Source organism: Pocillopora damicornis, chromosome 14 (assembly GCF_964200805.1).
Source record: "Pocillopora damicornis chromosome 14, jaPocDami1.2, whole genome shotgun sequence".
In the NCBI taxonomy this organism is placed as follows: Eukaryota; Metazoa; Cnidaria; class Anthozoa; order Scleractinia; family Pocilloporidae; genus Pocillopora; species Pocillopora damicornis.
This window is the reverse complement of record NC_142683.1, coordinates 19,050,946-19,162,816: the sequence shown is the minus strand read 5'-3', so window position 1 is coordinate 19,162,816 and position 111,871 is coordinate 19,050,946. Positions and strand designations below refer to the sequence as shown.

Genomic DNA, 111,871 nt, shown 5'->3' with positions numbered 1-111,871 from the left:
GGCGGGAAATATAATTTACAGTCGTGAGTGGCTCTCCCCTCCCCCTTTGGCGAATCATAGCTGAGTCCCCTTAGAGAGGCACAGACTCAGTTCCCGTTGAATCCTTACACCTCGTTCAAATCAACTTACCGTGACTTTTCACCGTTCTAAATCTGTCAAACGAGAGAAGTTGCAGCTTTCTAACACAATAAAGTAAAGTTGGCTATAGAAAAGTTACCTTCTCTAAGAAACCACCATTTTGTTACCCCAATTCAACATCTACGTGTTCATAGATTCCGTGAAAATCATTTTGGAAGAAAAGGCTGTCTTATACTAGAATAAATCGCTTTCAATCGACCGAAGGAATTCCAAAAGATCGACTTGACGCGAGACTGACATAAGTGGTCATTTTATCGAAACTGTTTTCTAACAGCAGTTTTCAGAGCAATTTTTCTAGTTTTCTCCGACATTGTCTCAATGCCCTAAAGCATAGATCAGAACAACGTCTGGGCTGTCTAACACACGACGGAGAAATAGGATTTAGTAAATCCATAGATTCCTAGCTTTGTTGAACATCAAAGAATGGCCCCTTCGTACAATAAAGTAACGACGTATTGCTGTAATATTGTAGCTGTAGTCAGGATTCAATTATTTCTGTTACCTGATGGACAACCAAAGAGTTCCACCCTCATTGTTGCATAGCCATGCCAAGCTGTGGGTCTAAATCGGATAAAACGCGCTCTGATTGGAGGATCGAGGTCACTGTAAGCAACAATGTCGCTGTCTTCTTTTCCTTTAAAAACCTGGAATAATAGAATAAAATGTCATGATCTTTGTTTCTAGGTTTTCAAGGTCTTCCTTTTGAAACTCGGCAAGTTAGATTTTTCCTGTACGATCGGTTTGAACATGCCGCACGGGAGATCAGGGATGGGGGGAGAGGTGCTTCAAGAGATCTTGTGCAATTATGGCTTACTAAAACTCTTAGCCATCGCAGATAGACAGGAGAGCTAAAATTTCATACTCAATCACTCTTCCTCGTGTTCCCTCTATACTTACACACATGTAATACACATGGAATGTTCTATTTCAATTTCGGCTACATTACCTTGTCATTTGTTTGTCCTCGTGCCTTGTAGTAGTTGAAGTTCACACCATCCTGACTGTACTGTAGTTTGTAGTTCTTTACCCACTCTTTATAAGAATGTCTCCCTTGCGTGGCCACCCGAGTGACTTTAAAAGTTTCATTACCGAGATGGACCTGCAACCATGGATGAGCATCTTGCGAGGAAGCCACCCAACCCCCAGCCATGTAGGGCTCTTTACTGTGTCGTATATTAAGTCGTGCTCGGCTGGGCTTATAAGCCTTATAAGGAGTCACCCAGGACGAGCCAGTAATCTGTGCATCAGATATGGCGCCATTTTCCATTCCAAGAGGTTGTTTACATTCTACCAAGTGTAAGGAGACACGACATAAACTAGGTAATGACTCTAACCAAAAACTTCTATTTAATAATAGAATAAGTTCCAAAACGACCGATCAATCGATTGATTGTACCCCTTTATTAAACATGACTTAAAAACTAGGTGCAGTTTGCTTTGAGATAGGTCACGTGGGTTTTCTTTCACTTTCGACCGGCTGATTGGCTGACTGTGCCCCTTTTTTTCAACTGACCTCTGTACGACACTCTTTTACATAGTGCTTCACAGTAAAGCAGGATTTGAGTAACCTGAACAAATTTGGCTCGGAAACAAGCTCAAGTTTTAAATCTAGGCCAAGTTTTAAAAATCGTCAAATTGGACTCCATCGTCACATACTGTTCTAAATTAAAACCTTACAAATCCATAAAATCCAACTGCACCGAAATAACGCGCATAAAAAAGCGTCAGTTTTCTTTCATATGGTATTTGATAAGTGATAGCTTACTTGGACCGTAAATTTCAACTCTTAGGCAACATTCATTTGATCTCGAGCCAACAATATGGAACGTCAAGGATTGGGTGGTGAATGGATTCAAAATTGCGTTTTTAACAACAGTTGATCCATCCCAGTTCCCTTCGAAGATCTGAAAAAAATGTGATTAAGACATAAAACAGAGTAACAGTAAACTCTCTAAGAATTGAATGTCTCTTTTTTTACTCAGGCAGTAAAAGGAGAACCTCTATTGGTAACTCGTGTTGGGTCTTGTCACGCAACGCTGTAGAGACAGAACGCGTTGTGTGACAGGAGCAAACAAAGGATGCAAATGAGACTAAAGAACGGGAGACAGGTAATTTAGTGTTAACAACTGGGTTGAAAACGTAAATTAGCCACCGTAAAGGGTAAAAAAGCTGACGTTTCGAGCATTAGCCCTTCGTCAGAGCGATTGAAAGAACGGGAGGGCCTGGGATAAGGAAGGAGATCCGGTCAAATGCCTTGTTTTTTTTCAGTCTTTATCCTAGCTATTCCCAAAATTTTACGCACCTTAACTTGAGTGCAGTGGAACTTGAGATTGTGCGCATACCATTTTCTACATTACAATTGTTCACGACCCTTTTTGATAAACAGCCTATAATGCAACCCCCTAAGCTTCTGGATTTCAACTTTTCTACCTTTAAGTTCCCATTTTCTGTGTAGTTTGTCGCTTTTCCATCGTCCTCATGAAGATAACTGAGAAAGTAAGACGACACATGATACTTGTCCTGTTCTTTGTCGGAACCTTGCGTAGCAACAAAGAGAATATACTGCGGGCTACTCAAGTTCACACGCAGCCACGGATAAGGGTCCGAGGAACGATGCGAAGAGCACCAAGCAGAAAAGCACTTCCCAGTGAGGTGAAGTCGAGCGAAGTAAGCTGGTGACATGCACCTCTCAGACGACGCTGTGAGTCTCTTAAAGGCAACTAGAAATCGGGAAACAACGGTAGCAATAAGTGTGTATGGATGTAAACCATAAATGGGTCCTTATGTTGTCTTCTTGTGCAAGGCGCTCTACTCTCGCCAGGCTTCTCTCCATCCTGGAGTATGAATGAGTTCTGGTGAACCGAAAGGCAAATTTACAAGGGCATAGCCAGGGTGGGGGTCCTGAGGTGCCTGTGACCCCGCTTGTAAGCCATTTTTGTCAAATCAAGTGAAAAAACACGTCTTAAAAATATATATGGGGGGAGCAGGTAAATTTTTTTGAGACACAGCCAAACACAACGGGTTAGGTATCATCCCTTAATAATCACATAACTGCTATCAAGGAAACATTTCTTTACAGCTTTAGGTGTACCTTTCTTGTCGCTCTTTGTAGCACGTATATTTACTTTCATGCAGATATTGGAATTCCATGACTCAGGTATGAACCTCACATAGGGAAGTTTTTCCTCATAGTGGAAGGTCTCGCCTTCAACAATTCTCTGAAAAAAAATGAAGAAATCAAACCCATGTAACGTAAGTGTAAGTCTTAAATCTTACAAGGATGTTTATTTGACTACTGCTGAAAGCTCTCCTCTCACCTCGCCCCTGTTAAGTGCGTTCCAGATCTTTCCATCCGTGCTCGAATTAAGAAGATAATAAGTTATCCCTGAATTTGTATCGCCTTTCGCCTTCAATATAAACCTTTTAAGGTCATCTGACACGTTATAACTGATAGTCGCCTCCAGCCACTGACGTTCATCATCGTAATACGCACACCATTCGGAGCCCCCTCGTGCATCTTCTGCAGAGTAGGTGAGAAAGAATTTTTCGGACGAGGAACTGAATTCTGAATTCTGAACTGTAGCTGGGTTGCTGACACCAAGGGAAGCATGTGGCACTAAAAACATAACATAAGTTAAACGTTAATAACACACGTTAAAAAATCTATCGGTTAACCCTTTAACTCCCATGAGTGACCAAGACAGAATTTCTCCTTACAATATCAATACAATATCAAGTAGACAAGCGAAGAGAATAAAGAAAAATATCAATTAGGGGATAACTAGTTGATCCAATATCAAATTCTCCTACCTAGCATCTTAATGACTATTTGGCAGACAGTAAGAGAATTACTAATGAGATCTTGGGACTGAAAGGGTAAAGCGAAGGAAGGAATGCGTGAGAAAACGCTGAAATAACCCTTTGTGTGATTGCGAGCAGGCTGTCACTATTAGCGCCGCTGGACACGCGCTCTACCCTCGGGAAGATTTCAATCTAGTCAGGAAGATCACGTGTTAGACGCTTTGGCAGACCTTTCACCGGCTCGCGTTGTTCAAGGCCTCTCACGTCCCGCGCAAAGAAACGCTGGTTCCGAACCGCTGACGATAGAAACCCGCTGGCAGGTTCACGGAAGATTTGGTAAGTGTATATATATCATGTTCTATAGACATTTTCCTTCGTCCTGCGCTCCTCACAAAATTGAAAAAAGTTTTCAATGCATAAAATTCTTGAATTAAGTTTAATTAATCCCTTTTTCTTTCAATTTTCTATTGCTTTACGGGAGTTTGGTTTTTGACACAATGTCCACCTCCAAAAATTGTTCTTCCAAGCATTATTCATTTATGTACGCTATTTAGTAGTTGTTTTTTTTTTTTTTCAATTATTAAGCGCTTTGAATGAACGTAGAATTTCACTAAGAAATAAACAACTTTCTAAAAGAGTGATGCTTCTGATTGATTTCAACTCACCATTGTAATAAAATACTTCTAAGTCGTCCCAGGTAAAAATGCTTGTCTCAGCGAAAAGTCCAGTTCCATCTACTTGATCTGTGTTATTATATCCCTGGGGTAAGTCGTAGGCGTGGCCAATATATGACACACCATATAAGGGAATGCTTTTGTTGTCAAAAGTAACCCTTAAATCGTCTTGTCCAAAAACTGGTCCGGAAGTCGGATCATTCAGTGCAGCTGCCTGTTTATGGTTTTCTTTAACGTTGACTTTGAAAGGTTTCAGCCCAAATGCGTTCTTGATGCTAAAGAGGAACGCCGAGTTTGAAGATATTGCTCTTGTACCTTCAGGGCCTAAAGGGCGAATAAAAGTTATTATCTCATTAATTTCCGTGATCTCATCAGTAACTCTCCTTAGTGTCTCTCGTACAATTCTTATGATGTTAGTGGAGGAGAAACTGGTACTGGATCTACTAAGAATCCCCTGACTTGTCTGCTTGATATTGTACTGATATTGTAAGGAGAAATTCTCTCCTGGTCATTCACGGCGTTAAAAGGGTTAAGAAAGTATTTTCCATAAAGAAAAAGAAGAAAGGGGGGAGGAGAGGGGAGGGCAGCCACTATACCAAGTTTGAGTGGCATTGGAATGTTATGGTGGCACCATCTCACCATCTCACCATCTAACACCATAGACCTCCATTCCTCTTATTTACACTTTAGCCGCCTCTAAGCAATTGAACTGAGCACAAAATGTATTTATTATAATTCAAATCAATGAAGATGTCAAGTTTGAAATTTCGTTGGCAATACCTCCCCAGTTCTGATCCAAAAATCCTCCAAACACGAACTCGCGCACTTGCACTAAAGTCACAGTGGGCCCTTTGTTGTCGCATCGTGAGTGAAACGCATGCGCGGTGAAGCCGTCTGACTTAGCGTGGTAACAACGAATCCATTTGTTCCTACTGGGGGTTACAGCTGACATCATAGACTCGATGGCTTCGTGATAAAGTTCGTTTTGTCCAAGAATGTAAGATGCAAATTTCACTGGTCAAGAAAAACAGAAAAATAAAAATCAAATAACGTAACACTATTAGTACAATCTAGATAGATTTTACCGTCTCTCAAAATGAAAAAAAGCCTCAATTGCGTTTATTCGCCTTTCTTTCATTAACTAGTATTTCGTTTGCCTTTCATTTCACACTGTCTTTCAAATTAATTTAATGAACGTTTGGTATTGCTTTTCAAATATTTAAACAACTAAACGAAGCTTCTCTTTGTTATAGATCACGAATGCTGGCTGAGGCGTTAACTAATGATTTCGGATAAAAGGGCAAAATTAGCTTTTCATCATGCGCAAATACTTTCCAATTGGTGAACTATTTTCCAAGCCATGTTAAAGCCTTATCCTTTTCACCATTTTGAAGCTACCTTACCTCCGTATTTCATCCAGAAGCTCACAGTAAAACCATTCTCGCACATAGTTGGGTTTCCTGGGCAACTGTCATCGAAACGTCCCAAAGTCACGTGACCTGCACCTTGAAGGCTGATTGTGTTAGTGTCCATGTCCACTCCATCGCCCTCAACCTTTCCTCTCCACAGAAAACTGTCATCGGCGATTTCATTTCCGTGGGCGCTCGATAAACTCCAATGAATGTTATCTATGTAAGATATTAATCGTGTCATTTGTGCACGATATGATTCCCCTAATCCCTCCCTCCTCAGGACAGGAACAGGGTTATCCAAGTGATTCCTCTCTACCGGCATTAAAGATTTTTTTTTCATAGGAAGGTTATAAAGCATGTAAAACGAATTACCTTTACTTGTGCATGATGAAGGGGATGTTATATTGATGCTGTCATGAAGCCAAAACTGAACCACTGACCATGAGATAAAGTTGCCTGTTTGGGCATGACACCCACGTGTCATTTTAAATGTGTCCATATAACTTAAAATTTCGTCCCAGATGTTAAAGTGACTTAATTGCCCGATGACAGATTCCTTCACTTCTCCGTTGCTGTGCTCTGATCGGGAGAAAAATCCGATTCTTAAAAGGCTATTGCGCGGTATTCTTAACATCTTCAGAAATGTTATTTTCCTTCTGAAACCATCCACCATGAATTTCCAGTTATGTCTAGACGCTGATCCTCTGATACACATGAAATGCCAGTGATTATCGAAAGTATTTAACGCGGAGAGGTGAAAATCACTAGAAAATTAGTAAATTAATAGATCAGTGAAGCTCTTTGCTATGTTTAGTATAACAGCAGATCATGGCAACAGACCTTAACCCCATGATTGACCAAGAGAGAATTTCTCTTGACAAAAATCAATACAGTATCAAGCAGACAAAAGATGAGAATAAAAAAATCAATTACAGGATTACCATCTGGTCTAACAGGAAATTCTGAAAACTAAAAATTATGAGAAATTTTTGGCAGACAATAAGATGAATTACTATCTCATATATGTATGTGATATATGTATGTGCGCCAAGATGGCTGCCGCTTACTGTCGTCGTTGTTGTTTTTTTAAGCTTTTGTGCTTTGTTACCTTGTTCGTTCAGTATCTTGACAAGCACAATTCAATCTGTTCGCCTCCATCTACCTTTAAAGGCCCTTTTAGCGTCAGTCGAAAGCTATTTTCTGCTTCTCGCTGCGGTCAAGACCTTGCTGTTGCAAGACGCTCAACTAAGTTACCGATCACCAAATGGTCAAAGCATGGTTCGACGGTTGCTGCTCTGTCCGAAAGAGGTTTCATCAAGGACCTATCCATCGCAGTGGATGTTGAAATTAACCCGGGTCCGGAAAATTTTAACTACATGCCGACTGCTTCACTTCAAACTTCAAGACCTAGATTTTCTTTCAGTCGACGTAATTTATTTCAACTTCGCTCCTGTTGTCCTAAGGTTAAACTGGATTATTATCTTATTCATCGCTTAAAGTCATTGGGAACTTATAGAGCTAGAGGTCGTAGAGCTGGTGTTAATTCTAGATTTGGATCTCGTCAACAACATCACAAGATTCCAGTTCGTGTCACTGACCACTGTTTTTTATCAACGACCAAACGCGCACGACTTCGACCCAAGGATACAAATTTGCATTTCATTTCTACTCACTCTTCTTCTTTACCCCGAATAATCCCCAAATGTATGGTCATTAATGCAAGATCACTTGTGAAAGTTGATGCTGCTTCTGCTTTGCATATGGAATTGCACTCAAACAACTGCGATATTTGCATCATCTCCGAGACATGGCTTAAACCAAATTTTCCATCTCATCTCGTTTGTCCGAAGGATTACTCAATTTTGCGAAAGGATAGAACTGACCGGTCAGGCGGTGGTGTTGCTATTGTCTGTAGGAGCGATTGGTTGTTGGAACGATTAGACAGCGTTTTTTATAATGCCTTTGAATGTTTGTGGGCTAAAATTACAACTCCCAACTCAAGCTTTTATGTGGCTGCTGTTTATCATCCTCCAGATCCGCCATATTGTCCTGATGATTTATTGGAACATCTAACAAATAGTTGTGATCATTTATTGACTGGTAATCCTAACAGCAACCTTATAATTTGTGGTGACCTCAATCAGCTAGATTACAATGATTTTCTTACACAGCTAAATTTATTCCAGATGGTAAATACACCGACAAGAAAGAACAAAATTTTGGATGTTTTGATTACTAACGTCCCACATTTTTGGAGGAAAGTATCGGTCACTCAAGGACTAGTTCGATCTGACCACTCTGTGGTCCTGGTATATCCCAGAATCCCACTTAAGGCTGAAAGGAAAACTGTGATGTTCAGAGATGTTCGTGATCATCATAAACTGGATATGGATAAACTGTTGAAGTTTCATAACTGGGACAATGTTTATCAATGCGGAGATGTGAATGGAAAACTTAATCTTTTTTGTACCAAGATTAAGTCCATGTTTGATGAGTGTTTTCCGGGTATATCAGTACGTGTGTCTAATAGGGACCCCCCGTTCTTTTCTCCTCTAATCAAACATCTACTGGACCAACGGCGAAAATTGATTCGGCGAAGTAACATGTCAGGAAATTCTGTTTCGATTGAGATCCAAACTCTTCAAGAGAAAATCAACAAGTTGATCAGAGATAATCAAGTTCGAGCAGTTAAAGGGAATTTTGAGAAACATAGTGCAGGATCCAAATCTTGGTGGTCAACAGTCAATTCCCTGACAGGAAGGAAGTCTACCAACTCGCAAGTAAGCTCAATTATCTCCCCGAGCGAGATCAATAATTTTTTCTGTTCCATTAACACCGATCCCCTTTATAAACCCATTGACACTGTCACTATCCCGGAATCAAGCGAGATGCCTGTTTTAACGGTCTCCAGTGTTACCAGGAGTCTACTGAAATTAAAAAGAACTGCCTCTGGTCCTGATGGAATCCCGTACTGGTTTTGGAAAGAGTTTGCGTACGACCTCGCTCCTGTTGTTACCCATATTTTCAACTGTTCTTTGGAAAATCACATTGTGCCTGATCTTTGGAAATTGGCCGACATAACTCCCTTGCCTAAAGAGCCCAACTTTAAAAATTGCACACAGTTGCGGCCTATTTCGCTGACTAATGTAATAATGAGGGTTTTTGAACGTCTTGTATACAGACAAGAATTATCTCAATATATGAAGAACTTCATTAGCTTCGACCAGTTTGCATACCGCAAAGGCCACAATACGACAATGGCCTTAATTAAGTGTCAATATGCTTGGCTGAAATGGCTTGAGTCGGGTTTTGATTGTGTTAGAATCTTCTCTTTTGATTTCAGCAAAGCTTTTGATTCGGTCCCTCATGATATCCTCTGCTCTAAGTTGAAAACACTTGATATAAATCCATACGTGACCAATTGGATTATTAGTTTTTTACAGAACAGGAAACAAAGAGTTGTTGTTGATGCCATTGTCACGGACTATGTAAATATCAATAGAGGTGTCCCTCAGGGGACAGTTTTAGGCCCTATACTATTTTCTATTATGGTCAATGATATTAAGGCCATTCTACCAAATCAGAATTTACTTGTGAAATATGCTGATGATTTAACATTAAGTATTCCAGTAAAATCGCTGGCTAATAATGGCAATTTAGCAGCTGAGGAGGTCCGATCGATCGTCGCATGGACATCTGCTAATCGTATGCAACTAAACTTCAAGAAAACGTGGGAGATGCTTCTTAGAGGCAAATCCACTAAGGCCTTACCTGCTCCTCTGGTTTCTATAGAGCGTAAACCATGTCTGAAGTTGTTGGGTGTAATTTTTCAATCTGATCCGTGTAACTGGGATTTACATTTTGATAATATTATATCGAAAGCCAGTAGTCGTCTGTACATCTTACGTGTTTGTAAATTCTATGGACTGCCGCTGGATCATCTTCATCTTCTCTTTATCAGTCTTATTCTACCTATATTTACATATGCTGTAGAAGTATGGGGCTGCGCGTATTATCATAAGTATCTGAGTCGCATAGACAGGCTGTTCAAGAGAGCTTTTAAGCTTGGCTACTGTAAAGAGCTTTTTTCGATTGAAAATATTATTATTCTAAAAGATAAGAAGTTGTGGGCCAAGATCACCGACAGCGATTTTCCAACAGCTTTAGATGACCTTTTGCCACCAGAGCGAACAATGGATACGCTACGTAAGAGGCGCCATAATTATATTCTCCCGCTTGTCAGAACTGAACGTTTCAAAAGGACCTTTATTAATAGATGTTTGTTCTCTTGTTAGTTATTCAGTTAGTAATTTAGTTAGTTTATTGGTTTTATACTTGCTGATTTCATATCATTGTAACTAAACACGTTTGTTGTTTAGAGTGCTTAATAAAGACTTATTATTATCTCGGTGGTTAGTAAAAAAAAAAGTGGGGTATTAAATTACGAGCCAAGTATTTGAACAAGAGGTATTGCTGTCCCAAGGAAAATTGCTGTTCATAGGGGTATTCCTGTCCCTCGGGTTATAGCTGTCCCTGGGGGGAATTGCTTTCCCTTGGAGTAATTCTTTCCCAAGGAGTATTGTTGTCCCTAAGGATATTGTTGTCCCTAGGGGTATTGCTATGTCAAGGAGTATTACTGAGAAGCCCTGGGGACAAGGTTAACAATTCCCCAGCAGCAATTTATACTCCGAAGTGAGAGAGGCAATAACGTTACGGTTCGAACCCAGACCTCCAGATCTGGGGTTTAGCGCACATGTGTGCGGACCAATAGACCTCAGTGTCTCGCTGGGAAATGAATTTGAACTTGAATTTGATGACAAGCTCTGATAAGGTTGTCAAAACGTCATGCACTACTACCGACAACAGTCTTTCCCAGGACAACTCCCAACCCGACGATCAGAGTACATAATCAAATAGCCTTCAGTGAAGAAGGGAACGCAGAACAAAATTAACAAAACTGACTTACTGGTCACTGCCATTGACTGTAACTCTATACAAAGACGGGCCTTGGATGGAAAACGCAACTCTGGTTTGTGATGGATCCCCAATCGAAAACACCGTGACACTTTGCGTGACCTCGGGGTCACGCAGTCTTATCCACCAGCATGCTGACAGTTCATGGAGTTCAGTTATATTTGAAATCACTGCGTGTGTGAAATTAGCTTTTTGAATCAAATCTATAGAGTAGTCCCATTCAGTATCTAAAACAAAGCAATGGAGACGATCAGTGCCGTACTCGGATTTATCGAGATAAACTTAATCAGAGATCTGTTAATCCTTTAAATCTTAAGGGTGACTAATACCTAATTTCTTCTCACAACATCACCCCTGAGTCAAACATTAAGTTCACGGGTATAAAGGAAATGATTACCAACTAAAGAAGCTATTGATTGTCAAACAATTTTCCTTACTAGCCAGAGGAGATGAGTTGAGAACAGTTTGGAAAATATGAATTTTGAAGAGTCAATGAATAAGCATGCTCCAGTAACGAGATGATTATAATTTCCGATATGAAAAACTTTTACAAGAAAAAAGAGATCCTTCACACCTGTCAATCCTCTGATTTTCATGGAGGTAGACTTTTTAGGTAATGAATTCATCGACCCCGAGGAAATTCTTGGACCTCTGCCTAAGTTAAAGCCATTGAGGTTAACGCCAGAGTTACTCATATTACAACCCTTGTACCACCATCCACTACGATACTCTTGGGAGCAACCTTCATCATTTTTCTCATCTTTTGTAGAGAATTTCACATTTTTGTGATATGTGAGAACATCTCCTGCACTCCCTGTATAAGAACCCAGGTGAAGCTCGTACCCATTCTCCTCAGAACCAATGCTAAAATAGCTATAACGCGCATGTGCTACTGATTTATCATACTCTTCGAGCTCCACCAGTAGTTCGTGATGTTGATCAGTCAGTCGGTAGATTCTGTCATTTCCCAACCAAAATTCTTGTGTAAGATTTCCAAATCCATTTTTGTAATCAGACCAGTTTCTGTCGAAATCCTCAGATCCGTCGAAACGTTTTTGAAAAACAATCCAGCCTCCTCCATTGGTGTTTTGATCGCAAAATGCGTGGAAAGGTTCTTGGCTATCGGGTTTGATGAAGTACACGCCATTCCGTTTGAAACCTTTTTCAAGAAGGTCCACACAGTCTTTGGCTAATGGGAAAAAAGCACTCTAAAAAAACCCTGAAGATTGGAAATTATTTGTCGAATGTTGCTACATCGGAGATGAGAAAGCTAATCAAACACGAGATACGTCAGTTGTGAGCTGTGGTTTGTTTGCATACACAAGCGTCACGCACAAGAATTTACCCACTAAAACGCGTGACTGGCAATAGATGCGTGCGCATAGTTTTGGTCATTTAGCGCTGCCAAAGTAAGCCTGATACCGTCGTCATTAAGTTGAAACGCCCTGTTTCTTAAAACCCGATCATAACTCATTCCAGAGGATTACGAACTGGTTATAAGAAATAAAACATTCACTTACCATTATCCCTGTTTGCATAAGTGAAGAAAAGAAAGAGTTGCAAACTTCCAAGACCCAGCAAGACCTAATGGCGAAAAATACTCAGTTTGGTTGAAAATTTGTTCTACAGTTGTACAGTATAATTAAGTGATTAATGCATCCTCACTGTCTTTCCCCACCCATCCCTCCCCCATCTACCTGATTCTCGTCTGATACACATTCGTATTATAAACAGAGAATTTTCTCGAAAGGTATCAAAATAATATTAACTTGATATCTCCATCGAAACAATATATTGAACCACTATAAAGATTGCCAGGAGTTGCGAGATTAAATTCCCCCGACATAGCAAAAAGGTTTTACGGATAAGAAAGAAAATATCAGGTACAAATATGCAAGAATTAGAGGACAAATGTATAAACACAAGAGCAAATTTTATATTTGTTTGAAATAGGATTAAAATGATCGAAGACAAAAATAATACTTCCCAAAAAATGATTTATGTAAAGATTAAGTTATAAACTTCGAATTTAGCGATGAATCACACAAACATCAAACAAAAGCGTCACGATGAAAGAAAGAAGATCTCCAAATACTAAATTAAAAACAAAAAAATTTTCAAAACGAGACTTACAGTTGATTACTGAAACAAAGCAAAGGTAGAGAATTAAAGAAAATTAACAAATTATTTTGATGAGTTTTATAAATCAAGATACGGAGAACTTCTTTTTAGCTTTCCTTCAGTGAGAAAAGTTCGGGTATGAAAGAATACTACTGTTGCAGGTGTTTTCCTTTATCTAGTTCAAAAAACGTAGTCAGCTAACATAGGTGTATCGGATTCAACTTGAATCTAAGTTGCCCAAACTCATCCAACTCTTATTGAGGCAAGTTGCTTAGAGTTTTGTTTGTTTTCAGACTCTTGCGAGATGAAGATCTTCTCTATATCGAAAAGTCTAAAAAAACGTTTGATTATATAGATATTATTACAAAAATAGTGATCATTGCTCCGTTCGTGTTTACCCGTCTTTCTCTATCGAGGCTTTCGCTGAGGGCCGACACCTTATTTCTGTACGCGTCTTGCAGTAAATAGGTCAATGGAATGCGATAGATGTCGCGCAAATGTTCAAAATACGCCGGATTTGTTTCAAGAATAATAGTGTTTTCTCGGTTACAGTGGGCAAAGTTTTTATAATTTAGCATATGGTTGTTGAGAAACGAAATAAGCCTCTTGCTTCTGTTATATTAAAGAAAATGTTTTCCAATGAAAAATTTGTGTTAGAGGGTGGTTTTGGTCACTTTTGCCAGCCTACGTCTTGGAGAATTACTGTCACATTTTTTCCACATTAACATCACGGAAACAGAAAATTTAAGCTATCAGAAGGAAGTTTTGAATAATAAGAAATGCAATACCAAAAATACAAACAGAACACGACTAGAATTCACCAACTACTGAAGTTCATCCCAAGTTTTCTAGTACTAGCTAGTTTGACAGACCATAGGAAAAATTAATAGACATTTTACCAAACTAAGCGTGAACACAACGTTAGATCAGCGAAGATTCCTTAAAAACTGAAACCTGAAATGATATAAAACAGGCTCTTCAAAAACCCTAGTTGTCATAGACGAAACAAGAGAGTGAAAAACGAAAATATTCTTTATGCAAAGTTAGAATTTATAATGAGAAACTGTTATTAAAACTTGAAATTGTGTTTGACTTTTACCTCTTCGAACCCCAGGTCAGATTTGTCGAGTTTTCTTAAGATAATACAATTCTTTTCACTCTTACCTTTGATAACATATTAATGTTATCCAGAATTGGTAGAAGAGCTTTAGAAATGACCTCAAAGATCTAAACTCACTTCTTTTTGGTAGGCCATGCTAATATAATAATAAATTAAAGGCATCTCTTAAGGACTCGAACTGTGCGTTTCTACAGCATCTGTTATTTTCTCATCAGTTCCGATTATTGCTATTGACCGCAAGGTCAATAACATTAAAATTTTCTACCCATCTACCCAGCTGTTTTATATCTTTATTTTCGTTATTTTAAAGGTGTTTTTCTCGTTATAATCTTATCTTGTAAAAGACGATTTTTCGTTGAGACATTTTTTTTACAACAAGTAAACTGAACTAAATAACTGTGGAAATATTTAGACTAAATATCTTTAGTGTGAATAGGAAACACACGACCTTTAATTAAAGATCAACATATTTTTCTCCAGCTTTTCACAAGGCTCCCTATTAGTCGAAGTCAATTGACAGCGGGGCCACCCTGTACAATGTATATAATTTCTTGTTATGTTTATGATGAATGCTTTTGAAGTTTCCCGCAGATCCTTTGTAAAGCGCTTAAAAACGATTGCTTCTTGGCATGTCTTTGAACAAAGAATTGCAAATTTCTCTTGTTACATTTTTTATTTAAAGCCTTGTTTTTTTTTACATATTTACAAAACAACAACATTGTTGTAATTCTTGTTGATTCTAAAAGCTTCCATTTCAAGTTAACTACTATATTAAGGCAATTAAACATTTATGAATCAAAAGTTCATTCTCTTTTTAACCAACCTTTTTCACGGCTAGCCTAACATTTATTTAAATCTCAAGACCTATCATGATAGAAAATTTTCCTTGTATAATTTAGTTCAGTCCAATATTCTTTAACTCTATAATAATTAAGACTTTATTAGTATTAACATTTCCAGCTGTCTTGCGCACTCATTCAAAAATACTGTGCAATTCTGAGAATGAAAGGCAACGAGTTCACGATACCATTTTCCAGTTTTCTTTCCTAAACTCAACGAATGAACTGCCTTTCGTAATGACCGCGCATACTCTTAATGTCATTCTAGAGAATTCAGGTTAGATTACATAGCATTCTGGTTTTTATGAAGCATTTCAGTTACTCGGTCAAACCTGAGCACTAGTTTAAGCTATGACGTTAACATAAGTTCCTAACCAGGCTTCTCGCAGACACTTGGCCGAGAACAAGCCTGACCACACAAAATTCTTAACTTGAGTATTTTCGTAATTCGTAAAACCTGTTCCAGGTATAACAAAGCATTTAAGTTTGCGTATTTTCTTGTTGTTTTCCTTTAAATAGGCTTAAACATACCTACAAACACAAGTAACCGAGAAAGGTACTGTATTATTTTATCAAAATATATAAAAGCTCATTTGTTTTTTTCTTTTTTCCTTATTCTTTCTTTTTATTTATCATACTTATTCCCAGATTTTTTTTTAATGAACGTTCTTGCTCTCTTACCCAATCGAGCAAGGTTTTGTATTCTTATAGCAAAATATGTAAAAGCTCATTTTCTTTCAACTCATTTCTTGCACTCGTTCCTAGATTCTTTCTTGCTCTCTCACGTACACATGAGAGCACTGGTAACTAAAGGGTTATGATTGATGTGCCTGCTACTCTTCAAGGATCGAATACCATATCCGAACACGTGATCGTAATATCGAGTTAACTGTTTGGAATCGGAGCCATTCCCTTGGTGAGAAGTAACTCTACAATCGTCCTGCAAATTAAACGGTGTAATTTTAAATTTCAATGCGGTAAATAGACAAACTCTTGTGTCTTACGTGGCGCTTGGATACTAGAATATGAAAAGCTTAGAATTAACCCTTTTTCTCCCATGAATGACCAGAACAGAATTTCTTCCACGTATCAATACAATATCCTAGAGACGAATGATGAGATTGAAGAAAAATATCAGTTAGGGTATTTTTAGCTGATCCAGTACCAAATTCCCTAAACTCGCATCATAGAAATTCTATTGCAGACGAACCCTAACCCTATTACTCAAAGACGATCTTAAGAGTGAAAGGATTAAGCGTATGCAAACTTTGAATTTTGGAACACTTTTATTTTCCGTAAACCAGACATTCTTTCACTAAGCATTGCTATGATCCACGACCTTCTTTGCCGGAAGATTTAGTTCGGTTCTAAAACAATAGGAAGAGTATTTTCCAATCGCCTCAAATTTTTGATTTCCAGGATGTAACACGCCACTTTGAATAGAAAGTATTTCGTGGACAATTACTGATGTTCTGCGAAAATCATGCCCGAAAAAACGTACATCTCAAAATATATGCTATATAAATATTTACTCTGTGGGTTGATTTTACCTGATGCCATAAACGAAGAGGACGAATCCGATAAAAATTGCTGCAGATGCGTCTAAGAACCAAATGTTTGGATTCTGATCGTAAATGATGTCGCTCATAGCCATCACAAAAGCCATAACTGCCTCTGCTGTCGAATTAAAGGCTGTGAAAATAAAACATACCTTGTATGAATTCAAGGGCGTTACCAAGGAGTGTTTTAAGGGTAATCACAAACCTGTTTTTGTCGGGTAAAAATAATTATGATAAATAAGGGTTTGATTTGTTTCTTTACGGGCGCGAGAAAAACATCGATCTAAGTTCATCCCGCTTTGGTGAAGGGAGAACGCTCGAAGTGTCAGCTTCACCTCTCTACGGTGGCCAATTCACGTTAATAACTTAATTGATAAAACCAAATTATTTTGGGATCAATATCAGTATCTGGGCAACTGCCCACCTACCCCTCCCCTAACTCAACAACAGTCAACTGATAACAAGTTAGGGTTAATGTTGGGCTAGGGGAGGGGTAGGTGGGCAGTTGCCAAGATACTGATATTGATCCATTATTTTGTTCCACCCCCCCCCCCCCCCTCCATCCTCCATCCCACCGACACAGCATCAAACATTCTTTGGAAACATACTCCCTTTTACTCATTTGGAGAAAGAGCTTTTGTTTTCGTAAGCACCATAAAACTTAATCAAGACATTATCGTGTGGAAGATAGTGGGATCAATAATGAGACAAATGAGAAAGTGTAGGCTTACCGTCTGTTCTAAGAGCTCTGCTGTCCACTTTATAAGCAATGAGGTATTTAAACCAGGCCAACAACAACATGAAACCAAAAGCAGCAAAAGTTGTTATTAAAAGTGGAGTACTCTGAAAAACAAAACAAAACAAAACGAGCCGATTGAGCAAATATACTGAGAGTTTCAGGTGGATGTGGACTCCGTTGTTCAATATCAGCCGATCTTCGGCAAACAATCGGCCAATACTCGGCATTCATTCGGTAAATACTCGACTGCTGTTTTTTTTAAAGGAAATGAGCCACAATATTTTGATTTATATTAAGGAAGACTGATTAATACTTGATTGGCAGGAGGGAAAAACAAGGAAAAGGCAGTAATAAAACAGGAAGTAAAAAAGAAGTCTAAGGATGGAGAAGATTTCAAAACTTATTGTACGCTGAACTGATCGAGTCTAACATTCAGGTACCCACCCTTTTTGGCTCATTGTCAATAACCAACATGTAGACAGCTTTAGACAGGATCGCACAGCCAGACAAAATAAAACATCCTCCAATTATGATGCACGCTCTATGAAACAACGACAAATGGCATATTAGATATTAATTATTAATAAAAGTTAAGCAAATATCTACGTCGGCCACTGCCTAGTCTGAAGTGCGGGACGTCTCTTCGCCCCAATCCCCCGAAGGGGAACCTTAGCGAGAGAATGGTAAAAGACTGGGCCAGGTAGACTTGGGAAACTGGTGCTAGGAGATGGCTGTCAACCAGCCTAACTAGCAGTTCTGTTATACACTTTTCTCACACAATTTAAAGGCAGGTGTCGTTTAATTACAGAAAAATGTTCAGAAAGTTATTGAAGATTTCTCTGGATCGGGTTTACCTTGCTTTGTGACTCGTGTTGAGAACTCACGCCACATTTTCAACAAATTAGGTGTTAACTCAAAGGCAAAAGATAATCACGACTTGGCCACGGGCGTTTTTCCCGCGCTTAGTAAATTCTGAGTGCTGATTGGTTCCTTGTGACATTCCCTTTTTTCTGATTGGTGGTTGTGGTAACTTCGCTATTTGTTTAACGACAAACAATCGAAAAGTTGCAAATATTTTCTGACAAGTTTGGAAAACAGACTTCAAAAGAGAAAGGTAAACTAAGAAACTGGGGAAACAAATAACAAAATGGCAATTAAGTCATGCCTTACTTTCGTTCTCTTTCGAAAGAATATTTTTGTCCCGCTGCACCTGAGAATCTCCATACCACAACAGCGGAAGAACAGGCATCTAAGACTGCGGCAAACTGCGACGAAAAAAAAATTGTCTTAAAAATAATGCTGAAAATATTAGTAGCTGCGCCTCCTACGACTCCAACGCATCTCTCGCGAGTGCTTCACATTTCAATGGACACTCAGCCGTCGCATGGAACTGACTTTAAATTACAATTAAACAACTTACTGCGAAGCCAAACGCTGCCGGGCTTCCATCCAGGGTAGACAATACTATATTTGAAAAGGAAAAGATTCTTTCAATGATAGTCTAAGGCGTTAAACGTTCAAATTTTTTAGAGCAATTACACATTCGATAAAGGTCATCCAGGCAGATTTAATTTACGTGGTAAGCCTTCATTAAAAAAACCTGTATCCCTTCCTTCCCCTCGCCACAAAATCAAGTCTTTTCATTTATATGTTATAGTCCATTCATCATCGACAGATCGAACCAACTTTTTTCACTAATAATGTCACTAAATTGTCGACGACAATTTAAATCAAAAGTGTTTGTTTTCAAACAAGTTCTGTAATTCAACCCTCGATATTTTGAACCCTGCACCAGTAGAAAACAATTTCCTTTTTTCGAAGAGAGTCGGAAAACTGGGATTTATTTTAAGGCATCCCTACTACAGAATCCTAATAAAGGATTATCTCGATTTCCACCTAATGGATCTGATGTTAAATTGACAAAGACATGTTACATTCATCATTTTTCAGTTTCTAAAATGTTTCAGATACGAAATCTCTAGAGGGTGGGCTAATCCCTGTCGTAGTATTACCCTTTAAACTCTAACATCGATGTACACAGTCTCCTTACTGATCTCTATACATTTTCTTAAGATGCTGACAAGGAGAATTTGTCTAACAATCAAACCCTTCTTTAGTTGATGATCATTTCCCTTATTCTCCTGACCCTGATGAGTGATTCAGGGGCGATATTGTGAGGAAAAATTAAATACTAGTCACTCTTAGGTGTTAAAAGGCTAAGCTGTATGATACAACGCTCCAATTGGAAATCAAGGAGAGACCATTTTAATTGTTGTTATAACACAAAGATAACTGATGAAGATGATTTGATTTTTTCCATCAGCAGAAAGCATATTTTAGCTGACAACTTCACCAAGTTGCTAACTGAACGAGGATTCATTTGTCTTCCAAAATTATTCATTGACAGTGCCGGCCCAAAAAAGATATACATTATGGCGCCAGTGATAGTTTCTTACGTTAAGAGCTTTTGAAAATGTAAATTTAAAATTTTAAACTGAATTTTGGCTAATTTTTAGCCAAGTTTTTTTTTATTAAATATGTATCGTTTTTGTCAATTTGACAGATAACCTTTCACTCATCTAATTATCGTTGTTATATTTAAACAACAATTTCAGGGGACGGCTTATTTTAAAAGATCTTTTTGTACTTCTAGGCAAACACTGGAGAAGGTTTAAAATTTATCCACCGCATATGCAAAACGAATTCTCTTCAGACACAGCCAAACTCGATATTCAATTTTTAATTGTACTAAAAAAACATCGTGTGAAATATTAATAAACGTAGGCGATTTGTGGATGTTAAATGCCTGAGATACTCACCAAAGTACGCTATTCCTAGGTTTAGAGTTATCGTTATGGACGCAAAGGACACGAGTAGGGCTGCCCTTCGCCAAGTTTCAGAAATATCAGTGTTAACTTTATCAAACTCACGGAACATCCCATCTGCAAGATATAAAGATGCAAACTGATTAAAAATTCTCCTATTTCGAATTCACATAGGAGATTCTTGACGAAAATAGGAAATTCTATTGGAAAGACCTTGAAAATAGTGTAAAGAAAGAAATATATCAATTCTTTTAAAACCCAGTTGGAATATTAAATGACTGGGGTTGTTCAATATTCTTAAAAATGCTCTTTAGTTTGACGGCCGCGACAGCTTGTAGGAAGAAAGTCAAAATGTTTAAAGATACAGGTTCAAATACAGACCTTGATGTGCAGTGCGATTCGCCCTCCTTTGTCGCTCGAGATCGAATTGCCTTGAAACATTTATATATTGTATTCTGCAGTCATTTTCAGCGTTTTTTACAGCGTTGCTTTGAGGCATATTGAACGGAAAGACGCTAATCTTTTGTGACTACTGTACATCCATGAATTAAAACCGCGTTCAAGAAGTTAATCTTGTCAGAAGTAAGAAGTTCCTCCTCCGAAGAAAACAAACATAGAGTTGATCAATGTGCGTGACGGAGATAAATTCAGCACTTTTGATGTTTTCCTTTTCTTCACCAGCGTTTTGTCGGTGATAAATTTCACGAAAAAAGCACAGGTGAAAACGCACTGTATGACATTCACGCTATTAATAAATCATGGATAAATTTCATAATATAACCGAGACCACGCAGCGAGTTTCATACGTTGGCCCAATTAATTCAAAACAGTAGTTTTTGTTCTGGGAAGTCTCTAATTACGATCAGTCCTTTCCTTTGAAATGCAAATTTACTGGCGATAACACCACCCTAAAGTCAATGTTTTTAGATGAGCATTGCATTTAACCCGTCGATCCATTAGCACTATCACGTTAGCTAAGAGTATTTCAGAAACGAAACCACCATAATAGTAACAGCTGTTAGGGCAAAAACGTCTCAGTATTATTTTATCAGATCGGTCGATGTTTTGTTATTTAATTGTCGTTCATCCGTCGATAAACGCTAGAAAAACCCTCCTTTAAATAGATAATAAGCGAAAAATAATTTGCGTAAATTTCAGCTGAACAAATACGTATTTTATGTTAGTCACTTAAAATTAATGCAACCTTTTTAAAAGTTGTCAGTTAGGAAGAGTGGATCAGTTTGTTTACTGTAAACAAAGGAAACGTGGGACTGAAAAATCACTGGAAATGCCGGGAAGATGAATCAGTAATGTAAAAAAAATTGTCATTTCTACAGAAATTGTCATTACTACAAATAACAAAAAAGAAAAAAAAAAAGAGGACAACGCAGATTAATTATAGACAGTCGCACAAAGCCACATGCAGCGTTTTATGAATTATAGTTTCCAAGACTACCTTTAGGGTCATCAACAAACATGTTTTGCAGCTTCACTTGATCTTTGAAGCACAGCAAACGTAGGCAGTGCTTAGTGTTAATAGAGCACTTGTTGCCTTGGCAACGAAATACTTGATGATTCCGTGGGACTGATGACAGGGTTTCCTCGGTGAATACACTCCCAGATTTCAAGTCTTATTTTTTACTTCTAAGAGTCAATGTGAGAGACTTTCTCCAATTACAATTTAGCATGTAAGCAAGCATTCATCAGCGCTAATATCCTTTAATGGAATTGCGCATGGGTGGCAACGCCAATAAGGACCAGACCCCTCGCAGCTTACCCAGCTCAACTCTCGCGGACTTCAAGAGAGGCCCGCGACATCCCTGTACAGCGGCACATTAAGAGTTCGACAGCTGGCTACTCACATCTAAAATAAGCAAAGTAGAAAGATCGTTTTGGCAACTTCGTCCGACAACATAGAAGCTCTGAACGTCGTCATGATACAAAGATTTTTTTTCAACTGCGATGATCTTTCTTAGACCGATGAGAATATCAAAATTTGGAAACAAAAGATTTTAAAGATGGCGGATTTTTCGATCAGGATTTTGGGCCCTGGGTATAAGTACAATTACAATTTCCTTCGTTTTCCTAATAGATTCAGTGACTTATATCCTGCAGAGAGTTTTCTTTGTCGTATAGAAAACCCACAAGTAATCAGTCGTGTGATTAGAAATATCTCATTACACTGCGCCAAATACATCGCTAATAGCCATGTCTTGACGCTTGACAAACTGTGATCTGATAAAAAAAATTCACTAACAGGAAAAAGAGCAGTTTTATTAGAAAAACGTTCTTCTAATATAGTTAATTTTAAAAATTATTCTTCCACCTATTCGTTATGAAAGATATCTTCAATTCTAACATTTATATCCACTACAAACAGCGTATTTTTCACGAAGTCTCGTTGTCTCGACAACCTTTCCACAGATAAGCACAATGATAATTATTCATCCGAAGGAAAAATCGAAGACAGCGTTCACAGTCTGGGCAAACACATCAAAATTACTTCTTTTTTTGTGTTTTGTTTTTTCGAGGTTCGTTAACACTTTTCACTTAGAATATTGTTCTACTAATCGAAAAGATCTGTTGTCTTTCCCGTTGCTTGACATAATGAGTTAAAAGCTGCGACTTTGTGTTTTTATTGCGAATAAACGAACACTCCTGGTCACATGAGAGTATTTGATAACTTTATTTTTCTTGAATTTTTTATAGCAGAATCTGAATGATATTCATTCAAAAAACTATTTTGATTGGAAATCCGTCTAGTATGCTGATATAACAGTGATAGTAGTGAATATTTTGCAATTTTTTTTTTTATCAAAGAAATTTTGTTTCCTGGTAAAAGTTACCACGAATTGCCTGCCCTTGGCAGAATTTCTGTCAGTTTCGTATCCAACATTTGAAGGACTTTCTATTTTGATCGAGTTATCGCAATATTTTAACGAAAATTCGACCGTGACTCGGTACGTTCCAGAAAAGCTGCGGTATTGTGCATTTATCATTCAGTGAAAAGGTGATTTAATCGAAGAGGAAAATGGCTGGCCATCGAGCTGCTATTTGGCCAAATGTTAAATATATCTAAATCCAGCCCACAGTAGAATAGCCACAAAATAAATAATGAAATGAAATTCGCGCCTAGCCGACAATACAGAAACTTGAAAATTAATCCAATATTACTTTGCACTACATCCCCTTTTCATAAAATCACGTCTCAAAATGGAACGTTTTGAGTTTAAAATAAAGATCAGTCTAAAACTGAAATTGTGCGTTCATTTTAAACGCTTGTTTTATCCTGTCAATTTTTTTTTAGCTCAGTTAAAGATAGCGACAGCCAAGTCAGCGAGCGAATTCGTGAAAACGGAAAATTACGCTACAGAAATTCGTGTTTATGATTGATTTGTACGAAGACATCAATTTCATGTCATGCCAGATTACTTTTAGAGAGTAATTCTTTAAAATTTCGTAATGCTTCCTTTGGATGACTGCAAAAGAGTTACCGGCAATAGGATTGGTTGTGAATACCGCAATAGCGAAAAAATTAGGATCAGGAATATATAAAGGCTTAGTAACAGCAGTGATATCCGTTTCTTTTTTTTGTTTGAAGGCCAGTTTTCAACAGCAGGATTTTCATATTTCTCGTCGGAAGTTTTTAATTTTAGAATTTTGAAATGTTTAAATTGCTGAAATAAGTTAAATTCAGTTACTGACTTCGAAACACAATAGCTTTATGTGCCATAAATCATTTTTGATATCTTGGAAAAAGAGCAACTAAATCTATCGATTCTTCTACCTTCTAATAGAAAGGAAAAAACTTACCAATTTTTAACCACGTAGACTCGATGAAGAAACGTTAAAAACAGATTCAATTTTTCCTATGATATGATATCTTCCTGTTTAAAGGTCGATCGTCATGTACCGGGAAGACTTCTCGTTGTTATCGATCACACTCCGTCAAAATATAATCAGCTGTCAGAGAATTATAATGCTTATCTCCAAATGAATACATAATGACTAATTATTGTTTGGAGAGCGCATTAGTTTGTTTTAGAGCTTGTGAAACTAAAAGAATATTTTGCCAATTCCAGATGCGGGATACGTGTGATATAGACTAAGGAAGTAGGGTATTCAAAGCACTCTTTTCCGCCATTTTCGAGACAGATAATCAAAAGCTGGGATAACCATACTTCTTTTTGTAACCAAGGTAATGGATACGTGACTAACAACAGACTAATCAATGCAAATAAAAGCAAATTTACAAAGCGGAACTTTTTCAAGGAAGCTAGTAATTTTCCCATTTTTGGCATTTGGGAATTAAATTTTTGGATTAAACCCCGTAAATCGAAGGAATTAATTTCTCTATCTCCATCCCTATACCTCGCTACAATATATTTTCCATTTGAATTAGTTTAGAGAGTTTGGTGGGCCACGGACTCCTTCCTCAGACCTGTGAGTATTTAAACATCTTTTATGAAACCAAAATTCTTCCAAAAACAGGATCGCATATTGCTACTCGACTTATAGTCAATTAAATGTTATCATATCGAAATATTTACATGTTCATTCGGATCTAGAGGGGAAAAATTTTGTTTATTGAATCAAGGTCCGGGGTTCCCACTTCTCCTGCATCAAAATTCCCTAAATCCACACCTAGTTGAACGAGTGTTGAACAGTGTGGCCATTCCCATGGGCCTTTTGGGTAAATGTACGTATCTGAGTAACAACGCACCTATGCTATTGGTTGACTGTTGTTGGGTTAAGGGAAGGGTAGGCGCGCAGAAAATTGAAATTGACCGGGCCTTCTCATCTCTATAAAGGAAAAGTTGTTGTTTTATTATTTTCAAATGCTGCTGCATTTATGGTACAACATCTTTTGTTGGAGTTGTGAAAATGAGATGAATTACATTGTTTGTTATTAAACCATTTTGAATGAAGAAAGGTTTTGGAAATAAACGAGACCCGGATATTTTGACTCCACTCAGTTTCTTCGCATATTCAGGCCAAGGGCATGCAACTTGTCATAATAATAAGATGAACATTTTGAGACATCGTCATCTTAATTCAACCATAATACGTTCACATAGCCATCTAGGGCAGCTTTAAAACGAAGTGTAATCTTAAGTCGTGGTTCCAAAAAAATTAGTAGAACAAAAGAGTTTAATTTATTTTATGAAATGGTTGTTGACGGGAATAAATGTTTTTTTGTTTTTCTTTGTTTTTTTTTTTCGGTGCTAGCCGCAAAACGTTTTGACATCGTTGAAAAAATTCAAAGGTTCAAGAAAACGTGGGGCTCAACTCAAGGTGATCTCTACAACATGGTCTTGCTGGAGAACTGCTAAACCTTGTGGCAATTAGCGTTCATTTGAAGGCCCTTTCGTATTTGTTTTGCGTTGGACAGCCTCCGGGGATCTTTTCTTACTTGCCGACAATTCTGTCTTTCCTCGACACAAATGTCAACACAACACCGTTATACTTAAAAACTTGAGTGAACCGTAAATGAGCGGAATTGAAATTGATGTCGAGTATACATTTAAAAAATAATCCTAACTTTAAAGTTTGCTTTATGTACGAAAGAAGTTTTTACTTACCTCTACTCATTTCCGTGTCGGCGGAAAGCAGAAAAAATTCCCTCGAAGCTTTCTTTCAATTTTACTCTGTGCGGCGTTACTATCTGTACGAATTCTCGGCCAACCGGCAAACATCAGTCCCACATCATACCCGAAACTTCCAGAGGGTTGAATGACAACTTTTTCCTATCTGCAGTTGCACACTGTATCAGTACTTCGAAACTAAAACGGCGCGATTTTCTATTGCTTCCAGTTTCCTCGTTTACACACTTACCAGCAGATTTGTTACGAAAGAAGGTAAACTTCACTACTTAGAATGATGTGGCTGACAAGATTAATTCGTCACCTTTCCTGAATAATAGTCAGGCCGTGAAGTGTGAAACTCGATATCTTAGTTGACTAATTTTCGTCTCGAGTGCAATTTAGTATCACACATCTGACAAAAATTAATAAAGGCGTTAATTTTGTAAAATGAATGAGGCGAGCATCACAACTGACAGCTATTTAGCATGAGATTATTCAACAGCAGGGTGTTTACTGATAAGCTTCTGGTTCCTCTATTCATTCAAGAGAAATTAAAGAAGGTGGGCAATGATATATTCTCGCTGTGACTGATACAAACCTTTGCCGACATAGGTTATATTGAAATGTCAACAGTGAAAGGTATATCTTCTTTTTGCGGCCAAATGATTCATTTTTTCACAGGAAGTTTCACCCCGTCATTTTGTTATGTAGTACTGCCAGCAACCTTTCAATCAAATTAAATCGGATCGCATGATACAAACAGCTGCACGCTATAAAATCATGCTGCTGGACAAATTACACACGTCAAGTCAAAGGGATCCTTTCAAACATAAATTGACAACAAAATTTAAAAAAGCCGCAAAACTGATTGAACTTTTTCACAGATTCCCAAGTTCCATAATCAACATATTTCTCTTTATGTGGGATAATTTCACCATCATAATAAGTCTAGTTAACCGAAAATAAAAAAAAATATATTAATAAAAATAAAAAACAGGCAACAAAAGCCTCTAAAAATAGCTAAACAGCTGACACTTAATGGTCATCTAATTTGCTTTCGTCACTGACGTGGGAGACACAATAAATATTTAATAAATAAGGCTACGTCACATTTCCTGAATTTTCTTAAGTGTAAAAATAACTTAAAACATCCTTACACATGAGCACTGAGTTCTAATTTCTTGCAATTTTTGTTGCCTTAAGAAGGCACAAATTGTGAATATATCACCTCACATAGTGCAAAGGAATCACTCATAAATAATATCGCCTAAATGAGTTCTTATTCAAAAAATATTGAACTTGATAAATAGATACACTATGTACAAATCAAAATACTTGATTATAAATTACCTTGCCGATGCAAATAGAAAGTTCTACTCACTGACTTTAAATTAACCTTAACGCCATAACATCAATTTACAATTCCCATCACCTCAATGTTTGATTTAGGGGTGCTAGTCTTGGGAGAAATTGGATGCTTATCACTCTAAAGGGTTGAAGGGTCAAAGAGTAGTTTTAGGCCGATCACTAAGATGGGATGAAAATAATCAGCTCAAAGCTGTGAACCAAAGTCGATAAAGAATCAGTGGGTGAGTGAAAACTTTTCTCTCACAAAATTCATGTGCCCAACTTTTAAAAGCTTTCTAATAAGAAAACTGATAAAAGTCATCCACAGGTTGCTCTTACTAACCCAGCACCTTCAGAGCATAGCCCCACAGTTAGAGATTTTTCAACTTGATCCTCTAACACTCCTCTTTCTTTTTACACACAAATAAGGAAACAAAGTGACATCTGTGGGCCAAAGGTATTCATGTGAAACATACAGTTCTCAGGAGCATTGTCCTTCCTAAATTTTCTCTCCTCATTCCTCTCCATTGTCCTGGTCTTTAATTGAAGAAAAGTGGCAACAGGACAGGGAATTAATCCCTTACAGAACAGAAGCTTGACTGTGTAAAAACTGATTTCCAAGAAAATTCTCCTGCCTGGCTGGTCAAGGTTCCCCCACTATTTAAGGGTGCTTACAGTGTACTAGTCGAATCCTTCCCATGTGGGGGGAGCTGCTTTTCCTTTTGAAGAAAGAAGATTTGCTAATAACCTGTTAATAGGAGAAAATGAGAGAGATTGGTTGATAAAGTCTAGCTTTAGATACAGAATATACCTTGGCCTACATGTAGCTCCTGTTGGAAACTGCTGTGGGGGGGGGGGGGTGGAGTATTGCTCTTCTACTGCATAGCCTCTCCCTACCCAGGAGTATAAATGGGTAATAATGAACTGTTGGAAACTATTGGGCTATTGAAGGGGGAGGTTTGAGGTGGGGGAAGAGAAATACTCCTCATCCGTTTATACCCACTGTAGAAATGTAACCAAGATAAGCCCTTGCAGAAATGGGAGTCATCATACCCTGCCAAGGAAAACTTAGCTCTCATGCATCAATAGTGAATATAGCCCATGACAGTAGAACATAATATTTTTACAGAGTGCTACTTACCTTATACCATAACCAAACAGGCCTAATGCAATGCAGAGAGCAATAGATGCATCCAGATACCATATACTGCTGCTGTATTGATGGACCATTGTACTTATAATGATACCCAGTGCCATGATTGCACCTGCTGTAGAATTAATAGCTGAAAAGGAAACCATAGAGTGATGTAAATGAGATGCAATGATGTCAGTATTGTAACACAATGATCACTAACATCTTGGTAGGCAGTTGGAACCAAAAGTTGAGTGGACTGCAGGCCCTGGTTGTTCAAAGGTTGGATAACCCTATCCACCGGATAAATCTCTATCCCGTGGATTTGCTATCACTTGTTCACTGGATGACAATTTATCTGTTGGCTAATGTTATCCACCCTTTATAAAACTGGGCCCAGTACTTTAGGTTGTGGCACTCACTTTGTCCCCCCCCCCCCCCCAGTACATAAACCTAATCACATAAATATTGTAACTAATCCGAGATGATAGCTCCCAGAAAGCTTGATTTTGCCTTTAGCACTTGCATAGTATTGTACGAAATACACCTGCTTGATATTTCAGGATTTTTTTCAATCTTGCTGACTAGATAATGAAAGTACATAATCATTTGTCCTGAATCCTTTCCCCTGAATCAACAACAACAACAAAAAAATCCAATTGAAATTAATTCTTGATAGCAGGGTTGAACCTTTTAAAAGGGTTTGATCCCCTATTTAAAATGTTAGTCAATTAAGAATCCTTGATTCTAAATCAACAATTTTAAAACGCTCTTTATCAAACTGGAAATCATGCAAATTTAATTTGCATTTTAAAAATTGCACAATTTCATTTCACCAAGTTAACCCTTTAACTCCCCAGATGTCATTAGTAATTCTCCTTACTGTCTGCCATACAGTTCTTGTGATGTTAGTTTGGGGAATTTGATATTGGATCAACTTATAATCTCCTAATTGATATTCTTCTTTATTCTCATCACTTGTCTGCGTGATATTGTATTGATATTGTAAGGAGAAATTCTGTCTTGGTCACTCATGGGAGTTAAAGGGTTAAGAAAACAGAGTCAGAAGGATGCAAGATATTTCTATTAATAGGAATAGTCAGAAGAAAAATAAAATACACCATAGTGTTTTGTTCTAACCATACCATCAGTTCGTAGAGCTTCACTATGTAGTTTTTCAGCTGTAACAAATTTTATCCAGGCTAAAATTGTAAACGCCACTAAACTGACACCAGAAATTGCCTCAACACCTGTGAACTACATTAAACAAATGTACAGCATGTGAACTTTTCATTCTGTATAAGGTAAGTCCTCTAGAATTAAGATCAGCATCTTTTAAGAAGAGTCACTTATTTCAAATTTACATCAGTCTGGGATGCAGATGCCATAAAATTGTACACTCATGTGAAGTACACATAGGGCACCTGAACAAGGCCTCAGGCATTCACCCATTTCTAAAGGAATTTAAGTATAATTATGTGGGGTTGGATGAGGTACAGCCTTGAAAAGTAAAAAGAATAAAATAATAATAATTATTATTATAATTACCAAGCATGCACTGGGTTAGAACCCACAAGGGATGGGGAGTCAAGATTGTTTCCAGAATAGCCAAAGAAGAAAAACAGACAACAAGGTGAGCAAGGCAAGCCACACCTGCCCACAGCTTGAAGAGATATGCCAACTGAGGTGGTAGTTAGTTTCCATTGGCTTTGTTCCTCTGGGACTGGGCAGGAATGAGCCAAGTCAAAAAGAAAATTGACTAATCAAAGTTTCTAAAGAACTGTGGTGCTGAATAGGCAGGAGAATTTAGCATTCATGATAATTTGATTTTATCAATTGAGTTGATAGTGTAAATTGGCAATGTTTTGAGTGTTATCTTTTGGTCAGGGTGAATTGCAAAGGGCCAATGCTTGCAAACCTCAGCTTTGAAACTCTACTGAGGCCGATTTACATTTTCAACTCGGTTGATACAACCAAATTACTTTGTGAAACTCCCACACTGATGCAGCTAAAAACCAAAACCAAAGAAGGTAATTGAATGAGATGATAAGCTGTTACCTTACCCTTATAGGATGCTTTTCCACAATCAATGACCTGACTGCTCTAATAAATATTCCAGTACCAGATAACACAAATAATGCAGCAATTGCTATACATGCCCTAAAAAGAAAAAAAAGACTCTTGGAGAAATAAATTTTTTGATTTTCTAACATGATTATTTACATGTACATAGATTTGATCAGGTTTACCTTCTTTCTCTTTCCCAAGAGTAAGTTTGTCCGGCTAAACCACAGAATCTCCAAATTACAACCAATGATGAACAAACATCTAGTAGTGAATCAAACTGAAAGAGAAAATTAAAGATACAGTCAGTCAGATTGTTTCATGCCGAAGGTGCAACAAATGGTTTTTTTGCTTAAGAACAAGGCAACTTACAGCAAAACCAAATGCAGCTGAACTTCTCACCAAGGTAGAGATGACTGTGAAAATAGATAATTTCAATTCAACAAGACAAGAATCTAATAAAATCACGGAGCTATCAAATTTGTTTATAAAACATACTCATACCAAATGCACAAACTCCAATCACAAAAGTTGTAAACACAGAAGCGTATGATATCACAAGGGCTGCCTTCCTCCACCTATCCATCAACTGTGTTGGCATCTGCTTTTCTTTATGGAGAAGATAATCTGCAAAGAGAAAATGAATAAAAAGAGTCAGTGCTACTGACAGCCCACCAATTTACATGGTTAGTTCTCCCCTCTAGCTGCAACACATTTCCTTGTAAATTGGTTACAAGAATTTGGTGTTCAATCAAGATAACATCATGTACCTGATAAGTTTGAGTATTCTCAATACCAGTCTGCTAGATAATGTATGGATACTCTAGGCAGAATTTACATCTTAATCACTTCTGGGAGTTAAAGGGTTAAAATTTATTAATATTGTAGGGAGAAATATGTTTGTCATAACATCACAGAGTGAAATGGTAATTACAAAGGTTCTAGATGTTTGTTGTATTTTATTCAAAATTAAAATAAACATTATATGCTTTCCTCAAGATGAAAAAAACATACGAAGCAAACATAGTAGTGGACAGGTATCCAAATAAATTATACAGTATGGAAAAAGGCTTCTCTCAAACTAAATAAGTTTTTGCGATAAATCTGCCAACTTATCACAGCTTAAGAAACTCATTAATTATGAATATCACAAATCAAAGGAAACCAACCATGAGTAAAGCTTCTTTGACCACATCACCATGAACAATTGAAAGAGTTTAAATGAAATTGAATTGACAAATCTGGTGAGAAGTCAGACATTTGGTTAACAGATGTTACAGCTTCTACTGGTTTAATTTTAATCCAACTCAGCTTTTATCAGGACATTTTAAGCTTTGTCATTTAATGAGTAAGCCCAACAGAAACAAATCACAAAAATTGAAATTTTTGCATATGACCAAGATAGGAAAAAAAATTACCTCCTTATAGAAAAAATGTTCCGGCTTTTAAAGAAACTTGCGAAATAACTTGTAATGCGACAACTTTTACACTAAATAAAATTTATCGCCTCGCTTTTCCAAACAGATGGAAAATTTCTGAAAAAAACTTTACAATATGAAGACCACAGCTTGAAATAAAGTTATCGCGTTTTGGAGAAATGTCAAATTGCACACAGGTTAATTATCATTTTAACTGGAAAACCACTTGAATCTCTTTGGGGAAGTATTAATGCTAAATAAAATTTCATTAATTTTTAAATGTGGTTTACGAAGGGCGTTCAAACGTCATCTTCTCGGAATGAACACAATTATAATATTATCATAATTGACCTTTTTTTTAATCGAAGGCGACCTCGATATCAGCCGGATTCTTACAGGTGTTGTTCGCGAAAAAAAAGACTATGTCGAGATAAAATTTCCTTCGCTCCGAATCGGCCTCAAAAAACACTATCCTTTTCGTTTATTTCCTATGCCTGCGTTTTCCTGAGTGGGTCAATCAGAATTAACTAACCATGGTTAAAATTGTAAAGTGCAATTATTTTAAATTTAGACTAAATTATTCCATTTGGATATTTTCCTAAAATAGAACAGGAACATTCAAATTTTCTCTTCCGTGGATAATAAATAAAACGTCGCTAGTGCATCATGAAGCATCAATCATATGATGTCATATTTTGAAGTGTGAAAACTGAAGAGGCAAACAAGGAAAAACACGAATCTTAGCGCTTCAAGCATAGTCAGATCTACCAACTTCTCTGCAAAATATTCGGCATGTCTAGGCTGGTACCGACTTATATGGCGCAAATCGAAAGCTGTTGAAAAGCAATAAAATTCTTATTGAATAACTTTCACAAAAGTAGCCCGAAATTAGCCCTCTCAGCTGTCAAAACAAAATAATCGTCCGATCGTTAACAAATTCCCGCCGAGATTGTCACGAACGAAATCAATACACAGTTAACTCACCGTCATCCATGGGCGAAATACAAGGAAATCCTTCCAACTCTTTGGGTTTTTCTTCAGCATCACTGACGCTTGTTAAAAGGACGGTCGAGGTCCCGTATTTGGTTGTATCTTCCATGGCCATTTAAGCAAATCGATCATTCCTAACACTAGGCGACGTCCATATCGACTATTGATCCCTTGATGCAGTGAATACACATTTTAAGCGTCGTACAAACTTTCCTTGGAAGTCTGGGTAATTTTCTCTGACTTGGGGGTGATCTGGGAAGAGGACGAGAAAATCAAAACTCCTGATCTGATTGGTCAAAACCTGTGATAATTTCAGAAGTAATACGTATGAGAAATTCTCCGCCTTAATGATCTTCTGACGCGAATTCTGTAGTTAAGGTACTTAAGGAGGCCTGTGAATCTTGTTAATACGAAGAGATGATTTCATCCAGTTATTGTTTTAAGGCGAAGAAACTCTTGATTTCAATAAACTCAGACTAAAAAAGGATTAGTGGGTAAATATATTAGTGGAAAAAAATAAGCATTTGCAAAAACTGAAAGTAAACGAAGACCAAAAACACAGAACTTCAACGGGGTAGCCGTTACGTAAACAGCATGAGTGACGACCAAATATTTCAGTGAGTGACGATTGCGTGACAGTTTTCCAAAGCAGGTACAGGTAAATGATTTCACATAAACCAACAGAATAATGATAGAAGAAAGTAGAAACCCATTTCACTCCCGAAAAAGAGAGTTCTTATTATGGTAAAGCCTTTATGCATGCTACCGAAACCTTTTGTTGTGGTTTAATTTTATCCTTGGTTCAAATTTTACTTTCTTTTGTTTTTTGGGTATTGAAATGTATGATAATGAGTTTGAAACAAAGGAAAGAAAATTTGAACCAAGGATAAAATTGAGCTACAACACCTTTCCTTATTGGGACTGGGATGGGTTAACCCCCTCACTGTTCGAGGAGGTCTGGGAAAGAGGCCCGCGACATTTCAGTTCTTGATGTTAAAAACTTAACTTTATTCGTCTCTTGAAGGGTGTCGTTTCATCCCTCTTGAACCGGAAATTAATTTACCCTTAATATTTGTTTAAAATCAAAATCTTGTGTTTGGTATTTGGAGCTCTACTTCTCAGCAAACGGGGGAGTTACAATCTCTTATTGGAAGAGATTGTGAATGAACAAAAACCATTTGTGTCACTGAACAAGATCGAACACAATTTGGCTGGCTGTCGGCTTTTAGGAAAATTAAGTTATTGTTGCTCTTCTGTTTGTTTTTTAATAACTTGAAAAACAACAGGTTCTTCAGCTTGTTTGGTGATGTCCTACGTTCGTATTCTGGGTGGAACAGCAGCAGTTAGCTGCAGTCTTTATGCATATTACAGATTTCGTGACAATGGAAGACAGGTTTGTGAAATAAATCGATTTCTTTCTGCTTAAAAAAAATATTGAGGCGTCCTTTGAAAGGAATGCGTTACATTTGGCCGGGATTAAATACAATAATGTTCGTTTTTATGTCGATGACTTCGACTCCTCTCACAAATAATCCTATATTTAGCAATGCAAACAATAAAATATGCTTAGATGACTGCCCGTGTAGCAAGGAGTTATTGTTATTTCTAGCTGTGTGGTAATTTACACATGTACTGCAAGGGTACAGCTTGGTAAGGTCTCTTGCGTGTATGCGAGCCCCTTTCTTTCCGAAATGAGTGATAATTTACGATGCTAAAACAAGATGGCATATCCCTCAAAGGCAAGTATAACGACACTGAAACGTTTTCCCCGGCATATATCCCTCTTTGATTATGTACTGCCAGGTTGAAGTAATAAACTTTACAAAACCTTACATTATTTCTTTTACCTGAAGTGCTCAGAAACCATTGGTTATGTGAAGTTTCATGTAGAATTAAAAAAAGGCTGTGTTAGTTTTACATTGTAGTTATGTAAGATGTGGATCAGATTACATGAGAACTGACCAAATTGTAGCATCGAATTTCTTCCTAAGATATCTCCCCTGAATCACAAATTAAGGTCAGGAGAATAAAGGAAATGATCACTATCTTAAAATGCTCTTGATTGTTAAAAAAATTCTCCTTATCAGCTTCTTAGGAAATTTACTGTTAAAGAGAGCAGTTTTGTCCAAACATACATACTGGTGTTAGGATACAAAGGGTTAATCCTTTAACTCCCAAGAGTGACTAACATCTAATTTCTCCTCACAATATCACCACTGAATCATACATCAATGTCATGAGAATAAAGGAAATGATCACCAACTAAGGAAACTCTCGATCATTAAACAAATTCTCCTTGTCAGCACTTTAGTAAATATACAGAGAACAGTATAGAGAATTTGAATACTGATGTTAGGATATAAAAGGTTAATTTAATATAAATCTTCCCTGTCATTTAGAATCCTCTGCTGTCAGTGTCTGCAGCAGAGTCAGCTGTGGCTCAGAGACCAAACAATCCATTGCCATCTAGATCAGTCCAAATTGACTCCTTGAAAAACACACCAGAATTTGATGTTTTAGTGATTGGAGGAGGTGCCACTGGATGTGGGGTGGCTCTGGATTCTGTCACCAGAGGTACAAACCTGAAATAACAGTTGAAATGCAAATTTTATGGAAAGCTAATTCATTCAGGATGTATTTTTGAGGAAGAGTTAGTTCATTACAATGTGCATGTGGAGTTATGCAGCTGATTTAACCCTTTAATTCCCAGAAGTGATAAGCATGCAACTTCTCCCAATAATATCCATACATTAACCTGCACACAGATAATAAGAATACTTAAACTAATCAGGTGGAGGTTGTTATCTTGATCCAACACCAAATTCTCGTAACTAATTTTCAAGGAGATGTGTTGCAGCCAAAGGGAGAATTAACAATCAGATCTTGGGACTTAAAGGGTTAAGGGTTTTGGTTGTGTTGTTCATTTCATCATCAGATAAATGAATAAAAGGAGTTAATTTCTAAAGAAACTGTGGTGCTGCATCAGTGGGGCATATTACAAGATATTTTGCTTGTATCAACTGGGTTGATAAAGTAAATTGGCCACCATGAAGAGTTTCTAAAGCTATTTTGATTGTTGGCCCTTCCTTGAAGCAAACAGTTAGTTTCCTTAAGTTATTTTTTCCATAATGAACACTTTGAAGAATACTGATCTGTGTGGATTAATTCCTTAGGGTTAAGTACAGCTTTGGTGGAAATGGATGACTTTTCATCTGGAACAAGCAGCCGCAGTACCAAATTGATTCATGGAGGAGTACGCTATCTACAGAAAGCTATCATGAAGCTAGACAGAGAGCAGGTCAGACCTGTGGATTCTTATGTAACAAAGGGGATTATTTCATCTTATGTTAATCTAGTGAGGTTAAGATAGATATTATGGCAAATTTATGTTGTATATAGTTTATATATACATTTAGATTTAATTTATTTTTCTTAGCTTTTTGAAAAATAATGCAATAAAGTTGTTTATCTCCTAGGTTACAAAGTAATTCATAATTTGTCTTTAAATTTACAGTATCGTCTAGTCAAAGAAGCATTACATGAAAGAGCAAACCTGTTGGCTATTGCTCCACACTTGTCTGCACCATTACCAATCATGTTACCTGTCTACAGGCAAGTTCAATGTAGAGCATGTTTTACGTTAGAGATTTCTCCAAGAGAACCTTGTCTCTAACAAGAAGTACATGTAATGGTATCCTCCAATACTTGGTATTTATAGCTCAGTGAAGCTGTAAAATTTATTGTAATGGGTGTAAGCAGAAGCTTTTAATTTAGGGCTTAAGTTTTCTGGTACAAGTTCCAACCATTTAACAAATATTTTGACCCTTAGGTGGTGGCAGCTTCCTTACTTCTGGGCTGGACTTAAGATGTATGATCTTGTCTCGGGGAGACAGCTTCTCAAGAGTAGCTACGTTGTTGGGAAGCAGAGGGCCTTGGAACTTTTTCCAATGCTCAAGAAAGAGAAATTGTGTGGTGCTATTATCTATTACGATGGTTAGTAATTAAAAATATGTCTTTCAAAACTGCCTTTACCAGATTGCAATAGCAGTATGAAGTGATGTGATAATTACACCTTTGACTCCTTAAGAGTGACTTGTATCTAATTTCTCCCAACAGTATTATCCCTGAATCACACATTAAGGTCGCAAGAATCTAGGAAATGATCACCTTCTAAAGAAGCTCTTGATTGTTAAACAAATTCTCCTTGTCAGCACCATAGAAAGTGTATAAAGAAAAGTATGGAGAATTAGGATACATTTATGTATACAGAAGTTAGTGTTTAAAGGGCTTAGTTACACATTTCTGTTGATGTGAAGATTGTCAAGATTGCATCCACAGGGCAGCACAATGATGCAAGAATGAATCTTGCAATTGGCCTGACAGCTGTCAGGCATGGAGCATCAGCTGCCAACCATGTGGAGGTCCTGTCTCTCCTTAAAAAGAAGGGTATGTTCTGTGAGTTTTCAAATATTAGCAATCATTGATGGAAATTGATTTTTTTTTTAGCTTGGCACCATGTTGTCTGTTACAGTAAGGCAGGGGATTGGTGATTCCTAATATCCCAGAGGGCTCTGATTATCCTAGGGAACTCTGAATAATCCTATATGCAATTTTATCACATTAAGTGAGATGGGACTGAAGATTATGTCTGGTGTACATGTACAACCTGATTATGCAGCTATCAATCATTGCTCCTTACCCAAAATGGGCTTCGAAGTTTGTATGCAAGTAGTAAACATATAAGCCAAAGGTTTGTCATGATAATCATATTTTTCATTGCTGCTCATTTACACATGAGTGGTATATCCTGTCCCTAACAAGAGAAAAAGCAGGGAAATATAATTACAAAACAAGAGGGGGATGTAGGGGAAGGAAGAAAGGATTTAACCCCTCACCCATCATTCTCAACTCCTTCCCACACCCCTGCCAAAAGTTATATGCTTGCTTTTGCACCTGTCATCTTTGACTGAGAATCTGATGCAAGCTAATTGTACTAAGACCACAGAACTCAGATTTGTTGAAATTGTATTTCAGTGGAAAGTGCTGAGGAAGAAAGAGTTTGTGGAGCTCATGTAAGAGATTTGATTTCTGGAGAAGAATTTGACATAAAGGCTAAATGTGTTGTGAATGCAACTGGTCCTTTCACTGATGCCATCAGGAAGATGGATGAACCAGCGGAAAAAAACATTTGTCAGCCAAGTGCAGGAGTACATATTGTCCTCCCTGAATATTACAGGTATTTTGAATACAGAACTCTACGACAGTCAATTATGTTAATCAGAATCATGCTAAAGTACTGCTCAGAAATGTTGTGTTGAAAGTATCACGTGAGAAGTACCTTGTTCAGCATGATCATCATTACCACGAGGAAGTATGGCCAAGAAGTTTTCCTATGAATCGTCACACACTAGACTTAACACAGACTTAACCCTTTACCTCTCATGAGTGATAGAGACAGAATTTATTATTACAATATTAACCATTTCGCCGCTAAGAGTGATTACTATCTTTTCCCCTGTCAGTATTAGCCCTAAAACAAACATTAAAACAAATAAATAAATTAGGGGGATATGTAGTCGATGCAATACCAAGTTCTCCGAAACAAACATCATGAGAATGGTATGGTAGACAGTAAGGAGAATTACTAAGTAAAAGAGATCTTGGAAATCGAAAGGTTAAAAATTCAAGCTTCCTATTGCGGCACGTTAAACAATACAACTGTATTTGAAAGTACTCTACCGTAGCTTTCATGTCAGTGGTCACAAATGAGGTTTTATTTTTAGACTTAGAGGTAATAACCACGTAGTACCCGAAGACAGGAATGCGTCTCTGAATCAAGAACAATTGTTTGTGTTGATTGTTTTGTTTCCGTTCACCGCAGTCCATCGGACATGGGACTTCTAGACCCTGCCACAAGCGATGGGCGTGTCATTTTTTTCCTCCCATGGGAAGGTGAGCCGAAGTTCTTTGCAGTAATGGAAAAGTTTGACCAGTTTGCCGTAGAGTAACCTTTGGCTGTAATATTGTTGTTGTTTTTTGTAATGTTACAGGAAAGACGATAGCAGGTACTACTGATACACCAACAGAACTGTCGTACAACCCCTTACCAAAAGAGGCAGAGATACAGTTTATTCTGAGTGAGATAAGACACTACCTGAGCCCAGACGTTGACGGTGAGTAATTTCTATCAAACGGCAGTGTGGGGAAATTTTTTTTTTTGGGGGGGGGGGGGGGAGAGGTTTACGAATGTTTACACTCGGTCTCAGTCCATAAGATGCAAAAGAACTTTGCAAAGTAATTTCCATTCTTTTCTGACGTTTGGTCAATAACGAGTGTATCTCTTTTTTCTCATGTTTGGTCGATTGCGTATGTTATATTATCCAATTATCTTTTTCACACTTTCTTGCAGTTCGCCGTGGTGATGTACTAGCGGCCTGGAGCGGGATTCGGCCCTTGGTCATCGATCCCAACTCCAAAAACACAGAATCCATCGCTCGAAACCATCTGATTCTTGTCAGCAAAAGTGGACTGGTGACTATTGCCGGCGGCAAATGGACAACTTACCGATCCATGGCCGTGGACACGATGGAAGCTGCTATAAAGGCGTGCGGGCTCAAACCAGCCAGAGAGTGTCAAACAGATGGACTTTTTCTCGAGGGAGGGGAAGGTTATTCACCGAATGACTTTATACGACTTGTGCAAGACTTTGGTCTCGAAGTGGAGGTTCGTAAAATTCTCCTTAGCGCTCTTGAAGGAGCTACATCAATTTCCAAGGAGAATTTTTATTGCTGTCTTTTGTAATTTTTTTCATTTCATGTTTCTAACACAGATTGCCAAACATCTCTCCCACACTTACGGCAACAAAGCACCAGAAGTAGCCAAGCTTGCCAACATAACTGGACGTCGGTGGCCAGTCGTGGGGAAACGCCTTTTGGAGCAATTCCCGTACATTGAAGCAGAAATTAAATATGCTGTGCAGGAATATGCGTGTACGGTGGTTGATTTTCTCGCCCGAAGAACGCGTCTAGCGTTTTTAAACGCGCAAGCTGCCGCGGACGCCATTCCGAAGATTGCCGATATCATGGCGAAGGAACTGATGTGGTCCAAAGCCAAGAAAGAGGTAACTGATGAATTTTCATGGGAGATAGGTTTTTGCATTGCACGAGAATTCCAGTCAGGAAAAGCCGAAGTGACTTCGATTTGTCATCCTACGTTTGTTGCTTATAGTGACGTCATTTATACGTCTGTCCGCCAATAGATCATAAGGAAGAACCAATCAAAGTGCGTGTATCATTGACCTTTTCAGATGATAACATTTCTTTTTCCAGGCTGAGATAGCAGACGCTAACAAGTTTCTCGAAGCCATGGGATTAGAGGTTCTTGACCACGTCCGACGCGTGGAGGTCAATTTCAACAACGACGAAATCAAAGAATACGAGAAAATTTTCCAAAAAGCCAACAAATCAAAGCGGGGGTGTGTGACCTCGATCGACTTAAGGAACATGCTGAAAGCTATGGGTGAAGATGTATCAGAGGAACATCTTCATGAAGTCATAGCAGAGGTGGATACCAACAGAAACTCGTGTGTCGAACTGGATGAGTTTTTGCAGGTAAAAAAAAGTATTTTTCAGTAAATTAAGGATTATTCATAACCTCTCGTTCTTTTGTTCTTCCGGTTATCGACTCTTTCGTTCATTTTTTCGACCGTTCAATAGTTCCTTTGTTCTTTATTTGTTCCTTTTAACTACTTTTCTTAAAGTCGGCTTTCCATTCCATTTTCCTTGCATGGCCTCGCATTTCCCATTTTCGCGTGTCCTACTTCATAAAATCTTTGATGCAGTATCAAATTCTTACTACTAACATCAATAAATGAAGCGGACGATGGTGCGAGAATTATTATTTTTTCTGTGCTTCAGGTCATGAGTGCTATCAAGACTGGAGCAGTCGCCAACAATCGGTTTGCCGTCATTATAGACCGCCATCATAAACACTTGACACGTGAGATTCCCGTGGATCGTAGCGGCGGCGGGCTATGACGTGGTCAGTCAATTCTTTGAGCCAGAGCGCCTTTTTTGGCGCCCATTTATCACGCGATCCATTACTGACCAATCACTTTTGTGATAAATTACGGTGACTGCGTAAATATTTAGCCAATCATTTACGGTTTTTTTTCCTTCCCTGAAGTACTGAGAAAATTACGTAATTGGAAAAATTGGAAGTTTAATCAAATTACCTGAGCAAAGGGAATGAAAAAAACGTGGTGTATTGAATCCATTCTTAGTACTATATGCCATATTAGTTACCAGTCTATCCACAACGTTATACTGAATTGTTTATAGTTTCCAAACGAAAATAAGAACTCGTATGACGTAACCACATTTCTCGTTAACCTGTGTGAAGTGTAAAAGTGGATGTAGACTCTAGGTAACACAAGGGAGGGGAAAAATTGTCTTGTTTCTGAACAATAACAAGAAGAGTTTTTTCGATTTAATTGTAATGTTATTAATTAATCATAAAGTTATTATCAATCAATTAATAGCAATGCTACTTTGCTAGTAACACTCGATTCTCGCTTCCTAATAGCACATTCGGAGTAATGAAGCATCGAACGGCTAAGCACAGTTTTTTTCTTTTCCTATGATTTGTCGCTTTTACTTCGTCAAAATATGTTTGTACATGCATAAACTATTAATAGCAATAAGTAAAAGTTTATAGGTACGTGAAACGACGCTAAGCCAGAATTTGTATCCTAGTGGTAACAATAAAAATGTGTGTATTTTTTGTTTAATTTTTACTTTGATTTCCAGTGCGGCAGAACTTATTACTAGCGCCAAAGGCAGGATATGTCACCGATGGTAATCGCGGGAAAAATTATGAGAGGCAAGCGCGGCAAAACGCGCATAAGCCAAGTCACATGTCCTTTTGGACTGATCTTTTATCGGCTGAAAAAATGGCATATTAGCCGTGATTGGTTGGGCTACGTAACACGTGCAAACAATCAGGGATTTCCGCCAAGGTATCACCAAAATCAGAGAATTTCGATAAAAAGGGCGCCTGTAAGATTGCGTAAGCTTTCCAGAACTCAAGAAAGCTGAGGAAAGCTTCCACTTGTTTGAGAATGCCGTTGAATTTAAGAGCGAATTTCGAAAGACCTTAAAACTTCAATGTAAAGGCTCGGTATAATTCCAGTGCAACTATTGAATAGTCTTAAAAGAGCTAGAATGATCATTCTCTATTTGAACAGCTGAAAGGTGTGAGAGAAAAGACTAATTTTTTAAAGATATTTCATGCTGCTTTCCATACCACACCAACATTTAAAGGACGCCTAAGTTCGAAAAACAATAGTGACCAGAGTTAAAATTTATGTTTATATGAAAGAGCATTCTCGAGCTCTAGTTAGAAAAAAACTGTCTCTAAGGCGGGAGCTCTAAGCTTTCAATCTAAAGTTTTTAATGAGTAAGATATAACACCAAAATTGCAAAAACCATGCAAAAATGAGTAAAATGTAAACACGGTAGAATACGTACAATGTGCTTTTGTCGCGAAAATGGTGTTGATCTCAGAAACGGTTTGAGGCTGTTGTATGCTTCCGTACTTTTAGCAGTTTGCGAAGATTTTGGTCGAATCCCCAAGTTTCCTAAATCTATCACGGACATTACGGAGTCAAAAGAATGGTTATTGTGTGGCCTCGGATGTTCGAGGCCTTTCTTACACATTATAGCATTCATCGACGAAGTCGTTGTTGTTCATTCAGAATCCTTGCAATTTCATTTGCATAAACGGAAGGCTCTTTGCTGAGCCCCTTATCTGAGTCGCCACGTAACATTATAGGAATTAATAAAGGAGGAGGTTTCTGAAGAAACTGGTGCCGCGTCGGTGGGAGAGTGTAGCAGGGTAATTTAACATTATCAACCGAGTCATAACGTGAATTGGCCGGCGTAAAGAGTTGAAGAGCTGACGTTTCAAACGTTGGGCCCTTTGTCAGAGTGATTGACGAAGGGCTATCACTCGAAACGTCAGCTTTTATACTCTTTTACGGTGGCCAATTTACGTTATCAACTCAGTCGATAATACTAAATTATCCTATTATAGGACTTGGCCAACTTCACTCAGTGTTTTGTCTGTTACAATGTCTGTTTCCCCAGGGGAACGGCAATTTGCTTACTTAGACCCCTCCTTTGTCGGTCCCAGATTCACTTAAAAATTTCTCACCAGACCCCACAACGCATTCAGATTTGTGACTTGATAAAATCTGTTTTACAATTCCCTTTACAAATCATAAATAGCAATTCCAGGAATCGCAGAATTTATTAGGTAAAAACTATGGTTATTTTCTTGTGACCACTTCAAGATAACCAAGATTTACATCACAGAGAGACAGCGTAGGCTAGGTAGCAATGCACACAAGAAAAGAATTCGCCGACAGTCATCTATTACATGCAAAGTATTGTAAACATCACAATATTTTGATATAATACGCCTCTTATTACAAGTAGAGCGTATATAACTGCAGTTTAATTTAGAACCTCCACAAATTTCGGGCGAAGAAATCTTTCATTTCACTGCGATTTGACCTAAAAGGTTTCATTAAAAATATCAAGCTCTCTTAACTGATGATGACGAACAATGGGCGAAAAAAACGGCGATGAATTAGAACTCCGAGCACTAGTAAATCAGACTGAAAACGAACAGAACAGTTATGGAATCAGTAGGAAAAAAAGTGAAGACTCAAGCACAGGTAAGCGTGTCTTTAAACATGAGTGGCTTATCAAGACGCCATCATTTTACAACGCCTATGAATTTGAGATCAGTAAGAAAGATAACGAAACTCAATAAGCATTCATGATTGATGTTGAAATCGTTAAGAACACTGTTGGGAGGATTGAATACCCATCCCGTTAAATAAATCGATCGAAACATTGAATGAAAAGGTTTCAAACCACGCTGTAGACCTCGAAGTAAAATCATTACGTGTTTTCGGACTAAAATTGTTTAAAAATAACTAATTTACAAAATAATTAGCGTGATTATAATTTAGGAACTAGTTAGCCCACTCACTATGTTATTTCCTTAGATTTCTTATCCTGGAAACTCCTCCAGAAATCTCCTCTGATTTCATTTTCTTTAATATTTTATACTATGGAAAACAAAAATAATTTTCATTGGAAACCATTGGACTAAATTCATTCGAGAGGGTTGGTTTTGGAGAGTACAAAAGACAATGGTAAAATTACATAAACACAAGCTTATTTTCATAAAGGTATTCTCTATTTAACAGACAAAGGAGATGAATTTTACGCATTTTGGAGAAAAGCGGCCATTTGTGTTTCGTGTGCTTCTATCATTTTGACCACAGGATTTGGAGGAACATTTTTCGGTAAGTCATTTTTTCAAAATTAATACATCATGCCTTTTAATTTAAGTCGTTCAATTTCACCAAATTAATGGTGGATAACCAGTTATTGTCTATGGAGTCGTTAAGTAGTATTCAAATCACAATTTTTAGCTCGTTAATCAAAAATCCTTGTTATTCTTTTCACAGTTTTCTCTCAAATTGCTGGTAGTCCTGCGGCCTTTGGATTTTCCGTAAGTGTCTTTTATTTAAGATCATTATATAACTTTGCTAGTAACACTTTATGCTAACACTATTTTTTATTCACGGCTGGTGAAATTAATTCAAACAGGTGAATAAAGCTTTGTTCTTGCGCTTTTTGACAGTCTCCGTTCAGTTTGGACCCAAAAACAACTATTGCAAATTTGTATATTGAGGGGGTGTGAAGAAAAACACTCCTGGAGGTCGCTTTGATTAGCTGTTAGACTTTTCAAACACAGCTGATGTTTCCATTATAACAAAACTTGACGTTTCTGTTCTGCCTTCGTAAATGAAAAGCTCATTAAGTTTTAGTGTGTAATCTCAAAAAAGTAACTAAGCCACGTTAAAATAAAAAAAATTAAACTGTTCGTGATCTATATTTCAGCAAACGAGACAGCTTTGTATTTAAACTAATTTAGGGCAACTCCGAAGCCACAAGGGTTTCACAGTATAAAAACTTTTGTATGTATATTCAGGGTTACAGGTCGCTATTTCAAGGAGAGAGCATTTGTGTAAATAAGTCTGTAATTCTTCATAAAACAAGACATACTGTTCCAAATCACTAATAATTGCAGTGTTTCGAAAAAGATTGGTGGATGAATCGTGCTAAAACGGAGTTTACGTCATCTGCTTTACTTAAATGTGTAGGCTTAAAGAAACTGTAAAGAATAAATGCTGTGAGGGTGATCGAGAAGACATATTCTCTAAAATCCACTCGGTAATAAACCAAATCTTTCATTAAAGGTTTGACATTTAGAGTTACATTTTCATTCGCAGCACAAGGCTCTAAAGTCTTGCAAATTTTCTGTTGTTTTTAACTTGAAGAGTCGAACCTCTCGGGAACAAAAGGGTTCTCTTTCTCTATTAATATCTTGTTTGTCTACGGCTTGTTCTGCCGTTGGACTTATTCCCCGTTTTATGAAAGTAGATGGACATTGTTAAAGACTGAAAATAACTTTTAAGTTATCGAAATTTCCTCTCTGAAAATGTTGATTCACTTGCAGCTTGCAGCCGTGTTAGACTCTTTCAGTTCAGCAGTAGTTCTTTGGAGATTTTCCTTCAAAGAAAGCCGAAAGGATTCAAACTCGTTGGAACGAGAACGAAGGTTCGTATACATCGCTTTAGCTTCTTGCAAAACTTTGGGAACCTCCGCTTTCTATCGGCCACAAGGATCGACAATATTGCGCACGATATCTCGCGCTCTGATTGGCCCCGTGCAAGGCACTCCAAATATGTACGCCGGAATCTGGAGCCGGCTGCTCATGAAATACAGCTGCCATGCAAGAACTATAGATTTTATTGTCATATAATTAATTTAATTGTTTCCCGAACAGGAGACATTCCCTGAAATAAATTTTGCACGGGTCACAAGGCACGTGACTGGAGTTGAAAAAAATTTTGAAATCAATTTTTTTTGCATTTATTACTTTGTAGGGCATGTTTAGCGATAGCCATATGTTTTATCCTCTCAGCATTTGCCATAGCAGCAAAAACCATCTTCACCTTATTGAAGGACAAAATACCAACCAAGGCAAGAGAAAAATTATATCAAAACACCCATCACAAATTTTCGAACGCTTTGACTCCTAAGTTCTGTTCGTCAATTTTCCCATCGAGCTTCTAAACATTTCCTTGTGATTTAGTTATGAGAATTTGGTGTTGTATCATAGTAACGTCTACCTGATAAGTTTGAGTAATCTGGATAATGTATGGATATTATGGGAGAAGTTACATGTTAATCACATTTAATTTTAGTTAATTTTAGGATGTAAAGGGTTAACGTGCCTCCTTAGCATGGGAAAAAAACTGTTTTCTGATTCATAGGATTTGTTGTTTACAGTTACACTGCAAAAGCCGTTAGCTTTTGATAAATGCGTAGAACTCAGTGAATTTTATGTCAATTGCAGGAGTTTTTGATGGAGATGTTGTCAGGTAGCAGCTTGGTTTACCTGGTATTTCTGACGGCTTTCAAATGTATAATAGCAGAAAAACTCGAGAGCCGAGCAATGAGGATAGATGGTAACACATACATGAAGTGTTTGGAATACTCATTCTAGCGTTTCAAATTTGATAAATTCTCATTTTTTGGAATTTCTCGCCTCGTGAAGTAAAAGATAATATTCCGAGAGCGATACTTTCCACCAAAGCATGGATGATAAAGCGTGTTTTCTTCGTCTCTTTTCAATTTTGCGATCAAATTGCTTTCCAAGAACTTTACTAAGCCACTTGATCATCACACAACATCTTTTGGAGCTCGTGCCACGCAGAAAATGCAGCATGGTACTCAACTTTTCGCGCTGTCGACCACAAATCGAACTTTCGTTTAAGGTTAACGGATAAGACTTGAATTTACTCAAATATTTCACTTGGAAAGCCGCAATTGCGAGGGTCCGCTCGAGAAATTCCTGCTTTGATGCATTAATTACTAAACATCCTACATAATGTCTTCACTAACCTTGTGTTTCTTTTTACCTTTTCAATTCTCTCTAGCGATTAATTCTTTGGCTGGTGCTATTATGACCCTCGGTATGGTGGCTAGTGATGTGGTCTGTTCAAACAACCCGAAAATCTGTTACCTGGACTCTGTCACTGCGATTTTGATAGCTGTAGCGCTCTTCAGTTATGGTGTCATGTAAGTATAACAACTGTTGCCATTTCTCCCTGCATGCATCACCATCGCTGGTGGCGAGGAAGGAAAAAAAAATCCTGCGCACCGTTTGTCCCATGGGTGGGGAGGTAGAACAGTGTATTCACGTTCTCAGGATGACTTTAAGTGGACCTAAACTAGATTTTAAGGTTTTTTTCACTTCTTTTCTTCTGATTTATATTTCTAAGGACCATCACAGACCTGAAAACAGGCAAGGAGAAGAAACCACCGCGTGACTGGCGCTGTCAATTTCTTTCTCTCTTTAACTGTGTGCTGTTTTTCGTGTTAATTATTATCAATCGCGTGCAATTTCGTGTAAATACGTACTTGTAGATTCTTCTCGTGCAATTTTCTTGTTTTTGAAAAATTTACCCGTGTTTATTTACACCAAATTAGAGCTGTTTGACAGCTCTGTTTGTTGTGAACTGGTAATGGACAAGCGCGTGGTTCTGAAATACAAATGTTTTGAGTAGTTTAAAAACTGTCTGTTTAACCCTGACTACGGGAGAAGGAAATAATATCAACTTTCAAACGAAAGCATTACAGGTCTGTCAACGTAAATAAAAGACAAATAATACTTGATACTGTTCTATTGTTAAAATATGAAGTAAGATTTAAAAAAAAAATGTTCAGCTTTATTTATTTATCAAATAATTTCAGCTCTATAGTTTACCACGTAGAAAGTACGTCAAATAATATTCTAGGTCACAAATTTAAATCCATTAACCCATTTAATTTACACCAATGATTACTGCTCAACACTAATTCACATCTCAGTATAAGCCTGTTTGATCATTTCACCAATTCGACAAAAAAAAAATTAACATTTTGCGATGTTGTAAAAAAAAACCACTGACTGTAAATTGGAATAAAAATGCAGGTAATATTAACAAAGTATAATTCTGATGGTAGGAATTTATCAGTTAGAAAATACACAAGAATTTGTTTTTCCTTTATCTCTTAAATCAACGAATTTCACTTGTTCTTGAAAGTAACAGAGGTACTACAAATATTTTGGATCAATGTCAGTTTCTGCACAAATACGCACCTACCCCTCCCCTAAACTAACCACAGTCAACTGATAACAACTTAAGGTTAACACTGGATTAAGGGAGGGGTAGGTGTGTAGCAGCTAAGATACTGACACTGATACAATATTTTATCTGGTAGAAATTAGAACGTCTGTGATTAACTGGCACAAAAATTGAACATTTTTTAGGGCGTGGCACGGTGGATAACTCATTGTAAAAAAAATCTCTTTTACAATTGAATTTCAATTCGTTTTGAAACGTTGAATTAAATTAACTTTTCAGATTTGCACAATTTTCAAAGGACGATTTGCTAATTCAAGTTGTAATTCATGTTAATATTTCATTGCTGTATTCTTTTTAATCGCTTTTATCTCTTTTATACTTTTTGTTCTTTTTTTTACAAAATTACCTATAATACACTGTAAACGACGAACGTGAAGTACTACAAGCGCGTTCCAATTGCGCACAAAGCCCGACAATGCCGAATATTTCCGAAGTTTTTACGAGCAAACGACGGTTGTTAGGCTAGCGGTCTCTACTTCTTCAGGAGTGTTTGCCTTTTAAAAGCCGAAAAACCTGCCAGGCAGCATCTCACGCCGCGTTGCAGAAATTAGTTGATATTATAAACTCCTTTCTTTTTCATGAATCCCATTTTTTCCAACTTTCCTTCCTTTTTGCCAGTTCTCTGTTCTTTTTCTCTCTGTTTTCTCGCTTTCTGTTCTCGTTCCATCTCAGCCTTAAGCTCTTTGATCCTCTTTTTGATGACAGCTCTGTGGTTCTGACTCACTCCCATTGCCTGAAAAAAGCGAACTGTGATCAATGTCTCTTAAAATTTCCCGTTCAAAGCTATGCAGGTTAGTGACGAGAGTTTAAAAACAACCCCATCACTTAGGGACTGGTCATCATTCATAAAATCGCCTTGAAGGGGGGGGGGGGTCGGATGATGTTTGTGTCACGACAAAATTTACCCGATCCCCCGTAAGGTTCAGAGATATTCTTATCATCTCCCCTCACTGGTAGTTGGCAACAACTGATCCCCAATTCCCACTCCGTTTCCCAAGAACCCATGTGATCCCAACAATTCTCCGACCCCCTCCCCCACAGGCGATAAATAATGACTGTTCCCTTGCTGAAAATGGCGGTGGGGGAGTGGGAGGGAAGAAAAGCCAGAACCAGATACACCATGTCTTCCTGCAGTCTCCCTACAGAGAATTTCTCTCCTTTTCGCGCTTGAAAATTGAGCAACTTATCTCTTCAGTTCTACAAACTGTTTCATTATTCTGCGGCAAACTGACATAAAATCTAGAAGTCAGCCATTCAAGGCGCCGTGAGAGGTGGGGTAAAGATTAAAATTCTGAAACAAGGCACAGAGCCCTACCTTGAGTCTGGATCCATCTAAGTTTAATAGTTGTTTTCCATCAATCTTTTTAGCAGTGAACTCATCGGCATACTCGTCCAACTCATTTTGGATTAACCACGCATACACCTAAACGACAATTTAGAGAAATCAGTTAAATAAATAACATTAACATGGTAAAAAATCATGAGTCCGTTTAGATTACGGTAACATATTGGTACGTGAACTCAAAAAGAAAATTACATAATCAAATCACAGCTTGTTTGCTCACTTCCTTTGTATGAGTTTAATCCAACGACTGCAAGAAAAACTGGCACTAGATTCTTATCAGTCCGTTCATTCTTCTGTCTATCTGTCTTCTCGTCTGTATCTACCTCCTAGCCAGTTATCAGGGGGTCTGATACTCCCTATTTTACAGTCAGATAATGCCTGTGTTTGTCAGTTTATCTCTCTGCCAGTCCGTCCTTCCGTCTGTCTGTCTATCTGTCTGTCCGTCTCTGTCGGTCTGTCTATCAGTCAGTCTGTCTGTCCGTCCATCTGTTCATCTGTCTGACTGCCTGTCTGTCCGTCTATCTGTCTGTTTGTCTGTCGTTCTGTCTGTCCGTCCATCCGTCTGTACGTTTGTCAGTCGGTCTATCTGTCTACCACCAGTCAGTCACGCAACTCCCACACTTTGGGTCAGCTTAACTTTCTGTCTGCAAAACTTCTTTTTAAATGTATCTCTGCTGTATTGTTTACGTGTATCCCCTTGCAACTCACCTGATCTGTGTCCCAGTCTGATATCAGCTGTGAATTTCCCGATGAATTTAAGTCTGAGCCAGGACTAAGAGAAGACTGCCCGTCAACGTTTGACCCTGTGCCTACAGATCGTTGATCGAAGTCTCGCTGACCGCTGGCTGCAAGCAGTTCCGGGGGAACATCAATGGCGGCTTCATTATAGCTTTCCATCACGGGAACACTCTTCACTTGTAACAAGGGCATGGCAGGAGGGAGGAATGGAGACGAACCTCGAGAGGAGGCCTGGGAAGAGGCCAAGTCGGAGTCAATCTAAAAAAAATTACAATTGAAAACGTTAAGTCGCAAAGGAATTGGAAAAAAACATGGAACACCATTTGAGCTTCCTGATTGAACACAAATAGGAAACTTCAATAAAAAAGACCAAGTTTTCGAGTTGGTCATTTTCAATCCGTTCCAATCTCCTCCATTCTTAACCATCCTTGCTTCTGTACACCACTCGCGTGTACGGTAGCACCTTCCGCGCGCGTCAAGCGCGTGTAATGCTATGGTACACGCCAGCCGCACTGTACATTCACCATAATCTTTTTGGAACATTCCGTCTTGCCAAACAATTATTATGTGATTTTCTTCAGAATGTTCACGTCTCCGCAAATGACTCTTTTGGCTTCATTTGCCCTTGCAACTGAGTAAACTCACCGGATAAGCGTTATGGTTTAGAGCCGAAAAAGACAAAAAGAAAACTCAACCCTCTCTTACCCTTCTCGCAGCTTCTTCGATCTCATCCAAAGAATTAGTGGACCCTGAAAAACACTCCGACTCCTGATCATCCACCGCACGACGCGCCTCTCTGTCCGCTCGGTCAAGCGCAGTAGTCGGCAAAGATGTCACCTTCACATCAGCCTTAGACAGCTGCTTCTCCAGGAGATTCTCCACCACGATGTTCCGCGTCTCCTCCTTGTGCGACAAAGGGAAGCTGGCTCGCGTCTCTTGGGGAGGTGACTCACTTCCCTTAGCAGCTGATTCATCGTACAAGTTTTTCCCTGTGGATCTCAGTTTGAATCCTCCGACAGGCAAACCTGGAAGGACGAATCCTGGTCCCTTAGGGGGAGCCCTAGGGGACTCGTTTTCCATGGAGGTACTCTGAGAAGCAGCGTCCTCCACATCAGACACTTCATTACCTCCAAACATCTAAATAGAAAGTCATGTTAGAAATTCAATTTACATGGAAATGTGAATTAGCTAGAGGGGAGAATTGACAATCAGATCAAGTGGGAGTTAAAGAGTTAAAATCATGCAAAATACTTTTTATGATTGAATGTTCTAGAACCACTTAGAACCTTAGCCAGTCACATCACCGTACTGTAGCATCTTCAGGCGCGTCTGGCGCATGTAACGCGCGACAATTACACGCGCCTTTAAACAGAAAGTTCCACGCGTGCTGAAGGAAAATTACACACGCACTTGAATCAAAGAAATAATGTCTTACGTCATAAGCATCATCATCCAGCGACTTTCCCCAGCTTGCACGAGTTGGTTTATATTTCTTCTGCTGCGCTTCAGCGAGTCTTTTTTTCTCCAAAAGATGTTCATTATTAAGTGTTTTTGTGGCTGGGATGCTGTTTAGATCCACATCATCTTTTGATGAGCTCTCCAAATCGGGCTCTAATTGACAGAAAAAAGAGTTTATTACCCATATGAATTGCGACATTTTAGAGTTCAAGGTACCACATACATTGTATCATCATTATAATTGAAGTTGAGCTCTTCCTTGTGTCCCGGGTGTTTCTTAATATCCTGCATATCTTTTTGATTAGCAGGTGAGTATACATACACTCAAGATTAATATAGGCAAGCGATTGTACATTGTAGGGCTGTAAAACTATAACTTTCTCCTCCTATACATGGAATGCTGGTAGGTGTTCATGGAATGATGCCTCACCAGAATCCATTTGTTAATCAGATCTCACATGTTACCTGTGACATCTTTTTTTCCCGCTGAATCCCAACTAAGTTGGAAGTTTGACAAAGCCTGCTCTACTTCAAAAGCCAGTCCATTTTCTACAATTTCCTCCTGAACTTCCTCTCTCCATTTGCCATCAGGCATAGAATTCTGTTCTTCAATTTGCACTGGAGTTGATATTGCTTCCTCTTTTTTCACTTCTCTTTCCTTTTCTGACTTTTGCTGTTGAACCATTTTCAACTGGGTCTCCAGTTCTTTGACCTGTGAAAAATGACAGATGGCTCATTGATTGAAACTTTTAATACAACTCAAAATTCATCAGGGTGAAAATGAAATAGAAAAATGAGCAGATGATTCAAGTAAAAACAACTGAGCATCAGGAATACACATTGTTTAACCTTCTGCAAAGAGTTTATCATTCAACTCCCATGAGTAACCACAGGGCGTGAAATTGCGCCTAATACAGGCGCCAATGCGACTAAATTTTTCACTTTGGCGACCAAATCCTGAAAGTTAGTCGCCAAATTGGCGACTAGAACGTTTCATCATAATCTTACCAAGAGATATAGTGAATTAAAAAGATTTGCAAAGATAAATCCGCGGCAAACTTCCTCGATAAGTTTGTTTCCAAAACGTAGCACATGCATCTCGATCGATAACTAAACGCCATCTTGGATTTAGATGAGCCTGAGCGTTGTATATCATACATCCTAGTGTCCACTTTGTAGCACGTTAAAGATCTTTTCCCTAACTTAATTTTGGAGGGTCTATCTAGAACGCTGACAGCGTAAAGAAAGATTTTGTTTGTCTTTGAAAATGGCGACCAACTTTTTTTGAATTGGCTACCACTTTGAAGAATTTAGGAGCCAAGTGGCTATCAGAAAAAAAAAGTTAATTTCACGCCCTGAACCAAGACAGAATTTCTCCTTACAATATTAATACAATATTAAGCAAACAGGTGATGAGAATACAGTTAGAGAAATATCAATTAAAGGATTCTTAGTTGATCCAATACCAAATTCTCCCAACTAAAACCCTTAGAATTGTATGACAGATGGTACAGAGAATCACTAATGAGACCTTGGGAGTGAAAATGTTATTGTACCCATCTTGCCAACAAAAATTTTTTCGTTAGCTATCAGTGAGGTTTTAGTTGCAAATAAGGTTGCCTTTGATGGAAGAGCCTACTGTAAGTGTAGCACTTTGCTACTGTATGTACACCACAAATTGTCTAAATTCACACAAAACACAAGAGTAGCTTGAACTCCTCAAATTTATGCAAACAGCATAACTTCAGTTATGCAAAATGAAACACATTTTACGCAAACTGTTATTTCCATGAAAAAATGTTATTAACCCTTAAACTCCCAGAAGTAATTACCATGTACAGTAAATTCTCCCAATAATATCCATACATTATATAGCAAACAGGTAGTGAGAATACACAAACTCATCAGGTACAATTTACTGCCTTGATTGAACACCAAATTCTCATAATCAATTTACAAGGAAATGTGTCGTAGCTAGAGGGGAGAATTGACAATCAGATCTTGGGAGTTAAGGGACTAACTTAACATCAACCAAGTCACAAGTACCCACCTTATCTTGTAGTAACTTTATTTCAATCGCAGATCTCTCAGCAGTCACAGAATTTGCTTGCTCTCTGCCAGAACAACAGACAACATAATTGTACAGTACATTTATCACATTCTCTGGCCTGCAACTCTCTCATAAATGGCAAGCCTTCAGGGTGTAATTGTGATTCCCTCCTCTAAATGTAACTAAGCCCTCCTGGCCTCAGTAACATGGCTCAAAAGAATAGAACTTTCAAAGCAAGGTTAACAAAGCTCATTTGCATACAAATAAAGGAATAATCATCTCTACCGTTGTGCCCTTGGGGAAGTATTCACTAAAGAACACAACAATGCCCTCAGGACTTGAACTAAGCCCACCTCCCAATCTGAAGTACTGTATGTGAGCCATTGGGAAACAACATTTGCCATGCAACTAATACAATAATTAATAGTATCAATAATATGATTGAAGTTGAGCATTAATTAAAATAATAAGTGAATCAATGAACCATGACATACAAGAAATTCTCACTGCTAGAAGCACTATAATTTTATATCTACATTACCAGAAACTTTACCTGTCTTCAAGTTCCTTCACTTTACTTTTTGCGATGTGGTATTTCTTCTCTAATATTAGATACAGTCCTTTGCTTTCTTCCAACTGCCTGACCATGTCTTCATTCTCTGCTTCAGACACAGCTAAATCTGATTCTAATGAGTTGACTTTCTCTTTCATCTCTTCTAAAGCTTTCTGTGTTTTCTTGGTTTCATCATCGGCTTGTTCTCCAGTTACCTCCTACAGGATCAATACATAGAAGGTATTCACTGATCTTCATACTTTTTGAACAGTGATTCATAAAAGATAATATATAGATTAAGGCAAGCCTAAAAGCAGAGCTCGCATTTTTTTTCCCGCACATCTCTTCAACAAAACTAAAGCCCCTACTATGGATAAAGTGCATGGTAATATTAATGGATTTTCATTCACAACTTCTCTGTGTCTGTGTAGAGGACTGATTGTAAGATAGTGCCTGTGGTACAGTTGGCCACCATATGGTCGTATGGTCGTACATCCAAATTTTTTTGGCTTGATGGGTTACTATTATTTTGTATAATTATAGGGCTATGCTCTGTGAGCTCCACTATGATAATAATCAGAAAATGGCACGCTTTTCTAGCTGAAAAAATCAATTCCTATAAAAACAATTAAATAAATATACTTTCCCTACAGGATCAATACAAGGAATGTAATCAGGGATCTTCATACTTTTTGTACAGTGACTCATAAGAGAAATAATAATACATCAGAAAATGGCAAGCTTTTCTAGCTGAAAAAAAATCCATTCCTATAAAAATAATGGATATACTTTCCCACAATTATTTGAAGATTATCAATCAATAATGTATCACATCAGCAGCATTTGAGACACTGTACAGACAATGTCTTCTAGCATAAATTAACATCTTTGCCCAGAACCTCTTGAATTTTGTTACAAAAATCATCACCTTTATCCCTTCGAAACTAAGGTGATGTCATAATTCTTCTGCAGATGAAGAGAAGAGGAAGACAGGAAAGGCTTGATATCGATTCCAGAAAAGGTACACTACACCTACTCACAGATTTTTTCATATTATTCTGAAGTTGAACCATTTTTTCTGCCAGGGAGGCTCTTTTTTCTGCTTCTTCAGCTTTGGTTTCAGTCTATGAAAAAATGACAGACACTAAATTTTAAAAAAAGTTTACAAAACCAATTAAGTTAACGTAAAACATTAATATGGTGCTTTTCCATGAATTAATAACCCTACAGATATGCAAAACCAATTGACAAAGATCAAATTCACTCTGCTTCCTTCCTCAGCCCCCCACAATTAAGTGTTTCCCCCCCCCCCCCATATTTTGTTGCCAAAAAAAAATTATTACACAACAAAACAAAGTTGCTATTATTCAAAGTATTAGCCATTCTTAATCACCATTATTTGGCCTTACATCCTTAAGGTCTGACAGCTACGTTTTTTTGAGGAGGAGTGATGAAAGACATTTAAAAAATATAATATATCTATTCAGATTAAAATTGTTGAAATCTTTTCATCCCCTATAAATGCCAACTTTATGAATTTGTTAAAATTTGTAAAATTAATAACTGTGGCTCTGACAAAACTTCTTCTCCTGAATTTTCAATAAGAAAAAAGACTCTATACAAGGGATTTACAGTACAGACATAGGTACACTACATGTGTACATTGTTATACCCACCTCAGCTAGCTTCTGTCTGAGTGCCTCAATTTGTTGTTCAACATTTGGGTCAATCCTGTGTGACGCATGAGCTCTGCTTTTGTCTCTGCCCATGAGAAACCTGTACAATTAAGCAATCAGGAAATTACTGTTGATATCATACAACTTATATTGTTTGATCCAAATAAGGCATTGTGGTTCCAGTTTACAGACATCTGCACATTGCAAGTAGATCAAGAAGTCCTGGAATAAGTATCTACTTTATGGCTACTAACTCAAAAAACCTTTTTACTGAGTAAATGAAAATATTGGCAAGTCATGCAAAATTTGACAGAATGCTTAAAGCAACTTTTTTATTAATCATTAATAATTCCAAATGACATCCCCATCCACCCCACCCTTTTTTTAATTTTTTTTTTGTTTTGTTTGTTTTTTTAATTTACCTTGATAAAAGCACTCTTCATTTGTATGATGACTAAAAACTATGGGTGGAGGGGCTTAAAATAAGGATAGAAGAAACCATGACTCAGTTTTACATGAATAAACTTTGACAAGGGAGAAAATCCACAATTGTCCTAAATTGTTGGTAATCATCACAGTGACAACAGCTTCCATTTGTTACTGGGAAAAATTTTGCAGCCTTCATACCTTACAAGTCCACTTGTGTTCTTCAGAGTCTGTGCAGCAAATATTTGTGTTACTCCCACAAGAGAAACTCCATCAACCTCTATTATCTGATCATTCACTTGTATTCTGTCAGAGAAAAGATGTTTTATTAATCACTGTCTTCATGTATATACTTGGTACTGTATGTGAGCTGATAGGGGAGCATACAGCTTATGTTATTGGACTGTAGATACACAAACCTTGTACTAGGCAATAGCAGTGTTTGGCAGGGTAAAGAGAATCAATATCAGGATATAATGTTGAAGAATTATTCATTTGATACAAGCATTGTAGAAATATAAAATTGTAGGGGAACAAGATAAAAAGATAGTGAGCTTGCTGTGGTCAGAATTGATTATCAGGTTTCATGTAACATCTGGATTGAATTTGCAGCTGGTATTCCTCTCCAATTTGAGGGTTTTTTAATCACTTCGCCAGAATTCTTCCCTCTGTTAAAAACCAACATGTAAAATTCACCAAAACATAAGTTTTACTACATGTTTACCTGTAAAACTAGTTCTTGAGTATGCTGGAATTTTTCCAGTGGTTGCAAATTAACCACTTCCATTCCCCTCTATAATGCCTGGTTACCCATGAAATTTCACAAATAGTGACTGTAGAAAGTAAAACTAACCTTCCATCAATTGCAGCTGCTCCTCCCTCTGTAAGTGACTTGACAAATATCCCCAACTTCTCAACCCCTGTGTCAGTACCAACACCTAAACCGATTATACTCAATCCCAGACCTCTCTCATCTGAAAATGGAAAAAATATGTATAATGTTCTAAGAATACAATTGGAACTCCAGTCAGGAGGGGAAACAAAGGGGTCTTTCAACCCTTTAACTCCCATGAGTGACCAAGACAGAATTTCTCCTAACAATATCAATACAACATCAAACAGACAAGTGATGAGCATAAAGAAAAATATCAGTTAGGGGATTATAAATTCATCTAATACCAAGTTCTCCAAACTAACATCAGAAGAATTGTATAGCAGACAGTAAGGAGAATTACTAATGAGATCTTGGGAGTTAAAGGGTCAATGGTAACATTAAACAACGACCATAAAAAGAGTTTGTACAGTTATCTTCAAGATTAGAATTTTCCCATGGAGGCCCTAGAAGAATTTCCTAACAATGGAATATTCTTAGACCAATAAAAACATGGGCTACAGTTTGAAAATAAAAAAATGTCTTACATTGGAAGAACTAAGATCAGTATGGAACTTCTTAGACTGTTTCACTCCTAAGCTCTGGATGTTAATTCTCCTTACTGTAAACCATACTCGTTATATTATGTTATTTCTGAGAATTTCTTGTTCAATCACAGTATAACCCTTAGTGAAGACAGCTCCAGGTCAGAAAAGATGGAGGCTTGCAAGTAAAGGCCACTCTTGAAGAGGGACTGAAGAGGAATAAGTTGGTTATTTGTTTTTTTCATCGTGTTTATGATTGGAAACTCTTTGATATTGTTTAGAGAAAATTCTCAAGAGTGAAAAGATTTATCTCTTTAACTTCCAAGATCTGATTGTTAATTCTACTCTCTGACTGCATTCATTTCCTTGAAAATTGGTTACAGGAATTTAGAGTCAGATCAAGATAACAACTTCTACTTGCTGACTTTGAGTATTCTTATTACCAGTTTCCTGGATAAAGTACTGATATTATAGGGAGAAGTTCCATGTTAATCACTTCTCGAAGTTTAAAGTTAAGGGTGTTACAGCATCTAATCAATCTTACCTTTGCTCAGGTCCACAGAGAATATGTCCATCTTTTCGACTCTTTTTTCCAGTTCCCACTCTGCAGACGCAGTAACTGGATCAATACCATCATTGCCTCTATCATATTCCTCAGCACTGTATGTCAGAAACAGATCAGGATTATCCATATTAAAACCAACATTCCTTCTTCCTTTTTTTGTCTTGTCTTTGGACAAAGCTGATAATGCTGGCTTAGCTGACAAAAGTAACGATACAGAGGACACTGTTTGAAGATGTGCACGATCTTCTTCATCAGCATCACTGTGTTCAATAACACTTCCAGTGCTTTCATCACCAGAACTTTCAGTTTCTTCATTATGCAATTGGGTTTCTTCATTCTTTAGGAAGTAAACACTGTCATGCTTTGGGTGAGATTCTGAATCCACTTCAAGAATATTTGATTTGGGTACTGATGTGAACCCAGGCGTAATGCTTATGGGTGACATTTCTACTGGAGCAGTTTCCTCTTTAGGAATTTCTTCATCTATCCAAGATGCTTCACGGATTCGCCCTGGGATGTCATCATATAAATCATCCTGTGGTTCCTCCTTTCGCTGGGATTTTAATCCCTTAGGAACACTGGGAGATACTTTCTCAGGATTAGCAGCTTTGACTTCTGTGTTAGCCTCACTGCTTTTGTTGAGTGGAAAGAATTTCTCTTCTTCGCTTTCAATTGTAGAAGAGGGCTGCTGTTTCGTCAAGCTTTCCATCGTCATTCCTATGTCTGAATCTGATATCAATGGACTTCCCTGGATAAAATCAACACTGTGCGACTTATAGAGGCGTCTGGTATCAAGTGATGGTTTCTTCAAAACAGAGTCATCTCGAGATTGCTTCAGTTTGTCAACAGTGCCATGGTACTCACCGTTCATAGCTTTAGTGTCAGATGGAAAGCGTTTACGAGATTTTATAAAGTACAGAGGTCTTTTGGTTCCTGGATCAGATCTTGTACGAGACCTCTGCACAGGGGTAGGATCATTGTTGCCAAGCAAACTCACATCTAATTCCTTCAAATCTGGAACAAGATCTTGCAAACTTGGCGATCGTTTCTCCTTCTTTGGTAAATCTTCATTTGAGCCTCCACTTTCAAACATAGCCCTCCTGGCAGCAATCCCTGAAGACACATGTGGCTTGTGTGAAGGGGTGGGGGGTAAGGTTTTTTTGTAATAGTTGGGTAAGGACCATCGTTCTGTGGTTTCACCTTGTGATGTGTCTTTAGCATGATTTGCCTTCACTCTGTCAAAAGCTTCAGAGACAGGCCTGGGTTTCTTGTACGTTTGCTGTGCTTTTATAGCCTCATTCGCAATAGTCTCATCAAAAATGTGTTTCAGTTTGCTTACATTAGGTTTAACGATCTCTTCAGCGCTGCTTTTATCGTTGTCACTTTCCTGTTCAGTCTCTCTCGCCGGTTTTCGCGTTATGCCCTGTTTCACATCGCGGGTTTTCGTCGTTCGTACCACATTGTCACTTTTAAGAGGGGAAATATAGGTTTTATCAGTAGAAATAATTTTTTTCGGAGGTGCTCCAAATTTGTTGTACGCTCTGTGTCTCTCCTCTTTAACATCCCCTGTGTTAGAACTGCCCGCTGTTCGCTTTGTTTTAGTGTCAACAAGATTTTTGCGGGGAGGTACGGTTGAGCTTTGACTCCGAGAACTTTCATTCTCCGCTTTTGGACGACTTGCCACTTCACGACGAGCACGGAATCTGTTCTCTTTGCCGTATTCAGTTCTTGTAGTAGCCATCGAAAAAAATAACGTCGTTTCCGGTAGCTATGTTGTTCCTTCAGAAACTCTGTGCGTCGAATTTGTTTTGTATGGAGCTTGTACAAGTATTAAAACATCTTATCCAAAACAATTTGGGAACGTGATAAGTTTATAAAGAAACACAGAAAATCAGGCTCTTAAACTTAGTATTCGCTAGCTTATTAGGTTTCCCAAATGGTGCCAATGCACAATGCAACGTGTACAATATTTGTCCCAGCAAGTTCCATACCACAGGGAAAATGGCCGACGCGGTTGGCTCCAAAATGGACTCACCGAGTAATCCTGTACCAATCGCCGACTTTCCAAACTGACAAAATATCGAAGTTCCGTTTGTCAGACGGCTGGGATAACCCCACGGAGTAAGACTTAACTAAAACCGCTTTTCACACGTCGCCACGTAGAAGCCAAACTTCGCAGGAAGCGAAGTATTTTTGTGGAAAACGATAAAAGTATTCGCCCGTGACAAATGCATCACGTGACAACAGTAAATATAGAAGGAAGTGGATTTCAAGCGGGCTTGTTTAGCGATGCAAATTAACTTCAATTTAAAATTCCTTCGGGAAAGACTGTCTTCCTTTCCTAAACTCGTCAGATATAATCGATGATTCCCAAATAAACAGGCCGTATTTTTAAGGAGGAGGTTTGTAAGGCGAGTAATCAACATTATGCGCCGTGTTGCATTAGCATGCGAACGCTAACCATTTTTCCTCGCAAATGTTAATTGACAAAGGCAAAATATAGCGTACAATCATAAACTTTCTTAAGTTCACTCAAATTGTTGTATCTGCCCCTTGTAGCCGCTGTAAGCCCAGGAAATTAAGGCGAACAATGAAGTTTTCAAACGAGTTTTCTGTGTTTGTAAACAGTACGTTCCGATGAAAGGTTCGACCAATATGATTTGCATTTAGAATGGATTCACCACTTTCATGGAACTTTCACGAAAAATTAATCAGAACAGCTGCAAGACACAACATGAAATAGAAATTTAGCCACTGGAACATTATCATTATTTAATCAGCTTGGATGGAAAATCTGATAGGATATGAGTATATTGATGTTTGATGATCCCGTGCAATATACGTAGCGATTTAATTCACAATGGCCTAGAATTTTTTAGAAAAGTTATGGAAAAGACTCGATATTGCTCAGACTATTTACGAAAAAAAATTGTAATAAACAAAATTCATATCGAAATAAACATAGAGGCGACAAAGACGAAAACTGGAAAAGTGTAAAGCTTGAGATAATGCTGTATTTCATTTCATAGTTGAACTTGGCCATTCGCTTAATCACATGCTATTTATTTATTTATTTACATACATATTCATTTCATTTTATTTTTGTGATAATCTTCGGTTTGATCGTGAGAGTTATGAAAGGAGATACATCACGGTTTTGGGCAACTTAAAAATATTATCCTACAAGTTTATCAATCAGAGTAATCGGTGGACACCTTTACTATTATAACCCTTTCAGATCAAGACATGAACTTTCCAAACCTCTCTAATATAGTCTTCAAAAATTCGGCTCTGAGAATTTAGCTTTAGATCAAACAAAGACAAAAGATGTTTTCTCACTTCTCATTTCCTCTTTGCTTGAAAATGTATTATTATGGAAAGGAAAAATTTCTTTCGCGTCACTTTACATTTCCAGAAGTAACTGGGTCAACAATTATGTTTCCTTCTGGATTCTATTTCTGACCTCTTTGGTGTTCTTTTGAACCTACAATTCCTCATATATATATATATATATTTTTTTTTTTTGGGCATAATTTTGATATACTTTTCACCGTCTGACTGAAATTCGCGGTTGATAAGAATTGCAAAGTCGATTATGATACAATCGCTAGATTAATTGATTCATAAAACGGCGAGGAAGTTAAAATAAAGTTTATATTTTTTCTTACAGATCAACCTAGTTCTTCTGGGTTTCTTAGTGATTTAAAATTTCTCTGACGTAACTCTGTTAGCTTAAACTCACATTATTATCATAGCTTGATTGCTTTCCTCAAGCCTTTTATTTACATTGGATACTAAAATGACCGCAGACAGCTTCACTTCCTTGTCATGAACAAACAAATTGTGAAATAAATTTGAGCTAAACTCAATAAAGAGGCAAAATTTAGCAAGTTCTTTGTTTCCCTGACTGGAATTTTACTACCAGTTACAGTCTGAAATTTTTTTTCTCGAATTTTCTCGTCATTCTTACTTTCGTCAGAGCGTTAGTGGCAAGACTTGACTTCGCTGACGTTTCCTAAAAGTTCCGCATTTTTCCATCATTAAGTCTTGGTTTTTTTCAATGCAACATGTCTTAACAGAAGAAATCCTACGCTTAGGCGCCCACTCCATATTTATTTATGAGAATACGATGACGTTATTAGTACAGGCGCATCTGAAAGCCTTGAAGTTTGAACAACTATCATCTCTGTTAGCATATACCGGTTGCCATTAAAAGATATGCGCGCACCGGAACTACAATCGAAAGCCAATTTTTCACAGACAGTAGTTTTGATCGGCTAAAGGAACGGATAATGTTTAATCCTTAATCTTGTTAAACAATCCGGTGATAGGTCTAAATCTGTGAAAGCCAACCTGCCAAAGATTATCGTCAAGCTCAAGCACTTAGTGTCAATGTAAACATATCCTTGGCATTTAAAATTGCATGACCAAGAAAAGCCCCCAGAAGCCTGTGCGGTGCGCACTCACTCGTGTTTCATCAACGCTAGTCTCACGTGCGTCCAATAGCCACTTTTGAGGACTAAATCACGAAAGGTACTTGTGGCTACTGCGACTTACAAATTAATGTTTGCTTATGCCAAAGTAAAATTATAACTTTGCGTGGAGAGGGATATTACAGTAAATTTAGGGGGTGTTCCTTATTTAGAAGTAACGCGATCCTTGATAAGATTCCCCAGTTTCTCCCATTTCCGCCATAATCCGATAATCCCCTATTCAAGGCTCGATTTCTAGCTGCTATTCAGGGAATGAGCTCGCTTTCCCCCCCTCCCACTCCACTTCCCTACCCCCCCCTACTTTACAAAATGTTCCTCCCACGGGGGATCGAGGATCAGACACGAGGAAACAGTAGAAATGAAGCTTGAAGGTTCACTCACGAACGCTTGCGAGGAACGAGTTATTTTTCGGTTTTCTCCACTCTCTTTTCGACTCTCCTCCAATAACGAGCCATTTTAAGGTTCTTATATTTTCTGTTGAATATTGATTTGTAACGAGACTTCTTTCCTTGAAATCGACTAAATTCATCACCATCGGTGACAGTAGCCTACGTGAAGCCTTTCCATCCCCTCCCCCCCCCCCCAATTAGAAACGGTCACTCATTGCGGGGAGGGTACGGCTACGCGTGAGCTACGATAACAATTCCATTTTTAGGAAAACACTCAAGCGAGTCCGAGCACGTATTGGAATGTTTTACCGTGGTGGTATTATATCCGCCTTCTTGGAAAATTCCAAAATATTCCCAATCTTGGAAACCAATAAAATCGAAATCTCTTCGTAACTGACCTATTGATGAATATAAAACGAGCTCGTTACCCTGTTACCTCTCCAGTGAAACAAACTTAAACAAGATCTGTAACGCGTGACTTTTCGTGACATTTCTGGTCAGTTCGCTCACTTCCGGTGTAAAAATAACGCTCACGTTCGTCGCCACAGGAAACGGAAATTCCCGGTGAAATCTCTGTATGGTAAGGTCTGGCTAAAAATAACTTCATTTGACTCAGAAATGGCTTTATTTGACCGAGTATAGATTGTTTTATTCAGACAATAATTATAATTCGCATCAAAAATTTCATAAATATCTTCACAACATGCCATACAACCGAGACGACGGAAACAAAGGAATAGGTCTAAACCTAATCAACAAAGTTGTATTATCAAACCACTTAAGTTCTTTAGAATGTCGCTCTTTTGTTAGCATATCAATGAATCCGATATGCATCGAGAAATATACAATTCAAAATAATAATTTTTTCAGTTTTCCGATTTTTACGCAACTCCCACGTAATGGAGAACAGTTTTGCTTGTAGTTTGCCCTCTTAGTCGCGAGAATGTTTCAAAATAATGTTTTTCAACAACGCTGGGGTTGTACTGTTTTCGTCCGTGATTGTTTTGGCAGCCATTTGCTTGACAAGAGCAGGGAAAGCGTCCGTAATCAACTTGGCAGGCTATTCCACTCAAAATACACTCGCATGTTTGTGGGTAACAAATATCCCCACAGCTACAACCACAAATGATCCGTGATAATCTCAGCTGAGCGCAATCTTGCTCTTCTTTCTTGAGAATCCGGCGAACGCCGGCAGTTTTAAGAATAGTTTTCCTCGCTTTTTGCGCCACCGGTGCGAAGGGTTTGCGATCGCCAATTGTAACACCGTCCACTTCAAAATTGACTTGGATTTTCTCAATCAATACATGTTTTCTCGCCATTCCCAAAGTAGTACCTCCCGATGAAGGCACGGAAACAAAACCTTGCTTTCTTGGGAAATGGTAGATTGTAACTTCACCAAATCGTACCTGTTTTTTCAGCCGCTTACAAGAATCGTCGCTTTCATCTCCGCTATCGGTACTGTGTTTTCGCTTCCCCATTTTTAGCTAACGCGAATTCGAACAAGGTGCGTCTAACCTTCACTTCGTTGACTCCTCTCGTTTCACAGATTTTGGCATTTCGTATTTAAACGCCGAGATCTCGGGTTTCTATTTTCATGACATACGTGCTCGTCTTGTGACGTCAAAAACACGCAAAAAATGACGTTCCGATCGCGATCCAATGTTTTTTATTGGTCGACGTGTGATCTTGAAATCGTTGTGGGTCGAAGAGCGGTGGTCGGGGGGAAATTGAAATGTGATGTAAATATTGGGGATAAAGATGTTTTCGAAAGAGAACGTCAGAAAAAGCCATTTACACCCTTTTTTTTCGGTGTTGACTTCAAGACTTCCTTTGACTTCAGAATAAATAATATGAATTTGTTTGACGTTATGACTTATTATGCTATAATTAATAAAAGGATTATTCTGCTCACGACCACGCAAAATTTTAACTCATCATTACGTTTGATGGCCTTTAAAATTTTATTCGCTCGGAGCTTAAATAGGATGCACCCACACGTACAAAAGTTAACCAACACATTATTGTTGAAGAAAGTGGCTTTAAGAGTTATTTTGATCGTAATAAGAGCCGTCGAAGTCTGAAAATTGTTCCTTAAGCATAATGTTAAACAGAGCAAGGAATTTACGGGCGAAGAGAAGCTTTCGTGAAAAAAGCTGTCTTATCAGGAACGTTCGAAACAAAGAATTGAGGAAAATCTTGATAACGCTATCGTGGCGAAAAATTCCACATAATACGTGACTCTAGAAAAAAAAACTGCGTGAAATTTCTAAATATTAATAAGAAAAGCTTTCTTTTTCTCCCTGTAGACTAAATAAACACGATCGTGTTTAGACGAACCCAGCAAATTTACATGTAAGCAATATTGTAGATCGTTCCAAGCGCGTCTCGAGTCGGTTGAAAAGAAAAAATTCGAGAACGAAAGATTTTCCCAGTTTCAGAGAAAATAGGATTTCCTTGACGAAAAGCTTCCCGGGGATTATTGTGTGGGCTCTAAGAGAGTATCCGTTTTTGATATGAAAGGAGATAAAACAAGAACTCGATTGAACGGTTAAGCTGAATATAGTTTTCGTTATTACTGAAATTAACCACGTTCTGGGTCTAAGAAAAAATTACTTGGAACAAAAAAGTTTCATCGATTTTCTACACCAAGTTTAATCTTCATTCTAATGTTTCAAGTCAGTTTTAAGTCAAATATTGCTGTCTTGATCAAGAAGGCTATTTAATTTTCAACATGACATCGCAAAAATCTTTTATCCCGTGGGCTTTTTATTTAGAGGGAATAAACTTAACTATAAGCGGAACTCGATGTTATCAACAGCTATCAGCACCACAAAATTTAAGCATGTAACTAGCTGGGGATGATTTTTATTTGGAGGGTTGAGGTTATTTTGTATTAAATTGCATTCGCTTTTAATCAGGAAAAGTTCCTTCAAAAGGCCTTGCAACGAAAATAAGAACCTTGTTCCCGAGCTCCTCTACCTTCATATATTTCCGAGGAGGGAGAGAGAGGTGCCTGGGACCAAGTTTCCAACACTTGTAAACGCTTCAAATCTCGTATTTCTCATCCAAAAAAACTTAAGAATTTGTTAAAGAACTTCAATGCCTTAAATAGAAAACTGTACATTTAACACCTGTTGTGTCATTTCTCAGCTTTTACGCTACTGACTATGTAAAACGAATTGAAGAGTCATGTGCAACTCATATCTTTCCTGTGAATGAGTCATATTTACAATGACTGGACAAAAACACTTTTACACAACTTATCAAAGGATGATACCCGTGGGATATTATATTACTCAAGGCTGAAAACTGTTGGAGACTTCTCACATGTGTAACGTGTACCCCTAAAAGAGGGTTACAAAGGGTATACACGTAAAGCGTGAGTAAGCCCAGTATAGTACGTGACGTGTAAATTTCACAATAGGCGGGGGAAGTTGAGATTTGAAGTTTTCCCTTTTAAATTCGTGACGCGTGAATTTGCTGAAATTCCTGCGTGAGACGGGAGCAGGACCATCCCTTTGCTACTCTACCAAAAATAAGGAGCTAAATCTTTAAAAATAAAGAGTTAAATCTTCAGTGAGGAAAGTAGTAATTATTTAGAAACAAATCTTGTTCAAAATTATGGATGATAAAAAAAGGTTTATTATGAAAAACTTTCATCTACATCTCGTCTAACTTCAAATGTTTAAAAAATATTTACATAAATTGCGTATGGTTCGCAATTAAAAACACACAAGAGTCATATCAAGTGTGACTTAACCTTCGGATGGAAAATGTTGCGAAAGAGACTAAGACTGTCACGCAAGGCATATGGTTTAAATGAAAAACTATTACATGGTTATCTCACAATATCTTAAGACTCCAGAGTGAATATTGTAAATATAAAAATAATAGCTTCCGTTTGGCGTGAAAATCCGCACCTATATTTGTCCGCGGACACTATCTGTTCCGAGATGCGAACAGTTTACCGATAGCAAAGCTCGAGGAAAGCTGTGAGCTTCGAGGGACAGCTTATGTTCCAGAACAATATACAAGTACTGTGTCTGTTATCCTTCAAACAGTTTTGCAACGCGCGGGGAAAATGTTTACGAACAACTTACTGTTTGCTGCGTGGGATGTTTACTTTTCAGTGTAGTCTGTGGTGCGACTTATCAACAAACGAACATGTGCCTTCTTCTGTAACGGTAACTTAATGCTCTTCCATCTTCAATTCTATTTTAAACGAACGCTTTTATCGTAGTAGAACATTGGGGAACATCATTTCGGGTGTATCCTCGCATATTCCCCATTCTTAGCCGAGGCATATTCGATCACGTGACGCGCCGGTTTAAACCAACTGTGCGCAAGTAAAAAACTGTAAATTGCAATGTATTTAGCATATCAAAATTCTAAACGAGGAAAGTTCATCTCAGATTATATCTGATCTGAGATCATCACAGCCTCCCTCGCATGTCACGCGAGGAAGAATGGCGTGACGTCCTGTAAAGGTTGCGATAGGGACTAAGACGGTCACGTAAAGGCATACGGCCGAGCAAAACGACTGTTACATAGTTACCTAGAGATATCTTGAAACTCAGAAATGAATGCTGGAAAACGTTATCAGTATAAATGTCTCTCTATAAAAAGCCTATCGTGATTTACATTCCTAAATCTTTTACATGCTTTAAGATTCTAATGCCTTTCGATAAATGAAATTCTTAAAGAAAACTAGCTCTGTTTTTTGGATAATAGTTAGGGGGTGTACAAAGTTTTTGGAGATTGTTCTGTTAAAAAAAAAGCGGCGAGGAAACAACGCCTAGAAGCAACAAAATAGAAAATCGAACGTGCAAACGACTCAAAATCCGTTTTGCGCGCCAAAGCCTAGCGCAAGATCTGTCATCCCCTGGTGATTGGCCATCTTGGAACTAACTCCAGGTTAAATAATTTCAGTGATCAGTGGTATCTGCATTGTCAGATCTATGAAACGAGCTGAAAAGATTCTCTCAAACATCGCATTTTAACTCGTTACCAGATTGAAGAAAAGTCTGTCTGGTTCTTTTATGGAGCTGTCAAATCTCTTTGTCGTCCACAATTAAGCGCTCCATTTTGAAATTTATTTGCTAGGCCTAGTTTAGTTAACTTACGATGCACTTCTTCTGAGTGGTAGAACTGGTGATCATTGAAACTGTGGATCCATGTTCCACACCGAAATCGCTCAGTTTGTTGTCACCTTCGAGCTTTGTGTCACCAAAAGTGATCAGCTGCTTGTCGACTGGCGTTCCTATCATTTCTTTTACCTTCTCTTTCACGTCCGCGATGGTATCTTCCGGTGATACATCTACTACGATTCTTATACCATTATGCATTTTCACGTAAATGTGCCTTTCATCGCCATGTGTTCTTCTAATAACCAGTTCAATGATGGAGTCGCTGTTGATGTCGTAGCTTTCCAGCGTGCGGCGCTGATCTTCAATTGCCTGACTGTTAAACATAAGTAGTTGCTGATGTGGCGGTATTCCAATCTCTTCCATTATTTTCCTTTTCACATCCTGGATGGTATCTCCCGATACAGCTTCAACTTTGATCTTTGTTTTTCCAGCTGGTGTCTTCACATGGAGAAGGAATTCATTCTTTTGTTGTTTCACATCCAGTTGCAAAGATAATTCCATCTCATTGTGGTATTCACTCAGAGGAAGGTGGTCGTCTACAACTTCTTTGCTAGCAAAACTGAGGCGTTGTTGATCAACTGGAATCCCTTCTCTATCATAGATCATCTTTCTCACGCTCTCAAAATCATCCTTTGGTGAAGCATTTATAAAAATCTTCCTTCCAGTTGAAAACTCCACATTGATAAGCATTCTATCAAGTTCGTCCTCGAGTCGCAAATGTACCGAAGATTTGTCTGTGACCTTGTATTCATCTAACGTTTGGGTGTCTTTGAGTTCTTGCCTCTTAAAGATCAGATGTTGCTGGTTTGGTGGGATACCCTCTTTGTCCTGAATTTTCCGTTTCACCTTCTTTATCGTATCTAAAGGCTCCACTTCCAAAGTGATCGTCTTTCCAGTCAATGTTTTTATAAAGATTTGCATGCCACCACGCAGTCTTAAAACCAAGTGAAGAGTCGCTTCTTTCAGAACATTGTAGTCACTCAGACAACGGCCATCTTCCAATGACTGCCCTTTAAAGATAAGACGTTGCTGATCTGGAGGGATTCCTTCTTTGTCTTGAATTTTTGTTTTCACATTCTCAATGGTGTCTGACGGTTCCACTTCCAAAGTGATCGCCTTTCCAGTCAATGTTTTTATAAAGATTTGCATGCCACCACGCCGTCTTAAAACCAAGTGAAGTATTGATTCTTTCTGAATATTGTAGTCACTCAGACAACGGCCATCTTCCAATTGCTTCCCGGCAAAGATAAAACGTTGCTGGTCCGGTGGAATTCCTTCTTTGTCTTGAATTTTTGTTTTCACGTTCTCAATGGTGTCTGACAATTCCACTTCCAAAGTGATCGTCTTTCCAGTCAATGTTTTTACAAAGATTTGCTCGCCACCTCGAAGATTTAGCCGTCGCGGTGGCCTTGACAACGTTTCAGGGGGAAGATCTCCCTCCAGTTCCCCCTTTAAAACACGGATATCGTCCGGAACTCCTTCAAGTTTTTCAAGTCTGCTCTCTGGTGAGCCAACAGAACCTTTTTCCATTGTTCCTGGTGCGATAGCGTGGAGGTTTTCACAGGATGTCGACTTTTGGACGATTTCGATACTTCTGTTACTTGTTATTCCAAGTGGACCTTGATATGAAAGCAAATATGAAAAGAATTTACATCAGCTTCATTCAAGATTAGAGATGATATAGCAGGTAGCATCATCAGACGCCCTTATAAATTGTTTGAGTGATTGATTATTGTAAGCTTTATCCATCGCAAATATATTCAAGCTATCTTTGTAAAGTATTTTTCGATCATTTTAGCCACTCCCAGTACGAATCTGTCTATCAGTATGAGAGAAGGATAGCCAGATTGAGTGCTCGGGTCACATAAATTTCCTCTTTTACAGTGATTTATAGAGAACAATTCTGCAAATTGACGACCATGCATTTCTTAGCAGGCTATTCAAAGAAATTTGTTCACTTTGTTAAACTATTGACTTGACAAGATATTTACTACTTTGGGCTAACCCAATATAAAGGAGTTGGATCAGTTTCCTAAAAATGTCAAAAGGTCGTGAGGACGTCTTAGCGTCGCCTCCCTCTGTCCTCGATCCTCATCTCTCGATTAAATAAAGAGAGCACAAGTATTAGATCTGATAATTAAATTTCTTGAATGATACCTGTCTGAATGTGATGAAACAACAAATTTGTAAACATGTATGAGAAAGCATAAAAAAAAACAAAACATGAAAACCTATGCTAACGTGTTTTAAACCATTTACGACGACGATGCCCTATTTATTCGGTTAAAGACAGCTCTCCGAAACATTTTCTGTGTACTCACCGGAACCCTGCAGAAACAACTTTCGTGCAGCCATGTACTCCTCCCCCTGAATAGTTGTTGTCAGTTTCAGCTCAGTCAAGCCAAACTCCTTCAGAACGTCCTTTGTCACAAGATATTTCTGTGCCATGTCATTCAGGTGACCTGTACAATAGTCATACCACAGGGCATCCAGTATTTCCAATGAGCTACATAGTGCTGTCAATAACAAACTTCCTGATTGAGCGTCTAGGACTAGAACTTTGCGCACATCTGTTAAAAACCGTAGAAAACCATTTAATTCCTCAGGTTTGGTTGTGTCAACTGTCTGAAAGTACTTGCGCGCGATGAAATTCATAACTCCTTGAGAACCTCCTTCCTCGGCGCTTTCTGTTCTTCCCGCGAGTGGTAGACCAGCAGATGCAACAGGTTCCACTGCCTTACGTTTAACTCCAGTAACTACCATCTGGGTATCCTGTGTGTCTTCAGACGTTCCTTCTGACGTTCCAGTAACTACCAGCTCGTCGCCATAAGCTTGGGTACCCTGACTGGCTATAACCGCTGTCTCAGATGTCTCAAGTGGCGGATGAGGGTCTGGGATGGTCTCACAATCAATCCGCATTCGAATTTTAACTGTAAGGGGAAAAAGTGTCAGTAACTGCAGCGACTAACCATTCACAACAGAGGCAAAACAGGCAATTAGTATGAGTGGTCGTCCGGCTATAGTCAAGTAACGAGAAATAATTGACATTTCTCCGCTTCAAAAATATATGAAGCCATTTCTGTCATAAAAAGTGTACAACGTGCACCGTACAGGTGACCCTTGTGCGTTACGTAAGTGCTTATGTAAAAGGAAAAATACTTTACTAGTAATAGATATACAGTAAATATCAACAAGCTGACCTCCAGCTGAGGAATTGGGTCGCCCACCCAGTTTTAATCGATCTTTGATGTCTTGGGTTTCATCTCGAAACTCTTGCCTCAAGAGTTGGGCTGTAGATTCTACTTTCCTTCCGAGCTCATCTTTGATGTCTTGGGCTTCTTCTCGAACTTCTTGTCCTAAGCGCTGCACTTGTTGGGCTGTAGATTCTACTTTCCCTCCGAGCTCATCTTTAATATCTTGGGCTTCTTCTCGAACCTCTTGCCTTAAGTATTGAGCTTCTTTCTCCAAATGGTTCATTGAAGATTCGACCTTTTCCAGGTATTCCTTTACTTCTGTATCATTCTGGTACCACTGTCGCAATTCCTGCCCATGTCTCTTGTCTTCCTCTGTTAGGGGATCTTTTAAAAATGTATCAATAGCATTCTTCCATTCTTTTGCCTTTGCAGGGCTGATTTGACCCGCAACTCTCACAAGAGCCTCGCTGACTTCTCTCCAACGAACTGAAAACTCGTCATCTGAGATCTCCATGTTCTCGGTCACATGACCATACATCGAATTGCGGTAATATTTGATTCTAGCTAAATCTGCTTCTAAACTGTCATCTGTACTTGCCGGCAGCGCATCCCAGCCCGTGACAGGAGGGGTGAGGCCACATATCGTCCTCAGCAACCGGAAAAGAAGAGTTATATCAAAGTCTATTGACTTTCCATACATCCCTGGAGAAGGGTACAGGCAGTCCCACTGTGGTTTGGTGAGCTTTGCTGCCTTAAGTAGCTTCTTCGTGGCTGGATTCTGAAGTGTTGTGGACAAATTACTTGGCGGACGTTTGATATCAAAAGCCTCCCTCAATAGCACAGTACCTCCACTTATCAAAAGCCGAGCCAGACGTTGAAAATTATCTCTCCCTTTCGAAGAACGAAGCACCTCATCTGGGTCCAGAGCGGCAGCCATTTCTAAAGAAGAAAAAATTGTGGCAGTATCAGTTACCGGACCTTCCTTACCTCATGACTGCAACCCAAACTGTGAAATAGATCAACGGAGTGAGCGGTTAACCTCACAAAAGACAGATTCGGCTAACATAAAACGTCCCTGCTTAAATAGCATGGATGGATGATTTAAGAGGAGAGGATCAAAACGGATTGCTTTCAATAATACTTAGATATTCCACGTTTTGAGGGTATGATTTTGCCAGCAAGGAATTGGTGTTCAAAAACTTAGACGTGTTTTTCTTAAGCCCATGTAAGAAGGCAAGTTGTAAGACATTCAATAAGCGACGTTATTCGTTTCAAGATGGCCGCTATTTTCTGCCTCTGGGTTATATCACTAGCTTTTGTAGTTAATCTACTGGCACACACGCTTCCAAGCCAGCTTGGAGACGGCTCTTCGGAGTGCTCATTGAAATCGACCAACAATTTTCAAGCCCACTATCTCAAAAGAAATGCTGCGAGCCGCCGAATCTCAAACCAACTTCGTCCACATCAAGTATGCTGGACCAAACATGGTCAAACTTGTCGTTCGCCTCCTGACTTCCATCAAGGCATCGATATAACTATCTGTATGGATATTGCATCGAACCCTGGTCCCCATCCGAATCAGAGAAACAATCTGCGAGCACTATATCTGAATGCACGAAGTTTAAAAGCAATCGTGACTGCCGAAGGTTCTGACCGAAGCAAAATATGCAAAATCACCATCTTACAACAGATTGTCTTTAGCGGGGACTTCGACGTTGTCGGGGTCACTGAAACATGGCTTAATAACTCTGTAACCGACAGTGAAATCATACCAGGATATTCCATCTTTCGACGGGACAGAGAAGATCGTGCTGGTGGAGTAATGATTGCGGTTAAAGGAGGCATTGAAGTGAAAAGACGACCTGACTTAGAGAAGGATGGCGCAGAATTGGTTGTTGTGGATCTGAAGACTGGAAATATAAAAACTGTTACCCTTTATTGTTTTTATCACCCTGATTCATCGCCCGAACCTCTTCTGGAACTTAACTCATCTCTACGGAAAAACACAGAGTCAGCTTGTATATTGCTGCTTGGCGATTTCAATCTGCCAGAACTCAATTGGGCTAACGATGAAACAACAACAACTCCAGTAAACAACAGTAGTCGCGCAGACCACAAAATATTTTGTGATCTTGTTGGTGACAATTTTCTTTATCAGACTGTCCCTGGCCCCACGCATATTGCCGGTAACAAGCTTGACTTTGTGCTGTGTAATTGGCCTGAGACTATCGAGAACGTTCTAACCTTTCATCCACGGGAAGGTATATTTCCCACAGACCACTATGTTATTGAGTTTGATATCCGACTAAAGTTTCAAAGAGCAAAACGGGTGAAGAGACAAGTCTTCGACTTTAAGAATGGAAATTTTGATGATCTACGGGAATCACTTACTCGAGTTCCCTTTGAGTTAGCCTTTTCGGATGATATAAATGAACACTGGTCAAACTGGAAAGATCTGTTTCTGACTGCCGTAATAGATCATATACCAGTAAAAACAATTCACGACACTAACTCTCCCCCTTGGATAGACGGGGAAGTCCGGCATCTGATTCGAAAGAAGTACGCAGCTTTGAAAAAATTTCGTCAGAACAAGACCCCTGAACGCAAACAAAAATTGCGAATATTGAGTCAAAATATTAAGTACGTAATTCGCGCTAAACATCGGCAGTACTTAGCGCAAATTGAGCAGTCGTTTAAGGACAACCCAAAGAAATTTTGGAGCTACCACAAAGCGATTTTAGGTGGTCGATCTGGCACAAGCCCGGTGATATCATACAACGGTGTGTCTGCAAAGGAACCAGCACAAAAAGCAGACCTCTTCAATAAATATTTCTGTTCTGTTTTCCTTCCAGCAGCCTCCGATGTAAACAGACCTCAAATTAACATACCACTGAGAACTGATATGGAAATCTCGCAAATAGAAATATCAATAGAAGAGGTGAGAGAGCACTTGAAAGGGCTAGACATCTCAAAAGCCAGTGGTCCTGATGGCATCCCAACGAGACTGCTCAAACAATGTAGCGAACAAATAGCACCAAGTCTCTGCGCTATTTTTAACAACTCACTTAAAAGCGGCAAAATTCCAAGTGAGTGGAAATCGGCGGACATAACACCAATTCACAAGAAAGACTCAAAAGAACCCGCCGACAACTATAGACCTATTTCGCTCATTCCCATTGTAAGCAAAATACAGGAACGCTGCGTGTTTAATCACCTTTATGAGCACGTCATACATCTGATCACCCTCTTACAGCACGGGTTTCTACGAAATCGATCGTGTGTCACACAATTACTGTCTGTTCTACACACCATAGGACAGTACCTGGATAAAAATGTACAGACGGACGTGATCTATTTGGATCTCGCTAAAGCGTTTGACACGGTGGACCATTGTATTCTCCTGTCTAAGTTAAGGGCCTACGGCGTTTCGGGGCAGCTACTAGCCTGGTTTTCAGACTATCTAAACGAGCGCGTCCAACGTGTAGTTGTTGATGGTGCTGTCTCGCAATGGGCACCAGTCACTTCCGGTGTCCCTCATGGGAGTCTGTTGGGACCCCTGCTCTTCACGATCTTTATAAACGACCTGCCTGATGCAACTGCAGGAGGTGCGATGGCCGCATTATATGCCGACGACACCAAGGCATATCGCAGCATCAAAGGTGTTGAGGACTGCATATCTCTGCAGAACACTTTAACCAACATGAACGCATGGGCCATGCGAAATAACATTCGCTTTAACTCATCAAAATGCAAAGTCCTCTCAGTAACTCGCAAAAAAAGCCCAATTATCTACGGCTACAAACTCAATCATGTACAACTTGAGCGGGTCACAAGTGAGAAGGATGTCGGAGTTATTGTGACTAGCTCCCTTTCATGGGATTCACATGTCCATACCATCATCGCAAAAGCCAACAAGCTACTTGGGCTTCTAAAGCGTACATGCCCTTTTCTGACCGATGTTTCAGTCAGGCGGTCCCTCTATCTGGCTTTGGTAAAGTCACAACTGTGCTATGCAACGCAAGTGTGGTCCCCAGCCCAATTCAGTCTGTTGCGGCAAACGAACATCAAGGCTCGATGAAATACCAAGAAAATCGTGACCGGAGAAAAATGCCAACCAAATCCAGGGGATATATTACAGGGACATAACTTTAATCAATCTCGTAAACTGTAAACGAATTAAAAAAGGGACTTATATAATAGATTGTATTCAATTAAACACGTGGCGACTTAACAGCGTAAATGAATCTAACATAATAAAAGAACTAATAAATGAACCAAATGCTACGGCAAACACAAAATATATATACAAATAAAGACGAAAGAGCTTGCTCGAAACGAGATAAACAACAAAAAAGGCGAAAACAACTTACATATCAGTCCCTATACGCCGGTGGCTTGAAATCACACTTTATAAATTAACTTTGGATGAACAGGCGATTAATGAAAGCGGGAGAGAAAAACTATTTAAAGGAATCAAATGGCACAAAGGCCAACTGTAACGCAAATGTCACGCAAGTTCGAAAGTCACGCATTTACACAGTCTCAAAAGTCAGCTTGAAAGAGTACAAAGACGTGCAACAAGATGGATTCTAGGCACCAGAATTGGGGAAATGAGCTACCGAGACCGGCTTATCAAGCTGAATTTGCTCCCTCTCGCCTACGACCGCGAACTTAAGGACCTTGTGTTTCTTTACAAATGTCTGAATAACTACACGGATCTAAACATCCTTAACTTTGTTTCTTTTATTTCCCACGGCCGCACCAGACGAAGTAATTCCTTCAATCTCACAACACCTTCATGTAAAACAAGTACCTTTCAGGCCTCCTATTTCAACCGAACTGTTAAACTCTGGAACTACGTCTGTACCTTATCACCCCCGTCCAAGTTTTCTAACCCGACCGCCTTTCGAACTTTTGTAGCAAAACACATGTTCTCTCTTGTCCGTTCAGTTTTTGATGTTAATAGTCCGTGCACGTGGTCAATTGTTAGGTCGTGTCCCTGTCATTGATTTTTAGTTATCTAGCACTTTTTCACTGTAAGTTTTTACATTTTTCATTCTTTTTTTTTTTTCGTTTTTATTAAGGGTAGTGCCCCGCATGGGATTCCATGTCCCGTTCGCACTGACCCTTTTGGCGTATGTCTATCCATTTTTTGTCCCTTTCCTTGTATATGTATTCATTTTGAGCTTGTAGACGTACCCAATAAAGCTGTTAAATAAAATAAAATAATAAAATAGAAGAGGAACTGTACAAAATACCTGAAATACTCTGATCTTATCCCCTTTAACAACAGCAACATAAAAAGGGGGTCGAACGAGTGACTTGAAATCTCAAGACCTGCATCCTTTTTTAAATCACATTTAAGGATTGTTCACGCAAATAGTTTGTTATCCTTTTACTTTTCAAGCTTTCCTTTTTATGACAGCGCCTAGAAAAACTTAAATATGCAAATGACGGAGAAGCCTGATTTCCATTAATTTACTTTTTATATATTTTTTTACAAAAATAAATGAATGCATGTTTGGGAAGTTCAGCACTAATAAAACTACATAGGTTCTCAGTTTCACCTGGTTATCAAACGACTCTATTTAAGGACGTGAATACATTATTCAATTACAAGAGACTTGAAATACGCTTGCGCAAAGAAGGGAGACTAGGCGGGCTAGAATATGTAGTACATTGCGTGACACAAGAAAGAAAACATTTAGCAGTCACGACGTGGTCGATAGTCACCCACTTCGTTTACTCCCTGTGAATTACAGAAGTAGATACACAAGTTTTACATTATTATTCTCTCCCGAAGTAACAATGTACGATGCATCACTTACCAAAAACAAAGAATTTTATATATTTGCCGGAGCTTGGCAATGGCAATAAGGTAACTACATGCTGGTCGTTCTAATCATTTTCTGTGAACTTCAACCTAAATTTTAACCGAACAGGAACCGAACGAGGTTCAAAATACTAGTAAAGTTCTGATTGAGCTGTTCTGCTGGTCAATCATCCTTCAAGCATCGCAAACAACATTTCTTAGAGACTCGAAACTAATGAAAATCTCACAGATTTCCATCTGAGAGCTATTTGACAACGTCACTTAAATTACGCTCATTCGACGGGTTTCTTAATCACAAAAGCTATAACTTCAACAGATCTTAAATATAACTTTAAACGAGGAGTTGGAGATTAGCTGATGCAGAGGAAATGTAACATTAAGCGTCTTACCTTCAGAGTCTTTTCGTTCGAACTACATCGAAGTCTTTAGCGTCGGCAGACTCACACCCGTGAAAAGCGGAAGCGAACGGGTTCGCAGCGTATCATGGGAGAGCCCAACAAAAAGATAACATAAGGAAAGGGATGGTAGGGCATCAAGTTGTAGTCCTTCGGTCCGTTTCACCTCGTCAAGACTTCTGGACATGTAATTGTTAACCTTATTTTGTTCAAAGAGTGGAACCCTTCAGAAAAGCACTTATTTATTTTCCTTTTTCGATTCTATCGTTACATGCGCGATGTAGTATCGTTAATGGTTTTTTTCTGGTTTTCGATCACGGAAAATCACGAGAATCATTCCAGAGACATTCTTGTACAAGCCATCGACAATCAAGCGAATTGAATCAATAAAAACAGGATAAGGCCACGATCTTGTGAAATAAGAAACTATGATAGAAGACGGCGCCCACTTGAGTGAAAATATTATTAAACTGTTATCAGACATTCTCGTAGACAGGAGTCCATTATTTCTACACTCCCTAGGGCCCTCGTAGATGGCTATGGAAAAAAGTATTTCTGGGGAATTCCATTTTGTTAGTACGACTGTTCAACTTGCAAGCATTTTTATGTTAACCACAAATGTCTTAAACAGCGCATGTCAAGATAAAGACAATTAAATTTCTTCGTTTGTATTTTTTCTAGTTAATTTCAAACAAACGTAGATCACAAGGAAAAACAAAAGGCATCTTAAAGCAGGAAAGGAACGAACCTTTGCTGAGGGAAATGGCTCTGAAATATCTGTCTATTTGACAAATAGATCCCAAGTTGCCGTGTGTCTGTTCGGAAATAGGGAGCAAGTTAAGTTTCCAAAGAAACTGAGGTGTTGCGTTTGTGTTGGGGGGGGGGGGGTGGGGGTGTTTAAGATTATTTAGTTTTATTTTTAGTTGATAATGTAAATTGCCAACTTAGAATATAGACAGCTTTATACTTCGGCAGTACATTTGTTATCACGCCAAGGAAAAAAGTCATGTTTTAATAGCGTTTCTTTTTATCTTTAAATGTTTTATAAAATCTCAAGCTATCAAAAATGTCGTAAATACCTTTTTGTAACAAAAAAATATACATTTTTCGAAAAAGCCTCAATCATTAACATCGTAGACTAAAAAAACGCGAACATGTCAAGACGAACCTAGAAAATAAGCAATATTGCAGATCGTCCCAAGCGCGTCTCCAGTCGATTTAAAAGAAAAGAAATAGAAAAAAAAAGATTTTCCCAGTTTCAGAGAAAATACGATTTCCTTGATTAAAAGCTTCCCGGAGATCATTGTGTGGGCTCTAAGAGAGTATCCATTTTTGATATGAAAGGAATGATAAAACAAAAACTTGATTGAACGGTGAAGCTGAATATAGTTTTCGTTATTACTGAAATTCACCACGTTCTGGATCTAAAAAACAAAATTACTTGGAATAAAAAAGTTTCATCGATTTTCTCCTCCAAGTTTAATCTTCATTGTAATGTTACAAGACAATTTTGAGAACGTATATTTTCAGTCACCGTAATGTGTCTATCAAAAACGTCAATAGGTACGAAAACAGGCTTTAATACAATTGAAAGACGGTACTGAGTTATTTCCTGGCGATTTGTACTTAATTTTGTGGTTAGAAAGAAATCGATTAAAACACCTCAGCATGGCAAATAAATTAATCTCCTTTATCTAATCAATACCAACTCGTACATGATGAAACATGGTTGTGAACTTGTAGTTATTGGCCTTGCTTCAATGCAAGGTTGCTCTTATTTCAAAAGCCAAGATTCCGGAAAATCACGAAGAGATCCACAGTTATGGTAACCATCCGACTCCACAGAATAATTAACGTATGTACAGCCTGAAAAACAACAAAAAAATAGTAACTTACGTTCATCGAATTTCCGTTTGCAAAATTCGTCAAATTTAGCTGCTGGAATCGAAATCTTTCTACGCCTGCACAAGCCAAAATTCCACCATTTTTCAATCCTATGTCACTTATCGCCTTACAGTAGCTCAATATATATTTGCATTGTAACACAATGATCTTTGTTTACACGGTTTTCTCCAGCTTTTCAGGTTTTTTGCCTCGGAACGAAAATACCTCAGAACGCACTTAATACTGTGACCACTAGTTTTTTGACTGAGTAAAATTATAGATATGCGGAAATCAATTTCAAAGGTTTCCTCTTGTCAATCCAACCGCCAATGTTTACATAAGATGAAAATCGATTAAGATTTTACGCATTCCTATTGGCTACCTTTGCAATTTGTCCATGCAACGAAAAAGGAACTCAGCCACAGGCATTCCGTGGAAAAAAATCTGCATGTGTCTGTTAATCCTTTAACTCCCAAGATCTCTGGAGTAATTCTCCTTACTGTCTGCCAAACGATTATCATTACCTTAGTGCGGAGAATTTGGTATCAAATCAATTGGTACTCGCATAATTGATATTTTTCTTTATTCGCATCACTTGTCTACATGATACTGTATAGGTATTGTAAGGAGAAATTCTGTCTCGGTCACTCACGGGAGTTAAAGGGTTAAAGATAATTCCCAGCCCGTATAGCGTACCGCGCGAAGGTCACGTGATGACGCCAAGCTAAGCGGACGTGGTTCCGAGCTCTCTCCAAGAAACTTTAAAGAAAATGATCCTTAATAGTTTTACTATGACCGCGTGATAACCCTTTGAAAAGAATTAATTGTTGACAACCCAATGTCTGCTAGATTGACAAGATCGAAAGTAAAGCAGCGAACCGAAATGTCAGATACTGAAGCGCCAGTGAACGCAGTACTTGCAAAGATGGACGACCTGCTCGCCGCTAAAGACAAAAAAGAGTCGAAATTGAACGCCATCCTGCTGAAGTTAAAGAGTTTGGAAAAAATTCAAAAGAAAACTGCTTAAGATGTCAGCGAACTGAAAGATAGTTATAAACTTCTAGACCACGATGTGACCGAGATTAAAAGCGCTCTTGCAGATAAGGCGAACCGCAAAGAAATAGACGCCCTCGACGAAAAACTTTATGACTCGGAGAACAGGTCCAAGAGGAACAACGTAGTCATATGGGGTTTAAAGGAAGGCGCCAAAAAAGACTGCAGCTCCGTAGAAGAATTCTTTAAGGAAGAACTATTTAGTAAAACACATGGGAATAATGCGAGCGCACCGTACGAAGATCAACCAAGCGGCTGCGAGCGCTAGCGCTCCGCAGCCAAGGCCCATCCACGTCTACCTACTTAGATATCCTGATAAAGGACGAACTCTAAAGGCTGCAACGAATACCCTGAAAGATAACCCTTTCTACGACAGTCAGATATTCATATCCGACGACGTGTGAAAATCAGTTCGAAGTGAAAAGAGCCAAACTACGAAAAGACCATTTAAAGCAACTTAAAGAAAGAGAAGGAGTCCCGTTCGCGTTCATCCCTAGTCAGTTCCCGCGCAAATATTGTTTAAGGAAACCTATTCTGAAAGTCTCAAGTCCTTTCAAATCAGATATGAGTAGTCCTTATGTTGCTGTTTTGTTGTGATTATGAACTGCGAAATTATAGTTAAATAAACTGCATGACTTATAAAGGGGTAAGTTTCTAAAGAAACTGTGATGCTGCGTCGGTGGGAGAGTAGAGCAGGTAATTTAGTGTTAACAACTGGGTTGAAAACGTAAATTAGCTTTTTTACCCTTTACGGTGGCTAATTTACGTTTTCAATCCAGTTGTTCACACTAAATTACCTGTATGATTTATAGTTTCGTTTACAATTCAGCGCAAGAAAACTACTCGTTTCTGGAAACTTAACACTTCTTTATTGGCAAATCAAAATTATAAACATATGATAACAAACAATTTATCGACCTGGCTGGATGCAGGTTAAGATAAACATGATCCTGGACTTTTGTGAGATTGAATCAAGTTTAACATAAGGTCAAACTCCATCATATTCTCAAATCAAATAGCATCTATTCGACGGAAACAAGAGGAGGAATTAAATAAACGTTATCAGGAGGCAGTCCTGATGTTTCAAGGAAATCCTTTTAATAATCCTTGTAATAATACGCGTCTGGCACTAGAAAAATGCAAGCAGGATCTTGAAGCTGTGTACGAGTAAAAAGTAGAGGGGATTATACTACGCGCAAGAGCTCGATGGCACGAACACGGTGAAAAGAATAGCAAGTATTTCTTAAATCTCGAGATACGCAACCATGTTGAAAAGCACGTAAGAAAGCTGCACATTAGCGGTGTAATTTCTACTGACCCCTTTATGACTATGGATTCACAAGGCAAATTTGAGTTGATCCATGGCCAGCACCTAGTAAATCTAAGGATTTCTATGGTCTGCTTAAATCCAGTAAGGCGAAGTCCAAAGGCTTCATAAAGTTGAAATCAAAATTTTCTATGGTTGATGTGGAAACAAAAAAGGCCTTGTCATAAATAGGGTTCTGTATCTGTGAAAAATATGTACAATGTTTCAGTTTAAAATACTGAATGACATTTTATTCACAAATTCCCGCTTAGCTAAGATAGGTTTACTGCAAAGCGATCTTTGCACCTTTTGCAATACTGGTGCGGAAACAAATGATCATTTATTCTTTTACTGTGTTTACTCACGTGCATTTTGAGAAGAATTTGAATCTCATTGAATCGCCATGGCCAAAGACCAAAGGAAACTCGAGTTAAAGACTATTCTAGTTGATGTCACAGATACTAAATGTCGTCTGTTTAACCACTCAATCGTTTTAGGTAAGCTACCTTTATGGAACTGTCGTAGGAGTAATAGTCTTCCTTCTTTCTTCCTATAAGGACCTAGTTAAAAGAAAATATGGAACTGGACGTCACATTTCTGCTAAGTATAATAATATGAAGATGCTAGAGGCTAAGTAGAAACCGGTTTTGAATTGCAATTTGCTAAGTACATAGGTGTGTAACCGAAAAACAGACTGTATAGTAAGTGGTACAAGTAACGTATTGTAAGTAGTGTCTGTCTTGCTTTGTAAGTAGTGTTCTTCGTGCTGCAATAAAAAATATATATATATATATATATATATTTAAAAGTTTTTTTTAAAAAAATTAAAAAAAAAAGCGTACCGTGCAATCTCAGGGATGATGTCACTATACGTTACACTTCGTTAAGTGTACATGAAGTTTGTAGATTCTTTACGTTCGAGATTCTATGGGTGGAAATGTCAGTTAGAACCTCTTCTCGTTTTATTTTGTACGGTGGCCCACTAGTACCACTGCTGCACAATGTAAAACAAACGCCTTCCTAAATAAAAAACTTGCTTCCTTCGTGAAATTGTTGTTATTTTCCATACAACTGTAAACCTGTTGCACAGAAATAACAATTGCCCTCCTCTGTAGAAATGAGCTTTCTCCGTATAAAGCAGCCTTCTCCTTAAAAATGAACCTTTTCCTTAAAAAATTGGCCTCCTCCGTAGAAATCAGCCTCCGAAGAAATCGGCCTCCTCCGTAGAAATGAGGAGAAATCAAGGAACTGGTGTCTAGCGCCCAGGCTACTCTATAATAGCTGTTACCTTTCCCGCCATATTTGATAAGAGCAAAATTTTGCAGTTCCTGTGGCGAAAATCTGGGCCAGTATTCCACGCTGTTAGCTTTGGAACTCGTTTGGAATCATAGAAGGCAGCTGAATTATTTTTGGCTCGATTTATGTTTTTGAATGAAATATTACGTTCAGAAGAAAGAAGAAATAACCTCGAGGCAAATTTATGACTAGATCCACGTAACTCTCCTACCGTGCATCATTGTATCAATAATAAACTCATCAGCAGACCCTTTCAGCTTTCTTTGGTGTCCTACTTCAGGTCATGTGATGTTACGCTTGAGAATTTTTTATTTCACATAAAAAAAAATCCATGTGAAAATGAATTAATAATTTCCAGATAGAGAAAGGACAATTTTCCCGGGGAGCTTACATGATCTGAGATAGAAAATGAAAAGGTTTACTATGGCTTTTTATTTTGAACTTGTTTACTGTCCATCATGCCCAGCTGAAATTGTTTCAAGGTATAAATATAATCTTTTCAGTGGAATTACCTCTTAATACATGAGACAGTTTTTTAAATAATTAATTAGCTTTTAATATCATATTTTTATAGGAGAAACAGTGACAATACCTCCTGATACAAGTGCACAAAAATCAAATTCAAATTCAAGGTTATCATTTCATGAATTGAAGAAGCTAAAAGAAGACAAGAGAGCCAAAAAGATAAAAGCTAAGAAACAGAGATTCAAATAGGAGTTATAGAGGAAGCAGATGGCCATATGAAAAAGGTGAAGGGTAGAACTCTTCCACTAATGGTTCCCACTAATGTCACCGCTGGAGAACTTCTCAAAGCAGCAACTGCAAAACACAGCAGACATTTCAAGCAGTTTAACCAGCTGGAAAGTTACTTCCTGCTCTATCCAGACCAAACTGTTGTAGACACCCTTCTTGGAAGTGCAGAGCCTTTTATACTTAACCAGTACAAGGAAGAACTTGGAAAACCTTTTTCCAAAGTGTACTTCTGGTTTTGTAGTACAAGAGAAATGGATAATCTTAATTCAGATTCTGATAGCAGTAAGCCAGGACCATCATTTCTTACTAATACAGAAATTACAGTGGAAGAGTCATAGGAAAGAGGTGTCTCACAAAAGCCCACTTATGGCACTACCAGTAATGATGTTGATGCAAAGGCTTCCCACCCTGCCAGAGGAAACAGTACCTGTCCAACCTGTTCTAGGTTATTTCCCATGGAAGAAATTGAAATACATGCTGACCTGTGTGCAGACTCTTGGATTGACCCTGCGGGAGAGCTTTACAATGATGGCCAAATAGAAGAATACCTGAAGTCAGGAGAAACATCTAGAGATAATCCTGAATCTGAAAGTAGTGAGCATGAAGGCAATATGTTGCAGCTTAAAGAAGCAGTGAAAACACTCCAACAAAATGTGGATTCTGGTAAGACCAGGATAAGTATAAAGCAGAAATCCATGTTTCAGGATTTCATCGAATTCAATTCAAGACAACCACTTAAGTGACCTTTATTGGAGAACCAACTATTGATGATGGAGGGCCACTTTGTGAATTTTTCACGGGTTTGTTATTAGATCAACAGTTTGTACACACAACTAACATTAGTATAGTATTTGTGGTTGCTCTTAATGTGCCAATCCAGTCTGCCTAACAGGTGAACTTTATTGATTTAACTTCTAGATAATAATAATTATGATAATAGTTTTAAAGCAAGGGATAAATTGGGAAGCACACCATGTATTTCCATGTTATGCATACAATGTATAGGAGGTATTACAGTGAGTCCTTTTCCATTTTAAAACATAACTTTAATTTTTTTCTACTGGACAGAAGTACTCAAATGCATTCAGCAGCACCAATTTCCAAATGGAATACCAGTTAACAGCATGACAGCATGGGCTAATAATGAGTTCACAGTGGTAGGAGAGTTAATAGCAGCATATGTTGTTCAAGGTGGTCCTGCTCCATACTTCCTCTCAAAAGAGGCATTTGGCTATGTGGTGGATGGCATTGATAGTGTATCTACTGATGACTAGATTCCAAAAGTGCACAATGAGAAATATAAAGGAGCTATTGAAGAGGTAAGAAAAAAATAAAAAGATAAAAAGCCTCCTTTTCACCCTGCCTGTCCTTTAAGAATTTATTTGAAATATTTTAATGTTCTGCTTTATTAATTAATGTTTTGTTTATTTACCAATGCAAACTTAAGTTGTATGATTCTCTCAATCATTTGCCTGCAACAAACCTGTAAAATGCTCTCTTTGTTGAATATTTATGCTATAAATTCCAGTTTTCAATAATTCTTATGTTAAATCTCAGATGTTTTGAAGTATTTTCATGCCATTTTCTTGAACTTCAAGCAGTTTAGTGGCTCTTAAGAAATAGGTACATCTCCAAATTAATAAAGCATGTACAAGTGTTAAGGTTCCCTTCTGAAATGTTTACAATTTCCATTTCCACAGGGGAAAATGGCTCAGCCACTGTAAGTCAAATGCAGAAGTTTATCAATGGCTTAAAACAAGTTCCACCTTTGGGTTTGCTCGATAAGATTACCGTAAAATTAAAGTATTTCTGCAGTGCCAATTGTCACTACTAACCGACAGCTTCTACTTGTGACCCCAGTATCACCTTTCCACTTCATTATGATACATATGATGCCTTTTGTAAATCCATATCATCTACCCTTGTTGAGGGTTGTGGGTTTGGCTTTGTCTAAGAATTTAAGTTCCAGTTTCATAAAAATACATAGCTACATGTACTTATATACATTTAGGGGGCGAGCGTGGCCTAGTGGTTAGGGCGCTGCACTTGGAAGCCGGAGGTCCCGGGTTCAAGTCCTCCTCCCTGCCACTGGATGGATTTGTCTTCGGTGGCCCCGAATTCAACTCCTACACGCTTTGTAAATAGCCAACTGGTCTGCCTCCTACCAGTTGGGGTTTTTAACAAGTTTCTGTTTATTTACGATATTTGTTTCCTTATTTACAGTGTCCCCAATTAGCACAGCAGTGCTAAATACATTGACACTTAAATAAAGTTATTATTATTATTATTATTATTATTATTATCATAGTTTATTGTAACAACAAAAGGAAGTCATGCAGTCCTAGTAGTTTAGATTTTGTTTTCCAGTAATAAAAGACCAGTGTTTACCCTTTAAGACTGTTATTGTTCAAACATACCAGTAACAGTATATTACATTAAGAGTAAAAAAAATTTTATCTTTGAGTGTTGTTTCACTCATCATTAATGGTCATCCCTCAAGTTGGACCTTTCATGTAATTAAACATTTCCATAACTAAGTATAAGCAATGTAGACAAACTACATTCTAGTTGAGCAATGCATGAAAACCTGAAATTAAAACAATTTGGATAATAGGAAAGCTTTTTGATTTTTCATTTTCTTAGTTAGAAACCAAAAACAATGTGAAATGTTATCAGCAATGATGTAATTTCTTTACTGAAAGTTGCAATCCAAATGTTTTTGTATTCATGAACCTTATTAATGATGATGTATGCAGTATTAAAATTGCTCAGATGGAAAGTTAAACATCTGCTACTCCTGTTTAATATTAAAACAGAGTGAGAACCTCATCATATGCAGTAGGATACTGGATACCCTCAGTCTTCATTAAATGTTCAAAATACACCTGGAATACATTCTCTTCCTCTGTATCCTGACATTCCAACTTCATTTTTGTCAATTTTCTCTTGTGAAACAGGAATGAGACAGTCAGTCCCACCAGAGTTTTCTGGCAAGAAGTACAAAACATTAGGAACTCCTGCAACTTTTTTGTGGCATGATTACCTTGTATAGTGTGTATTCTAGTATTTCCTCATGTCATTTAAAGAACTTTGCAGGACACCACTGAAACAAAACCATAGACATTCCTTGGGTATTTCTTTTTCAAGGTCCACTCTTCCATTGCCAACCAAATCTTTAAAAAAGTTGATCCACCAACTTGCCATTGACTTCCTGAAATGAGATCACTGGTTCTCCACCCTCTGATTTCTAGTGGAACTTCCATACCTGTGAGCAAGCTCCTCAGAGAATGGTGCATTGTCAGAATGAAAGAAGCACTGCATCCCGGCAATAATGCCATTTTCAGTTCCATTAAGTCAGAGCAAACCAACAACGGACATCCTTTATGTTCTTGCACACATTCTAAATACAACTTTGCAGGAACAGAGGGTAAGTTATCAGATTGGAAAACCAAACGGTTTCAATTTATCATAGCCTGAAATTTAGAAATAATTATTAGAATAAAATCTGTTTCTTACATTTTACCCCAGCACATAAAACACATACACACAGAGGGGCATTTGGCTAAAAACTAACCTTCAGCAATAATGTAAAACAGTGTCCAGATGTAAATGCTTTTTTATGAATACATTTTTGAATAAAAATTTCAGAAATTTAAAGTAGCCTGGTGAGCATAACTCCTTTGACGACGCCTTGAAACATAAAAGTGCAAAGATAAACAGGGCTTGCCATTATAAAATGGATTAAATAGAAATAAATTAAAAGCTCGTTTTTTATAAACTAACATCTCTCGCCATCAATATGTCAAGACTGGTTAGGTCCATGTGAGTGAGATATCCGTGTAGTTTGTTTCTCTTCCGTGCTTTACTGGCATCCGGAACAAGTTCATGAAGAATTTGAGCAACAGGCCTCATTGGTGCATGTACATGGTGTTTGAGTCGAAGTATATGCCACATCTTCCTATAACTTGCAAGCTGCCCTGGCCCTTGCATTTCACTTCTAATGACGTTCCAAACTAAGTCTTTATCAATATTAATTTTCCTTTTCACAAGATTATAGCTCTGAAGTCTTCTTCTAAGGGTGCAAACACTCATGGTGATACTATGATAGACCTGTTGCAGATCTGTGATTGTTTCGTAATTATAACCTTAATGGAAATACTTTTCATTGATACATTGAATTTTGAAAGAAAAAATTAATTTCAAAATGACTTCGTAAATTGAGGCAACTACCAAGCTTGTTAGTAGCACAAGTACCCCGGTGGTTTTAATGCTTCTTGCTTGGAGCAGGCTAGTTGGCCTACTCGATCATTATTTATCAGGCTTTACATAAAATATGCAAGAAAATTTCAAACAAAGCCAAAAAAAGAAACGATCACCAACCTGCTTGCAATTTCGTGCCACGCTGGGGCTATCATTCGGCGCAGAACATTGCAAAAGTTCGCCCTTTGCATGGAATGCAGCTACCAGAGAGAAGCCTGGGTGCTAGATACCCAGTTCCTTGATCTCTCCTAACTTGTAGGGTCGCGAATTCCAACACGATCTCCACTGCAAATGAAGGATTATCATAACTTCTCAAACAACATGATCTCGAGACCGAAATTACGATTATCGTTATTTCTAAATTGGCACCAAATTTATGGATATAGTAATTTCGTGGCACTCTTTACCAATCCTCTTTAAACGTGTTAAATAAAGAGAAGGACTCGGTTCCACTGTCTTACAACATTCAAGATGGCGGAGGAAAGGGGTAAATGTGCGTTCAGTTGTGATCAGCAAGATCTCGACACCAAAATAACGATTACCGTTATTTCTAAATTGGCCCTGAAATAACGAATATCATAATTTCAGTGCATGTCTGAGACCTTCGGGCTCGAAGCTTGGGAACTAGTATTCAGGGAAAGATAAAATGGCGGCTTACGGCGGCGAACGAAATCTCAGTAGTTTAATATTTAGCGTGAAAAGGCTTGGGTGTTGTGATCTGGTTCTCAAGTAAAAAAAAATCACGGTCTGCAATGGCCCTACCACCTTTTTAACAACAAGAAAACATTGAAACGGTGGTAAAAAGCAGCAAATTTCGAAGTCTAAACGAAAGATGGGTAAGCTGAGTTTCAGTCAAATATCATGACATTTGGGATGTAATTTCGATACCGAATAAATAGTTCTACATGGTTATACACGCATAGGATTCTGTTGTGTTCACGTGAAGGCCATTTCAGCCATTCCTGCCACTTGTAAGTGGTAGGAAATAAAAGATATGTATAGTTGTTTCGTATTGAAGCCCTGTGAAATCAAAAATTTGATTTATTTCTTCTTTGTTTTAGGTGGTCATTATCCATTACTTTTGGAAGTCGATGCTGATGAGAAAGAAAAAATGTTTATGATTATTTCTTCTCTCGAACATTTTACTATTTAGGTACCAAATAATCTTGATACTGAAGATCATTGCATCCATTATGAAAAAATTACCCTTGATTGCTTTGTCAACTGGAATTTATAATGTAATGTACCTTGTGATTTGTGGGATTTTCACAAGTAAACTAGAAATACTTGAAGAGGGTAATGATGTACTTAATGCAGAGCATTTGGTACAAAGTCTGCTTTGCTGTAATCTACCTGAAGGTGCTTTTTATATGCTAGTAAGACTTGCACAGCCCAGTCAAAATGTTTTTGAGTAGTAGAAAAGCTGGCCAAACCTCTTCCTGAAAAGCAGTCTGAAAAATGTGAAGTTAGCGGAAGGTACTTCATTGTAGGCGGCCAAATTGTAAGCTGCCAGCCCATTTTGAGTGAGCAGTAAAACTCAAGATTGGCTATTTTAGCTAATTTTATTGAGAACCAAATTCCCAGCAACGGGCACAATTTTACTGGGCTATTTGTTATTTAACTACTTAGTAATATTCTTATTAAAATTTACTGCATTCCTTTCTAATAATTTGCTGTTGATTGTATGCTGTATATAGCTTATGATTTGTGTGATTTTCACAAGTAAATTAGAAATACCTGAAGATGGTAATGATGTACTAGATAATGTACTTGATGCAAAGCTATTTTGGTGCAAAGTGTGTGCCTTGTCTGTAGGTGATTTTGCATGCTAATAAGACTTGTAATTCAAATAATACACATCAGCTGGAGTGGGAATATTAAAAGAAAAATAATAATATTTAGCTATACCAAGTTCTGGTTTTATGTCCAAAGTGTGTGCCTTGTCCATAGGTGATTTTGCATGCTAATAAGACTTGTAATTCAAATAATACACATCAGCTGGAGTGGGAATATTAAAAGAAAAATAATAATATTTAGCTATACCAAGTTCTATTGATTTATTTTATTTATCAATGTTTCTTTGAATTGTAATTCATTGATCTCTTTCAATAGTGCAGGTTCGCTCATGTAACCTAATCTCCCACTTATGCATGTATGTATGGATGAGCTCAGTCAAAATGTTTTTGAGTGGAAGGCAAGCTGGTGATAGTAATAGGCAGCAGAGGCTGAACCTTGTCTTGAATGGAAGTGTGAAAAGTGTGAAGTTAGCGGCAGCTATATTGTGGCAGGCAGCCAAATTGTCAGCTGTGGCACATTTTGACTGGGCTGATTGTGTGTAGTATATATGTGCACTTCTTTTAGGGTGTTAAACAGGTTAAAGTACCAAGAAATCCTCTGTGATAACTTGATAATTCAAGATGTAAAAATTTTAAATAATAAGGTAAAGCTTGATCATTCTTAAGAGTTTCCATTTGTTCTAGAAATTTGGGGGAGGGTCAGGGGAGCATTATTTATACATAAATAATGTACATAAAAAGTAAAAAAAAAGGCCCAAGGTAAAATCCCAATTTGTTTTAAGAGTTAATTTTATTAAGAGAAAACCCTGGATATAGCTTGGGATTTGTGTGATTTCCAAAAATTGTTAGGAACCTTGTTAATTTTCAGCTTCAAGAACACAAGTACATAATCTTTAGTGCAGCCCTCTTTTCTCCCCGCCATTATTCTAATTTTTTTATCAAGTTTCCTTTTTCTTGTGTTCAATTAACTTATTGTCTTTACAGGTGAAATTTTAATATCTGCTAGCACAATTATCTCTGCTAAGAGTGTCTACCATCACTCTTGCCGGTCTCAAGCCCAAAACGCTGCAAACTAGCTGAAACTACATGTATTTCGTAAAATTGCCATGAAATCTATCTAAAAACACCAAAATCCGGCAGAACGCACGAGTTTTTGCCAAATTTTACGCAAAAGTTGACAAAAGCGCTCAATTCGACCTGAAAAACACTTTTTTTTTGTTGCAAAAATCAGCCTATTTTACATTCAAAAGCACGATGTCTTTAACAAAATAGGGATACAATCCATGTGAAAACACTTATTCCAGCTAAAACGCAGTGTTCTCAGTAAAATTTGGGGAAAAAACGCGTAAAAACCGTCAGAAACACAACAAATTGGGCTGATTTTACCCACTTTTTGTGTAAATAGCTGCCAAAACCCTCTAAACTAGCTGGAACTACATGTTTTTCACAAGATCGCCATAAAATCTTGAAACGTTGCTTTAGGGACCTTTATGCCTCCAAAACGAGTTTTTACTTTAAAAAAAATGGAATGAACAAAGATGTTAAAGGGGAAAAAGCTGTGAGAAAGGAGAAGTTTAGTGTTGCTGTTTGATATGCCGCCCAGATATATCAATTTATTAATTTAACGCCTTTAGCCGTGGGCAGAAGTTTTTCTCTAGACTAAGAGGACCCTCCCTATGTTGACGAACCTCAATAACTCGTTGATTTTACTGTTTTTACACAGATTTGATTTTAACCATATTCGCCAAAATAACTGCCAAAACACGGCAAACCAGTATCTCGGCCAAGAGCGATATTGGCCATTTCACACATCCTTATTAGATATGAATTTTATTAAAGATTGTCATTCTAGCATATGTTGGCTAGTTACCACAGGTTTCTTGATTTTCATGGGAAAGTGGCATTGGTTGGTACCATGACCAATCTCCTCGACTTTCCCATGATTTTCATAGGATGTTAGCGACCCATACTTCGAACCTCAGTTGTTTTTTTTTTTTTTTTACATTGGCGCGAGTTTCACAACTTTCTTGTGGTTTGGCATTGACTCAGAGTTGGGCTTATTTTTATGGCTAATCCATCGGCGACTTTCTCATGATTTTTTTGGGTTCTCAACAGTGACACGCACTTTGGAACCATAATTTTATAAATATGTCAACACTGGCAAATACTGCTAAAATCTACACTCTACTAAACTCCATGTACCACAATATCCACACAACTGCGTGTGCCTACTTGAAAATCCTAACCCTAACCCTAAAACTATCCAGTTAGCCTAGTATTGTATTGCTGGTTTGAGTGACTAAACTAGCTCAAATGATCCAGCTGCTTAAAAATCTAAGCACAGAGTAAGTTTAAAAGATTCAATTTTGTAAGGTTTCGAAACAGTTCCAAAATTAACATGCACATAGCTCAGTGTAAAACATCGAAGCTTCTAAGACTTCTTATGATTCCTACGAACGTACACACCTAATGCAGGTCAATTTGCCTTTGTTGTCCTCGAACGATCACGTCTTCATGGTAACGTGGTGTAAGAACTGTACAGCACTTTATAAATATATGTTTTACTTGACGGTAAAAGTTTGAATCCGTACAAGGAAACGTAACGGAAACAGGCGATGATAATATTCCGTTGACAGAAATGCAACGGAAACGTGTCGTCATATTTCCGTTCAGGAATCATAACGGAAACATAACAGGTCCAAGGAAGAAGTGAATGATGTGGAAACATAGAGTTTCATTTTTCCGAATTACGGAATCATGCTATTTCGTCCTGTGCTCACTCTAACTCTGTGCTATCCTAAACCTAACCCAAACCCCAAACCAATCCTAAGCTATGGTAAAGGGTTTAAGTCAAGGTTGAGGATAGGGTTAGGGCAGGAGCCCATTACCTGGTTAGGGTTAGAGTTTGGGTTGCTTCGGGTCAGAGGGGTTTAGTGTTACAATCAGGGTTAGGGCTAGGGTAAAATTATGCTTAGAGTTAGCGGGGTTTAGTGTTAGAATTAGGGTTAAGGCTAGGATGAGGCTATGCTTAGGGTTGGCGTTAATATTTTTCTACAAGCATTCAATTGCAGGGTTTTTGGTATTGTGTTTGTAAATTTCAGTAACTACTTGAAAGTTTACTGAAAAACAAACGATAGGCCGACTGGTACACTTACAGGATAGATAGAGAAGGTTGGGGTTAGGTTAGGGTTAGGGTTAGGTCTAGGTTAAGGGCTATAGGTTAGGGTTTAGGGTTTAGGGTTAGGTTTTAGGGTTATGGTGTGGGGCTAGGGTTAGGGTTAGGGTTTAGGCTTAGTGTTAGGGTTAGAGGGTCTGCGGTTGAGGTTAGGGCTAGGGTGAAGGTTTGGGGTTAGGGTTTGGGGGTAGGGTTAGTGTTTAGGGTAAGGGTGTAAGCCTCTTCAAAAATATTTTTAAGAAGATTTTGTCACCTTTTTCACTTAAATAACCACCTGAAGAATTTTGACCAGTTAGATTATTTGAAGCGGTTGGATTAATTTTGATTGGGGTTTAATAACTTTTAGTAGTTGGATGATTATTTGTACCAGTTGAACCACTGTAATATGCTGGATCTTTTTAGCTAATGTTACCATCTTTACCTGAATTATTTGAACCAATTTCACTGGTTACACATGCATTATCCAGTTAGACCATTTCAACTGGTTGGATTATTTAAACCAGTTTGTCCATTTTAGATATTGGCATCATTTTATCAAGTTGGATCATGTTAACCAGTCGCACCATTTTACTAAGTGAGATCGTTTCTTCCGATTGGACCATGTCACGTATTTAAAATCTTTTCACCGTTTAAACCATTTTATCTTGTTTTGGCTGGTTGGACCATGTTAACCAGTTGCATCATTTTGACTGGAGTGAAAAGTTCCGTTCTTAACCCGAGCCCTAACCCTAACCCGGGGTTAGGGTTAGGGTTAGGATAGCTCGCAGCTAGAGTTAGGGCTTGGGTAGGGTGGGATTATGATTAGGCTGAGGGTCACAATTTTTTCTGAAAACATCCAATTTTTTTTTGGTATTGTGTTTGGCTCTAAACTTTAACAACTACTTGAAAGTTTGCTTGAAATCAAAATATACCATTTTTTGCCAAAATAACTGCCAAAATGCGCAATTCGGGCCTTTTTATCAATTTACACTTGGTTTAAGCTTGGTTTTTGTGTTTTCCCACAGACTCTTAAACTATTTTGCTGAGAACATTTTTTGCAGCGTTTTTAAAACTGAAATAAGCTTATTTTTGCAAAAAAAACAAACGTGTTTTTCAGTCGAATTTAGTGTTTTTGTCAACTTTAGCGAAAAATTTTGCAAAAATCGTACATTTCTGCCGTATTTTGGAGTTTTTAGACAGATTTCGTCGCGATCTTGTGAAAAACATGTAGTTTCAAGCTAGTTTTCAGTGTTTTGGCAGTTATCTTGGCAAAAAATGGGTAAGTCAGCGCAATTGTTTTTTTTTGGTTTTTAAGGTTTTGTTTGCCCAAATTTTACTGAGAACACTGTGTGTTAGCTTGTCTCCATTGTTTTTTCGCAGATTCTATCGCTGTTTTGCTGAAAACATAACGTTTCGGCTTGTTTGCATCGTTTTTGGTCGTGAAATAAGCTAATTTTTGCAAAAGGAAAAAAACCTGTTTTTCAGCCCAAATTGACATAAAGGATACAGAGGAACATTTGCTTATTGCCTTTTTTTTTGTCCTTACTCATGAAGTTGATTTTGGCATTTCAAACAAAAACTCTGCTAGAGCATTAATTGAATGACATATCATGCACTTACTTTGAAGCAAGAACACTTTTTTTTTAATTCAGAAAAATACCTTTTTATTTTTTTTTTGAGGACTGCTGGATATAACCTGTACAACCAAGATGAATTTACATTCATTATTTGTCATAACTTACACTAAATTAGAAATTCAAGTATGAAATGAGGGTACTAGCCCTTTAATAGTGTTCAAAATTTCCATATGCAGGGGTACTTGTGGCTACTGGAGAAGAATCAGTCTTTAACCCTTCACCCCCCCCCCCAAGGGAGATAATAAGTACAGATATCCTCTTCCCTAGGGGCAACTAGCTCAAAAGTGAGTGATCTCAAGGGCCCTCCAAAAACGTTTTCTACAGCAATAACTAAGCTCTACAGAAGCACACTATGCAGACAAAAGGTGTAAGAGAATCAATGAATTCTTTAATTCTTGGTCCCTCCCAGGCCAACCTATTGTACAAATCTCATGACATCTGTTCCAGTTTCATCAGTCAATTTTTCAAGCTTCAAGCTTTTCCTGCAATTATGTACTTGTTCTTGAAGCTGAAAACTAACAAGGTTCCTGTAAATTAAGTTTACATAACAACCTAACAATTTGTGAAAATCAGACAAATCCCAAGCTATATCCAGAATTATGCTCTTAATAAAATAAACTTTTAAAGCAAATTGGGATTTTGCCCTAGTTCTTTTTATTTTTTTGTTACTTTTTAAATACATTTGTATAAATAATGCTCCCCTAACTCTCCCCAAAACTTTTAGAACAGATGCAAACTCTTAAGAATGATCAAGCTTTACCTTATTATTAAAAATTTTTACATCTTAGACTACCAAGTTATCACGGAGGTTTTTTTTCGGTACTTTGACCTGTTTAACACCTAAAAAGAAGAACACATACATAACACACACACAATCAGCCAGGTCAAAATGTGCTGCAGCCAACAATTTGGCCACCTACAATGAAATAGCTGCCAATTTCACACATGTCAGACTTCTATTCAGGACAAGATTTGGCCTCTGCTGCCTATTACTATTGCCAGCTTGCCTGCCACTCAAAATTTCAACTGAGATTGTACATACATACATGTGGGATTAGGTTACACGAGCGAACCTGCACTATTGAAAGAGGTCAATGAATTATAACTCAAAGAAACATTGATAAATAAAATAAATCAATAGAAATGACAAAAATTAAACTAACAGCAGACAGCTCTTTTTTGGCCTTCGGGGCCTGATCAGTGCAGTGATCTTCAACTAAGTGCTTAATTTGGACATAAAACCAAAACTTGTTATGGTTAAATATTATTATTTTTCTTTCAATATTCCCATTCCAGCTGATGTATATTATTTGAATAACAAATCTTATTAGCATGTTAAAATCACCTGAGGACAAGGCATACACTTTGTGCCAAAATTGCTTTGCATCAAGTACGTTATCTAGTACATCATTACCATCTTCAGGTATTTCTAATTTACTCTTGAAAATCACACAAATCATAAGCTATATACAGCATACAATTGGCAGCAAATTATTAAAAAGGAATGCAGTAATCTTTAATAATAAGAGTAGCTAAATAACAAATAGCCTAGTCAAAATGTGCCGGTAACAAGGGATTTGGCTTTCCACACAGAACATTTGTTAGGCGTCCAGTCTGGACAAGGTTTGGTCTCTACCTTCTGTTACTATAGCCAGCTTGCCTACTTCTAAAAAACGTTTTGACTAAGCTGAAAAAAATGTTTGAGAGAAAAATGGCCACAACAAGCCCACTTACTGCAAAATAAGAAACATAAAAGTAACACTTCAAATTAATACAGAATATAAGCCTTGCAGGATTTGGCTCTCAATAAAATTAGTTAAAATAGCCGATCTTGAGTTTAACTACTCACTCAAAATGGGCTGACAGCCTGCAATTTGGCCACCTACAATGAAGTATCTTCCACTGACTTCACACCTTTCAGACTGCTTTTCAGGATGAGGTTTGGCCTCTGCTGCCTATAATTACAACAGCCAGCTTGACTACTACTAAAGAACATTTTGACTGGGCTGTGCAAGTCTTACTAGCATATAAAAAGCACCTTCAGGTAGATTACAGCAAAGCAGACTTTGTACCAAAACACTTTGCATTAAGTACATCATTACCCTCTACAGGTATTTCTAGTTTACATGTGAAAATCCCACAAATCTCAAGGTATATTACATCATACATGTTGACAAAGCAATCAGGGGTACATTTTTCATAATAGGATGCAATGGTCTTCAGTATCAAGATTATTTGGTACCTAAATAGTAAAATGTTCGAGAGAAGAAATAATCATAAACATTTTTTCTTTCTCATCAGCATCGACTTCCAAAAGTAATGGATAATGACCACCTAAAACAAAGAAGAAATAAATCAAATTTTTGATTTCACAGGGCTTCAATACGAAACAACTATACATATCTTTTATTTCCTACCACTTACAAGTGGCAGGAATGGCTGAAATGGCCTTCACGTGAACACAACAGAATCCTATGCGTGTATAACCATGTAGAACTATTTATTCGGTATCGAAATTACATCCCAAATGTCATGATATTTGACTGAAACTCAGCTTACCCATCTTTCGTTTAGACTTCGAAACTTGCTGCTTTTTACCACCGTTTCAATGTTTTCTTGTTGTTCAAAAGGTGGTAGGGCCATTGCAGACCGTGATTTTTTTTTTACTTGAGAACCAGATCACAACACCCAAGCCTTTTCACGCTAAATATTAAACTACTGAGATTTCGTTCGCCGCCGTAAGCCGCCATTTTATCTTTCCCTGAATACTAGTTCCCAAGCTTCGAGCCCGAAGGTCTCAGACATGCACTGAAATTATGATATTCGTTATTTCAGGGCCAATTTAGAAATAACGATAATCGTTATTTTGGTGTCGAGATCATGCTAATCACAACTGAACGCACATTTACCCCTTTCCTCCGCCATCTTGAATGTTGTAAGACAGTGGAACCGAGTCCTTCTCTTTATTTAACACGTTTAAAGAGGATTGGTAAAGAGTGCCACGAAATTACTATATCCATAAATTTGGTGCCAATTTAGAAATAACGATAATCGTAATTTCGGTCTCGAGATCATGTTGTCTCAAATGACATAAAGTGAAGTATAATCATTCAACATTGTGATGGCCGTGAAGCCAGTGGAAGACTGGAGAGAGTAAAAGCACACGAATCACCAAAAACAAAATGGCGGCGAAGAAGGCCTCCAAGAAGAAAGAAGATCTTGAGGTTCTGCTCCAGGAAGCAATAAGTTTGCTAGAAGAAAAAGAAAAATCGCGAAAGAGGAAGAAAGGCGAGAGTGATTCCGAATTTTACAGGGACTCCACAACCGGTTTCAGGGAATATAAGTACGAGTATCGGCCTCGTGAAAAGAAAAGCATAAATACTGAGGCAAATAGTGCCTTTGCCAATGCATCAGTGGAATTCGAAGGTGATTTGATATTATTTTGTTGATTACACTATGCACGTAAACTGTTTAACTCAGATCAGCGAGTGAGAATAAGGTGATATAACCTGCTGCTTAACTATCAATTGTGGTTTAATTTATAGTTTTTCAAAGTAATAGGAATGTCATTACCCAGTGTTTCAGATTATGATTTAATATTAGTATGAGACTATTAAAATCAAAATCAATCTGGGTTAAAAAAATTAATCAAAGATAAAATTGAACCACAACATAATGACCTAGTCCATAATCCTTCGTTGTTCAAAAGCCCCTAACTCCTTCCTTATGCCTTTCTTTAGAACCGATTCCTGGCATAACTGGGTTGGACGCAGGCTATGAGAATTGATTCAGATGATGTTGACGAAACAGGTAAGTTTATAGACAGAAACTCTTCATATAAGACTCTTTGTATATGAAGTTTGTTTGGCAAGGTTATATTTAACATCATACCATAAGCCCACTGGATGTGATGACATGTCTTTTGATAACCTGTATAGCCAACTCAGTGCTATGGCTATAACTCTGTCATATTAAACAAATGCGAGTGGAGTAGTTGATTTATTAAAACCTCAAAAAAGTATCTGAAAATTTAATACAACATTGTGAAAGACTCTGTATTTATGGTCCATGGTATATGAGTTCATATACCATGGCCTGTAAACCAATCTAAAATCCGGAATTACATATGTTCCTGGTTTAATGAACAAAAATATTAACACTTGTTCCACAGACAATCTTGACGCTGCCTTGGCAAGATGCGATGAGCTTCTCAGCTCATTCAATGCTTCATCTCAAAGCTGGGAGACACGCATGGTGAACTTGTCAACAAACTGGGATAACATCCGAAAACTTCTACTGGAGGCTGTCCTTAGTTGTGAGGGGCTTCCTTCACCTAATCGCTGTCATATGTGTTTAGAAGGAAAGTTTGCATACGGTGCCATGACTGCCCAAAGAAATTTTTCTGTCCTTCATGTGACCAAGATGTGCATTCTCTGTTACCTTTTCATGACAGAGATGGTTATGTTAATGGATTCTTTCAGGCTATCCCTCCAACCGTTACAATTGATGAACGTGGAATAGAGCGTATTGTAGGTAGGCAGGTATAAACTAACAGTCTGAACACAGTGACTACAATATAAATAATTATCAGGCATTAAATTAAGGATTACAAACAGTGGTATTAATTTTCAATTTTTTTTAAATTATGTACTTTGTTTTCTTTGTTTTATGTGATATTGATTTCATTTTTTTAACTTTTTATGCAAAATGTCTGATTAAATATAATTACTCAGGTTCCTGTTAAGGTGTTAGAGGAAAACAGTTTATGATTTTAATGTTTTTATTGTCTCCATTAACATAATCTGAAGCAAAGGGAAATAAAAATCAGGCTGGTTTGAAAATTTTCAACCAAAGATAAATTTTAACTACAGCAGATATATGAATTATATATTTGGCAGGTGCTGCTTTCCTATTTTTTGAATAAATTTCTTTATGTAGAATTGTTATTTCAGTTTACTTTCCTTTCAGTTTTTTACCCTGAAATGCAGCTATTTGATTCCTTGCCAAATAGTACATTTATTTTTATGTTATTACTAAAATGGTTCTTTTGCTATCATAATGTCTGACATTTTATTTGTTAGCTAAACTGTTACCTGTCATCAGTGTACCTGAAAATTGCCCATGCTGTAATGAGGCTGGAGTATTAGAGCAGCGACCAACTACAGGAACAATCATTGTCATAAACGAGAAAGGTAGTGTATAGAACAAGTTTCAAGTCATTGTTTTTTTCTTCATCGAGTCTTTCACACTTTAAACCTAAAAACTAAAACAACTCCCCTCACCCACCCATTGTAAGTAATAAGTATCCTCTCAAAAATTGGTACCATGCCATGTGGTTGTCTTAAATGCACTAAGCAATTGCTTTTAATAATATTTATTTTTATGTAGGTTCTTCTCTAGCTTAAAAGAAAGATTTTTTCAAATGCTCAAATAAGCTCTCCTTTGAACGTGACTGTATTTACGAGGGCAATAGGCTTGTGCACCTGGGCAAGATGGATTCTTACTTTGTTCTATACACTAATCTTTGATTTTGGGGAAAGTTGGTAAAACCACATTCATAGACATTAAATGTGCCCATTATATCTGAACCATGATAGAAACCCTTCCTGTGAGCATTAGGTATTTGATTCTTAATAAATTTATATATTTAGCTTTCTTTTTACTTTAGCACATATTTTCTCTCTTTCAGGAAGGTTTGATTTAAACAAGTTCAGCATTCAGTGTAGCCGATGTGATGCTGTTACCCCATCCGGGTCCATTAGTGACGTGGTTCAGGCTGGGTATTGGCCAGGAAGCCCAACAGACACAAGCTATCTTTTTGATCAGCAGCTGTTTCGTCTATGGGATGCCATTCAAAAGAGAATGCCTGGGAGCTCAGAAAGCTCCTTTATCAGAGCTCTTGAGGACGTATCTGTAACAAAAGGAAGGGTACATGATTCCACTTTTTATTTTCAATAAACTGAATAATAGCTACTCTGTGATACTAAGTCACTCGCAGTGATACTAAGTGCCATAGAACATGTAAAGATACCATATAAAAGGGTAAAAAATAAACTACATGTATTAGAATATCATAAAAACCGATGTTTTGTCATAATCAGGGTTTGTCATACATGTATAATTTTTAATGTTACACATTATTTTTTATTTCTTTTAAAAATGTACATTTAAAAATACATGGCTTCATTTGCACATGTTATTCTAGGACAGTGTTAATCCATTTTTGTATATAACTTAACTAGTAAGTTATTTACTTTGACAGGCACCAACCATCAATAATTCTGCGTTCTCTCGTTCATTCAAAGAGTGGAAGTTCTTGCAATACGAGTTAGATTGTTTGCAAGGACTAAATTGGATGAAGTGCCCTCCTTGTTCAGTTTTTCAGCATTCATGCCATGTTGATGGCAATATGAAACTTCATCGTTACAATACATCAGGAAGGGAAATATTCAATAGCGGTGTGATGAATTGTTTTATTTAAATAGTGAAAAACCAATGTTTGTATGTTGTAGTGTAATAGTGAAATGCTACCTTTATTAATTCCAAGTTTTGAAAAAAATTTAATGCAATGTGATTTGTCTCGGTCATTGCTTATTTCAATTTATGATGAATCTTTTGAATACTATCTCTTTTAATGCGAGCCTGCGTTTTCAACATTAATTTAATGGCTGCCTTATTATTGAATTTCTGAAGCATATCAAGGGCTGCCTTTTTAATTAAATACCTTGTTCGCTGATGTTAAAATTAAATAACACTTTGCCTTCTGTATATCTTAATGCAGTACTAAAATTGTGTGTGTTGGAATCAGAATAACAATTCAGAGAAAGTGATATTAAAATTAAATACAATAAATTGTGTTTGAATTGTCTTTTACCTAGTCAAAGAAGGCCATCATATTATGGAGACCTGTTCATTGCCAAGAACCACGACGTTGACAGCCACCTGAAGGCAGTTTATGCAAAGAAGTCCAAATCTAAGGTTTTAGAAAATGCATTTTCCGTTCCAAATTTTAAAATAAAAACTTAGGTCACTATGTTCGAGTTTATTCTCATGACATGATGCTTTTATGGGTTTTCAATGTACAGGACGTTGATAATAGATGTGGTGACTCACACTGGAGGGCTGCAAACAATCATGGCAGAAAGGCAGCCAAATTGGACGAGACTGGACTGGAAATTGCAGGTCAGAATAAAATGTAACTTGTTGAAAACATGTGGTTGATAAGGGTGTGTTTGATGTACTAATAATTATCGAGAGTTCTGTTTATATAATCACGTAGGTTGCAGACATGGCTTGGCTCAGTGGGCAGTGAACATGTTCCAGGGAGAGCTGTATGGCTATGCAAACTTTGTACACCAGAAAAAAATGATACCAGCTGGTGTCAAGTATTTCTGGGAAGACATTGTCTGCAAGTACTGGAAGTGGGCTACAAAAGCTGGTGGGCTTGAAAACTGTGATATGAAACCAGCCTTGTCTGTGATGCATGCAAAAGCTCATAGTTGGACATGCCAGGTAGTATATCAAAAATAGAAATTAAATGTGATATCAGAAAGGGGTTGTTTTTGGGACAGCAAATTCTAAGTTACATCATGTTGAATGATTCGCGCTGACTGTCAAATTTGCTATTATAATTTTTGTTGACAGGTCATATGGGGAGGCCGATGGCAAGATGGAAGTGCCTGCTCCACTGGCGAGGAAGTGGAACAGATCAATTCCCACATGTCTCGTTGTGGAAACACTACAAAGTACATGCTTCCTGAGAGTGAGTTGAAACTTTAACCAATAATGCAGTAATAAAGTGTGTTTAAAACAGTTCCTTTCCTTACGAGGTTGACTAGCTAGTAGCAGCTTACTTTCATTTTGGTTAATCTTATACAGTGCCAAGTTTTTCAAGTATACAGTACGAATTGAAAATAATCTAAATCATTTTATTATTTTACCATGAATCTCTTTTATTACAATTTTCAAGATCGAGAAGAGCTCATTACTGAGCATGCACTGAGGTGGAACAAAAGAAAAATTGTTGGAATGGTACAGAGTCTTGCGCGGCGATACACTCGTGTGGGTAAAATGTATATTGTGTGGTGTACAGATGAAGACATGATATTTTTTTTTTCTGTAAATTTTTTTGTTGGTGGTGGAAAGAGCTCTACACTAATTTTCTATAAGTAAGGAAAATGTGGTGTACAGATGAAAGGGTGTAGAATGGTAAAATCCAAGACGAGCTGAGACGCCAAGGCCCTCGTTTAAAATCCGAGACAAAGACTTAGCTATTTTGTAAAAACGGAACCTGAGATGCTGCGATTCCAAAATTCAATTGTAAGACACCGTGATCAACTGAAGAAATCTGGGCAAAAGTTGTTTACAGCGCTCTGTAGCTCTCTGTACGTCGTTTTACAATAAATTATGTCTTGATAAATCAGAAGGGCAATTAAGGATTATTGTGCTTTCAAACTACAAGGTACAGACATGTATACAGGCTAGTATACATACATATACACATACCGGTAGTCTTTTGTAAAAACTAATAATTTGCCAAGACCCATCATTTTTCAAGGACCCTTGTACAACCCTAGATGAGGATAAAATATTTCTCTAAACATTTTTTGTTCCAAAGAGCTCTACCATAGTAAGTAAAGAAAAAAAGTCAGTTTCATTTAAGATTGATTGTTTTTTTCACTTGTCTATTGCTTGAAAAGGCTACTAAAATGCTAACTGAATCACGCAAAGAATTCAATGAAGTTCTTGATACGTATGAAGTCCCATTGGCTCAATTTAAAGCAGACGAGTGGAAACGTGCTGTTGTTAGTCATGCACATGGTAAGGAAGCTTTTTTGTCTTTTGTATTATTTGATTTTGCAATAACGTCATTTGAAAAATACCTTCTACTTGCAGCAACAACGTCAACAACAAACAGAATTTTACTCTTGTAACACAGCTCTAATTTATGAGATATTGTTAAGACTTCACTACACTTTAATTTGTGTAAAAACTGTACTTTGTTTACCTGCTTCTCTCTTTAATGATAATGCTATCGCAGATACACCGATACGGATCAAGAGAATAATTGTAGAGAAGAGCGAGATAGCGAAGAGATGGGACGAGGAAGTTGCTCTGGTAAAAAAGGAGATGGCCAACTTCATTGCGTATTACATGGACGTGAGCATTCCCCACCTAACAAAGATCGCAGAGGAATTGCAGGGAAAATTAGACAGTTAGTAAATATCAGTTGAAAATACAGTCGGACCTCTATTAAGCGGCCACCCTCGGGACTTTGAAGACTGGCCACTTAATAGAGGTTGGCCGTTTAATAAAGGTATCGAATACTGCAGTTTAGAGACACTGAAATAATTTGGGACTTAAAAAAATGGCCGCTTAATGGAGGGTGGCCGCTTAATAGAGGTTCTACTGTAATTTGTTTTCGGTTGAGAACCATTCTTCACCGAAAAAAATAGATTTATTTGATTTGTTCTCGTTCTTTACTCCTTTTAAGATCTTTCCAGGCCACTTGATGCCCGTGGACCACCAGAAATCGAAGAAGCATCTGTGGAGTCGCAGAATGTAGGACTGAGAAAAACTTTTATTTGTCATATGCGCAAAGCCTTGAGCGTAGTGTTTAAACGATGGAAAACACTGTGCACTGGAAAAATCAGTTAGTTTATGCAGTGGATATCATGCTTTGCTTTGTCACATCAGCTGCATTACGATTTATCCGGTTGATAGTGTTATCCAACCTTCGAATAACTGGGTCCCGACCTTTTAATTAATGATGAGGTCTGGTCCGACCTTACAATAAAAGAATTAGCACGTACTTGCGTAGTCTGACAGATACTTACATTGTAACAAGAAAGTAGCACTTGAATGGGCTGCCTTCTGGTGTATCTCGAAAACAATCTAAATTGTTGTCACCTTACTGGCTAAAACGTTGATCCAATCGTTTCCCTTTCTTGCATTTTGTCGTAGAAGTGACTTCATGACAACCGAAGTTCATGTCGTCCGATTCTGTCTGCTGTGACAGTATTGACTTTCAAATCAGTCTGTCGCTTTGCAAGTGTAAGTCCTTTTTAATGACGCGTATGATTATAGAGCGATTTCGAGTACACAATACATACAGTTCAACCCTTTTTGGCTATATAACGTGCCCACTTTTGTTACTTTTTTAGGAAATGATCGGCAGCTATAGAACTGTGTCGGTGGACGCAAGAATTATTGGAGGGAAGTTGGCCTATGCTAAAAAAGGGATCGCTTTCTTCAAGCTTCAACTTGTCAGCGCAGCCTCTAAATTTCAGACAGCACTATCTGGTAGTGACTATGAGGATTCGTTAAATATCCAAGACAATGAGCATGACAATGACAATTGGGATGGAGGTGATGATTCTGACCATGACGATGTCGAAGAGGAATATGAGCATTATATTGCTAATTCCGACAATGATGCCGTTGACACCGACACGTCAACAGATGACAATTTTGAAGTCCTCGGGGAAAGCATTACTCAGAATGACTTGTTCGTATGGAAATTCCCGCCTGAAGTCAGCCAATCAACACTTGACGGCCGAAATGGTAGTTCGTCTTGCAGTGTTATAGCCCTTATCCTTGCACATGGCGCATGGCATCAAGGTCTTAATCTCCAACCGACACTTGTGCTGTCTCCTCTGTGGGTCAAACTTCTTTGTGCCGCTATTAGAGTAGGAAACCGGCTTTACGACCGCTGTCGTCTAAGCTTGCCGCAACGCTTCTTGTCTGCGTCAGAGGCTGCCACCGTCGTGCAACCGTGTGTAAGCGTCTCAGTTGACTCCCCTTTGCCAGTTCGCGTTTTTGATGAACATGGCCCCACGACGTTGTTGTTCCAGTTGAGAAGGCTGTGTGCACGGGACCACGGTGATGCTGCCTTGTTAATAGTGAACGAGAAGACAGTTGTCTTTATACCAGTCGGGAATTCGTCCATTGTTTTGGTGGATACACACCGACATGGCCTCCACGGTGCCGAATTATTACTGGGCCATCAAAGCAGCTTGAATCAGTTTGTCAGTGTCTGCCAAACAGTTTTGGATCTACAGGATGACACCTACACTAATTTGTGTTTTATTTCTTTTTAATGACATTAAGTATCCTCGATGTACATAGGTTAATACAAGTGGTTAATCATCTTTCATGCACTACGCTCAAGACTAAGTGTAATGGTTCCAATAAAGGCAAAAGTCAGACATTCTGTCGTATCCCTCACATAGACTGTATATAAAACCCAAATAATGGAAATTGTCTCCTATCGCCATTAGCTAATAAAAACCTTTTGTTGAACTGTGCAAATTGGGTGCCGTATTCCGTCTGATCCCTCCCAAACGCTATATATCTACTCCAATTGATGAAAATTGTCTTCTAACGCCATCATATCTAGCCCAAACGGTGGAAATTGACAACAATGGCTATCAGCTCAAAAAAAGGTTTTAGTTAACTGTGTGCGAATTGGGTGCCCTATTCTATAATACAGTGGAAGCTCTCTTAACAGACTCTCGTAAGCGGACAGCTTAACTCCCATACAAACACTGCAAATTTCACATTCTCGTAAGCGGACATTCCAGTGAGCGGCCGCGGATACGCTTGTACGATTCCTTTGTTTTTCAGCTCCCGTAAGTGGAAACCCTAAAAAAGAAATACAGAGAAATTGGGCCTGATCATGAAAGGCACTCCTAAATATTGTAAACTGCATAGCTACTGTTTGTTTCAGTGTTGGTTACAACTGTAAATCACTAAGGGGCAGTCCTAGTACTTAGTTATCGCCACTATCGTAGCACTGTATAGCCAGGGCGCAATAAATTTTTTGGTATATTTCCAATATTTATTGATAGCTTGGCAAGCTCCTGTAATCGGCCATTTCATCTAGTGGCCGCCTACCAGAACCATTCTCGTAAGCGGCCAGCTCCAGTTACGGACACTTTTTTCGCGTACCGAGGGTGTCCGCTTACGAGAGCTTAGACTGTATCCTTCTCAGAGGTTATACATATCTAGCCCAAACGGTGGACATTGACAACAGTGGCCATCTACTCAAAAAAAAAAAAAAAATGCTTCGTTAAACTGTGTGCAAATTGGCTGTCCAAGTCTGCCATATCCCTCTCAAAGGCTATGTATCTAGACCAAACGCCAGGACAATTTTTATTTCGCATATGTCTTTGGAGAAATCTTGACTTTAATTCGCATGCGAAATAGCCTTGATTTTGGATCATTTGCCGAGAAATTGTAGTATACTAGACGCGTTTCATTCAACATTGGGCCATATTCGTATACTTTTATAGTCAAATATTACTTGATTTCCGTGCGAAATAGTCTTAATTTTGGATCATTTGCCGTGAAATGGTAGCATTCTAGTTTCGCTTCATCCAATATTGGGCTTTATTCGCCTATGTTTTTAGAGAAATCTTGACTTTAATTATCATGCGAAATAGCTTTGATTTTGGAACATTGGCCGGGAAATGATAGTATACTGGATGTGTTTTATCCAATATTGGTCGATATTCGCATACGAAGATAGTCAAATCGTACTTTCGTTTCCATGCGAAATGGTCTTGATTTTGGAACATTTTGGATCATTGCCGTAAAATGGCAGCATTCTAGATACTTTTCATCCCATATTGGGCCATGTTCGCATAAGTCTATAGTCCAATCGTACTTTAATTTTCATGAGAAATGGTCTTGATTTTGGATCATCTGCAGCGCAATTAATGGCAGCATACTATATGCGTTTCTTCCAACATTGGGCCATATTCGCATACGGCTATAGTGAAATCTTAATTTCATTTTCATGCGAATTGGTCTTGATTTTGGATCATTCCACGTGAAAGGGTACTGATAGTAGCAGCGTTTCATACGGTACGGGACCATATTCCCATGCGGCTATAGTCAAATCTTACTTTCATTTCCATGCGAAATAGTCTTGGTTCTGTATGATTTGCCGCGAAATACAGTCTAGATGCGTTTCTTTCAACATTTGGCCATATTCGCATAAGGCTATGATGAAATCTAACTTTAATTTTCATGCGAAATAGTCTTGATTCTGGATCTTTTGCCGTGAAATGGCAGCATTCTAGATGCGCTTCATCCAATATCGGGCCATATTCGCCTGCGTTTTTGCGACAACATGAATTTAACTTTCACGCGAAATAGTCTTGATTTTGGAACATTTGCCAATATTGGGCCGTATTTGCAGGCGTTTTTGTGAAAACTTGACTTTCATTTTTATGCGAAATAGTCTTGATTTTGGAACAATTGCCGTGAAATGGTGGCATTTTGGATGCGCTTTATACAATATTGGGCCATATTCGCATGCGCTTTTGTGAAAACATGAGTTTAATTTTTATGCGAACTAGTCGCTATAGTCGCATAAGGCTATAATCAAATCTTATTTTAATTTCCATGCAAAGTAGTCTTGATTTTGTATGATTTGCAATGAAATGGAAGCATTCTAGATGCTCTGCGTGCACTGATTGGACCATATTCGCAGGCGATTTTGTGAAAACCGGAATTTAATTTATATGCGAAACAAGCTTTGTTTTGGAACATTTGCCGTCAAAGGATAGCATAGTAGACGCGTTTTATCCAATATTGGGCCATATTCGCATACGGCTATAATCAAATCTTATTTTGATTTCCGTGCAAAGTAGTCTTGATTTTGTATGATTTGCCGTGGAATGGAAGCATTGTAGATGCCCTTCATCCACTGATTGGGCCATATTCGCTTGCGTTTTTGTGAAAAACTTGACTTTAATTTTTTGCGAAATGGTCTTAATTTTGGAATATTTGCCGCGAAAGGGTAGCATAGTAGACGCGTTTTATCCAATATTGGGCCATATTCGCATACGGCTATAGTGAAATCTTATTTTAATTTCCAAGCGAAAGTAGTCTTTATTTTGTATGATTTACCGTGTAATTAATACTGGTAGTAGGAATAAAGTATGAGTTGATAAAAAAAATCCTGTATACTGTATGTATTCAGCTACTACTCTCAAAACGCCGCGCAGTGGTGTATTCTATTAATATGTGCAGCGAATTTCAAAGTATTGCTGATTTCTGCGTGCACTTATCTTGGTTTGGTCCGTGCAGCAAAATTTTACCAAAATTACCATAATCACAATTTGAGTTAATCAGCTCCCTCGTGTTTGTTCGGAAAGCCTTCGGAAGCGTAAAAACAAGCAATTTTGTGTCCAAGAATATAGCGCGGACAGAGAATTTCACGAGCTGACACGGCAGGGGGATAAACTAGACATATTGTAGATTGTCATATCAGAGGCCGAATTTTCAGAATAAGCCTTAGAAGGTAAGATTGAAGCCTTTAAATTCTCGCATCATAGATTTTGCGCCTTTAAAGGCAAATATCTTTTAAAGAAACTTGAAATTAAAAAATCGGGCTCTGACTTGACACAATAGATGTTGTGATAGATCACTCAGTGGTTAAATCAAGTTTCTCTGTGTCTGTGTCTTCGTCTTCGGGGTGAAAACCTGGACACAAAATCACATTTTAAACAAATTTAATTTAAGTTGCTGTCTGCATTGCCCTCAGACGCCATCCACTCAATATAAATCAATGCTTATGCACTTTGATAATTCTTCAATATGTCTGCTAAGTTTTGACGAAATCGGCTTTGAACTGTTCATGATATTAGGAATTTAAAAGTGATACCCCTGCCAATATTTTGCCTAATGAATATATTCATGGTCAAGGTATCCACCGCGACCTTAAGGGACAATTGCACACAAGATATATATAACTTTATACGCATAGCCTGCAGCTTGCTTTAATTGTGATGCTATTGTGTTGCACTAGGATAGGAGAAAAATGCTAAAAGTGGTGAAAGCAAAGAAGTATCAACAGATAGAAAGAAAGGCTAACAGATGGTAAGCAACAGATGGTATAAAGGATTCCTGTCAAAAAATTAATTGCAATATAATCCAATTCCATCCTTGCCGTCCTGTACCACTTGCTCAAAATACCCGTTAATTTCTTTCTTGTTTGGTGGGATCTTTTTGTCTAGTGTAATCATGTCTTTTGTGGCATTTGGCAATATTACAGTCAGTTGCAATGACATTATCAAAGAAAAAAGAAAAAGGTTAAAAAGCAAATAGGAATTAAAGTTAGGCATTATAAATACAAGTTTGAAATTCGCCTGAAGAAACGGCCTTAACACACACGTAAATGAATTTATCTTACTATACACGAATATGTGAACAGAGAAAAACTCGTGAGTTTTCTGTAAATGTATGTAATGTAACGTAAATGCGGCCAACTTAGACGGATAAACCAATTCCTATTTCCCTTTTTTCTACGACAACGTTGTTGCAATTAGGTGTATGTGGAAGTTAGAAAATATACCTTTCCATGTTCAGTCGTTGTTGAATTAGACAAATAAATGCAAATGCGCCCCCATTTGCGACCAAATGTTCTATCATCGTTAGCGCTAATAAACGGGTTTGATGGATTGTTTGCGAACGACGAGGTCCCTCCCAGAGGTGCCATATCTGGGCCAATTTCTGCTATTTGTTTGCTTTTGCTATCATCACCTGTAAAAAGGTTTGTTGAACTTGTGAGCGAATTAAGTATCGTATTACGTCATATCGCACCCAAAGGCTATATATCTAGGCCAAGGTTGGAAAAGGTCTTTTATGAACAACTACGCCGAGAAAACGGTTTTGTCAAATAGAGTCCCGATTTCATCATATGCATCCCAAAGGTAATATATTTAGGCCAAACGATGTACTAGCATTTGGCATGCAACTGAAGAAAATAATAATAATAATAATAATAATACGGGACTTAAGTCGAAAATAGTTCAACGAAACTATTTTTTTTTTGCCGCAGTTGACAATATCCATCACTTGAACAAGGGAGGGATAATAATGTTCGTTTTTTAAAACAGTACAAACTATTTTAATACTTCAGTAACATTATCTTTAATCGAGATTTATTGCTTTCTTGCAACTTATTATAATTATTTGCTGTTTATTGCAAACCTGATTCTAAGGAAACACAATTCTGGCAACAAAAAATTGAGACATCACCTCAAGGCCAGGTTATCACTAGGAAAGAAAAGTTGGAAGATGTTGAGTTTCCTTTTATTTTGCTTCGAGCCTTTTTAAATAAACCACTGACACTGTGTTACGCCACTCGCTTTCCCGCTAACAATCGCATGATTTAAAGCTAAAAAAACAAAACCGTCGGCAACAGCAAAAGTAAAAAAACTGTCAAAAAGTAAAGCGCATTACAATATGCTTCCACTTGTTACAGTTTCAAACCAAACAAGCTACAATCTTGGACGCAACTGTTGAGATACTTGGCCACATTTCCACTTATTAAGGTACAACAGTTCACTTTTTCAACCCCCCCCCCCCCCTTACGGGTTTCCCCATTTCAAGGTTGTTAACGTTGTCGTGCAGTGAAAACAAAGCCTGGTGGATCGCAAACCCTAAGAAACACCATTGAGTAGAAGGATAGAGAATAAATACTTCTTATCCGTTTTCAAGTACTATAGACACTAGCGAAAAAATCATGTATGAAATGTGTTTGTCACAATTAGTTTTGTCCAAGATTGTTGCTGCAGATATATTTACGTAAGACAACTTTTTTACCCGTAATGTACTTCTCACACTTGAACAAATTAACAGCAGGTAAAACGAAGAACATTCCTTTCTGCAAGTGGCGGTTTTCATCGGGATCTCCTAAAATAAGTGGTGCAGGGACAAGGGGCTTTGTGAGGTATGTTATCAAAACACAGACCATCCCTCTCTCAATTTTATGACCGTGAAGAGTATCACGATTTCTGTCCACAATGCCAACAGAAAGAATCTCGCCATCAACGACATAGGCAACTGCGTCGCTCTCTTTCCCCACTGGTACTTGTTCCCGCTCAGCCACAACTCCCCTGCCTTCACAATCATCAACCTGCCCATTTTGATTTTCACCTGCCCGACTACAACTACCATTCACTTGACAA

General features: G+C 38.0%; 11 protein-coding genes, 1 long non-coding RNA gene and 2 pseudogenes across 20 annotated transcripts in view; 6 read left to right on the top strand and 8 right to left on the bottom strand.

Annotated features, from left to right (window-relative positions):
- Positions 1 to 623: 623 nt before the first annotated feature.
- LOC149034866 (uncharacterized) lies at positions 624 to 12,718 on the bottom strand. Its single transcript, XM_089194924.1, has 13 exons — positions 12,697 to 12,718; positions 11,574 to 12,188; positions 10,992 to 11,226; positions 6,398 to 6,789; positions 6,017 to 6,241; positions 5,394 to 5,627; positions 4,605 to 4,937; positions 3,456 to 3,754; positions 3,230 to 3,356; positions 2,569 to 2,858; positions 1,904 to 2,042; positions 1,085 to 1,425; positions 624 to 782 (listed from the first exon to the last, which is right to left on the bottom strand). The coding sequence occupies exons 1-13, from the start codon at positions 12,716 to 12,718 to the stop codon at positions 624 to 626; spliced, it is 3,411 nt and encodes a 1,136-aa protein (XP_089051050.1).
- A 2,176-nt stretch (positions 12,719 to 14,894) lies between these two features.
- Positions 14,895 to 26,229, bottom strand: LOC113681750 (transmembrane protein 163a). Of its 4 annotated transcripts, none has more exons than XM_089194789.1 (9): positions 26,038 to 26,229; positions 25,785 to 25,953; positions 20,197 to 20,319; positions 18,798 to 18,841; positions 18,548 to 18,642; positions 17,822 to 17,918; positions 17,370 to 17,481; positions 16,630 to 16,771; positions 14,895 to 16,019 (listed from the first exon to the last, which is right to left on the bottom strand). In XM_089194789.1, exons 2-9 carry the CDS (start codon positions 25,792 to 25,794, stop codon positions 15,965 to 15,967), a joined length of 678 nt encoding a protein of 225 aa, XP_089050915.1. In that variant the 5' UTR covers positions 25,795 to 25,953; positions 26,038 to 26,229; the 3' UTR covers positions 14,895 to 15,964. The 4 variants fall into 4 exon arrangements, with proteins under 4 accessions (XP_089050915.1, XP_027054681.2, XP_027054685.2 ...); XM_027198880.2 differs by lacking the exons at positions 25,785 to 25,953; positions 26,038 to 26,229 and adding exons at positions 21,980 to 22,066; positions 24,016 to 24,177; XM_027198884.2 differs by lacking the exons at positions 25,785 to 25,953; positions 26,038 to 26,229 and adding an exon at positions 24,016 to 24,363.
- Positions 26,230 to 26,683: 454 nt separating this feature from the next.
- Positions 26,684 to 35,320, bottom strand: LOC113681773 (transmembrane protein 163a). Its single transcript, XM_089194788.1, has 9 exons — positions 34,586 to 35,320; positions 32,733 to 32,990; positions 30,835 to 30,957; positions 30,703 to 30,746; positions 30,516 to 30,610; positions 30,330 to 30,426; positions 29,412 to 29,523; positions 28,276 to 28,417; positions 26,684 to 27,882 (listed from the first exon to the last, which is right to left on the bottom strand). Exons 2-9 carry the CDS (start codon positions 32,851 to 32,853, stop codon positions 27,816 to 27,818), a joined length of 801 nt encoding a protein of 266 aa, XP_089050914.1. The 5' UTR covers positions 32,854 to 32,990; positions 34,586 to 35,320; the 3' UTR covers positions 26,684 to 27,815.
- LOC113681806 (glycerol-3-phosphate dehydrogenase, mitochondrial) lies at positions 33,681 to 41,526 on the top strand. Its single transcript, XM_027198929.2, has 13 exons — positions 33,681 to 34,131; positions 35,138 to 35,312; positions 35,912 to 36,036; positions 36,253 to 36,350; positions 36,568 to 36,731; positions 37,077 to 37,184; positions 37,773 to 37,974; positions 38,620 to 38,690; positions 38,789 to 38,911; positions 39,148 to 39,461; positions 39,568 to 39,858; positions 40,067 to 40,348; positions 40,655 to 41,526. The coding sequence occupies exons 1-13, from the start codon at positions 34,045 to 34,047 to the stop codon at positions 40,772 to 40,774; spliced, it is 2,160 nt and encodes a 719-aa protein (XP_027054730.2). The 5' UTR covers positions 33,681 to 34,044; the 3' UTR covers positions 40,775 to 41,526.
- A 1,659-nt stretch (positions 41,527 to 43,185) lies between these two features.
- Positions 43,186 to 47,612, top strand: LOC113681744 (transmembrane protein 163a). The gene is made up of 8 exons (XM_027198864.2): positions 43,186 to 43,476; positions 44,017 to 44,115; positions 44,281 to 44,324; positions 45,336 to 45,436; positions 45,766 to 45,862; positions 46,239 to 46,350; positions 46,822 to 46,963; positions 47,167 to 47,612. The coding sequence occupies exons 1-8, from the start codon at positions 43,365 to 43,367 to the stop codon at positions 47,309 to 47,311; spliced, it is 852 nt and encodes a 283-aa protein (XP_027054665.2). The 5' UTR covers positions 43,186 to 43,364; the 3' UTR covers positions 47,312 to 47,612.
- On the bottom strand, positions 47,592 to 60,956 carry LOC113681734 (uncharacterized). The gene is made up of 13 exons (XM_089194787.1): positions 58,279 to 60,956; positions 57,172 to 57,292; positions 56,520 to 56,624; positions 55,893 to 55,992; positions 55,257 to 55,340; positions 54,217 to 54,434; positions 53,664 to 53,727; positions 52,079 to 52,325; positions 51,591 to 51,766; positions 50,861 to 51,292; positions 50,126 to 50,413; positions 49,388 to 49,495; positions 47,592 to 48,805 (listed from the first exon to the last, which is right to left on the bottom strand). Exons 1-13 carry the CDS (start codon positions 60,038 to 60,040, stop codon positions 48,620 to 48,622), a joined length of 3,891 nt encoding a protein of 1,296 aa, XP_089050913.1. The 5' UTR covers positions 60,041 to 60,956; the 3' UTR covers positions 47,592 to 48,619.
- A 2,848-nt stretch (positions 60,957 to 63,804) lies between these two features.
- Positions 63,805 to 64,740, bottom strand: LOC113681951 (cysteine/serine-rich nuclear protein 1). The gene has a single exon (XM_027199094.2). The coding sequence runs from the start codon at positions 64,657 to 64,659 to the stop codon at positions 64,063 to 64,065; it is 597 nt and encodes a 198-aa protein (XP_027054895.1). The 5' UTR covers positions 64,660 to 64,740; the 3' UTR covers positions 63,805 to 64,062.
- Positions 64,741 to 66,803: 2,063 nt separating this feature from the next.
- LOC113682011 (uncharacterized) lies at positions 66,804 to 77,823 on the bottom strand. 2 transcript variants are annotated; one of them, XM_089194772.1, is made up of 4 exons: positions 77,745 to 77,823; positions 71,529 to 72,461; positions 70,650 to 71,258; positions 66,804 to 69,947 (listed from the first exon to the last, which is right to left on the bottom strand). In XM_089194772.1, exons 2-4 carry the CDS (start codon positions 72,457 to 72,459, stop codon positions 68,296 to 68,298), a joined length of 3,192 nt encoding a protein of 1,063 aa, XP_089050898.1. In that variant the 5' UTR covers positions 72,460 to 72,461; positions 77,745 to 77,823; the 3' UTR covers positions 66,804 to 68,295. The 2 variants fall into 2 exon arrangements, with proteins under 2 accessions (XP_089050898.1, XP_089050899.1); XM_089194773.1 differs by lacking the exon at positions 77,745 to 77,823 and having other exon boundaries at positions 71,529 to 72,594.
- A 5,476-nt stretch (positions 77,824 to 83,299) lies between these two features.
- On the top strand, positions 83,300 to 86,061 carry LOC113669940 (uncharacterized; annotated as a pseudogene).
- A 1,132-nt stretch (positions 86,062 to 87,193) lies between these two features.
- LOC149034865 (uncharacterized) lies at positions 87,194 to 90,763 on the top strand. 3 transcript variants are annotated; one of them, XM_089194785.1, is made up of 2 exons: positions 87,194 to 87,469; positions 89,364 to 90,763. In XM_089194785.1, exons 1-2 carry the CDS (start codon positions 87,259 to 87,261, stop codon positions 89,453 to 89,455), a joined length of 303 nt encoding a protein of 100 aa, XP_089050911.1. In that variant the 5' UTR covers positions 87,194 to 87,258; the 3' UTR covers positions 89,456 to 90,763. The 3 variants fall into 3 exon arrangements, 1 of the variants encoding a protein (XP_089050911.1); XR_016183217.1 differs by lacking the exon at positions 87,194 to 87,469 and adding an exon at positions 88,415 to 88,789; XR_016183216.1 differs by lacking the exon at positions 87,194 to 87,469 and adding an exon at positions 88,816 to 89,138.
- Positions 90,764 to 94,888: 4,125 nt separating this feature from the next.
- On the bottom strand, positions 94,889 to 97,826 carry LOC149034864 (uncharacterized). Its single transcript, XR_016183219.1, has 2 exons — positions 97,449 to 97,826; positions 94,889 to 97,223 (listed from the first exon to the last, which is right to left on the bottom strand). It is a non-coding gene; the product is annotated as an uncharacterized LOC149034864 (long non-coding RNA).
- Positions 97,827 to 98,054: 228 nt separating this feature from the next.
- On the top strand, positions 98,055 to 101,463 carry LOC149034863 (uncharacterized; annotated as a pseudogene). Its single transcript, XR_016183215.1, has 6 exons — positions 98,055 to 98,315; positions 98,630 to 98,699; positions 99,061 to 99,422; positions 99,971 to 100,081; positions 100,579 to 100,817; positions 101,152 to 101,463. The product of XR_016183215.1 is annotated as an uncharacterized LOC149034863 (transcript).
- A 239-nt stretch (positions 101,464 to 101,702) lies between these two features.
- On the top strand, positions 101,703 to 106,199 carry LOC149034862 (uncharacterized; the record flags this gene model as incomplete). The annotated part of the gene is made up of 9 exons (XM_089194923.1): positions 101,703 to 101,867; positions 101,975 to 102,071; positions 102,169 to 102,401; positions 102,534 to 102,651; positions 102,859 to 102,950; positions 103,589 to 103,709; positions 103,930 to 104,103; positions 104,383 to 104,450; positions 105,053 to 106,199. Coding segments are annotated over 9 exons (2,004 nt in total), but the record flags the coding sequence as incomplete, so codon positions are not given.
- A 4,603-nt stretch (positions 106,200 to 110,802) lies between these two features.
- The window catches only part of LOC149034860 (uncharacterized), a 7,087-nt gene continuing 6,018 nt past the window's right edge, over positions 110,803 to 111,871 (bottom strand). For both annotated transcript variants that reach the window (XM_089194784.1, XM_089194783.1), the window contains exon 5: positions 110,803 to 111,871. This exon is cut by the window's right edge and continues 637 nt beyond it. The gene's annotated coding sequence lies outside the window, so the exon portion shown is untranslated.

Coding starts and splice junctions, on each gene's coding strand:
- LOC113681744 (XM_027198864.2), top strand. CDS start 43,365: ATGGGCGAAAAAAACGGCGATGAATTAGAACTCCGAGCACTAGTAAAT. Junction 45,437..45,765: donor TCGTTGGAACGAGAACGAAG/GTTCGTATACAT, acceptor ATTACTTTGTAG/GGCATGTTTAGCGATAGCCA. Junction 46,351..46,821: donor CCGAGCAATGAGGATAGATG/GTAACACATACA, acceptor AATTCTCTCTAG/CGATTAATTCTTTGGCTGGT.
- LOC113681806 (XM_027198929.2), top strand. CDS start 34,045: ATGTCCTACGTTCGTATTCTGGGTGGAACAGCAGCAGTTAGCTGCAGT. Junction 36,037..36,252: donor TGAAGCTAGACAGAGAGCAG/GTCAGACCTGTG, acceptor TTAAATTTACAG/TATCGTCTAGTCAAAGAAGC. Junction 39,462..39,567: donor ACTTTGGTCTCGAAGTGGAG/GTTCGTAAAATT, acceptor TTTCTAACACAG/ATTGCCAAACATCTCTCCCA.
- LOC113682011 (XM_089194772.1), bottom strand. CDS start 72,459: ATGGCTGCCGCTCTGGACCCAGATGAGGTGCTTCGTTCTTCGAAAGGG. Junction 71,259..71,528: donor ACCCAATTCCTCAGCTGGAG/GTCAGCTTGTTG, acceptor TTCCCCTTACAG/TTAAAATTCGAATGCGGATT. Junction 69,948..70,649: donor GTTGTTTCTGCAGGGTTCCG/GTGAGTACACAG, acceptor TTTCATATCAAG/GTCCACTTGGAATAACAAGT.
- LOC113681750 (XM_027198872.2), bottom strand. CDS start 20,701: ATGCCTCAAAGCAACGCTGTAAAAAACGCTGAAAATGACTGCAGAATA. Junction 18,643..18,797: donor CGGCAGCGTTTGGCTTCGCA/GTAAGTTGTTTA, acceptor TTTTCGTCGCAG/TTTGCCGCAGTCTTAGATGC. Junction 17,482..17,821: donor TTGACAATGAGCCAAAAAGG/GTGGGTACCTGA, acceptor TTTGTTTTTCAG/AGTACTCCACTTTTAATAAC.
- LOC113681734 (XM_089194787.1), bottom strand. CDS start 60,040: ATGGCTACTACAAGAACTGAATACGGCAAAGAGAACAGATTCCGTGCT. Junction 54,435..55,256: donor AGAATAATATGAAAAAATCT/GTGAGTAGGTGT, acceptor TTGATCCTGTAG/GAGGTAACTGGAGAACAAGC. Junction 52,326..53,663: donor TAAAGTTACTACAAGATAAG/GTGGGTACTTGT, acceptor CATTTTTCACAG/GTCAAAGAACTGGAGACCCA.
- LOC149034865 (XM_089194785.1), top strand. CDS start 87,259: ATGAGATCACTGGTTCTCCACCCTCTGATTTCTAGTGGAACTTCCATA. Junction 87,470..89,363: donor CAACTTTGCAGGAACAGAGG/GTAAGTTATCAG, acceptor TCTTTGTTTTAG/GTGGTCATTATCCATTACTT.
- LOC113681773 (XM_089194788.1), bottom strand. CDS start 32,853: ATGGCCATGGAAGATACAACCAAATACGGGACCTCGACCGTCCTTTTA. Junction 30,958..32,732: donor TATTTCGCCCATGGATGACG/GTGAGTTAACTG, acceptor TTCTCTTTGCAG/ATTATCTTCTCCATAAAGAA. Junction 27,883..28,275: donor CTGTTTGGTTATGGTATAAG/GTAAGTAGCACT, acceptor TCCTATTAACAG/GTTATTAGCAAATCTTCTTT.
- LOC113681951 (XM_027199094.2), bottom strand. CDS start 64,659: ATGGGGAAGCGAAAACACAGTACCGATAGCGGAGATGAAAGCGACGAT.
- LOC149034866 (XM_089194924.1), bottom strand. CDS start 12,718: ATGTGTATCAGACGAGAATCAG. Junction 5,628..6,016: donor CTTCTGGATGAAATACGGAG/GTAAGGTAGCTT, acceptor TTTCTTGACCAG/TGAAATTTGCATCTTACATT. Junction 2,043..2,568: donor CAGAAAATGGGAACTTAAAG/GTAGAAAAGTTG, acceptor CATTTTTTTCAG/ATCTTCGAAGGGAACTGGGA.